General features: G+C 36.3%; 2 protein-coding genes across 2 annotated transcripts; both read right to left on the minus strand.

The window, feature by feature from the left end:
- Nucleotides 1–4,590: 4,590 nt before the first annotated feature.
- On the minus strand, nt 4,591–27,588 carry LOC149795936 (uncharacterized). Its single transcript, XM_089963893.1, has 5 exons — nt 27,543–27,588; nt 23,840–24,157; nt 21,386–21,517; nt 16,898–17,049; nt 4,591–7,695 (listed from the first exon to the last, which is right to left on the minus strand). The coding sequence occupies exons 1-5, from the start codon at nt 27,586–27,588 to the stop codon at nt 7,531–7,533; spliced, it is 813 nt and encodes a 270-aa protein (XP_089820019.1). The 3' UTR covers nt 4,591–7,530.
- Nucleotides 27,589–35,162: 7,574 nt separating this feature from the next.
- Nucleotides 35,163–79,036, minus strand: LOC149795937 (cell adhesion molecule CEACAM1-like). Its single transcript, XM_089963894.1, has 7 exons — nt 78,988–79,036; nt 77,787–77,870; nt 55,147–55,494; nt 53,924–54,298; nt 51,764–52,039; nt 44,069–44,338; nt 35,163–35,473 (listed from the first exon to the last, which is right to left on the minus strand). The coding sequence occupies exons 1-7, from the start codon at nt 78,992–78,994 to the stop codon at nt 35,163–35,165; spliced, it is 1,671 nt and encodes a 556-aa protein (XP_089820020.1). The 5' UTR covers nt 78,995–79,036.
- Between the last annotated feature and the right edge of the window lie 65,143 nt (nt 79,037–144,179).

The raw sequence follows: 144,179 nt of genomic DNA on the forward strand, positions 1-144,179 counted from the left end.
GATAAGTTTAATATGAGTTACCTTAGAAATAGAACGAAATAAACTTGGGCAGATTTTTAGGCCAATAAAACTAAAACATTCTGCCGAAGATCATGCTTGAAAGAGTACACGCACAAAATAAACAATTTACCCACTGTGTCTGAATCGAGTGAGGTTTGTTATGAATTCAGTGACTAGAATGTTCAAGAGCAGGCTAATGAAACAACTGTTTTTGTGCCATAGATACCCACTTTGCAATTCCCAAACTTCATCAATCCTCTGATTTTGTTTTACTTCCTCTTCTATCACGTCTTTGACCAGCTCCTCGGCTGTGTTTAGAGTTGTCAATGGACTTGTCACCAAGTTTAGGGTGACTGGATGCTACAAATGAACCGCAATTGTTTCTACCATATTCTCTGCATCCACTCTCCATTACCAAGCATCTTTTTTTTAAATTATCTACCAAAGTCATTTTTTTTTTCTTCAATGTATTGACGAGTTGACGAGGGTAGCCAGACTGTTACGTTACATTGAATGATTATGGTCGCTTGCACCTAGAGGGCATTTGCGACCAATTCATTCCCAATTGAACTTGATATTTAATTGTTCGCGGAAGACGAAAATGAGTCACATCTCCCACGCGTGCATGCATACATATGTATGCTCTTTGATAAGTTATTTTTTTTATTTGGACCATAGGCGCCCAGTAACTGTGGGAATAGAACAAACACTCACTCATTAAAAACTTAATTTATGCATTGTCAAACGTCAGGCCTGAAAACAGACCCATATGACACCATCCCGTTTCCGTAATAGGCGCACGTCAGGGCACCTGCTTTACAGACGAGTGTTAGCTGAACCATGCTATCGCCTATTTTGGGTCCGAGCTAACAAAGGGTAGAAATGGACTTGGTTGGAGCCTCCAAACACCAACGTTGGTTCTGAAACTGAAACGCCAGGATCAAATCATCTATCCCATTTATACTAATGGGCTATCCCTATTGCCAAATAATGTGCAATCCATCTGTGGAATTGGTCCATTATATTTTAATTAAAAAATTTCTATACCGATTAATTCAAGTTTGAATTTAGTCTACACAGTGTACTTCAGTTCCCCCACCCCAATAACCAACTCAGTTGAATCAATGTGACTCATTATTACTTTCGTATCACGCAACGCATATCCTTCAAGGCTTTAAATTTAGACTGCGGTAGCAAAAGATCAAATTAGCCTTCCTTTCAAGATTTATCAAGAGTGGTTGTCAATAGCCGAAATTAAAACCCCACATTCAGACAATCTTGGTCGTGATTCAGCTTCTTATTCAAGGCCACCTTCATTGAGGGCTGATCTTCTTCTTGAACGTCGTATCTTCCTGGTCGGCGTAGATTGCTTCTAGTAAGTAGCTGTTTTACATCAGTATCTGCAGTGGCTGCCTCGTCTACTAGCAATGGCGCCTCCCTTTCATCAACTTCAGAAAATCCTTGCAACATTTTCTTCAAAGCTTTTACATTGTAGTTGGTCTCTCTTCCAGAGTTCCGGCTGCCTCTCTTCCTCGTTCCGTTATAGCCAAGGTGACTTGTCTCCTTTTCTAGTCTGGTGCAATTGGTCGTTACATTAAGCTTGTGGCAACTCTTAAAGTGCATTATAGTTAGCAAGATGGATTGAGCCTCTCGTCTCTTACAGTGGACGAGTTGGTCAGCTATTTGGCATGCGGTTACACAATGTAGCGATGCCCCGTTCATATTCTTGGTCAGACATTGGCGACACGTGGCAGCATAGGAGGGAATTAGTGCCACACTATAATGCATGCACATTATCCTGATTAATTTTCTTCGAACAGTATCCTGATTAGTTTTGTCCGACTCTGGGGCTTGTAACGAAATCCACGGGACATTTTATGAGCTGGAATTGGAGTGCACATACACATCATAATATAGTCTGTGCTGTCTAATCAACCGCCATGTCCGGACTTGGAAGAGGAAGCCAGGGTTTGAGGGAGCCACATGGGCGTCACGCATATTTCTCGTATATGCATTGGAAATCAATTTTACATCACCTTGTTCAAAATATAATTTTTTTTGTCGTCCTGACTGAATTTTGAATATAGACTCTCTATGCCAATGCACAATATTATCGTGTGAATCAAATAGTCTGATGCGCCAGTTGGCTTTACTGGAACATAATTTTTTACATGGCTTATAACTTAGGTTTTGACTTGTTTCAATTGTTATTATAGGGCCTGTTTGTTTATGGGTTTTAAACCACCGTATATCTCTTAATTTATTGGACCAGGTTTCATAATATTCTACCAATCCTACCATGTTTAATTTATAATATCCTATCCAATTTAGTCCGAAGTGTACTGGGGGCCTGATGGTTTGGACTATTGACCACCTTGTAATTACTAATTTGGGGCCCTATGTACTCATTGTCACTATTTTAAGGCACCACATTGTGTATCTGGCCATATTAGCCTTAGACTTAGTATGATTTATAATATTTATTTGGGGGTTTGTTAATTTGTTGTAATTAGGATTAATCATGTTGTAGACAGTATACCAATTCCTCATTGTTGTCCTAAGACTGAATTGTTTATAATACCCACCAACGGTTCGTGATAATTTGATGTTTGATGTTCTATCCTAGTCTATTGTATTCTACCTTAATGTTTAATATTATTTATGTTATTGTTTATAGATATGTGTTATTTCCGAGTCTGTTACTATGTGCATTGCTTGGTTTGGTTGGTGTCTTCAGCATTGACAGTCGTACAGTAGGCAGTGAGATCTCCCACAAATGTTGTTAGGTCCGAGTCTGATTTCAGTTGTCCAGTCGTCGATCGACTCGTCATTGACGTTGCTCGACCCGACTTCTCTCTCCTTTCATCACTTGTTCCGCTACCCATGCCTCCTCCGCTATTGTCCCACTAATGGTCGAATTTATATAAAATTGTTAAGTGTGAGGTTCAAGTTAAAAAAACGTTATGATAAATAGTCTTTAACATTAATTATGTATATATTGAATATGTATATTTGTATATCCTATTTACGTCTTAATATGTGTATACATGTTACTAGAACGTAATTGTTGTTCTTGTCTAAATTTCATTAGTTAATATCTCGCAAGTTTATACAGTCATATCCCCCATTATCTGCGTTCGCTTTTTACCACAATATGTTATCACTGCAATAATATGGTTCCTGGAGCTTATGGTGAGGCCGTGCATTTGTTATTCATCTGTCATCATTGAAGCATCCAACACTGAACAAAATGGGACAAAATTTAATGCTCAATATCTTACTATCAATGTTCATGAAACACGTGTCAATTATATTTAACTGTAAAAAAACTAATCCGCTATTAGGAAAGAAAACCGATGAAGTGTTTCCTCCCCACATCATCAAATTAGTTGAAATTAATTTAACCAGATTTGACAAAGCGTATCTCGCAGTTGTATGTGACCATCCATGTATAGTCATTGTAGAATTATATTTTTGTTATTATAGATAAAAAAAAATTAATTGGCTTCATTTGCTAAAGTGCTAAATACAAATTAATAAATATGCATCATTCAAGGATTCTGATCTGTCATATTTATGTAGACTATTTCCACCCACCATCAGTTAGCTTTACAAATATAAATCCCTCATAACACTTTGCAATATTTAACAGTAATAACCACTGTACCATGATTTATCTATATTATATCAACTATGTTGATCCACCACCAAATATAACTGTTGCTATTAAATATAGAAAAACACCTATGTTCAGAACCGACCACATGTTATAAGCAGCATTCAAGAAACACAATCTACGTTTTGTGCATATAATGCCGAGCCACTGTCAAATCATTTGATACCTACTGTGAGGGCTAATGTAAGTATCTCGTGCCATACCTCCGCATTTCGCATTTTGTGGAATATTATGGCAAACCTATTTCAGTTCAACATTGTCAGGCAAAAGTTTGACTCTTTTCAAGGCATTTTTATGCTATACCATTTCTGATAGGTTCAAGCGCCTGATGTGCTGTAATAGGTTTCGTGTTGTCTATATACATGTACAAGTCTTCTCGTTGCCTCCGTGTTGTATCATACCTTTACCAGATGGTTCCAAATGTTTTGCTTCCTATATGAGTTAAAGCCCAGGTCTCATGTTCAGTTCGTACTTAACAAAGTTAATCGACTTCTATAAATGCTTATAATACAAATACTAGTTCTGAAAATTTTCCATGGAAACTTTACATTGTTTGTATGCTACCGTTTCGACGTACCTTATTGTGCTGATTCATACGGTTGTAAAATGTCTTTCTAATGTTACTGTATTCATGTTATGCTTTCTAAGTGATGCGCGAGTACGTGCTAGCATGACTTAGAGTGTGTTGAGAGAGAGAGAGAGAGAGAGAGAGAGAGAATATTGCTGATCAACAAACTGATGAAAATAAAAACAGACCCAACTTGCTGAAGAACAGACTAAGATATATACGGAAAAATATTTATGTAGCCACGATTAATGGCCTGCACGTAAGTAATAAGACAAGGCAAAGCCCTAAAGCATTCGATTTTCCAAAATATAAATTTATTTAGATTTAAAAAAAATACAAAGTGAAATATTAAAAATAACCTACAATGTATGAATTCCAAGAATATCCTAAATTGTAAAGTACATTTCAAACTAATCCGGAAATTGCACAAAGATATTTCGAATTAAGGGTCTAATGTGTTTATGTTATAACCAGCTAGCACCGCTGAAGAATCACAGTTCTAAATCCAAAAGTTTTCTGTTCAACATAATCCCATGAGAAAAGAATATCAGTGAAGACCTTGAAAGTTTCATATAATCAGATATAATTATTTAAATATTCAAGTCCTTCAATACATTCACATAATCTAATAGGTGGTGAGTGTTTAAATTACATGTTTTACATTCTTCTATTCCAACGAACAATTGTCGTAAATAAATCATAATTTCCTTTCTCTCTTGCAACGCTCGCAACTGAAGAATATAATAAGTTTTGCGTATACGAGTAACAAATCCACAAAGTCTGATTCATTCAAAGATTTTTCTAACAATTTAAATCAAGTTGTTTTGAAATAATTCAACATTTATTTTATGATCTTCTCATTGCATTGAACCAATCAACATTTACGGAATGCATGATAGCTCTATAGGACAAATTTACCCCGATTTTCACTGATGTTTTCATGAATTCCGTTCATTTTGATGCGTGGTGTACTCGACCGACGGAGATGTTGAGTTGACTTCTGTAATCGGCTTTGGTATGAATGAGAATTCTGCACTTAGTGTATATGCACGTTTACTATTATACAAGTCCACCATCATTGTATTAAAGAATTTAAAATATAACCGTATTAAACCCAAATGACTTTAGTAAAGATCTATATCATACATTCATTTCTGTGCCATTCTGCTCAAATGAAATGTTTCAAAACTTTACACCTTTCAAAAATGTTTCCTAAACAAATTGTTTGTAGTCATTATAACAAATCGGATTCCATGCATTGGTTAAGCATACATGTATATTCTCGACCGCAAAAATAATATCCTCTGGAATCTGTATAATACATTCAAATTGTAAAGGTTTTAAAGAGGCATGTAATTACACCGCTAACCAGATTTGACTCGTTATTTTATCCTTTACATTGCACTGAAGATTTTTCAAGATTTGCTAAAACTAATCTGTATTCTGTCACGTATAATACACTCAAATCGAGCAAAGAGCTCCTTTATGTAATTATCCTTCTGATCCTTAATTGATTTATCTGCTAAAGATAAAACGGAAATAAAAATTATAGAATATTTAGAACAAAATGAAATTACTAAATTATATTAATAATATATTTACATATTGAACGAGAAAATGCAAAGCAGCCACCATTTAACTTGTTAAAAAAATGAACTTAACAAACAGGCAAACATCAGACGCTGTAAGACATACAATAATGTATCAAGTTAGAAAAGATATATTATATATACGTGTTTAGGACAGGAATAAACGAAATTGGATCATATTTGGTCCAGTTGTAAACATATATTAATATGCCTTGGCTTTAACATCATAGACTAATGTTTTAATACATTTTGTTTCTATACCAAATTCAATGATTTATACTCTTCTTTCACAGAACATTTTAAAATCTTCTTTAACGTAGGGTAAATAAACTCTGTATTAGCAATATAAAATTGTTAAGGAATAATGAAATGTTTTTATTTTTTTATATGTAATCATTGATACAACACGATTGTCATCATCTCTATTTGATAGAATGCGTCATATTAATGTGTGCCTCATTTATAAAATTAATCTGGATACAGAAAGTATGAGCGTTATGTTTAAATTTGCTGATCTAACAATTATCAAGACAGTGAATACAGTTATCAAAATTTGTCTTTAGAATTGCACAATGCAATTAGCAACACAAAAACCTAGACGCAAAATGAGATTAAATTGTTTCAAAGAGTTGAAGTTAACGAAGATTGATTCATAAAGTATATAATTTTACAGGTGAAATATGCAATAAGCTGTTATATGTACACATTTTTTGACATTGAACAAAGCACATTACTAATTACAGATATTTTAAAAAAAAGAATTGATCATAGAACACCTATATTTAAGTAAAACTGGAATGCGTATATATATATATATATATATATATATATATATATATATATAGAGAGAGAGAGAGAGAGAGAGAGAGAAAGATAATGTATCGGCTTTGTTTTATTGAAGAGAGCACATTTCTTCCATGAAGTTAGCCTTGGGTGATATATTATATTTTTTTGATAGGTATAGCAATGAAAACATGATGTTTATATTTTGCAATCAACTACCATCATCCACCTAAGGGGCAAACAAATAGAGTAAGTTCAGATCGAAGTCATATATGTAGTAATACACCATTAATGCAGAAGTCGACTTTCCAAAATGGTACCATATATTCTCTCTGACGGCGTGATTACTGGACATTTTGCAAGTACACTCTCAGGAAAATAATGCAAACGACTAAAGACGAGGAACAAAACTTAAGATAACTTGTTATGAAACTAATCTATACAGCACATACTTTGTTTCAGGTACAATTGTATATTATAGTATGGATACATTTATATATTTATCAATATTGTAAATGTTTTATATAATCCACAAGAGAAAAAATATTGGTAAATGTTTTTTCACGATATGACCTAGACAAATTTGAAATAATGTATAAAATATCTTGCGTGAAAGGAGGAAATTATAATTTCATTGTCAAATATCAACATATATTCGTAGTTTAGAAAAAATAAAATGATTTGAAATATGAAGTTATAATATAGATGTCAATGAATTTGTGCAGCAGCGACATCCACATCTGGAAATGTCTGCTTTGAATTGATGCAGACGTGATAGCTCTATTCTAAACCAGATAAATGAACAAAATACACAATTCACTGTTCATCATTTCAGCTGTTTCAGCTGTCCCTTCTAGTGGAACCCTCGTCCGTGTGGCCATCACCATCGTTCAGTTCTTTATTCCATTACCCTCCTAATGCTTTTCGTCATCGCTATCTGTCAAAGGCTCCCCTTGCTTGCCAAACAATATATCTGCATATATAGTTCGGTTCTCAAGACCATGGATTATTGATTGCCCTCCTCTTGTCACCGCTGGTACCAATTCCAAGTCAGCGTAGATGAGCCCATCATTATTTATCTACAGGAAGATGATCTCCAGAGTTTATACTCACAGAAACAAACCGCAAAACAGCAAACTAACAAACAACTTTCATTTGCGTTGCGAAAAGTTACATTAAGTCCTATGGGCTTAAACTACATAACAAGGAAACAAAAATACAATAAGCATTCTATTTTCCAAAATATAAATTTATTTCCCAAAACTATAAAGTATACCATAGTTAAAGAATTAAAAATAGCTTGCAATATGGTATGAATTAACATAATTTACCAAGTATACTATACATTTCACAGTAATCCGGGAACGCTCCAAAAGTATTCCGAAGGAAAGTTCCAGTGTGCCTATGTGCTGCACCACAGAATAAACACGGTTCTAATATCCACAAGTATTTACTTGTTCAAGCTAATCCAATAAAATTTGAATATTCCAATAAAATTTGAATGTCAAAAATATTCCTGAATGTTTTAGCCAATCAGAAGAAGTGTTATATCTTCGCATTTTCTTGTTCAAGCTAATGCAATAAAATTAAAATATCACAAATATTCCTGAATGTTTCACGTAATTCATCGAAATTAATAAATATCTAAGTGACAATCTGATAGAAATGAGATATCCACTATCCTACATGAAGATTGGACAGCTACCGCTTAGTGGTCATGTTCTCTTGACCTATGGTTTTACTATAATCTCTATCTTTATTAGCCAGTCAGACGAAGTCTTATATTTTCGCATTTCGGAGACTGAGCAGTATTGCTAAAGAACATCAATGTGTTCTGAACGATTTGATTCACCTTCAGATTTCTGAAAGCTTCATTTATATTGGCTAATTCAAAGGTCGCCAGGACATGACACTTAAACGATCGCTGTGAGATCGTCGCGTAAGGCAGTGGATAACTGGTTTGAATCAGATTGATCTAAGTCTTTGAATATTTTCACATTAATCCAGTAAAGTACAGTCTGTTTAAAATAAATATTCTAGCTCTGCAATTTAAATGTTCAAAGCATAAATAAATCTATATACCCTCGTAATGTCACAAGCTTTAAATATAACTATTGAACGCCGTGCGCAGCAAAAAAAAAAAAAAACAAACAAACAAATAACAAATGTAAATAACTAGAAAAGATTCCAAAAAACAACTCAATTATGTTATGTTCTGAAATACTTTGGTTGTCAACACCTGAACTTTTCATAATTAGACCAATCACCAACTAGGAGAGTCTGACGTATCTACAGTATAAATGTACTCCCTAGATCATGTGATGTTATTCTGACTTGCATTCAACATTCAAAGACTATTTAGACCAAAATATAATGTTTACATGAGCTTGGTAATTCGGCTTTGATATATGAATGGAAATAGTACATAGATGCACATAGTAGTACTTGCCACTCAAAGAATTAAAGAATTAAAAAAGGCCATTAACCAATAACTCAGATAAAACTATACTACAGAAATACTATATGTGATATAAATATCAGTAACAACATTGTATCCAAGGTATGTTTCATTGGGAAAGGCCTCTGTCAAATGGTAGTGGGTGACTTTTAAAGTCTATGTTACTTCTGCTTGAGCACACACGTCCCTCAGTTGACTATATATTTGATTATTACCAGATGGGTGATGCCTCTTAGATCTCACGTCACCAATAAAATTTAAAAAAGCTCTGAAATTTTGAACGCCGAATGCACAAAATAATTGCTATCATTATACTAACAAAACAAAATGGATACAAACAATTTAATACAGATCGTTCCACATGGGAGCGACGACTCCGTCTGATGAAGAAATTGTCACCGCATATTGTTGGATACATGGCGATCGTGCATGTAAATGTGGTGATCGTGTTCCATGTAACGAATGCATGGTTGGTGTGCGTGGGAAAAAATATCCATTGTGCAAGCAACATGGTGACCACAATCTGCAATGGAAACTCTAGTAAGAATCCTCTAAAAGCTTTTTCGGGGGGGGGGAGTCATAGTAAACATATCAACTATATATATATATATATATATATATATATATATATATATATATATATATATATATATATATATATATATATATATATATATATATATATATATATATATATATATATATATATATATATATATATATATATATATATATATATATATATATATATATATATGCATGTGTGTGTGTGTGTGTGTGTACCAAATGACAATACTTAAGCGTCAAAATCTTGATCGTTGGGCACAAAATAAGTATCAAATTCACAACAACATGATCATCAGCGACTGGATGTTTGATGTAGTTCCTCATGGGGTAAAAATTCCTAAATAATTTTCAGAGCTGCCTAAATATGTTTATGATCCAAAATACAAGCTTAAAACTGATGAAACGTTTTATGCGTATTCAACATGCAAGACTAAGCAGGAGGAACCACATGTATAATTTATCCTGTATAGTGGAATCGTTGATTTGCTAACCCCTCCTACCAATAGATTATTTCTCAGAATTAAATTTATTAACTATGACAGTGTCAGAAATTATCGGGAAAACAAAGATAAAAATGATCCTAAAACGTGAACGCCATCGTAGTCAGTCGGTTATTATGGTAATGTCGCATTATTCGCCTGGCTTGCTGACGGGCATCCATGGTGTTTACTACAAGAATGTATATTCTGAATCCGCTGTTATATATGGAATTTACGTAATGACTGAACCCAATCGAGATGAATTGACACCAATGTTCGCTGCAATAAATGCAGCGCGTGTTACTGAGCATTCTGCTGGAGCGACACGCGGTTGTGGTATAACCGAGCATCGATGTGTAAAGATATCTCATCTCAAGATTTTGTGAGAGACATATACGCTAAAGTCAGAGACGTAACTTCTCAGGAGCTCGGGTTAAAATGTCAAATCATTTTAGCACGACAATACCCGGCGAAGTTCCCAATGATTAAATACCGACATGGTAGTGACATCACTCCTATCGAGCACAACGCCGCCACGTGGTCTCCTGCGCTTCAAGTTCCACTCGGTCGAACGATTCAAGTTTATTTCCACGACATTTGCTATGAAGTTGCGAGCATTCCTAAACACATCCCAGTATTGTCATGGTTCCATAGAAGCAACAGGTGAGATTTACATCAGTTTGTATTACCATCTTGGATATTTTTTATCGATTTTACGAATTTCACAGCAGCCTGGTAGCAATAGCGGAGAAATGCACTGATGCCGCCAACGATATGTAGGTTATTACGAGTAATTCTTTCATGAACGTGTATTTTAATTAGTATTTTGCACGAAAATAAAAACAACAAATTCAAGCCAACTCCGAAGTGGTTTTGCTTCGTTAATGGACCTCCCTGGGGTCGACCCAAGGGAATTTGTCGTGTTACAGAATCAACATGGCCAGTTAGAAACTAGCAAGTTCAAAATGACTGATACTGTCACTCGGGTGTTAGGAGCACCTGGTGGATACTTTCCGGAGATCGATTAAATTCATAAGATCTGAGATTATAGTGCATCTCGAGCGATCGTCAGCTGTAAAATATACAGCCAAGGTTCACTAGCTGGCTACATAATGATGGGATAGCTCAACATCAACAATAACATAATAGTTCATATGTGCATGACCCAGATTGCGACTAGGAAATGTGAGAACAGAGTATGTTGACAACGGCTAAAAAATAAATTAATGCGCTTAAAGTAGAATACGATGAACACGTAAAGTCTTTTAACCGGTTACATAAAACTTCAAGCGCGATTCTAAAACCGACCAGATGAAATTTGCTGCTACTGCCAAGCAATTAGCCGCGTTGGAAACACCAGAGGATATTATTAATCATTGCGGTCCAAATTTGATATCGAGAAGGTGCGTATCAGCACGAATTTAGATTTTAGAACGATATGGTCCAGTCTACGACAATACAAAATATAGGTTTTATTATAAACTTCATCGCTTTAGATATTTTACAAAAGGAGGTAGTCGAGCTCAGATTGCGTATCAGTGGTATTTTCCAGAGGCAGAAAGAGCGCAATCTTAAGCTGTTGCATATGAGTATTTTTATGGTCAACCGACGTGTCCTACGAATCTTAAGTATGTGGTGTGAACTACATGCAACGCCAAATAAGCCAAACAACATTCTACAAGTCCCAGAGGATGATTCAGATTTAAAAACAACCCCATAATGAAATATTTATGTCTGGTAGTGTAATTATCACCAATTAATAATCCCTAAAAGTTGACGTTCAATGTATATATCCAACTTATCGAGACTCCTCAGTCTCCCCAATAACAAACATATCATAATATAACAATTATTTTTCATCCAACGCGGTTTGAATATGCAATGAGTGCTATATCAGTGTATCCTGCATAACAGCAATCTAACTGTTAAACCACGGACGAATATTACACATAGATAAATTAAAACCATTATATAGAATTAACTGCAAATGGGAAAGGGTAAATTTTATGTTATTATGACAAAGTGTGCTTGCTGGCAAAGATCGTGTAGTCGACACTTCACTAGCTATACAGAAATAATGACTATTACTAAACCATTTGCTTTTTACTTTGCTTCTTTCTGTTATTTAGTGTAGGATACTATAATCCTAAGCTCTGTACGTATGTCACGGTATTGTATAAATACTTTTATTTATTAAATACCTCTACTCGGATTTCGTTTTTTGTGTACTACGATACCCGAGGGTGATTTATGTATATCGCACAATATTTCGAAACAGTGAGTTCCGTTCATCCTATGCCGCACATGCGAAGTGCTTTCGATGGGAAGAACCGAATACTTCCAGCGCACAGACTATGTAAGGCGGCATCCATCGTCTGTATATAAATGCATCACCGTAAGACTAAATCTAAATAACGCGCTTAAGACCTACAATGGCAACAACATCTCCCAAATTCTTTAATGGGTTGAAACTTCCTCAGGGAGAATTTCCTCACTGAAGAGGAGGAAATTGAAAAAGGCAGGCTCTTTAAAACCTTTAGAAATCTGTGGGCTCAAGCAATCGACTTATCGGACGTACAGGTGTCTGACTGGCCTAATAATTTCAGTATACTAGCCGCATTATCAGCAAGAGGAATAAATTCCTCTAACTCCGAAACCTTCTATAATATTGGGAAAATAATTATTCTTTATCACCCCTCCAAAAAAGAAAAAGAATTTTTGCTGCCAACATTAAATATCATGTTGGGGGATGTGGTGGTAAATATGACCCCCCCCCCAGGAGTTTCCAGGAGGGTTTTCAAACGAGAACTGGAGTCAAACCCTCAAGTGTCCGAAGGGACACTTTAAAAACCTTCCCTGGCTGACATAATGTAAATATTGTTGTATATAACAATGTATTTATAAGAAAAGAAATGACAGAATGCACGAGAACAGGTATAACTTTAATCTGCAAAGACAAAGAAGAGATAACTGACTTTAAAAAATTGGAGACCAATATCTTTACTAAATCTAGATTACAAAATATTAAGCGAAATAGTGGCAAATAGAATAAAATCAAATTTAGGAGAAATCTGAAATATAAAGCAAGCATGCGGAAAAGGAAGAAACATTGAAAATAATGAACTGTACATAAAAACAATACTAGATTATATGGAATCGAACAACGTACCAGGTGCACTAATTCTCTTTGATCAAGAGAAGGCGATAGAATAGATCGAGAGAATAGAAATAAACTTTGATGTGAATATTCTGCATAAATTCGGCTCTGGACCCAATAAACTCTATACAAAACGTTCCTATCAATGGCACAGGCAAATGGAGCCAAATCTGAACCCTTCCCAGACAAAAGATCTGTTAGGCAAGTATGCCCCTTGTCATTGCTTTAGTATGTACTGGGAATCGAAGCATTAAACACTGCAATTCAAAATGATAAAAAATATTCATGGAATAAAAGTAACAAACATCAAAAGAGGATATACAACTTTTAAACATACTGTCGACTGTTCCAACTTCATCACCACACATCATTCGTACCAACATTTAATCAAACAATACAACCTTTTCAGCCTTGCTTAAGGTTCACAAATAAATCATGAAAAAGTACAAGTTCTATTTATAGGCAACTGGAGAGGAAATCATCCATGACTCTATTCGGAAAAAATAGGAAAGAAGTCAAAGTCCTAGGTAAAAGGTAAATATCTAGGCGAAATATTACGCAAAATTAAAAATAAAATACAAAAACATATAACTAGGTGGAATATTAAACATTTAAAGTTACTAAGAAAATCCCAGATTGCAAAAACCTATCTTTACAATTCAATTTGGTATGAATTCAATGTAACTGATTTTGAACTTTATTACATTAAAAAAGTTGAATCCTTAATGCTCAGCTTCACATGGAATGGAAAAATCTGCAAACTATCCGAAATAAAATATATATAAAAAGAAGGAACGAGCATCCCAAATCTAACACGTAAACAAACAGCTAATTATATTGATAGATTCGAAAACATTACACGTGATCCAATAGAATATTGATACGGTATTTATTTATATTGGTTTGAGTTTCTGATGTCTAACAGACTGGAAATCCATAATATCAACAAACTCATTAAAGCTGTAAAAAAAAAAACCTATTGAAGTATACAGACAAACCAATGCACTAAAAGAATACATAAATGAGAAACAAATCTAGAGCACAAGAAGAAATATATGATTTACTAAGAAATCTTTCAACTACTCTCAAATATAATAGAAGTTCATGGGAAAAGCCACTAGGTCAGCTATCTTGAAAAGAACCCATGATTTGGAGAATCTTATTGATTACTATATAGTCATCTTTGCCACCTCTATCTCAACAAGATCTGTGAACTACCGCAGATGCCTTTCTCCCAATAATAACTGAAAACAGAAACATGGCTCTCTATATAACAAGGCCATCCATAAGAAGAACACTCGAAGGAGAGGTTACGCGAGAATGCTCCGTAAATGGCATTTAAATTTTACATCTTATAAAAGTTCTAATATCCAATTTAATTTCAAATTTTGCAATACTCCCATGTAAAAAACCCGCCAGAACTGCGAACTATTTGTAAGAGAACTAATGTTTCATTCACGTCCGTGGGTTTCATAATTTCAGTCCGTGTTTCGGCGCTAAGGTGCACATCACAAATAATACAATGCATACAATAAAACAATGTTATTGTACAACAGTATGCTAAAGCATATTTATCAACTCCATCCTAAAAACCAAACACAACACAAATCATTTAGACATATTATTTTAAACACAAAATATTTTTATTTGGCTTGAATATATTCATTCCAAATTTATTTTCTTAAGATAAGGAAAACAACTAGCACAGATGTGATCTAGATAGAGCTGTCCGAACAACAAAGGGTACACTACACAACAAAGCACTCACTAATTGTACAACACAAGGACAAAATGACTCTGGAAAAGTTACTCAGTTATTATCAACAGTGGGAATTAAAGGAGAGCCCCCACCACTCAATAGTTTTAAATGTGAATAGTACAATCCTAAGTTCTAAGCAAGGGAGGATATAAATCAGGCCAACTGCCAGCCCAGGCAAAGGGAAGAGAGTATAATCACCCAAGCTTTTAGTGGGATAACTAAAAGCTCTTTAATTTGGTGAACAAAGCAAAGAGTAACCCTGATGAAATTACATTTACATTACATTTTTGGAAAACCAGGGTTTCACTTCTAAATCCTAATCAGCTATATAGGCTGAGTTGGGGCTAAGAGGTGTCAACAAGTACTTTAAGGACTTGCACACCTTCACCTGTAGAGATATGTGAGTTATTTATTAATTTTTTGTGTATAAGTTATAACTATTGTACTTCCACGTTTAATTTTGTATATTTTCTGTGAAGCTTTGGCTTACGTAGTATGATGCAAATATTTTATATTCTTGATTGTGACTTAGCAAGAGATTTATATTAGCAATATAAAGTTGCATTCTGAAGCTGTATATTGTTTTGTAATTATTGTGCCGATAATGTAATATGTATAGCTTACCGTATATAACGTCATTACATTTTATCGTATATGCCCGCGTCTTGCATAGTACACGATGTTAGACGTATTTTCAGCTGATCGGAGTCGACGTGGTACCTGCTGTAGAGCTAACTATAAAAGTCGACCATAGTAGCTGTAAAGCTGAACCATACCAGCCATAGAGCTGAGTGAACAGTGTTGCTGTCAAGTAACAGGTGATCGGGCGTTGCTGAATGATTGGTGGGCACTGATTACCTGATTAACCACGGAACTGAATGGTGGTCGGTGACGACCTGAAATACTGACTGACTGATTGACCAATAAGACTGGTAGCCAAGTGTGCTGGTGACGGAGTGTGTAACTCTATACAAGTTATATTTTAGCCGTGGGCTAATTTTGGGGTTTGTAATAGCCAGTGTTTTGGGGATTGTAAAGATATTTTGTATATTGATCCATTTGTTACATCATTTTACTATTTGAGTAAAATACCTCATTCTTCACTATTTGAGTGAATACATTTTACTGTATGAGTAAATTACCACAGGTTTTAATATTTGAGTAAAATACACCATTCCTTTCGTCATGTGAAATTACCGTGAAACATCTACCTTTGTCCTTGTACTGTGTTAGGTCATTTATTTGTATTTGCGTTTGTGGCGTTATTAGGTTTTTGAGGATTATGTTAATAATTCCAAAATTTAGATCGTAAACCCTCACGTATTAATTATAATTATTTTCCCATTCAAGTCATTCATCAATAAACATTGTATTTGTATCACCACGAAAAGTGTTCTGTTGTAAATCTGAAATCCAACCAGGTTATCTTGTTACAAAGTAGTTAATTCTACTTACACGAAAATTATAGTGTTTTATAATTGAGCTAAAATCCCGATATATTTTTTGTGACATGTGCTTGCCATGATTTCATGTATATAATGTTGAAGTATCCTTACATGTTAAAAACGATGCAATTATGTTAAATATATTAGTCCGATTCATGAATCCTGATACCGGTGCATGTCCATCACGTCTAGTAATATGTCTTTAGATGTCCTAATATCAACTTTTTATTTGCATTATTGTTGACAGCAAATGTTTATTTGCCATTAAGAGCCATTAAAAGCCTTGGATTCTGAACTTTGCTTTCAACATTCGTATTGATTCAGAATTAATGTAGGCTTTAACCTTAAATCAAAGATCTTTACACTTTTTGGTCTATTCGCTATTAGTGCATACTGTTTTGTAAAGATCTACATACCAGTGGTTGCTGACTTCTTCCGATAGGTCGGTTTTCATAAACATTTTCATTAGGAAAGGCCTCTCCATTCATTCCAAACTGTAAAACATTTTCGTACGCATCGTCTGGGTTTTCAAAGTAGCTGCTCCTTGTTGTGTTAAAATGAATTGCGGCTGTAAATATACAATACAATTTATGCTCAGAAGAAGCTACGTATTTGTCACAACGTCGCTATAACGCCTGATTAGGTAAGGAGAATGTAACAAATAAACTAATATTACGCAACTACTTTAATAGTGTTTTCTAAAGTTTTCATAATATTCATGGTTCAAAGGAGATGTGTTTATTCACGGAATTACTGCACATAAAAACAACTTTATATATGCAGTAAGAGCGCAACTATATTTATTGTTAAAAACAGTTTATTTCTTATCTTTAGCAATTGTCATTTGCTGGTTATTTATCTGTTAAACTGCATGACGGACTTTGAATCGGTGTCCTTATTTTTATTATTACAATACAGATAGAAAATATTACCTTGTTGAGGATAGTTCATAGCATGCTGGTGTCACTAATGCTAATTTGTTATATTTGATCGCTTCACCGATTTCAATTATTGTCCCAGAGTAGCAGAATACAATAATGGTAAAGTCTTACACTTTAATAATAATAATAATAATAATAATAGTAATGAGGACTTTGTAGAGCGCCTAATCTCTAGAAGATTTGAGCGTTTTACAATATTAGACAACACCTATGACATAAAAAACATATATAATGGTATGATTACAAACACAAACACCATGAAATTAGAAAACTTAAAAAACATGCTGAGAATATTTAAGGCAGGAAACATTATTAGGTCTTTAAGTTTGTTCATGCAGTAGGAATAAGTGAGTTTTGAGAGCGCTCTTGGATGGGATCATTGTGTTTTTGTGTTTAAGTTCAGTGGGCAATTCATTCCATGTTGCTGGGCTCTGGTATGCAAAAGAACGCTGTCCATATGACGTTGTTTTTATAGTGGGAATAATGAGTATACGATTGTCGGAAGAGGAACGTAAGTATCTTGATGGTGTGTACACATGGGTGAGGTCGGATAGGTATGTTGGACTAGACTCCGTCAGTGAAACGTAGCACAGAGAATATATTTTTGTTTGATTCTGGATCGAATGGATAGCCAGTGTATGATACAGAGCAGCGAGGAGGTGTGCTCTGATCATGGTACTCTAAGTATGATCCTAGCAGCTGTGTTTTGAATATTTTGAAGTTTCTGGAGTAGATATTAAGATGAACCAGACAAGACTGAGTTACAATAGTGCACTCTTGAAAGTACTAATGAACACACAAGTGTTTTAGTGGTATCAGCTGAAAGATATTTGCGAATTGAGCTGATGCATCTCAGCTCAAGATATGTAGCCTTGCATATGTTCATGATATGTTGGTGCAATGTGAGAGTATTGTCCAGAGTAACACCTAAGTTTCGTACTGATTGTATGAATTTAATGTTGGTGTTGCTGATACTTGTTGTTTGAGGTAAAGGATGTGAATGAGAACGTCTTTGTGTTGTGTTCAGAATAGCCTCAGTTTTATCATCATCCATCTGCAGCTTGTTACACATCATTCATGATTTTACATCAGAAATGCACCTCTCTAAACCTGGGATGCTAGCATTAACTTCAGATGGATGGCTAGATATGTATATTTGGGTGTCATCAGCATACAACTGGTGAGACACTGGATGATGACCTATGGCACTTGAGAGCAGCTGAGTGTATACAATGAAGAGAACAGGTCCAAGAACAGACCCTTGTGGAACACCACAACATAGATCAACTGGACTGGGGTGTATTCCATTTGCAGACTCAATTTGTGTCCTGTTGACCAAATATAACTTGAACCACAGTATGGCTGTATCACGAATGCCAAATACATGCTGGAGAGGGTGAAGTAATATATCGTGATCTATTGTGTCAAATGCTGCAGACAAATCAAGAATGGTGAGGATTGTAATCGTTCCGCTATCCAAAGCAGAGAAAATGTCATTAACTACTTTTAGAAGAGTAGTGTCAGTACTGTGGCAAGAGCGATATGCAGATTGTACATTGCTAAAAAACTGTTTGAATTCAGATGAGATGCAAGTTATGATATAACAACCTTGTCGAAGATTTTTGATACGAATGGGAGATTATAAACTGGGCGGTACGTCTTTAAATCGATATGGTCTAGTGTTAGTTTCTTCAGCAGAAGCTTTACAGTGGCAGTTTTGAAAATAATGGGAATTCCCCTGATGAGAGAGAGGTATTAATAACATCAGTTAGTGAAGGCAAAACTGGATCTAAGCACTCAAGCAGCAGATATGTTGGAATTGGAACAAGTTCACATGACTGGGGTGGCCTCTCCATCAGGTTTGTACGTACAAAATGAATAGAGACAGGTTCAAATGCTGCTAATGGTTGCCGCTTAAACTCTATCCCAACTGTAAGATGACGACGAGTCAATTGAAATTGTGGTGTCAAGATTATCTCTGTTGTTTTGTACTTTGTCACGGACGAAATTTCCAAACATGTCCGGACGGTCGACTGAAGAGAAGGTAGTTGGAAGTGGTGTACATTTGTTCCGTGACATTAGCTTGTTAGTAATCTCGAAGAGTTCTTTGCAGCTGAAACTTTCTATCATCTTAGTAGAGTTGTGGGCTGATTTCGCTGCATGGACTATATTTGTGACAATCTTCTTAGCGACTTTATAAATTTGCTTATGAATAGTGAGTCTGGTGGAAAGCCATAGCCTCTCAGCTTTACGGCGGTCTCGTTTAGCAGTGCTAAGCTGGTCACTAACACTGCTACACCATGGAGAACACTTCTGAATTGATACTATGCACTTGGTAGCAGGGGCATGTTTGTCGAGCAATGAACGCAGGCAATTATCGAGTTTTTCTGCTGTAGGAGGTAAGCAAGTTGTTAGATTTGTTTGAATGTCATGCATTAGTTTGGTTCTATATATCATACGGAGGTTTCTCTTAGTAGCAGATACGGGTGGGGTTAGGGACTGATACGTAAAGATGGCATATAATGCGGAGGTGATCTTTTGCATGTTCACTGGATACCAGGGAGGACCGTAGAATGTTATCATCAGGTCTATGAAGAATCCAGTCTAAAATGTGACCATGTTTATGGGTGGGTTGGTTAACTGTCTGACTGACGTAGAAAACATTAATGGAATTATGAGGTTTGATGTGTCTGGGTTTCCGAGACAGTCAAAGTGAAAGTTGAAATCTCCAAGAATAATTAGGTTGCTACCTATCGAATTTCCATAGTCCAGGACATTCGGAAGCTGCTCCAAAAAGAGAGATTCAGTCAGCTTGTTTTATCTACTAGGAGGGGGCGGTATAGGCAGAAAGGATGGGCTGACATTTGCTCCATTGTGAGTGTGGTTTGGACTAGATCAAACGATGTGTGGTCGAAATTGAATGTCGTGGTGTGGTTCAGACGTTTGATCAGGGAGTTCTTTGTGATTTCAGCAATTCCTCCTCCGCGAGAATTACGGGTGAACGACTTGATGGAGTAACCAGTGGGTTTTAGATCCGCACACTTGGGATCGTCGCCTGATGTTTTTAGCCATGTGTCTGTCAGGGAAAAGAGTTCGTTGATAAAATTTACTATTTTTGTGCGCTTTTCCAGTGGTTCAACTGATTGGGCATTGAATAATAGCAATGCTAATAATAATGAGGACTTTGCATAGCGCCTAATCTTTAGAAGCTCTAAACGTTTTCAACATTAGACAACACCTATAAGATAAAAACATAATAACATTATTACTAAAACAAACAAAATGAAATTAGAAAAACATTAAAAAACAAAAAACATGCTGAGAATATTTCAGGTAGGAAACATTATTCTGTCTTTAAGTTTGTTCTTACAGTCGAAATAAGTGAGTTTGGAGAGCCCTCTTGAATGTGATCACTGTGTCTTTGTGTCTATATTCAGTGGGCAATTCGTTCCACGTTGCTGGGCCCTGATATGCAAAAGAACGCTATGCATATGACTTTGTTTTTATAGTGGGAATAATGAGTATACGATTGTCAGAAGAGGAGCGTAAGTATCTTGCTGGTGTGTACACATGGGTGAGGTCAGATAGGTATGTTGGACTAGAGGCCGACAGTGAAACGTAGCACAGAGAACAAAGTATCTCTTGTGTAGTTGACACAAAGGTTGACGAATTACTAGGGATTTGACTTAGGTTATCTAAATTAACGGTCGAAAGTTTAAATTGTTAATCTGGCTTATGCAATTAGTAAAGAATGCAAAGATAAAACAATAAAAAGCAGTCATGTAGGAATGGTGACTTAATCGTCATCACGACATTTCCATGAGTGATATTTGCATTTCAGTTAATTAGAACAAAGCTAATTCCTAATGTACTTCACATTTGTCTCTCTAAGGTTAGAAAGAACAACAGTGTTTCTTCTTCCATTCATTTTATTTATGTTAATATTCTTCTGTTGTTACTTACGTTCGGTTGTGTCCCTTCCTCTATGTTTAACAACGAAGACAACTACAGCAATTACTGCAAGAACGACCGCTACAAGACTTCCAATAATTGCGGGGACTACAACTCCATTTTTCTTACCATCAGCAGACCTCTCTGCAAGAAAAATACGAAAAGGAAAGTACGATCAATTAAAAGTTCCTTATAATGACGTTGCACATTTCTGCCCGGAAGAGTTGTAATTCCTGATATGGATCATTAAAAGTCAAAACGAGGCTATCACTACTGGGTGTGTATTGTTGACATTGACTTGGAAGTGGAAACCCGTTTAGGAAATAGTTGATAATGTTTGAAATAAATAGTTCATATTCAAATGAATTATTCCATCATTATTTTAACCAAACAAATGATTTTCTTTTTCTTTTGCCCTAGAGAGATAGGACAATTGACCTCAAAGCACCATTAATATCAAATAATTGGAAATCTACACCTTCTTCAAAGGTAAGCTTGACTTGGCAAATTAATATGCCGTAGATCTTATTTGTGCAACGGAATACGTTTTTATCAAATGGAACGTCATCACCATGCCAAAAACAGAATCATATAAATATTGTTTATATGTTATAGCTCATATATATATATATATATATATATATATATATATATATATATATATATATATATATATATATATATATATATAATCTAAATATTTTGATAATAACAAGTCAGATGGGAATGGGGTTACCTTTTACCTAACTGACATTAATTATACGAAAACCATTTATTACGTAAATGCAAATGCAGAACGGGATCGTTGTTTACTATCTGCTTTTTCTGGATTTTTCCAGCTATATAATGCTGTTTTGCTCGGAGTTTAATGCAAACATTGGTTTACTTGGCTATTCATTGTAAAAAGAAGGCATCACTTCCAATGTTGTTCGATATCTATATTGCGAACTGGAAAATTGGCATGCAAAATGAAGACTTCATAATTAATATTTGCTGATTCTCAAGTGATTATATCAGTAAAAGTATGAAATTTTAGCTAACATTTAAATATTTTATTTCATGTTTTCTTAATTGTTAAAATTGTAAATTCGTAATTCAAAATTGAAATCCAGCAACTTATATGGAATCATACCTATGAAAGTTTGATCGGTTTGGGAAATGAATTCATGCAGGTAAATAATGATTTGTTTACTTATATGAAACTCAGAGTATTATGTTGCTAGTTAATTTGTATACTGGAAGCAGAATAATGTATCAACCATAAGCAAAATAATAAAAAAAAGTTACTAAATCCATTTCGTATTTCGAAACTTAATATCTCATCAGCATGGCTTGCCTCATTACGTTAATACATACTATACAACGGTTATTAGTTTAGTTTGTAATGGAAGTAAATAATTTATTATCAATCAAGAACGTGATCAAAGGTAAAAAAAGAAAAACAATTTAATTGATTACATGTGAGTTTGTGTATGTGTGTATTCTTTATCCTACTTGTCGAACACCAAAAACTTACATGACTATGCCATTAAATAAAATGGTCATGCTGAAAATCTGTTATACATAAGAAATACTCTAAATTTATTTCAACACAAATTATTCCATTGCCTCTGCATTAACGGATAAATAGAAAATGACTTTCACAACACTCACTGGAAATATTGCATGTTAATGCATTCTAAAAGTTGTTTGCTGTTTAGTTTTGAGTTATTTAACTGGATATTTAAATAAACATCGACAGGCTTTATGCATACATACAGCGTATTGTTTTGTTTGTTTGTTTAGATGTACAAATAAGGTCAGAATATAATATTAATCTCCCATCAGTGACCGTCTCGTTTTGGAATTTCGGTATTTTTCTAGATAATGCGAGCTGCTTATTTTCAAACATTCTGAAACTGACCTACTCTATTACACTGTCACCACTACTACTTGAACGACTAATTTTAATAATGATTCTTGTGTCAATGATAATTATCATAGTAATTTTGCTATTGATAATGACGACACCGATGATAAGTTTGATAAACACAAAGTATAGATAAATATATTATGTTCTTAGCGGATACTTATCTTCGTTCGTTAGCATTATCAAGTAATAGCTGTATATTAGTGGGACTAACTTATTATAAACCAGAGATGTATTTCTTAAAATGAATGAACTTGTGATTTGGAATTGCATTCCCACTGAACGTTTATTAAACGTGTTGCTGTATACGTATGGTATTCTACTGATCTTATAATTCAAATTCTGTATTCTGTCTCCCAGCTATTTTTAATGTTAGTCTATTATGAGTGTTTACAAATATTTCAGGTCTCTTATAACAATGTGTACTTATTGGGTGGCGTAACTGTATGTTTACTGAGGTGATAATAAGTTTGCATTAAAAAGTAATAAAGAGATGTATTCCTTTGAACAACAAAGCTTAGAAAACACTGCAGAAAGTACTGGGAAAAATCGCACACCCTGCCTTATCTCCACTGTAACATTTTCTGTTGTACTACTATTTCCTTTCTTATTTTCAGCATAAACGCGAAATATATAGTGACCATCTGGAAGGTATCCGATATTGATCAAGTATGTTCCATTTTCGGAACGATCTTTAAGACTGGTTTCGTTGATCTTCAATAAAATGGTCCACTTTGATTCTGGTGTGCCGAGGCGTTGGTATTCAAAAATAAATGTCTGTTTGTGACCCCCATTAAATCCTTCTTTAAACTCTAATACTGGCAAGCCAACGTCCCAATGGCGCAGACCAAATACTTTTGGAGTCGAGGGTTCAGCTTAAACAAAAAAAAAAAGAAAAAAGGAAAAATATCGTGACACACACACACACACACACACACACACACACACACATATATATATATATATATATATATATATATATATATATATATATATATGTGTGTGTGTGTGTGTGTGTGTGTGTGTGTGTGTATGTGTGTGTGTCTTGTATATATATCAACAAGTCAGCCGTGCATGCATATATGCTTGCATACATACACATATACATGATGTATACATGATGCATACAAACATACATACATACATACATACATACATGCATGCATACATACATACATTCATACACACATACATATATACATTCATACACACACATACATACATACATACATACATACATACATACATACATACATACATACATACATACATACATACATATATGGATCGATTTTTACACAACATTTCAGATGTACAAAACGCCCTAGTTACTGTTGCGACTGTTTTACGCAATACAGCTGACAACATTCTTCCAAAGAAAACCTTTCTGCCACACTTAAAACCTTACTGGAAATTTATTAATGTGGCTAAACTACATAAAGAGACGAGAGGAAAACGAGCGTTATGGATAAAAGAAGAACGGCCACGTTGTACACTATTTGAAACTTATGCAGAATATAAAAATGCGAAAAGAAAATTAAGAAACCAATTAAACAAGGCAAAAGACCAATACGAACAGGAACAATTCAATGAGCTGGAAAAAGCTGCAGAACTGGATGTAGGGAAATTCTACAGAATAGTAAGACTTCATAAGAAGGGTCAGAGACAAGATATTTCTGAACTAAAAGTGGAAGGAGAAATAACACGGGACCCTGATTTGATTCGAGACGCGTGGCACCAGCATTTTAAAATTTTAGGTACTGAAACACCAGATATTCATTTTAACGAATCGTTTGCAACGAACATTAGAAACAAAATGAAGAATATTGTGGATTCAAATATTGATGACGGAGCAGATAAGCTTATGTGTGAAACCATATTACAGAAAAACATTGAAGAGGCTGTACGAGAGCTGAAGAAAAATAAATCATGTGGACATGATAAAATATATGCAGAGCATTTAATGTTTGCCTGTTAATCGATTACTTCTATTTTGTGAAAAGTGTATAATAGCATAATTTCCTTGGAAACCTACCCTGACTACTTCAAAACTGTAAATGTTATACCTGTCTTTAAAGGTGGGAAAAAGACAGACTAGATATGAATAACTGTAGAGATATCTCAAACGTTCCAGTTTTTCAAAAAGTATTTGAAAAAATACTGTTGAAAAGGCTAATTATTTTTAGTGAAAGGATCAATTTCCCTCATCCTTTACAACAGGGATTTCGAAGCGAATGCAGAGACATCACTGCAACCTTTATTTAAAAGAGGGAATAGTCCATTATTTAGAAGGTCAATCGAACGTTTATGCTGCATTCCTGGATAATGCTAAGGCCTTTAATACGGTATGGCATGATGGTCTCTTTTATAAGCTATTCTATCTCGGAGTTAAAGGAAAACTGTGGAAATTGATTAAAAATTCTTTTCGAGAAGTTAAGGCCCTTGTTCTGCTCAACGGGCATCATTCGAAACCATACTCAGTCAATCAAGGGGTAGGACAAGGAAGAACGCTATCAGCATGGCTATTCTTAGTCATGATAAATGACTTAATATCCTTGCTGGAGTCAACAAAATCTGGAATACAAGTTGGTACCTTAAGTATTCCCTGTGTTTTACTAGCGATGACACGTCCTTGATATCTTCGTCATTTAATGATATCTGTGTTTTACTTCGCAACCTACATGAAGTGGAGACTCCGGTTTAATGCTGATAAAAGCAATATTGTCATATTTTCGAAGAAATAAATCATGCAAGAATATAAGTTCATGCTCGGAGATAAAAGTATTCCAATAGTTTCTTCTAGAGCCTATGCTGGGGCTACTCTCTCCGCAGATCTTTCTAATACTGCTGCAGTGAAAAATTCTTGTGATAAAGGAAGATCAGTATTTTATTCCCTTGTTGGGACTGACATTGGAAAGGATGGAATGAATCCAATTAATAGTTCTAAAATATGGTCAAAAATATTACTACCTGCAATGACATATGGATGCTAATTATGGTCCAACTTGAACCAGTCACATGTATATGATCTAAAAGTATGTTAAAGAAAAGCTGCAAGAAGAATTATAGGGCTTGATCAGTGCTCTTCTACAGAAAGAACAATTAGCAGTCTTGGACTGTGGTCAGTAGAGGGATATGTAGATAAAATTAAATTAGGTTTCTTAATAAAATCTGCAGAGATAATGGTTCACTAGCATGGAAAATTATATTCAACAGAAGAATTCTTGACTTCCTGATGCACGAGAGCGAGAGTGTAGGCTTTGTTAATGATATATATCGTGTTCTTTTGAAATAAAAGCTTGGCGTTTTTTTTTCCACCTATACGTAAACACCCTATATTCTGTCCCGAAACCAGTCTGGAGGAGGAATATTGAAACGTCAGTTCACTGCTCCGAAGAATCATTGTGAAGATCTAAACTTGAAATGAGACCTAAACTTTTACATTATGCAAGTGTCCGTACTAGTCTTCAACCACTCGCTGTCTGGAAGCTTGGTAAATGTTTTCCTAATAAAACTTGGACTTTCGCTAACATTGCCTATTTAACTATGTTTTCAATTTCAACAGAAAATGAATATAAATGTAAACTCTGCAAAAGATTAACTACAGACAGAGCTAAGCATATGCTACTATACTGCCAAACCCTAAACGACGAACGTAATAATATGTTGGAAAAACTAATAGATGCAATGGACATTCTAGACTCGTACTGGATTTTTGGTCAGGACAATGACTCATTACTTCATATCCTTATGGGCAAGAGAGTGGGCATCTTTGATTATATGGATGATCAATCATGGTAGGCATTCATGTGTATCGTGGCTGATGGAATAGACACAATGTACAGAAGAACAAATGACCTTGAAAACGATATATGATACTATGCTTGTTCAGTAAATTAGGGAAATGGACCCATTTCATTTCGATCTTATAAATTATCTGCATGTGTTCAAAGTGAGAGAGAACATGATAATCCATTTTAATCGTTACTGTCGAATTTAAATAATTCCAAGTCCTTTATTTTCATCTCTTAATCTATGTTCCATATATATCTTGTTTGCAATGAGTTCTCTCACTCATGTGTTTAGATATTGCGTTTCTTTACGTTTCTTTCTATTTTTATATATACACACACATATACATACATACATACATACATACATACATACATACATACAAACATGCATACATACATACATAAATACATACATACATGCATACATACATACGTGTACAGGAGTAAGCAGTATAGAACGAATTACCTGAAGCAAACAAAGAGAACTCAAATGAGATAATGCCCTTTTGCATTTTTGTACGTGAAGGGTATAGTTGTCAAAGTCCGTATCCTTTAGGTTATAGAAAATCATACATACATACATACATACATACATACATACATGCATACATGGATACATACATGCGTACATACATACGTGTACAGGAGTAAGCAGCACGTAAACGAATTACCTGAAGCAAACAAAGCGAACTCAAATGAGTTATTGCCCACTGCATTTTGTACGTGAAGGGTATAGTTGTCAAAGTCCGTATCCTTTAGGTTATAGAAAATCAGCATGGCTGTATATCCAGATATCATCGCTTTCTTCCTATAAAACGTCACAGTAATATTCGCAAGCGAGATTTTACTGGAAGTTTCAGATGTATTGATGATGTCTGAAGAGTCCGAAAGTTTGATTAATTTTAGTATCTTTATGGAGGAGTTGCTATATATGGGGATTTCTATCCTTGTAGACCTGTTTGTCTCTCCCGTAAATATATATTGGGTTTCAGCAAACACGGGTGGTCCTGAAAATCAAATGAAATAATATGAATGTGGTGATGAAGATCTGTGTTCAATAAGTATTTGAAGGATATACATTGTAAAATATTCATTGAGTTCTTTTAATACAACGTTAGCCTTCAACAAATATTTGGCTGTATGTGTTCCACTATCAAGTAAGGTTAAACTTATAACTAATAAGTAACATAGTTCTACTCTAAATCGAATGTGTTAATTAGCTATTTGAGAAAAAAAAAAGTGGATCCCTATGCACTATTGTTCCCGTCTCCAATCATAGCGACTTACATTAATGTAAAAAAAAAACTGAAAGTAATCTATGCAAGATTAACACAATTATACAGGAAAGCAGTTTAGAATTTCAACGTTCTGGATGTCAGTGTCTTTAACCGGCCTCATTATCGCTGCAACAATTTGAATCAACATAACCAATAAAGATCTTGTAATGAGTCACATTTTATACTTTCCAAAAAATGTATATCTCCCTGAGTGTTTCAATGAACTAATGGACATAATGTGGACTTTGGTTTCAATAAGCAGATAGCTTTGGTCTGTGACATGCTTTAAGAGTGATATGCCACTGTTATTTATATTTGAGTTGTATTGCACAATAGACCGCTGTCCATTATTGATGGCAGGAGTTTAGACCTACCTGTCTAATGTATTTTGCATTCTCTCTCTCTCTAAACAACATAACGCAAAGCTAATTCTTGTCTATGATTTTAGATTATATTTTAAGGTGATTAGTACTAGGAAGTAAACATGATTACATGGATCTGAATTCAAGACAGTGGTATTCCCCATTGAGCAAAACCGGATCTACATGAAGGTGTATATGTTCTTTGCTAATTTGTAGTAAGAGAACTATCCAAAAGTGTTCTGGAAATCAATCTGATGGGAGAATGACTGTCAGCCTCATATGTGTTATTGAATGTTTATATAAAGTTAATGAAAACACAATGACTCAATCATATCTTAATATCAATCAAGTGGAATCGGTCTTTTTGTTATGTCCTGATATAATCTAAGAAGACATATTTATTTAAATTATTCATTGAAATTACAGTGTGATCATTAAATTAAGTCTAGCTCAGTATTTTGCAGTTTTTGTGAATTTTCTCTTTGTCTTGCAAGGAAAATTAATTATTTGTTGTCTTTGACAAAACGTGCCTTTCTTTCTTTTCCGATACATATTTAAAGACAGTAGAGTTGTAAGAGAACATAAGGGGCACTCAACTAGGGATAGGAAATTCTGAAAAAATATTTTACAGAAATAAAAAATGGATTTTGATATTTGAATTCACTTTCTTTCTGAGTTTTCTTAGTCCCTGTTATTTCGATTTCACATATCTGAGAAATCAATAGCGAAATAACAGGCTTTCACAGTGTCATCTCAAGTGGGGAACTTTGTATTTAATCCTAGTCAGGAAGGGTTAATGTCCTAGAAAACGGACGAGTTACCTGAGCAGGCCTAAGGTTATGATCTTTTTGAGGCAAGCGTTCTCTAACGGTCAAGAATTACAAATATTTTGATCCAAATATTTAATTTTGATCAAATAGCCTTGGGTTCGATTAACACTTTTTTATATCTGAGTCAGATAGGAAAGTAAACGAATTGCAGTTAACAAATCAAATAGAGTATAGAAAGCTTCGGCTTCAGAAAGTATGACGGACTACCTGAACCAGAGGGAGAGAGACAGAGAGAGACAGAGAAGAGTGAGACACCGAGAGAGATCCAAAGTCAGAGAAAGAGAGAGAGAGAGAGAGAGAGAGAGAGAGACAGAAGAGAGAGAGAGAGACTATATGACGGAAGAGTAGAGGATGCAAATAAAAAATTAAGGGAGTGAAATACAGTGTCCGAGCGTAAAAAGGGAGAAGCACAGGAACAAAGAAGAAACTGACGTGAAACGCATAGACGCATATATATATATATATATATATATATATATATATATATATATATATATATATAGATAGATAGATAGATAGATAGATAGATAGATACAGATAGATAGATATGTAGATAGATAGATAGATAGATAGATAGATAGATAGATAGATAGATAGATGCAAAGGCAAATGCAAAGAAAACAAGAAATGAAATGGATTTACAAAGCTAAAAATGGGTGATCCGAAAGCAAGTTTCTGTTACATATAAGCTCAAATTTTGCTGTCACCAGAAATCTTAGGTTATTCAGTTTAAAAAAAAATGAAATAGAGCTACTTTTTCTCCATTTCGAAAAACAAACGCTAAATAAGCAATCGCCATGAGAGCACATGACTTTTTTATTATAAAGTGTACTTGCTGGCAAAGCTAGCGAAATCTTCACTTTACCCTCGGTAGAACACGGTGCTGATTATGATGTGGTTAACGGATAGATCCTGAAGGACCATGAGTTGGTACCTGAGTCATGGCGACAAAATCTTTAAGAATTGTAGAAAAGCAACTGATAATACCATTGCCGAATTTACATGGGAAAAACGAATGTCTGTATGAAAGGTGCCGGTCAATTAAATGATTCATAAGGATTACGATAACCTTAGACAACTCACATTAGCTGGACAGCGCCCGAATTACGTCCATAGCAATATCTACACTTTCTGCCTGAACAAAAGGTGGACACTTTGGAAAACGCTGCTCGAATCGCTGATGACTGTTTATTAACTCAGAATGTTTTACTTGTCAATAGGTCTTCCTGTTATCAGTTTTATTAGAAAAAAATATCTCAGTCTCAAATTCCAAACCTCAATCGTGCGGAACTTTTTGGAATCAATCTATTCATAGATCCACTTATTGTGGGAAGAAAGAGGAGATATTGTATAGTGCTACACATTGAAAAACAAGAAATATAATAAAGGCAAAGCTATCACACATTCTCAAATTTCTAAGACGTCATGGTCACAGTCATGGATTGAAAGTAATTCGTTGGTTGTGTCATAAAAATGCAGTATGATTTATTATGGAGAATGATGAAAAATTTACATCAAACGGTTCTATATCACTTAAAGGTGATTATGTCAAGCCAATCCCTAATAAAATATTAATAGACCTTTGACTTATGTTAGTCTTTTATAATCAAGAGCATCTAATTTATCTTTATCCAAGAAATCGTCTTCTAGTGTGGGTGTTCTTATTTCAGGAAGTAGAATTTTGCTACATTAAGATTCCCCTCCAAGTTTGTCATCACACTTAGTCTCAGGACATGCACATTTGAAACAGTGAATTCGTTACGCAATGAAGATGTTTGATTTATAGCTAGGTATGGCTTAGCTGGCGATAAGGATGGGGTAATGCGCTTGTAACTGACAAGTCTCGTTAGTCCTATTGCAAAGGAAACCTTTGATTCATATCATGCTTACCCTGACTGTGGTGCGATCAAAACTATAGCAAAACCAGCTTTTGAGAATAATGTTATTCAGAAAAGTATTCCTAGAACTGGCACATTTATTGGTCAGTTTTTATCAGGTCACATTTGTTCCTGGTATTGATCAGTTTAGGGAATTGATTACACTGATCCCCTTTATCATACTCATGTTCTCAATTCTAGTCAAGGTGACATACGAAGATCACTGTTCATCAAACAGAAACAAGATCCTAAGATCTCCTGATTGTTTCAGGAGCTATTAGCAAAATTGAAGATACACAAGTTCCAGTTGGTTATTTTGTGTACATTGGAGGTCCATATGACAAAGTGGAGATTACCGGCGGTACGCGCCGCTGACACGTGGTCAGTGAGCTTTAAAATGTTTGTTTCAAAGTCATATCGGCAAGAAATGTTTAATCTATCCCATGAAACTTCCTAGGTTGGTTATTTAGGAGTTAACAAAACTTATCGCTAGATCTAGGATAAATTTTGTTGGCCAAAAAATAAAATTGATGTTTCTCAATACTGTAGATTTTGTCATATTTGTCAAATGATAGGAAACCCCAATGAGAACATATGTAAGGCTCGTTTGCAACCTGTTCCTGCATTTGACAAACCATTTAGGAAACTAATAACTGTTGACCATAATGTATCCTTCCATGAGAATTCCAGAGGCTATTCCTTTGAGGAAAAGTAAAATTAAAACCTTAGTAAAAGCCTGTATTACATTTTTGACACAGTTTGGCTTTCCGAAATCTACCCTATGTGATCAAAGGTCAAATTGTTTTGTCTAGAATACGTTTTTGTTCCAGACGTTGGTATTCCCCTTGAGACAAACCTTGATGCTAGCTTACCTTTTTTGACTACTTAATATGTTATGGAAAGGACTTTGATAGGTCAATTACCCTAGTTCTGCTATTCTTTCTTAGTTCTTATATATATATGATGTTAAACAGAGTTACTCAATCCGTATCTTAACAACAGTCTAGTGGAATGAATCATTTCTTAATTTTCAGTTATCATTTGAGACAATTTATGTATTTCATTGTTTTCATTTGAATTACACATTTTTCAATTTTTCATTGATTTCGGACTAAATCAATATTTTGGATTAATTGCGAATTCTTCAAGGACATTTTAAACTATATCATTGTGATGCACCGAGACCGTTAGCACATCAACATTATTCCAGGCTATTGGTACATCAGCAAATTGCAGATAAGAATTCATTTGGAACACCACTGTAATTGTATTCGAATACTATACCTCTGAAATTATGATACAACGTTACGATCATTTTGGAATTTAATTCCCAATGATGTAAGATCCTTTTTAAAATTGTAGCTTTTGTTTTCTAGGAAAACGTAATCTTTGTTGAATGTTTCAAAACTTGTTGTATTTGGCTTTTCTATGTGACTTAGTTCAATGAAATGTATTTGCCCATCATTGTCACAACATTCTTCAAGTTCGTTTTAAAGCCATATTAAACTTTATTTGTGAAACAATAAGACATAATACCGGTTTCCCTTCTTTGTACCAATGATAACACGATATTTCAGCAAGATAACCCTACAGTTCATACACTATTCCAAGCAATTTAATATATTCCTGCTAATGGAAAGTAAAATAATCTTTTTGCGTACAAATAAGCTACGATATCTTACGGAATTGGAATTGATCTCTTTTCTGAAACGAACAAAATGAAATTTGAAATTTGAATTATAGAAAATATTAGTCTTGAGGAGTCTGAGATGTTCTTTTCATCACGTGTCATTAAAGTGTACATGTTTTGTGTAAACAGATCAGTTTGTAGGCTTATAGTCAGACTTGTTGCTATACTGATAGCATCGTCTTAGCTATGATAAGCCAGACTAGCTGAATAAGAAACCTTCCGAAATATGTCTTCAGATGGTTTCATTCAAACTGAATAAGTGGATGAGGGGAGCAGCAAATAAAAATCCAATGAGACAGTTACCATTGTTATATTTGTTTGCTATAATAGCATTACTTGAGATAAAAAAACTAGATATAAACCTATTTATTAGCATCGCTTCATTATTCATCGAACAAATTTTTCTTATGAGAGGAATGTGAAAATAAAACTCAGCCCCTTACCTTGAATATATACATAAGTATAGGCTGTTTGGTTTAGCTGTCCATTGAGACCAGTGACAGAATTGTCTACAGTGCATGTATATAGTCCCAGATCTTGGATGCTGATGTCTGACAAGGTGATGGTGGAGGAATTTCCCATACGGGTTCCATTCAGTCTCCTAATCTCTGTCTCTCCTACCGTATGGATCCATTCGTGAAATGTGTACTGTGGTGGTTCTCCCTGTGGTGTACATTCCAACGTTGCAGATGTACTAAGTATGGCTGACCCATTTAATTTAATCATTACATTTGGGGCGTCTGCAAATTAAAACAATATTGCTTCACGTCATTGTTTTTCCAAAAGAATATTTAAAAATGCTTAATTTCAAATCGTGATTGAATCATATATTGAACAGTAGTAATACAAACTGTTTTTTATGTGCTCTTAGACGTGAAAGAGCAAGTTACTTCTGCAATGCTTTATCTCGTGTAGGCGTCTTCAGGATAAGTTAGTCTGCAGAGAAGTGGTGTTGTTGTACATGCTCAGGCACCCTGATATTGTCGCAAGCCTCGTGTCTATATTCCACTGAGACATGTCAGTGTCTATTGACATATTATAAACATAAATCAATAATGTGGTAAAGTAACACATTCATGACTAATAAAGTTCAAACAATGATATTGAACATAAATATACCTGATGCATATATGAACATCAAAGAGCTAGGAAATTGAAAGATATCACTGGGAATGCTGATAGTGTTTCTGATTTATCAGCATGAGTACATTAATGTAAATTTCGGCATTATTGGAAATGGTGCCCATCAAAAGCAGACTACTATTTCATTCTCAGTATCATTAAAGAATGTTAGTCACATATTGCAACATGCTTGGCGTTGTTGTTCATATCCAAAAACTCATCCTTGAAATATTACTTATAAATCGGCACATCATGAGATTACTTACAACATGATTTATAATGTTGATGTGAAGAAAAAATAATTTTGTACTAGCTAGAAGTTTCAAAATGCACTTTTCCAATATATTTCCCAATACCGAAAGGTGTTTTCTTTGATGAAACTTCATTTTCAAAAATTGATTGGAATTAACACTGAAATGTTTGTATCTTGCCTTATGTAGAATGTTCGTATTCTATTATTTGCAGTTTATGTGAATCAGCAATAACTCTTCGATCACATTCATTTGGCGAATTTTCAATCATGCATTTCTTTACTTGCTTAAGAAAATATTCAGTTAGGCAATGAGAAACTTTATAAAATAAACTTTATATTATAAACATACCTATTAAGGTAAAGAAAATGAGTCGCATATGTTAGTGTTTGTGCAATGAGGGTCTACACATTTGTGTCAATGTCCTGCTACAAAATAAGTTTGAAATGCAATCGCAGATGTTTCTTGTAAAATGGTATTGTACTGTAAAAGTGTACAAGTTAACTCTATCCATTTAATTTCGTTCACTGTTCGTCTTTCTAATACTTCACACAATATCAATTGTCAATAACATATTCTGATTTATTTTCAAATAATCATTCATCATTTATGGAACAACTTGTACTATTTCTTATACTATCATTAACGGTAAATTCATGGAGATTCACAACAACACATTATAATACGAGGATGTGAAGATTGTTTTGAAACGTACATTTTATAGTCACTTTCAATGATACAGTGGATTTCCTCGTCTCCCCTAGAAATGTGTTGTAAGCTGTACAAGTATATAGTCCAGTATTATTTCTCTTGACATCACCCATTATAAGAGTGCTTGTGTTCGTTATCGTCTTGTTGTTTCGTTGCCAATCATAGGAACAATTTGGATTACACGTGGCCTTGCAGACTATATCCACTGCGTTGGAGCCCTCTTCCACTTCATACAATGATGAATGAGTGCTAAGACTGGTGCTGTTACCTGGACCGTCTGTAAATATATAGAAAGTAATTCTCTTTAAAAAAACATGAAAAGACTATATTTACACCACGGGCTGTGAGGTATTATATAATAAATTATAGTCTGTATCCTAAAAATTAGAAGGTATATATTGCTACAATTTTGTAGTTAAAAGGGTAGACGTCGGAAAGGTTATGAGTATCAGGAACTATGAGGCGTACTCAGTCGGTAATACCTATTGGATTATTATATTGTCATTTTCTTGTTACTTTTCTATTACCGATGTCTGTTTTTGGATACTTTTATGATTTCCCAAAGGATTTGTGAAGCTCTGATGTTATTTGAAAATGTGAAAATATGAAACTTGTACATATCAATGGAAGTCATTGGATATAAGACATAGACGAAACACATATATAACAAGTCTTGATAGTAGAAATGAACATATGCATGAATCGACGGTTGTGTATTGTTTTTAAAGTACAGCATACATTTAATTACTTTGTTTCTTGTGGAGTATTCCTTTATAATTAAACCTTAGATAGGAAAACAAAATCAAAGTATTATAAAAAGTTACTGCATTTCTTTGAGAAAATATGAACTCGTTCTTTTTACTAATACTGCACTCCAAATGTCATGCAGTATTATTCAGTTAAAACACACTCGTCATATTTTCCCATACAAATGCGGTAACATGTACTTACTGGAGCAGCTCAAGGTGTTTACTGACAGTCATATTACACCATCTTACAATAGGGCGTCAACGTCAAAGTCCGATTTAATTTTCTGTCTAAGAATAAACGTCAGTTTAACGGAAAGGCTTGGGTTAGTGCATTTTCTGTCTTGGTTACATTTTGGTTGCATTTTCGTAACCTCCTTTATGCTGACAACTCATCTACCTCTGAACTTTAAACTAAAATGATGATATTGCCACATTCGAGTACGGCTCTGCAACTGGAATCCCGTGCTGGCCTTTATTTTATTTTGGCATATTATATACTTGTTGTCACCCACAGGGACCAGATTTGCCTGGGTGGTCTTGTCTTGTGGCTTGCGTTAACTTCTTTCTTACGACGATGTCTTTGAGGTTTTTGATCTGATATAGGCCATTACTGGTTTGTTCAGGAAGATTAACGTTAGTGTGTACAAGATTCCCCGATTGTCCAGTATTTCTGGGTGATTTTATCTACATTTTGTTTATCAGGGTGGTAGGTGAGGATAAATGTCAGATGTCCTAGAAAATGAAAAGCTATAAATCTTCACATATCTGATTGAATGATTAATCAGACGGAATGAAGTGCAGAATGAAGTGCAGAATAATTCTTCACATATCTGATTGAATGATAAATCAGAGAGAATGAAGTCCAGAAGAATTCTTCACATAAACCAGACGGAATGAAATCAAGAATATTTCTTTTCTTCTGACCATACTTTCAATAATGTAACGCTAATAGCAACTGGAGTTTGGAGTTTGGAAACCACGAATGAAAAGGAGTCTCGCTGAAACCAAGCTGTTTCAACCAAGAAGCCTATATAAAGGTAAATAAAATCATTATCTGTTGACAGGCAGCACATTTTTATTTAAATTATTATTTTGTTCGACTCTCTTGTCTTAAACAATGTTACAGAAAATACCAAAATCACGTTTTGTAAAATTCACAAAAAAGTTTGTTTTCTAGAGTAAAAATGTAAAATTTAAAAAGAGAATACATCATATTGAATTCAAACCCAAATAGTGAAACAAGTTCTATCACAAGTACAAATAAATAGAGTTCCAATTAAATTCCACAGGTATTCCAAATAAGTTCCAATACTGAACGCGTTTTTACAGTTTGTAACATGCTAACCTGCTAGTTGTGTGGTGATGTACCAACAGTATTTTGATTATCATAATATTCTAATCCAAGATGTATTTAACTGAATTCACTATATTTCCAAATGAATGTTCCAGTCCACGAAAATTATTGAGCACTTTGTAATTTAAGCGAATAGAATAGTGAATAAATAAGTCCACCTAAATTTAACACTGAATACAATAGGACCGATTCTGCTGAAGATGATAATGCAAGAATGGGTAATTCATTAAGTAAAAACATTATATCAAAACCTAAAACACAATAATATAACAAGGATGAGGGTCGTGAGTTAATTTTCAGAATATTAAAAATTGTCAACAAGATAAACTCAATGACTAATATTATAATGAAGCAGATGAAAAAACATCAGATAAACCAGTTTATTTTTCTCCAAATCCTACACTCCGATATAGATCAACATTGATATTTATCTCTATTGATACTGATCTTTATATTTAATCTATGTGCTAACAGAGAAATACTAGCTATGTATTAAGTTGTTTAGAAAAGCAATGTCCTAGTCAGGTAGACTGTGAAACTAAGTTTGGACAAGGCCAAATATACAATGCAAATATAAATATAACATATAATCATAGAGGATAAACTAGCAAGTAATACAAATTAGGTATGCACTACATTTTCATTTTGCTCAATAGTCAATCATAAACCTGTTGCTACTGATTAAAATATGAAATATCCAGGATCTAGTTTACGGTCACACGGATATACAATTGCAGTCAGATGGTAATATTGTTCATCATTTATAGGTCGATATAAACTAATATACATTATTATCAGCCAAGTTGAAGAAAACTAAAGAAATGTTTACGTAACCTTTTGTAATTAAAATACTTTTTGTGTTTATCACTGCGGACAAAAAAAATGTATCGGCCGCAAAAGATAATTTTATTTGTGCATGGTTGTCTTTGCAGCCGACACATTGTCTTTTAAATAATTCTCTAAATGTGCTTATTATATTATTACTCATATAAAAATGAAATATCCGGGATATAATCCGCGTGTACATAAATGTACATACAATAATAGGGATTATGGACGTTTCGCCCCATGGACGTTACGGCCCAGGACGTTTCGCCCCACTTCAATGGACATTTCGCCCCACATGGTACATGGACGTTTCGCCCCATGGACGTTTCGGCCCATGGACGTTTCGGCCCATGGACGTTTCGCCCCACATCATTGGAAATATCGGACATTTATAGAAATTCACAAGCATTACACCATTATCTTCATTTTACTTTAGGGGCCTGCCGTTATGATTTAATTTCATGCCCCATAATCCCATCACTCTCATCCATTTCAATTACATTCAGCGTGCCGTTATATCAGACAATATTTTCCTTTTTTTTTTCTTCATTTATGTAATAAGATCTGTCGTTAAACTTTTTTTAAATGTTGAACTTTACTCATTTTTTTTCAAGCTCGGGTTAATTAACTTTTTATCTCCTGCCATTTATTGGCATTGTTACTTTGAATTTTGTAAAACTAGCTATAAATCGGGTCCTAATTACTCGACTGAATTGCTGACAGAAACAGTCCAAATTAATGTATTTCATTTCTATAGCCCGATCGTTATACATTACATCTTTTCAAAGCTGTGCACAGAATAGCCCGACATATCGCGAGCAATGAAAAGACAGGAGGAGGGGCGAGGAATGTTAATTGTAATTAACAATAAAGAGATATAAAAATGGTTTCAGAGATTTATATTTTTGAAATATGAAGCATGTATTTGCATTTTTAAATAAAAACACATCACTAATCAAAATTACATCTCATGACAAGGTATAGGTGTCAAATTATGATGTGCAAAAGTATACTTCTAAACAGCAACTATCTATGATTTCTTTTTTAATGCATGAAGTTACCTGGATGTAATTAAGTCATATTAACACTTGCTGGGAGCAATAGTGAACGCCAGAACATTTGTTTTCTTTATGGCACCAGACAGATACACCCCTCCTTATAAAAAAAGAATAAAGTTGTTTTATATGTGTATGTTTTCCCCAAAGGTATGAGATTTGTTTGCTTTATAAAAGATTTCTGAACAAAAAAATTCAAAATTTTGTCGGGGTATTTATGTATTTCCCTAGTGTAATATATAGGGTTGTTAATCCTAGTCCGGTTTTTATTTTAAATTTAGTTTAGAATTTGGGTGAATAAATAGTGTATTATATTTAAACGACAAATAAACCATATTGCTTTGTATGATTGATGATGTGTGTCGTTTCTCGCATTACCATTATACTGAGACAAGCTGTACTCGAGTGAGGGTTCATACTTTATTTAATGTGGGGCGAAACGTCCATGGGCCGAAACGTCCATGGGGCGAAACGTCCATGTACCATGTGGGGCGAAATGTCCATTGAAGTGGGGCGAAATGTCCATTGAAGTGGGGCGAAATGTCTTGGGCCGAAACGTCCATGGGGCGAAACGTCCAGGTACCAATAATAGATGTCGTTATGGCTCATCAGTTTCTAGGTCAATACTGGTATGTTCTAGTGTCAGGAACAGGCTGAAGTAAACTAGTTCACACATAAAAGTTTCGTAAAGTTTCGCAAAGTTAACCTTTTTCAGTTTTTTTTTTTATTGTTTGTCTTGTTTATGTTTTGTATTTGTCTTTGTAAACGATTCTTTACAGGGTCAAAATGCTCGGGCTAGCTAGATACTAGTTTTGCACTGTGGGTTTTCAGTTTATTGCATTTATCTTAATCAATCCCTGACACACGTAATCCCTTGCTGGATCCAATGCACTTGAAAGGATTATAATTCACCATATGATTTGTATTTCTGTTTTATTTGTTCGTCTTCTCTATAGTTTGTATTTGCTTTGGAAAGACTCATTAAGAGTCGAAAGCGCCCAGGCTAGTTAGATACTAGTTTTGCACGTTCGCAGGCAGTATATTCAGTTATACACACAAATCGTAGTGTGGTATGATACATGTATGTGTGAAAACGTAACGCTGCGAGCAAAGCAGTATAAACAACACAGACAGAGCAAGCCATAGTTCACCGAACAATATAAAGAAAGACCAAAGAGTTTAAAAAAATATATGGATTGGATCTTTCGTTGATCATAATAGATACGCTATAAGGCTTTTTCAAGAAGAACGATAATAGTGTTAGTACGGTCAAGGAAGAATACAGATAGTAACTAAAATATATCTTCTTTTATTTTTTGGCTCCTATTTGTTTCTCTGTCGATCTTCAAGGAGTGTCAAACCGCAACTACTACTCTAACTACAATCTATCGGTGGTCCAGAAGACAACCCTCTCAAATTCACAGCTCATTAATGCCCTGCAATATTTATTACATGATATTAAAGATGCAAAAGGAGAGACCCTTAACGACGAGATATAGCTAGCTATCGAGATAGAGCCATTTGGTAGAGACGAGCTACAGCGACAAGGGGGTAAATGCCATGTCAGCGGGGTGTCCGTCCAGTCATAACATCATGATTAGAATAACGGCCGCAACAAATGTTGGAGCTGACTAAATAGGTCACCGGTGTACCTCAACGACATAATACTTTTTAAACGGACGTTCAAAGAAGAGGTGGGTGGTTTTCGGGTGGTCTTTGACAGGACATTGGAAGATGGTCTAAAGTTCAAGCCCAAGAAAAGTCGTTTGTTCGCAAAATACATCAAATACTTTGGGTATGCTGTGCGGAAGGAGTAGATACGTTCAGATGCAGACAAGGTGTCCGCCGTGGACGACTGGAAAATATCGACTTCGCAGACTTAACTTTGCGGCTTCATATGATTGCAATCACACTATTGCTTATTCATAAAGGGTTTTGCTGATAATACAGATAACTTACACTGACTGCATTAAAAATGTAGATCTTTGCCTGTACATAGACCGATAAGTCTTATATATACAAGTCGAAGAGATGATAGACGACCCGCCTTGTTTTAGCTTCCCAGACACTGCAAAACCCTTTCATTCTTGACAGTGGACTTGGGTCTGTCCTGTCGCAAGTACACAGTGGATAGGGATGCGAGACGATTGAAGACTATGCTGGCCGATCGCTAACGAAAACCACGAGAAAGGAGTTATTGACCGTGGTATTCTTTCGTCATTTAGCAATCATTACTTGTATGGAATGAGGTTTTTGATCGGGACATACCACATATCTTTCAAGTGGTTACATCATTCCAAGAACGCACAAACATCAACTTGAATAGCGGATTAAAACCCTGCCACAGTATCAGCTTCGAATTTAGCGTCCTCCCTGAAGATTACATCTTGACTCAGACAATTTTTCAGAACCCCATACAAACAGCAATTATCCGGCGACAGACATAGAACGGAGTGTTACGACTTATATGCCATGCGTCATGTGGTAACAAGGAGTTTGCTGAGACTAATATATCAGACCAGGATGTAGTAAGTGTTCTAAGCTGAGCTGAAAGCAATCAGCGACCACTGTGGAATGAAGTTGCAATATACGTATCTTTGGTTAAACGCATATAGAGGCAATGGGAGCAGCTAGAGATAAAGAATGATATACTCAGTCGAAGTGGGGAGTCGCACGAGGGTGTAGATATTAACAGTCAAGCCCTGGTCATTTTGAAAACTCATTACGAAAATTACAAAAGCTTATTTCTTAGTTGTACTTCAGTAAGCTTTTCGACTATGGTGACAAAGATGTGCAAAGCGAAAGTCTCGAGTACATGAAAGGCGTGCTCCATTTTTTCAGCGTGATACGACGGGGTTTCCGATGGAACTACATCCGCTAACGTCTTAATGCCACTTCTGGAGATCTCAAATGGTAACATTTACATTCTAGTTATCGCTACATACTTTATTAAATGAACTGAAGTATCACCAATGCCTTGGCAGAAAGATACAATGACAGTAAAGAAAGTCGTCACAGTTGTTTGGGTGTGCCAAGACAGATTCAAACGGATCAATGCCGTCAATTCGAGAGTCTTTCGTGACATGTGTCGTCTCCTTGGACTCGAGAAAAATAGAACCGGTCCGTACCATGTGTGGGGCAACGGTGTGATAGAAAGAATTAACAGAGTGCTAGACATCATGATAATTACGTTCGTCGAAGAGTGGCAAACTGATTGCGACCATCACCTCCCATACTTAGTTATGTCATGCCACTTAGCAGTGCGTGAAGCCAAAGGTTTTACTCCTAATTTCATGATACTGGGAAGTGAAACTAATTTGCCGTTAGACGATGTGTTGGGAAGACCACCAACTCAAATCTAATGCAGTTTGCAGGAACGGGATCGTGCATTACAAAGAAGTCGTTTTGCCAGAGAGAACTTGCAGTGCATCCTCCGCCGACATAAGTGCTATTGTGATATACTTGCCAGGTAGGTGCGCTGAGGAGATCTTATCTGGTTGTTTTCGCCAATGAGGAAAGTGGGAATTTCGCCAAATTTACCGACATGGTGTTATGGGCCCTAGGAAGTTCTTAACATGTTCAGTAACGTCATGTATAAGATTAAATACGGTAGACACGGAAAACCCCTCGTAACGCACTTGGGTCACCTGAAATGCTGTCAGGGACGTAATAAAGTCGCCAACGGAGAGATAGGATTGAATAATGAGAAATCGGAAAGAGTTGCATACATTCAGAGGGAAAACGACTTCGATGCTGGCAGCCTAGTTGCTTCTTACCCCACTGACACCGTGAAAGGAATTCTCGCAGCAGACAATAACAATGCGGAATCTAGAACAGCTAATGATGAACCACTCTGATTATTTAATATTGTGTTTTTCTGTACTTTAACCGTACTTCGGGTGACATTGTATGTATTGGTATGTGCTTTGAAGTACATAGTTGTTGAGGCTTGGGTTCTGCAACTAGAAAACACATGCACAATACTTTTCGTTTTGATTAATTTCAAGTTTCGATTTAAAGTCATAACTGACTTTATTTCGGCATCTAACGTCTTGTAGTTTGGCAACGTGATCCTGTTGTTGTTTATATATACCTATATTCACGCCAAATATGGATGCAGTGGTGTGGTATAACCCGATGTGGTTGCAATTGTGGTGTGGTATGATGCACAGTAGTGTGGCGACTGAGCAAGACATTTGTCCCGTAGTTCGACGAACGGAAACCGTCTAGAGCATAGAGTCTCAAAATGATATGGATTTAGTCTTTCGTCGACCAGAATAGAGGCATTGCAAGGTTCGTTCAAGTAACAATAATTCAGATAGTAACTGAAGATCTCTATTTTGTTTTTTCGATAATATTAATTTCTCCGTCGATCTTGAAGGAGTGATGACCCGTGACCAAGACTCCGTCGACGAAGCAGACTGCGACTTACCCGTGATCCAGATTACGATTCAGTCGACGATACAGAAGATGCTAGGGCAGAAATATGTCACATTCTGGAGGGCCAGTCCACAAACAGATACAACGGGGTACTACCCCTATTAAAGACCTTTCCTAAAGAAATCCCGAAAGCGAGACTCATGGTAGTTTTGTCGAGTGAGTTGCGCTACAGTAGTGTACATTAAGCAATATCCAAATGGGTAAAACAACTTCCACGTGTCTATATTTCTAAATATTTTTTCCATGATTGTTAAGCCTGGTATATCAATTAAACAAAATGACTGCTTAAACATAGAGCGTAAACACAACTGGCAGTTCAGACGAGGAAACTGCCATATTATAATGTTAATTAACACTTTCATTTTTTGCAAGAAAAAGAATTCAATTATTCAGCTAGTAATATCAATACGTTGTCATAAAGAGGAATTGAGTATATATTTACTTACATAAAACATCAACACGGAGAATATCCGACACATTACCGATGACAGGAGACAGATCTGTTGGATGAAGAACGTTTTGAGCCATACAGGTGTAGTTTCCGCTCTGGTTTCTTAATATAGAGGGAATTCGCAGGACAGCCGAGGCTGATATGTCTCCTCCTGAACTGGTCCAACGTACAGCAGGTAATGGGTATGCTGAAACGTTACATGTTGCCTCAAGAGTTTGACCCTCCTCTACGTTTATTTCTGCCAGAGGATACATTTCAGGTTTGTCTAGAAGAAAATACATTTTAATCAGTATCATGCAATAGCAAAGGATATATTCTTCTTATAGCAAATTTATAATATATTTACAGCGACTGTGTATTTTATGAGCACAAGAAATAATGACTTGAATTCAATATATTCAGTGAAAGTCTCCTAACCAAAGTTTATATTTTTATAATTCGTTCCCAGATACTCCTTTAAATGTAACATTGAGTATCTATGCATTGTATTACAAAAGGTATTTTAGTCTATCACAAACATATTTCTCAACAGAATACCTTTAATGCATAGTGTAATATATAATTGTGTTGTTGAACCTAATGCTTGATGCAGACACCTAAGGAAGTGAATTGTTACATGATTCCTTTTCAGGTCAGAAATTCATGAAGGGTGAATTTATTTATCAAGCGAGGGAACCTCTTGAACTTTCGATAAAACTATATTTCAAAATAGTACAAATGGGCTGTCGAGGATATGAATTATAATCGGCCCAGTTACACAAAAAACCCTAAAAACCTGTAATGGAATCACTCAAGATTCGTGCCTTTAAACACATGTTAAGTTCGTTTATTTTATTTTGTTGTGATCGGAAGAGGTTTCTCTTTTCGATGACTACCAGCATATCTAGAATATGGCACGAATATGACCGCATCCTATTTTAGTTAAAACCACACAATAAATCTGTTTTTAAAATCATAATTTCACTTTTAGAAATTTGCAAATTACCTGTGTATGGATACATTATGATAGATGTCTTGCTAAGATCTATTTCGTTATGACATTAATGTAACCCATTAGTGACATTTCATATTTATTTATTATCTTCAAGGAACAAAAGAAAATGACCGGTTGCAAATACTTTGTGACTTGTATGGTACATAGATTTTATCTATAAGCTGGCAATCTTTTTGTTTGAGGGGGATTTTGTCAAGTTTCCTCCAGATTTGAATTACAGGTTCTCACTGTAATGCGTTTTTTCCCCCTGCGGGTCCGGGGTTGTAGAATTGGCCCGACGTGCCTCGCTACGTGTCGTAAAAGGCGACTAAGTAGAGGCAACCTGTTTGCCGTGGGTTGCGTCTCGTGTCGGGGGAGGAAAGGATCCTGGTAGTTGAGCAGTGGCTTTCCCTGCAATACACTACTTTGGCCTCTACTTCTCTTAGACGGGTGGTCGGGATGGGCCCGGTTCCGACAAATCGGCTGGTCACGCCGAGCCCTAGGAGGTCTTTATTAACTTTCTCACCTTCTTTCTCTCTCTCCTTGTATCTCTCTTGATACCACCGTTGCCCCTATATTCTTTTCCTTTATATTTCCCTTTTCCAAGTCTTAGAAGGCTTCCTAGAAGGCGGTGGCTTAACGGGTCAATCGGGGGGTAATTTTACCGACCTTAGAAACTGGCGACTTCAGGGTCATTCAAAGGTAATTTTATCAACTGAGTATGGCATCTGTGTATCCCTGACACTTGAAAAGTGTCCCCTTGTTGGGCTCCTTGGTGGGTGGGGAGCACGGGTGCTGAATTTTTAATCTAGCCATCATGGATAATTCGAAAAAAAATCAAAATAAAAGATCGAAACCCTTATCAGAGTCTGACGATGAACCATTTAGTGTGGAGTCATTTCCACGCTTCATGGTCATACAGTCAAAAGATGCCACGAAACCGCTTGCCGCACTATCTCCATTTGTCATCGAAAAGACTATCACAGGATCGATTGGCACACCTAAAAGTGTTAAAAAGTTGAAATCGGGTTGTCTTCTTATTGAGTGTGAGCGACGAGGTCAATCAGACAATATCAGGAAAATGAAAACGTTCTTTGATATCCCAGTAACCTCATTCGCTCACACCACACTGAATACGTCCAAAGGCGTGATTCGCTGCCGTGACTTGGCTGGAGTCACCGACGCTGACATCATCGAAGGAATGAAAGATGAAGGTGTCACTGCAGTCCGACGAATACGTATTAAACGTAATAACAATCTGCAGGACACCAACACCATTGTACTCACCTTCAACAGGCCAACTGTACCCAAAGTGGTAAAAGTTGGCTTGTTGCAAGTAAAGGTAGAGATTTACATTCCCAACCCCCTTCGGTGTTATAAGTGTCAAAAATACGGCCATCACGAAGACCGCTGCTCCAAGAGCCAAATATGTGGCCGATGCGGGGACAATGCTCATCAGGAATCTGATTGTAGAGAAACTCCGCATTGTGTCAACTGCGGAAAAGAGCACCACGCAAATTCCAAGGATTGCGATACCTGGAAACAGGAGAAGGAAATTCAGAGAGTAAAATACACAAATACTATTCCCTATCCAGAAGCCAGAAAAATTGTACAGGCAAAAACAGCCCATCCTGGCCCATCCTTCTCCACTGTAGTGAAGAGCAATCCTGAAACAACGAAGGACGCTCAAACACAAACAGAAGCACCCGATTCAACACCAAATTCAAACACCCCCCATTACCAAGCACAGAAAAACACGACATCTACTCAGACTACATTTAATAATACCCAACAACCTAAATCACCAAAGAATAAAAAATCTCACGGAAACAGGCAACAAAAGGGGTCAGATCACCCCATCAAACTTTATAACAGGTTTGGAGACATCGAGAGCATGGATGCAGAAGAATCTGCTCCATGCGCACAAGGGAACTCCAGACCTACAAACAAAAAAATCACCCCCGTACTTCCTCCAGAGAAATAACAAAACAAATTCCGTCTGCGAAAGGTCTAACCTAGCTCCACAATCTTTAATTTAAATTTATAATCAAAAACACTATCATACAATGGAATTGTCGAGGACTTAAAGCAAATTACAATGATATTCTCCTGCTTTTAAACGAACATGATCCTGCGGTACTATGCCTTCAAGAAACCTTCTTGAAAGATACAGACAATATCACATTTAAAAACTACTCCCTGTTTAACACCTGCTCTCCAAATGTTGACAGGGCATCAGGAGGAGTTTCTGTTATTGTGAACAACAGAGCTCCTCATAGTTTCATTCCTTTAAACACCAATTTACAAGCCATTGCTGTAAGCGTCACTCTACATCGAGTGATTACATTTTGCTCTATTTATTTACCACCAAACACTAACGTAGTACCAAACGAACTCGATAATCTTGTTCAACAGCTTCCCGCACCCTTTGTTTTACTCGGGGATTTTAATGCCCATAACATTTTATGGGGATCGAATCATGTAAGTGACAGAGGTCACAAAGTTGAAGACTTTATTTCTAGACACGATCTGTGTCTATATAATACCAAAACACCTACATATTTACACCCAGGCACGGGTACATACACATGCATCGATTTGACAATTTGTTCTCCTTCGCTGCTTTTGGACTATGAATGGAAGGTCGCTGATGACCTTCACAGCAGCGATCACTTCCCAATATTTCTTGTAAATCATAACTCTACAATTGATGAAGCAATTCCACAATGGAATTTAAAGAAGGCCGACTGGGCCAAATTCGAAACACTCTGTAAAACCAGGCTGAAGGAGGATACAGTTTTCAATGTTAACGACCCCATTCAGCATTTTACATCTATTTTAACCGACATTGCAGAAGAATCTATCCCCAAGTCCTCAGCAAACTGTAAAAGAACCCGAAAACCTTGGCTCACTAAGGAATGTAAGGAAGCCATACGGCAACGCCGAGAAGCCTTGAAAAAATTTAACAATCATCCGACGCCCGAGAATTTAAGTAAATATCGTATTCTCCGGGCGAAAGCTCGCCGCACAATCAAAGAAAGTAAACGAGCATCATGGATGAAATATGTTTCCTCTTTAAACTCTCGTTCCTCAATTAAGAAAGTTTGGGACACGATCCGAAAAATAAACGGAAAGAGAAAACACAATTCTTTCCGACATCTAAAAGTGAACAATAACAATCTTAGCTCAAAACGTGACATAGCAAATGTTCTTGCTGATACATTCTCTAAAAATTCGTCATCATCTAATTATTCCGAAGCCTTCCAAAAATTGAAAACTCAAAAAGAAAAGTCACGTTTAAAATTCACATCCAACAACTCGGAAAGCTACAACCAGCTGTTTTCACTATCAGAACTTATGGAGGCTTTAGACAAGGCCCATGATACTTCCGCTGGGCCTGACAAAATACATTACCAGTTTTTAAAACATCTTCCAGAATCATCTTTAACATCTCTTTTAAAACTCTTCAATGATTTATGGATTACTGGTAACCTACCTAAAATATGGAAAGAAGCAACAGTAATACCAGTTCCCAAACCCGGTAAAGATAGTGAAGATCCTACCAACTATCGACCTATTGCACTCACAAGCTGCATGTGCAAAACAATGGAACGAATGATCAATTCTCGGCTTGTATGGTACCTGGAAACTAACAATTTAATATCTCCTTTCCAAAGTGGCTTTCGTTATGGACGGAGCACCAACGATCATCTGGTTAGACTAGAAACATTCATTCGCGATGCATTTATCAAGAAAGAACATTTAGTAGCGGTTTTCTTTGATTTAGAAAAGGCCTATGACACAACATGGAAGTACGGGATACTAAAAGACCTGCACGATCTAGGTCTTAAAGGCCGTCTGCCCTCTTTCATATCCAACTTCCTCTCCGACAGAGAATTCAAGGTACGAGTGGGCTGTACTCTCTCAGATTTGCACGAGCAAGAGATGGGTGTGCCCCAGGGCAGTATTTTATCTGTGACACTTTTCAATATCAAAATTAATAACATCACCAAGTGTTTGACTCCTGGTGTGGATTGCTCACTATATGTTGATGATTTTCTCATATGTTATCGGTCAAAGCACATGCATACAATTGAAAGACAACTACAGCAAAATATCAAGAAGATTCAAAATTGGGCTAGTACGAACGGTTTCAAATTCTCGAAATCAAAAACGGTATGTATGCATTTCTGTCAATTACGACGACACCACGATGAACCTAAACTCACGCTGGACGGAACACCTATTCCAGTTGTTGAGGAAACAAAATTTTTGGGTATTATCTTTGACAGAAAACTGACCTTTATTCCACACCTAAAAAACTTGAAAGCCAAATGCTTAAAAGCACTTGACCTACTTAAAGTAGTAGCACACACTGACTGGGGTGCTGATAGAAAAGTCATCCTGAATTTATATAGAACGTTTATTCGCTCCAAACTAGACTATGGTTGCGTTGTGTATGGTTCTGCCAGAAAATCGTATCTTAAAATGCTTGATCCAATTCATCATCAGGGAATAAGACTGGCTCTGGGAGCATTTAATACATCCCCGTGTGAAAGCCTTCTAGCTGAGGTGAATGAACCACCGTTATCGCATCGTAGAGAAATGCTTTCAGCACAGTATGCTCTCAAATTAAAATCAAACCCTCTGAATCCTGCTTTTTCGGCTGTTTTTCAACCCAAATACAAAACTTTATACGAAAATAAACCAAACGCCATACCTTCCTTTGGCATTAGAATATCATCCAGCCTTGACACTACAAATATAGATCTTTCAAAAATTCAGAAAACATCCATCTCCGAAACACCACCCTGGCTAATTAAACAACCAAAAGTACGTTTTACGCTACACGATGGAAAAAAATCCGAAACAAACCCTTCTATCTTCCACAACTCTTACCATGAACTCCTCACCGAATTTAAAAACTACACCAGAATTTACACTGATGGATCAAAGGATGAGGAAAAGGCTGCTGCAGCCTTTGTTTGTGGAAATCACACAACGCAAGTTCGCTTACCAAATGGAGCATCAATTTTTACAGCCGAAATCAGAGCAATAGACCTTGCTCTGCAACATATAGAAAAGAACCGTATTTCAAACTGTATCATCTTCTCCGACTCGCTCTCACTACTTCAGCCACTACACAATAGAAAACTGGAGAACCCATTATTGAAAAACATACTTGTAAAAAATACCGAGCTGAGTGTCTCCCACAATATAATATACTGTTGGTTACCTAGCCACATTGGTATTAAAGGTAACGAAAAAGCAGATCGCGCTGCTAAAATGGCCCTTTCTCAAGAACCATCTAATTTTAAAATACCATATACTGATTTTAAACCTTGTATCAGAAAGTTCTTACGTCAGAAGTGGCAGGCATCATGGAATGATGCTGTAAATAACAAACTTCACGCAATCAAACCAACTCTAGGAGAATGGACTCCTTCCTACAGAACCATTCGTAGGGAGGAGGTAGTCATTGCAAGAATCCGAATTGGTCATACTTATATCACCCACACCCACATACTAAAAGGTGAAGACCCACCAGAGTGCGTTTCTTGCAATGAACCATTCACTGTCAAGCACTTTATGATAGAGTGCTTTGACCTACAACCTACGCGCGATCGTTATTACGTTGTGCATGACATGAAAGAACTTTTTGATAATATAAACATCACTCGTATTATCGAGTTCTTGAAAGCCGTAAATATTTACTCTAAACTCTGACTTTTATGCTATCACCTTGTGCAGTTTTATGCAATATATATACCGTCCCATTTTAATACCTATTCATCTTTTTTACATCTCCCGTTGATCGGGAAGCTTTACTTTGCACCGTTACCATCTTACCGTTTTTAATTTCAACCATTTGTTCTTTTATATCGCTGGTCGATATAGAACCTTTTATAAGTTTTAAAAGATTATAAAAGTAACACTTTGTTTGGCGCTAAATAGCCTAAAAGCGCTGATGCGCCGTAGAAAAACAAACAATCAATCAATCATGTAATGCGTTTTTAGAGATTTTCATGAACACATACAGTGACCACAGCTGAACATCTACGTGTTCCTTTAGAGTTTCTGTAAGGCATACGGATGGAATCCCCTGGGAGGACAAAATTCGAAATCTTAGATTAAATTTAAAACATCAAACAGTGTTTACAATATCTTTTAATTCAAAGACGCTGCTTCTTATATTATTCACGTATCGTTTGAAAATAGTTCTGTATATAGTTTGGCGCACAGTTTACCAGGTAAACTATTTTCCCACTGTAAAAATGTCTTCTCAGCACAGATGTAAATTATACTGTCCATTATGTGCCTCTTATTCGCACCTTTAGCGGATCTATATTTCATACTTTATGATCCGTTAGTTATTATTTTGAGTGCAGTGTCATTTTTCAGCAAAATATAAGCTATACATGGTAGCCTGTATATTTATAAGAACCCGGGAAGAACCACCGACTGACAAGCGTATCCAAATAACTATTTTGGGCGAACTGAGATTCAAAGAAAATATATGAGAGAACAGAGCATATTTTACCGATGGTTCTGAACGACCTGGATATATGTGAAACTGCCTACTTCATACCACGTGGCCCTAGCCGGGTATGTAATATTATGTTCCTTTAAGTTTAGTTCTTCAAAGTAGTATTTATTTCTCTGTCATGAACAACTCAATGCATTTAAATATTCAAATGAAACTATCCAAATGCTCACATTGCACTTGAATGGTTAAGGGATTTGATATTCCATCTCCAATGGCATTCTTGGCCTTGCAGAGATACGTCCCATTATCTGACCTGTTTACTAAATGAATGGTATAGGATGATGAGGTCTGTCCTGATATATTAGTCCCATCCTTCAACCAAATAAAGCCGTTCAACTGTGGATTAGGATTGGCATCGATCACATCGCAGTTTAGCGTCAAATTAGCTGTGCCTTCCGCAACATTATATATGGTATTGTTGGGGTAAAGGTGAACAGTTGGGGGATCTGAAAATGAAAATAACTAATATTATTTATCTTTACAGCTAGCAATTATTTATTGGACGTAAAGTGTGGATTAGATCTGCACCAGTACAATACTTAAATATTGCAAGTTACAATGTATTAAATCAAAAGTGTTCAAAGATTGCTACTTTACTATCCATGCCTTCATGGTGAGAACGAAACATTGTCAATAACATACTGATTATAATAAATACTGTCGCGGTGTTTTAATACATATTTTGAACACCTTATATTCAGTTTGCTCCAATGTTTGATATGATTTTATCCATAACAATCCATACGAGATATGCCAAGTTATCGTCAGAAAATCCGTGATTAAATTATACCAAAAGAAAGATATGGCTACATCAATTGATATTGCTGTGTTTAGTTATTTATAATGGCTAGCATTTTCCACAAATTGTGGTACATCTAACACCACAATTTTTGACAAGTTTTGTACCTTTACTATCCACACAAAATTTGCAAATGTCATTTGCAATGGAAATCATAAAATATAAATTGTAGTTCATGGAGTCGCGTTAGCTCTGTTTGCAACTTCAGACTCGTAAAAGGAGCGTTGCTGGTTCAATTCCTGACCAGTCCGGGTCGACTGCCGGAGCATTATAAATGTGAAATAAATGTTGCACTCGCGTGATAAAAAATAACCGATAAATCAGTGACATTTAAAATGATTAAATGTTCTGATTGTGAACGTTGGTGTAACACACTTTAGGTACATAGTTGCTTAATGAGTGTAAGAAGTTTACTAGGTCCGAAAGTTCAGTAATAATTTGCCGATTATTGGACTTATACATAATGCAGTAAAGTGAGTTTTATCCAAGCGACCTGAAGCCTAATTTCGATAAAATATATAAAGGCAGTGGCTGCTAAGTAAAACTGCTTGAAGAGTGGTGAGTTGGAAAAATTGAAACGACGTTTCTTATTTTTATTTAGATAATTATATATCCGAAATTTAGTATCAGATCATTGATTTGCAGATATTATGTAGAGATGGATTATTACAATTTGGAATGCCATGACCTAAAAGCGAGACTTACATAATTGAAGAAAACAACGACAATAATGTAGAAAAAAGCATTTAAATTGATATAAAACGTAAATTTCAATATTTGTAATACAGCCCAATAAATTATAAAGCATCAAAATGAAACAAATCTTATTTTTGTCTCTAAATACAAGAGCATAGATACCAATCTTAAACATAAGTGCGAATTTCAAATTTGTCATTATGTCTACCTAACTGTTTATCACCTATCGGAATAGTTAGAGCCAAGCTCATCACTAATGTTTTTGTGTCTTGAAGTAAGTATGATGAATAAACTTATTTTACGTCGATATCAAACTTTAAAGGTTATAAGACTTGTGATGATTATAAACGTTGATTTACCAAAAAATATAAAAGTTTAGTGGCGGTCCCAGAAAGGTACATTTAGTATAGATTGTACATTCTTCTTATTCAACGTCTTTAAATTTTCAATTATCTAAGGTGTAACTGAAAGATGACATGCATGTTTTTATGTTAAATTGTAGACTTTGAAAAAGAAAGAGTTGATATAATGCAAAAGTTTTATTAAAACTAAAGTTGAACCTAACTTATCCCAATTAAATGAGAAAATTGACGTATTGGGAGAATTATGAGTTGAAATTTTCACACACTCAATTTTTCTGGAAGGAATAGTTTTTCTTTGATTGAGACTCTACCCTAGGTTTAATGAAGCATGTGCTGTGCTTACTACAAATATTGAAATAATATGGAATCTGCATTTCATATCCCATTTTAAATGAGCTATTTCTTCATACATAGCAGATTATTGATTAGCAAAACGACGTAAAAGGTGTAGTGTTATCTAGTAATATACATACACTGGACAAAAATCTGAACCTCTCGTGACCCAACAAGAGTTGCATTGTACGTGTTGTCCTTCGCAGCACACCGTAAGTACATATTATTGTGTGACCTCTGTGGCATGAACATCATCGTACTGTAGGATACAAGCAGGTCAGATTTTGGCTGTCCCGGTACCTGTGTTGTGTTTGGTTTGGGGATTATACTTGGACGGTCTATTAATTCAGATGACTGGTGTTCATGTCGCATGTACCATAGGAACAAGGCTGCTGGTCTACTTCCATTTGGAGACGTATTACATCTGATGATCTTTTCTAATCCGTCAATAACAGACACTGATTTAACTAAAGGCTGGTCAGCATCATCTGTAAGCTGAACTGTAGTCACTGGAACTGCATGAACAATAAAACATAACAGCGAAATCAAGTCCCCATTGATTGTAAGTTTCACTTAAGAGTCCAGAACAGTATGAACGAAAATGGCATAATAGCAATCGCCGGCCACTTCGCACATGTTAATACTAATATTGAAGCGTTTTCTTACGACATTTTGAAAACGTGTCAGTTTTAGAAAAATCTAAATTTAAAATGGTGTCAATTTCTAAAAACAATAATAAGACGTATTTACGTTGTATCGTTTTTGTGCTGCCAAATACCTACTTTATTCTATAAATCTTAAGCTACCGTGGTTAAAGGAAGCTGAGAAGCATATGGATGCATTTGAAATGAGGCTGTTGCTTTATATCATGCTATCTTGATACATCTTCAGAGTGTTTTACATAATTTTATATCGAAACATATTATATGGGTTTATAAACCTAATCAATATAGTAGTAATGTGATCAACCGCTGCATTAATCATTTTGATTTACAATAGACTACCGCGCTAACTACGAAACCAGTTTTGCAAATTTAGAACCTATCAAGTCACCTTTGTGAAATGCGTTGGGAGACATTAAGCATATTAACATCAACTAATTAGAGTTGTCTGTTTCTGGTCATATTTTGTAAGAAATGATAATTAATGTCAAAAACTACCGTCAGATCTAAATTGTTGACGAAGTTGTTTGATCTTAATTCACATGACACGTTTCGTTTTATTCAACGTTTCATTGAATAACGTAGCATCAAGACGCTTTCAGTTTTATTTTAGGAATAAACATACTACCCCATTCGCAAACCCTGTTTAATTTAAGACCACCGTTCAAAACAATATGGAATATTAAAGCGTCACTACATACCCCTTACATGTATAGTAACATTGTTGCTCACGCATGCTGTACGGCAATGTTCATCATTTGCGAGTATCTGACACGTCCAACTCTTCCCATGTTCACTGGTGTTGATATTATATTTTACCATTGTAAATGATCGATTATTAGAACACGTTATGTTGTATGCATCGTTCTTGTTATCGCTGGAATGCAAACTACAAGGTGGAAAGATATATACTTGTACATGTGAATCCCTCATGAAGTTTACACTTGCAATATTTACATCCGTTTCTAGTTCGCAGCAAATTGTCAGAGATCCTCCATCGGTAGCATTGCCAATAGTTCTTAGTTTTACAGAAACCACTGGTACAACAGCTGTAATTAAAAGCAAAATAACATGAGTATGAAAACCTAAGTTTCGGTTGTCCTTGATTAACAAGATGAACTAATGTCCCACTTTCCGGACGTAGTATCTAGCGAAGCCACATACAATATAACCGAAATGATACAATCTGTGTGCAAATGAAAAGTCTTGAACGTAAATTTATAATATCTGTTCATTATTACTTAATTAATTAACGGTTTTTGTTTCTTATTTATAATTTATTTCTAACATTGCTCTAGAGTTCCAATTGTAATTAAAGTGAAGATGAAAACAAATCCAAATTAAATGGATGGAATAATGAAGATTCAGTCAAAATGATGAACAATTAACATTACTTATAACGATGTATCATCTGTCCAGTTAACGACTTTAATGTACAAAATAAAGCATGTTACTGTTATTACTCATTTTGTTCCTTTTGCTTTACATTGTTTTAATGGTTCATTCATTTTCATACTACACTTTATTATACTGCACGTACGTGTGTCTAAAATATTATAAACAATGTACTTATGTAGCAGACACGGAGAATTTTAGTTTATTAGGTTTATCTATGGATGAGATCAGCAAGTTCTTTGAGGTCTTTGAAAGTAGAGATGATACAGTTGACGATGTTGGTGAGCTGAATCCCCCAAATGAATGGAGTGCAGATTCGCTCTTGCAACCTCACAGACCTTTGACAACTTATACTTAAATTTGGAAACATAATCGAGAAGATTAATTTCAGTATCTACATTAGAAAGAAGTTTATCTTTCAGCAACTTGAACGATTATACACAGTCTCTCCATACACCAGTTCAACGAGACTGAATCCTAAAGATTCTTGAACTGATTCCCTAACATCAAACAATAGTAAATAAATGTCTTCATCCCAATATTTATTCGTATCAAAAGAATATGATTGAATCATAATTTCCAAAGTCTGATAAGATCTTTCCAAAGCCCCTTGGCTATCAGGGTTATAGGCAGAAGATCTGAATTGTTTGATGCCAAATTTGTTGCTAACTTGCTGAAAAATTCCAGATATGAAATTTGACCCTTGATCAGATTGAACAGATTTGGGAAGGCCAAATTGAGTTAAACAAAACCTTTATTAAACCTTTTACTCTTGTTTTAGATTTAATATTCCTCAAAGGAATTACCTTTGGAAACCTTGTTGACGCACACTTTATGGTCAACATGTATTGGTAACCTGACTTGGTCTTAGGTAAGGGATCAACACTATTTACCATGATTCTACTAAATGGTTCGACAAATGCAGGAATAAGTTACCGTTGAACATTAGGTATCTTCTGCTTTTGTTTTCTTACTATTTCACAAACATGACAAAATCTACAATGTTTGCAAACATCAGTTTTGATTTTTGGCCAGTATAAGTGAGTCAAGATCTTGCAATAAGCCTGGGGGGCCCCGAGTGGACGAGTGGTCTAAAGCGCTCACCGTTCCGGATCACTGCCATCTCACCTCTGTCTGCGTGGGTTCGAGTCCAAAGCTCGGCTAGCGTGGGTACGTGGGAAAGCCTGCCAGTAGCTTCTCGTGGGTCGGTGGTTATTCCCTGGGTTTGCCAGGTTTCTTCCTTCACCAGTTATACTGGCCGCCATGTATAGCCTATCTTGTGCTGAAAAATTGCTTTAAATCCTAGAACAACAACAGCAATCAGTCTTATTAATTCCTAAATGACCAACCAAAGGAGTTTCATGGGTCAGACTAAGTATTTTCCGTCTGTAAGATTTTGGAACTACAACTTGATAGTTCACTGACCACCCGTCACCAGCAGGTACCTCGAGAGGTCTTCATTTTCTCCTAAGAATTCCATTTTTAATGAAATAACAGACATGAACTTCAATGGCTTCAGTTTTACTAATGTCCCTTTGAAACAATCAGGAGATCTCAGGATCTTGTTCTTGTTCGACGACAAGTGATCGCCGTTTATCACCCTGATTCGAATAAAGAGAATGGGTAGTTAAAAGGTGATCACTGTGATCAATACACTTCGATTGATCCAAACAAGGAATGAAAGTGACCTCATCAAAAGCCTGACCAAAACATGTGTCAGCTAAAGGAATATTATCCTGATCAACATCATTCCCAAGAGCATACTTTGCCATAGCTATAGTAACTGCACAAGCTGAGTATAAACCAGGGAATTCTTTTTAAATAGAATCAACTTTCTGATCCAAACAAAGCTTGTCAGGTATGAGTTGATTAACCAGAAGCTTACCTCAATCTAGGTCGTTGCCTAGTAATAAACGTATGCCCTCAACGGGTAAAAGAAAGACTGTTCCTACTGTCAAGGGTCCTGAGACTAAAACTGATTACAAATTTACACAGTGGAGAGGACATAACAAAGCCGCAATCTACTCCCTGAATAAGAACACTTTCATTGGAAGAAGACTTCTCAGAAAAAGGCAAAGTACCTGACAATAAAATACTCTGAAAAGTTCCTGTGTCTCTTAACATTTTAATAAGGATGGGATTGGCCGCTTTACCCACCTTCTACATTTTCCCGTTACATTATTTTTTGTCTGTTCAATCCACTCATTACCCTTTAAAATATTCTAGCTTTTCTAATTATATATGTATCATTCCCATCTTGATTTATCTACGTCAATCTCTTCTGAAATTTACACGTTTCCTATTCTTCGTTTATTTTGTCTATACCTTTCTTTCTATATATCTTGTTATTTCATTTTTCTCAACCTTTATTTGCGAACTTTCAACCGGCTTTCAACTCATATTCAGATTGTAGATAGTTAACAGTGGACCAGCCTTAAAACTACTGAAAATGAAACGATGTTACAAGTGTACTTTCTTCTTTTCTTTGCTATTATGCTCTAGACTACGATGAAGTTTTTGCAAACTATTTTGAGTTATCTATGTGTAGGTAGATTATATGTAATATCTAAAAAGGCAACAAAAGTTGAAGAATTGATTTTAAGTAAAGAATGCTACAGTTTGGATTAAAACGACATACAAATAGTTCAGACTATCGTTAGATCAATTACGAGGTTATTGTCAATACAATTGGTATCATATTAAGTTAAGATAACTATTTTAGAAACATCAGATTCACCTAAACTAGAAACAAATCTTAATATAAATAATGAAGTGGTAATGAAACTAATATTAGCAGCTGATGAACAGACTTCAACAATTCGTCAATATAATAGGCCAGTAATAGACTAAACTTAATAAGAAATATATACAACATTACAGTACCTACAACTAATATGCCGCATGAAATAAAGGATAGAGACGATGAAAGAAATACACAAGCGTTCGTATTTTGCGTATTCTTGCATAATCGGAGGCAATGCTTTTTTAAACAGGTTAACTTGTTACTTAATCTGTAATCTTTAACCTTTTCTGTTACTGCATGAGACAGTTTATTACATGTGTAGAGAATAAGTTAATGAGAATAAGTTAATTAATGCAAGCAAATAGCATAATGGGTTTATCTGCTATTAAACAAATGTTTGATTCCGGGAGTTATAAAAGAACAACATAATTACACTATCAAGTATTAGCGGCAGTGGTGCTACTTCATTGTCAGCTCATGTACACCAATACTCAACACTATTGCTCACACCTTGTTCCACTTTGTCAATGAAAGACTTGGCGTTCATTCTACCGCGACTACCAATCTGATTAAAATAAGAGACTAACTGCCTGGATTTAGCTGTGACAGCGACCGCTTAGGGGTCATGTTCTGGTGACATTTGTGTTAGCTAATAGAAATGCAACTTTCAGAAATTTGAATTTAATCGATAGACACACAATCATACTCTTCTGGTATTCTGTTCAGTTCCCCAAACGCGATGATACAAGTCTTTAGCTGATTGGCTTGTAATAAACTAGGTCACCAGAACACGATTCCTAAGCGGTCGCTGTCAAATCTTCACATAGGGATTCAGATCACAATTATTAGTTCCGGTTCAGTACCCACGCATGTAGTCACAGTCTATTGTTAGCCTACTATTACTGTCTCTATTTGGTGATTATAGATGATTTATTTTTTAGCATTCATGGTATGGATTTAAAGGTAATGGTTTAACCTTTAGAATATTAGCTAAGGGTGAGGTTGTATGCGTGAGTTTAGTCAAAAGTGCACAGTGAGTAATAAGGCCTTGGTGATGATCCGGATGTCTAGCCTCAACGAAATTCCGGTGAACCTATCAAAAGAACTTTACCGTGAAGTCTTCTTTGAAGGACTTTGAGATTAAGGTATGATTTGTTATGATTGTCACACAGTGAAAAGTTCAATACTGAGAAACAAATATAGAGAATATATAGTAAAATTAAATGTGTTCTGGGTCGTGTTCAGTGCAGTATTGATTAAAGTTTAAACTGGTATAAAATGTTTATTATTAAAGACAGACACGTGAAACTTTAGTGTGTTATGTATATTGACTTTATAAACAGAAAAATAAAATTAAAAATAAGAGAATTACATTTTGTTAAAACACTTAAATAACTTTATATATTGTTTTTAAATGTTTACCCCCAACATAAACTTATATCATATTTATTGGGAATTATATCAAATAATATCAGTATGTATATATTTCTACACCACATGCAAGCTGTAATGGTGGATATTAGTCAAACTGTGTCAGTGAAAATAAGTTTGAAAGTCAAAACGAGACATTCATTTCAATTAGATGAAGACAATATTCTATTTGGTGTTGAGCCTTTAGTTCATTCAAACCATTTATTAGGGGTCCAAGTAGTTAATGTGTGTGTTTATGATGGAGTGACATCATGAGTAATATATATGTGCTTTCATAGCTTTCAGTAATTGTTTACATAGTTATCTGGCATTTGATGAGATGACTTAGATAAAGGCTTTATAGTAGAACCTACTCCAGTTGTGTGCTAGATCATTTTGAAATGTGAGATAATAAAATACATTTCAAACTGATATAATATACTTTTACCCAGGTGTATGTCCCATTGTATATAAGAAAATTGGAATATAATGTAAGTTGACGCAAAATTCATTCTATTGTATTGTTCATTTTCGTTAAGATATTGATTGATGTAGTACGGCATTGTGACCTATATGATGTTATGGGAATTCTAATGATCCATTTTGCTTTATGCATTATGAGTTACTAAACATTGCTGTTAACTGACACTCTAAAGATTACACAAGAAATATTCAAACAGACTATTTGAATTGAATTTTGTACAACTGATCTTAACATGGTTACATATCCCACTTGAACAAATATCCATCCATTTTAGAATGTTTGGGATCAAAAGTTTACAGTCAGTACATCATATAGGCTGCCATTGTACCTAAAGTGAATCAGTAAGGCACATATCTGGCTGCGTGCCCTTAAGATACACCAAAATGTTATTTTCATCATGAATATGCATATGTATGATAAGATATTTCAATTTAGTACTTTGTCAGAGTGCGGTATTGTAGCATCGGCCTATATCATTTTCCAATGAATGATTCAACACAATAATTTGAAACCAACGCTCTTAAAAAATCCGCTAAAATGTTCAAACAGATCATTTGAATTATGTTTGCTCATTTAATTTTAACAAGTACAATGTATATGTTCCACATACGCAGATCTTCATCCTTGTTTACAAGTTTTGGGGATCAGAATTTCAGATTTAGTTGATGATATAGGATCTGTTGGTACCTATAGCTGATCTCTGTGGCCACATTTGGTTGTATTCACTTGCAATACGCACATCTGTTATTTCAATCATGTCCCCCTGCGGGTCCGGGGTTGTAGAATTGGCCCGACGTGCCTCGCTACGTGTCGTAAAAGGCGACTAAGTAGAGGCAACCTGTTTGCCGTGGGTTGCGTCCCGTGTCGGAGGAGGAAAGGATCCTGGTAGTTGAGCAGAGGCTTTCCCTGCAACACACTACTTTGGCCTCTACTTCTCTTAGACGGGTGGTCGGGATGGGCCTGGTTCCGACAAATCGGCTGGTCACGCCGAGCCCTAGGAGGTCTTTATTTACTCTCTCACCTTCTTTATCTGTCTCCTTGTATCTCTCTTGATACCACCGTTGCCCCTAAACTCTCTTACTTTATCTTTCCCTTTTCCAAGTCTTAGAAGACTTCCTAGAAGGCGGTGGCTTAACGGGTCAATCGGGGGGTAATTTTACCGACCTTAGAAACTGGCGACTTCAGGGTCAATCAAAGGTAATTTTATCAACTGAGTATGGCATCTGTGTATCCCTGACACTTGAAAAGTGTCCCCTTGTTGGGCTCCTTGGTGGGTGGGGAGCACGGGTGCTGAATTTTTATTCAAGCCAAAATGGAAAATCAAAAAAATCAAAATAAGCGTACCAAAACGGGAACTGACTCAGATGATGAACCATGTAGTGTGGAATCGTTTCCTCGCTTCATGGTCATCAAATCAAAAGATGAAACCAAACCCCTAGCCGCACTATCGCCATTTATAATCGAAAAGACTATACTTGGATTAGTCGGCAAACCAAAAAGCGTTAAAAAGATTAAATCAGGTGGTCTGCTTGTGGAGTGCGAACGTAAAGCACACACAGAGAACATTCAAAAAATTCAAGCATTTCATGACATCCCAGTGACTTGTTTCGCACACACATCTCTAAATACATCAAAAGGCGTCATTCGTTGCCGTGACTTGGCTGGAGTCGGCGACAAAGACATCGTAGAGGGGATGAAAAGTGAAGGTGTCACTGCAGTTCGTAGGATTCGTATCAAACGAAACAACGATCTGCAAGACACCAACACCATTATACTCACCTTCAACAGACCAACGGTACCTAAAGTTGTCAAAGTTGGGTTCTTACAAGTTAGGGTTGAGGTATACATACCAAATCCCCTCCGATGCTACAAATGTCAAAAATACGGTCATCATGAAGACCGCTGTTCCCGAAACCAAGTATGTGGACGATGTGGAGACCCTTCTCATCGGGAATCCGAGTGCAAAGCCACTCCGCATTGCGTCAACTGCGGCAAGGAACACCATGCAAATTCAAAAGATTGCGATATATGGAAACAGGAGAAGGAAATCCAAAGGATCAAATACACATCCAACATCCCGTATCCAGAGGCCAGGAAGCTTGTACAAAATAGAACATCACTCCCCGGCCCATCCTTCTCAACCATAGTAAAAAGCAATCAAAAAGCAACGAAAGACGCCCAAACCCAAACAGACCCACCTGAATCCCCTTCCGTCTCGAACATATCGCATTACAAACCCCCCAAAAACTCAACATCGACGCAAACAACGTTCAACAATCCTCCACCATCAAAATCACCAAAGAGTAAGAAAAAGTCGACAGGAAATAGGCAGCAAAAAGGGTCTGATGACCCAATAAAACTGCACAATAGGTTTGGAGACTTTGAGGATATGGATGCAGAAGAATCTGCTCCATGTCCTCAAGGTGGCTCCAGACCTAACAACAAAAAATTCACCCCCGTACTTCCTCCAGATAAATAACCAAAGACATTGCCTCCGCGAAAGGACTAATCTAGCTCCAGAATCTTCAATATTAACTTGTAATGAAGAACACCATCATACAATGGAACTGTAGAGGACTTAAAGCCAACTACAATGACATTCTTTTGCTCTTAAACGAACGTGATCCTGCAGTACTATGTCTTCAGGAAACATTTTTGAAAGATACAGAAAACATCACACTTAAAAACTACTCCCTGTTTAACAACTACTCTCATAATGTTGATAGGGCATCAGGAGGAGTTTCTGTTATTGTGAACAACAGAGCTCCTCATAGCTTCATTCATTTAAACACCAATTTACAAGCCATTGCTGTAAGCGTCACTCTACATAGAGTGATTACATTTTGCTCTATTTATTTACCACCAAACACTAACCTAGTACCAAACGAACTCGACAATCTTGTTCAACAGCTTCCCGCACCCTTTGTTTTACTCGGGGATTTTAATGCCCATAACATTTTATGGGGATCGAATCATATAAGTGACAGAGGTAGCAAAGTTGAAGACTTTATTTCTAGACACGATCTGTGTCTATATAATACCAAAACACCTACATATTTACACCCAGGCACGGGTACATACACAAGCATCGATTTGACAATTTGTTCTCCTTCTCTGCTTTTGGACTATGAATGGAAGGTCGCTGATGACCTTCATAGCAGCGATCACTTCCCAATCTTTCTTGTAAATCTTAACTCTACAGTCGATGAAGTAATTCCACAATGGAATTTAAAGAGGGCCGACTGGGCCAAGTTTGAAACACTCTGTAAAACTAGGCTGAATGAGGATACAGTTTTCAATGTTGACGACACCATTCAGCATTTTACATCTATTTTAATAGAGATTGCAGAAGAATCCATTCCCAAGTCCTCGCCATATTGTAAAAGAACCCAAAAACCTTGGGTCACTAAGGAATGTAAGGAAGCCATTAAACTACGCCGAGAAGCATTAAGGAAATTTAATAATCAACCGACGCCCGAAAACTTAAATATATATCGCATTGCCCGGGCCAAAGCTCGCCGCATAATCAAAGAAAGTAAAAGAGCATCATGGAAGAAGTATGTTTCTTCTTTAAACTCTCGTTCCTCTGTTAAAAAAGTTTGGGACACTATGCGCAAAATAAACGGAAAGAGAAAGCAAAACCCTCTCCGACATCTGACACTGAACAATAACAACTTTAGTTCAAAACGTGACATTGCAAATATTCTTGCTGACAGTTTCTCGAATAATTCCTCATCATCTAATTATTCAGAAGCCTTCCGAAAACTTAAAACTCAAAAAGAAAAGTCACGTTTAAAATTCACATCCAACAACTCGGAAAGTTATAATCAATTGTTCTCACTATCGGAGCTTAGGGAGGCTTTAGATAAGGCCCATGATACATCCGCTGGGCCTGACGAGATACATTACCAGTTTCTGAAACACCTTCCAGAATCATCACTAACATCTCTTTTGAAACTCTTCAATGATTTATGGATTACTGGTAATGTACCAAAAATCTGGAAAGAAGCAACTGTAATACCAGTCCCCAAACCCGGTAAAGATAGCGAAGACCCCAACAGCTATCGACCAATTGCACTCACAAGCTGTGTGTGCAAAACAATGGAACGAATGATCAATTCTCGGCTTGTCTGGTATTTGGAAACTAACAATTTAATATCTCCTTTCCAAAGTGGCTTTCGATATGGCCGGAGCACCAATGATCATCTGGTTAGACTAGAAACATTCATTCGCGATGCATCTATTAAGAAAGAACATTTAGTAGCGGTTTTCTTTGATTTAGAAAATGCCTATGACACGACATGGAAGTACGGGATACTAAATGACCTGAACGATCTAGGTCTAAAAGGCAGTCTGCCCTCTTTCATATCCAGCTTTCTCTCCGACAGAGAATTCAAAGTACGAGTGGGCTCTACCCTCTCAGATCTGCACGAACAAGAGATGGGTGTGCCCGAGGGAAGTATTTTATCTGTGACGCTCTTTAACATCAAAATTAATAGCATCACCAAGTGTTTGACTCCTGGTGTGGATTGCTCGTTATACGTTGATGATTTTCTAATATGTTATCGGTCAAAGCACATGCATACAATTGAAAGACAACTGCAGCAAAATATAAACAAAATTCAAAATTGGGCCAGTGGAAACGGTTTCAAATTCTCGAAATCAAAAACGGTATGCATGCATTTCTGTCAACTACGAAAACATCACGATGAACCGAACCTCACGCTGGATGGAACACCTATTCCAGTTGTTGAGGAAACCAAATTTTTAGGTATAATCTTTGACAGAAAACTGACCTTTATTCCACACCTAAAGAACTTAAAAGCTAAATGCTTAAAAGCACTTAACCTACTTAAAGTAGTAGCGCACACTGAATGGGGTGCTGATAGAAAAGTCATCCTAAATTTATACAGAACGTTTATTCGCTCCAAACTGGACTATGGTTGCGTTGTGTATGGTTCAGCCAGAAAATCGTATCTTAAAATGCTTGATCCAATTCATCATCAGGGAATAAGACTGGCTCTGGGAGCATTTAAAACATCCCCGTGTGAAAGCCTTCTAGCTGAGGCGAATGAACCACCGTTATCGCATCGTAGAGAAATGCTTTCAGCACAGTATGCTCTCAAATTAAAATCAAACCCTCTGAATCCTGCTTTTTCGGCTGTTTTTCAACCCAAATACAAAACTTTATACGAAAATAAACCAAACGCCATACCTTCCTTTGGCATTAGAATATCATCCAGCCTTGACACTACAAATATAGATCTTTCAAAAATTCAGAAAACATCCATCTCCGAAACACCACCCTGGCTAATTAAACAACCAAAAGTACGTTTTACGCTACACGATGGAAAAAAATCCGAAACAAACCCTTCTATCTTCCACAACTCCTACCATGAACTCCTCACCGAATTTAAAAACTACACCAGAATTTACACTGATGGATCAAAGGATGAGGAAAAGGCTGCTGCAGCCTTTGTTTGTGGAAATCACACAACGCAAGTTCGCTTACCAAATGGAGCATCAATTTTTACAGCCGAAATCAGAGCAATAGACCTTGCTCTGCAACATATAGAAAAGAATCGTATTTCAAACTGTATCATCTTCTCCGACTCGCTATCAGTACTTCAGTCACTACACAATAGAAAACTGGAGAACCCATTATTGAAAAACATACTCGTAAAAAATACCGAGCTGAGTGTCTCCCACAATATAATATACTGTTGGTTACCTAGCCACATTGGTATTAAAGGTAACGAAAAAGCAGATCGCGCTGCTAAAATGGCCCTTTCTCAAGAACCATCTGATTTTAAAATACCATATACAGATTTTAAACCTTGTATCAGAAAGTTCTTACGTCAGAAGTGGCAGGCATCATGGAATGATGCTGTAAATAACAAACTTCATGCAATCAAACCAACTCTAGTAGAATGGACTCCTTCCTACAGAACCATTCGTAGGGAGGAGGTAGTCATTGCAAGAATCCGAATTGGTCATACTTATATCACCCACACCCACATACTAAAAGGTGAAGACCCACCAGAGTGCGTTTCTTGCAATGAACCATTCACTGTCAAGCACTTTATGATAGAGTGCTTTGACCTACAACCTACGCGCGATCGTTATTACGTTGTGCATGATATGAAAGAACTTTTTGATAATATAAACATCACTCGTATTATCGAGTTCTTGAAAGCCGTAAATATTTACTCTAAACTCTGACTTTTATGCTATCACCTTGTGCAGTTTTATGCAATATACATTCCGTCCCATTTTAATACCTATTCATCTTTTTTACATCTGCCGTTGATCGGGAAGCTTTATTTTGCACCGTTACCATCTTACCGTTTTTAATTTCAACCATTTGTTCTTTTATATCGCTGGTCGATGTAGAACCTTTTATAAGTTTTAAAAGATTATACAAGTAACACTTTGTTTGGCGCTAAATAGCCTAAGAGTGCTGATGCGCCGTTAAAAAAAACAATCAATCAATCAATCAATCAATCAATCCGACAGTCACTATGTCAAGTATAATATTTTTTCCCGTGCTTGCACCCATAATGCCATTGCGAAGTCTCCATATATAACACATTTTAACTTCATTTGCCTACATCTTACTGTTTTCTAGAACTGAGTGAAACAGATTATCTCTTTCAGGTCTAGCCTGGTATCTGGAGCAAAGTGTTAGGGTTGGATTAGTTTGGAAGCTCCCCAGTAGAGATAGTGGCGATAGCAAGTTTTAATTAGGACATGTGCAATAGAAGCCATAAGTGACGTAGATTGGTTCATATCAACACAGATACATAACACCTGAAAGATATGGCATAGGTCTTCATGAGAGAGATCAACACCATTGTTCAGTAATGTATAGTCTCCCTGGAACTATATATTCCTATCACATTGTCGACATTTGTAATTATCGACATTTAAATGGAATGCAATTTTAAATGTGAGTGCTCTATTACTTATATAATCAATTGCCTGAGTACCTGACATAATAAATGTTGAACATAATAAATATCATTGTTTCTTTAGTGTCTACTTATATGCATTTTGATAGGCCTATTGCAATTTTCTGCAAAACATCACTGTGTGCAATCTTGCTTCACTACCCCTGAGAAAAATGTTATCAGTTTTACAAACCCGAACTACGAATCGTTTCAAATACTATTTATTACTCAAATTAACTCGCTAAAATGTGTCAGTTTGAATTTAAAACTTGTATGAAAATTGAATTTTCCATTAAAATTTAGTTTATGTTTAAATTGAAATGCTTATTTAAATTTCCATTAAAATGTAATTTATTAAGGTTTTATATCTCAAATAAATTTCAGACAAAACACATCTTGTATTACAATTAACGTTTTACTGCATTGAAAATTGCCTTTAATTAAGGAAGATATTGCAAATTTATTTTGGTTTCTCGAGGCACTTGGGTCAAAACTTGCACCCTGTGGAACATCTGCAATACACACTTTCTGATAGCTTTAACATATCTATTTTGCCATGAAATAAAAATAACTTCATGTATAAAGGTGAAATAGGTGTTGCATGCACATATAACAGTTTGACTAAAATGGGGCTTAAACACTTTGGCCTGTTAGGAATCAGATCACAATTATTAGTTCAGGTTCAGTACCCACGAATATAATCCCAGTCTATTTTAGACAATTGTTCCTGTCTCCTGTTGGTGCTGATACAAGAGCTATAATTAGGCATTCATGGCATGGATTTAAAGGTAACACTTATTCGTTAGAATATGCGCTAATGGTGTGATTGTATGTATTTGTTTTGGCAACAGTGCACAGTGAGTAATAAGGCCTTGGTGATGATCCGGAAGTGACAAATGTGTTAAATTGCACGTTGCTTTCTTTACAGTCCAGCCTCTCAAAGACATGCCGGTGGACCTATGAAAATAGCTTACCGTGAAGTCATCTTTGAATGTATTTTATTTTAACAAACGATTTATATTGATTGTCACACAGTGGAAAGTTCAGTTCTGATAAACAAATATATAGAATATATTGTAAATTTAATTGTGTTCTGGGTACATATGACAGTGGTGATCCGATGTTAGTTAGATGGTCGCACTACTTACCTCTGGCCGCAATTTTTTGGTCAAACTACATATAATGTTAGGATACTGGTTGAAGACTAATATCTGTCAAATTTACTTTTCATCAGTTAGACACATCTTCACAGTAATTTAATTGTATCAGATTAGAACAAGTTATTTCGTGTCAGGCATACAATTCCATGGTTCATTAACAAACGAAATAATACTATAGGGAAATCAGATTATACTCTCAGAACTCAAAGAAATTCTGTTGCACAATAATTTTATTATTTGCGCTAGTTACTTTGTCAATATTTAGGACCGCTGTACGAGATTCTAAACAACATAACTTATATAAATGCGCTCACTAGTTTAAACAACGGTTTGGTCATTGACGATTATCGTGCTGTATTTGAAGGCATATTTGTTCCTCGAATCAAGTATTGATCAAAATAAAGAAATATGGAAATACTTTACGCAAAGATAAGTTCCTATCGTGTGTATCACGGGCATAATACAACCATATTTTCAAGACAATAAATACCGAGGTTACCGATGGATATGTGTCTAAATCTGTATTAACCGTTTATACTAATGTATACGAATCAGAAATGGTAATAACATGGACTTACTATTTAATATATAATAGTTTTAAATACCAACATCTAGGGGCAGGCGCTACTGTTTACCTGCAATATATTTTGGGCCAACATTATTACGATGAAAGGTCGCAGGCATTGGCCAGATAGTTTCGAAAACCAAATGGTCTCACATGCCGATCATAAACTGGGTGGCCTCAGATTTAAAACAAAACTTCCCTGTTGTTTTTATAGCTAAATTTTGTACCAACGACATCGGCTTTTAGCAAACCAGCGGCCTGATTTTTGTGCTACAGCAAAAACGTGGGGCAAATAACATTCACAATATAGCAAGATAGTCGAGATTTATGCAGCAGTGACATTGTGTTTTATTCTTCAGGAAAATCTTGTCGATCAGTGGCAGTACAAGTCTGTTAACAAGTGGCCTTTGGGTTTTGTTATTATCTTTTATGAGAACTAGGTAAGGAAACTAAGATTTCGAATGTAGTAAAAGTTCATACTTAGGCAATGAGACCCAGATATTGTGTGAAAATAATACATTTCTGAACTAAGGCATTATGTGTGAATAACAAATTATTTACCGAGAAATTGATATTTTGATATAAAATATCTAGCAATCGCACATGGTTTATGGTGTCTTGATACTCGCGGTGGATTATATACTACGTCGTAATGAAAGGAGATCAAATATGTTATCAGCACTAATGGTTTGTACTAACACGCTCAGGTGTCTTGTTGAATATTAATCCCTACTTATTGACAGAAAAGAAGGTCCAATGATTATATCAATTTAGGAAGGCATATTGTCAGATAATGGATTTATTAACTACGTTGAATGCTTGGAAACTAGCATTGAAAATGTCGCATATAACATTTATTAACTACTTTGAATGCTTGCACACTACCATTGAAAAATAATGCATGTTATGGATAAATATGACACGGTATGATTTTGTTGAAAGTTGACTGCAAATGGATTGCTGATGAATCACGAGTGAATATTTCTGGATAATTTCGTTTTCTGACAAGTAATGACAGTTCATACTTCCGATGATTAAGTATGGACCACGCTGCGATGTAGTCCCGTTGTTCTTGCAACTGGTAATAATGAGCGATTGAGTTCCGACTGAGCCACGGTATGAACCTCTATAAGACTATGGTGTTTTGATTTCATCTGTACTGTATGCATTATTCCCTAGTGTAAATATGAAGGTAATTATTTCAATCTGAAAATTTGATAGACTTGATCCACTACATTTTGTGGATTTGAAAAGTACATTCAATATATCAACACATGATCGGGGATGGTATGCTTTCATGCTCTGTGTCAGTGAAAGACTTAGTATAGACTAAAGTAACGTTGCATGTATGGCTTGGTGATATGCATTTAATGACATGTAACACGGTTGCTCAGTCCATTGGGGGTGGGGTAGGGCTAGAACTAAATATATCTTATTGGCACTGTAATTGCTGGAACCCCAATTGTAGGCACTTTTTCTTCTGGTAGCACGTTTGTTAATGGAGAGTGAGACATGTTATATTCAGAGCTCTCGTTTCCCTCTTCGTGTTTTGCTTTGTTCGGACTTTTATTCGTTCTTGCGGTTTATGGGTGTTTAATGCTTGGAAAGTTTTGCGCTATATAGTCTTTGATTGAGAATATAGAGCTGAAATGCCCTTGAGAGCGGATAAACTAATGTATATTATCAAATTCGTAATTTTGGTGGCAATTCTGTTCCCTCTTCGTGTTTACACATGTTTTAGTAGGGTTTGTCGCTATAGAGTTTTTGTACAGTTATTGGTGCCCACATGAAGGACGTTTTCCTTTATTGGGCAACATAATACATACATGCATGAAAATATTTTAAGCACGCTAGTAGGACTGATGTTTGACGGACTATTGCGAAATGCCTCAGATCGGTGCACCAACGCTTTCACGAAGAAACGAGCTAGAATACGCAGTGCCCAAATAGCTGATTTACTACATTTGCGTCTGAATCTTGAAAAAACTATATATAGTCGTGCTTGTTAATGTTTGATAATATTCTCAAGAATACCCAATAATGCTTAAAGTGTCTACTGAATAATATATGCATTAATACCCAATAATATACCCAAATATACATGTCATTACTTAATAGGTTTTATGCAGTCATACTAGTTAATATCCAGTAATACACCTGATAATACTTAGTAACTTTTCTTAAGCATTCTTTCTCGTACCCACTCAAACCTATTCGTACATGCCCAAGCTGACATACTTTATATCTTTTTTACTTCATCGTACCCGCCAATGATTACAAAAATTAATACTTTTCATACGCCTTGTGGAATCGATATGACGGAAAACGATATCGCTGAAATTAGAGCGAGTGTTGGTTAAAGAAGATTTGACGGCGATCGCGCATCATTATAAAATAGGATAGAATCGGCTGTACAGGATACTCAATGACGTTCCGATGAAAAACAATGTTAGGTATCTCCCAAAAAGTCAAAGCATAAGTTGGTGCAAGATCCGTGAATCCCTGACGTTGAAACGTTGACGTCCATCGATTTTGCTGATTTTGAGCAAACGCTTAATCCGTACTATAACCAGGAACCCAGCGAATGTATGAAATATCTCAGTAATGTCATACGAATTCTAAAAATGCAACTGGATGAGAAAAATAAAGAATTACAAAGTTATCACGAGTATCAGTCACATGTTAATGGCATATATAAGGGCATCAGGGAGCGATAGGAAGAAATATAAATGTTAAAAGTTAACTTTTTAAAAAATCACTAATAAGTATAATGGTTTAGAACGGCATTATAATATTTCGGCTACTCTATATTAAACTTATAGCCCACGTATAAGAAAGGATAATTGCAGCATTGCAAATAAACATCTTACGCACATTCTACTTTAAATTCTTGGTCAACCATGACTCACCACAAATCTTGCACAAAAATACCGATCAGCAATGGTATCAATGATCAGCAAACTAACGATTTAAAGGTTTCGAATTGCAATAGTAAATTATCATGAACCAAGAAAACATTAATTAAATCGTTTCTGCAATACAACAGTTACAGCCTCACGTTAAACTTCATCCTGCCTTTGATATGCCAGTGGTCAGGCAGATATATTTTGGCGGCCGAATATAAATTAGTTAAGCAACTTCATTCCGCAATGACAGTGTCTTTGGCTAACATTGATGACATCGACGAATATCTATCGATGTTTATTTAACTTGCACATGCACCCGAACGAGTTAGATCGTCCATGTCACTCAAATATGAGTAAAAATGAAATTTGCAAATTCAAGAGTTTGACATCTACGAAAGCTTGTTGAAACTGTTCAATCAAATTAGTCTGTGTTTCTATTTCTCAAAATTGACGTTCAGGAACACAGCAAAATCGATAGTTGTCTTTGTTACAGTAAAGATCTATCGTTAACTCAGGTCACTCCCTTATATACAAGGTAACCGTTAGTTTTTCGTCGCGCAGACCTAACAAACGCCGTAGATAAACGGATTTATTGGTTGGATCATTGTTGTGTCACAAAACTTAATAATCTGGTATGCCATTCCATTTCATGGTTAAATCGGTATGGTATTTGTTTACCTTCAACGTCAAAATGAGGAAACTTAAAATTAATGGGATGTTATTCGGTAACTTTAAAATATTCATACATATGAAGTAAGGATTAATTCAAATATCCAGAAGTAACACCAAGTTGGTCGAACACCACTGGGTTCGTTTCCAGGTTGTGTAACTGCTCTTATCTTGAAAGCAGCAACTATGTGTCTAGGTGCTAAAAATCCTGTCTGACTTGTGGTCTGCCAGGTAAAGTGTATTGTCCTGATGTTGACCGTCGCCGTTGTCGTTGGCGACAACTTTGATTTTCCACCCAGGTATATGAAGGAGAGTAACCGCTGTTCCTCAACGGTAGTCGGTGTCATCTTTGACATCCAAAGTCCAAGTTTTGTCAGCCTTACGTTCCGCGGTGGCCATGTCGCAAGATCGTCGTTCATTCATCGTACCAGATCGACGGTGTGCTTGGCAACCTATCAATACCCAAATATAGATGATAGTGGAATCGCGCAAGAAAATATATCGTCATTGTTGAGCAGGTTTCATTGTGATGCAAATCTCAGATTAAATTCAGGATTAGGTGCAAGTACAACTGACTGAAGGTAAGCTGCAATACAACGGTTACAGCCTCACGTTAAACTTCATTTTGCCTTTGACATGCAGGTGTTCATACAGATATATTTTGCCGGCTGAATATACATTTGTTAAGCAACTGTAATCTGCTAATCATGATGACATCGACAAAGACATATCGATGTTTATTCAACGTAGATAAAATGGATTTGTTGGTTTGGTCATTGTTGTGTCACACAACTTAATAATATGGTATGCCATTCCATTTCATGGTTAAATCGGTGTGGCATTTTTTTAGTAAATCATTGATAGATTATCGTTTGCCCTCAGCATCAAAATGAGGAATCTTAAAATTAATTTGATGTTCTTCGGTAACTTTAAAATATTCATACATATGTAGTAAGGATTATTTCAAATATCCAGAAGTAACATTAAGTTTGTCGAACACCACTGGGTTTGTGCACTGGTTGTTTAACTGCTCTTATCTTGAAATGCTACAAATATGTCTAGGTGCTGAAAATTCTGTCTGACTTGTGATCTGCCAGGCAAAGTTTATTGTCCTACTTTTGACCGTCGCCGTTGTCGTTGTTAGAGGCGACAACTTTGATTTTCCACCCAGGTACATAAAGTTTGCAAGGGTAATGGATAGTCTAGATGGTGTGATCGATAGTATTTGTATGGGGTTTGGGATGCTAGATGGTATACTGGTATAATGGATGGTATTTTTGTCGGTTTAAGGGATTCTATATTTTGTGAGATTGTAGATTCTTCGTTTAGATTGCACGCTAGCACATGACGTTTGGAGTGTATGTGTTTGTGTAGGTCTTTGTTACTTCTACAAAACTCCATATATCCCTATCAAGACCATTTGGTTCTATGAAATTCGTTTCACGTATGTACCTACAGCATCGCGTATTGAGGTCAGCCACTTGTAACACCGGTTTTTTTAGGGTATAATTATATATTTGGGTTTTTCCAAAGGAATTTCAACAAGTTGTAGCTATAAATAGATACTAGGTTTTTCATTTTGATTTTACCACAAATTAGAACTTAAAATAAATACTAGGTTTTCCAAAAAGGACTTTCCTACTAGTTGTGACTATGAATTGATACTAGTTTTTTTGTAATGGAATTTCCTACAAGTTGTGACTAGAACTAGATACTAGCGGTTTTCCATATAGTATTTAGAAGGGTGTAAAGAGTAGCATTTTATGGTTGTTGGATAGTAGAATTTTCATGTGAGATATCATCTCCTCTTACACTCTTACTTAAGCTCTCAGATAACAAAGGACATTTTGGGCAATTTCCACTAACGTCGGTATGAGCTTAGTAATTACAGTACTACTTTAGGTCTTGGTATTTTTGCTTTCTTTTTTAAAGTTTTCTTCAGTACCCGCTAAAGTCCGGTGCAATTTCAGAATTGAGTGCTACGCTTTGTCTTTGCCATTTCTGATACCTTCGTCTATACACATCTTTGTTAATGGTATTTGCAACGATAAAATATAGTTCGGTTGGGTCAGTGATGAGTCTGTGACATTGACTTTGATGATCCACAGACGCACAGATCGTAAACTTACCAACGATTTTGGTCCCAGATCTTTTAAAAGCGATGTTACAATGGTATTTGCCAAATCAGTGACATGTGTCTACACAGCGTTTTGAGGTCTATAATAGACAGTGATAGATATCTTCACTAAAATATGTTTGTCAAGCAGAAATCAACAACACACATGGAGCACATCCACCCTGATGCTTAGCTACTTCGTTGTCTGGCGGATTAAAGTGTGTAACAAACCACGCAGGAATAATTGGATGGACGTTGCTGTTAAACTCGAGGCTGCTGATGCACGCACACCTTGTTGCGTCAAAATCAGGCATCGATCCGTTTACATACACTCGGACCAGTTAATGTGTAGGAGACCAAGCCTTGTAAAATAGGAAAGCATTCACCCTGTCAGAAAACTTTCTGGGTAACACGTGACCATGGTGATATTATATTGTGTGTTTCAGACACCCCCATGTCCATATTCGGTGAATGACCGTGCAGTATCTTCGTGAAAGCATTTTGGAGTTGGACGCATTGATTAGTTTTTGGTGGAAAATGATATACCACTTCCACCGTTACAAAAGAATGACTTGCTCATCGATAGGAGTTTTATGGTTCATGTATTTCATTATTGTTAATTGTGTTGGATTGTGTAGTGGTTTTGTTTAGTAGCAAGTCGCACATGATGACACTATTTGATCGAAATACCAGACTGAAAATGGCCTTTATGTTTGGAAATATCACAGCGAGCCTGATAAATATGGCCGTGATAAAATTTGACTTGAGTTTGACTTTGAAACGCTAACGTAGACGTCCACACATGTGCGTTATTTTCGATTAGTTCAAAGGCAGCTTCTTTATTTTTCTATTTAACACAATTCTTTATGATCTCACCACTGATCGTGCTAATAATGACAGGAATTCTAATTTTACGCTCAAGCACAGCAACGTCGCAGAGTGTTGCTCCTCGTCCAAGCACAACGCTATTCCATTCATCAATAGCAACAAAAAGTTTTGGAGTTAGCGGAGATCAAGGAGCTGATTTTGCAGAATGTTCGGTAACATCAAGTTCAATATTCTAACCTATGCTGGTGAGATCTTGCTTTCGTTCGGTGGCTGCATTTGATAAATTCCATGCTCTTCGGTTGTGTACGGAAACGCGATTTCGTAAAATGCTTGTCGATCCCAGTTAGCAGCCCCGGTGATGTTGAACTTGTTAGCATGTTGACGCGTACCTTCAATCGTGATTCGCGTTTAGGTTCATGTTAACCTTGGATTATTCAACCACAATCACATTGCTCGGTGATACATTTAATTCTAATATGGTATCGCGCCCTTGACGGTAACACGCTGATGATTTTAGCTGCAAGCGAACTTGTCATCGTCAGGGAACTGTTTTGACGTTGTTCAAAGAACCACGTCAGCCACACATGAATGGCACCATCATTAGAAACTTAAATTTTGCATCAATGATAAAATCATAAAGATTTAATCAATAAAGTAGAGGTACTGGAGGTGCAGCTATTTGATCGAAGTCAAACTTGATGGGATTGGTTACGATGTTGATTAAATTTATAAATTCGTACTCAATATTAAAATAAATGTGTATTATTCAACTAAAAATAAAACAAGAACAATAGCAAAAAGAAACAAATGAACCAACAGCTGATAATGTCTGAGCGTCTCCTAGTCGGATATGATTCCATGTATTCCACCACGGTTAAACAACCCTATAATCTCGACACAACTTAGATGTTGACTTAGTTTCTACACAACAACCGGTGCATGAAAGGTCTCAACCACGGTGATTTCCAGAGACATGATCTCCGCAATACTCTTTTAAACAACACCGTTCACATGGACCTGTTTTTTTAATGAGGTATCCGCAAAAATATTTTTTCTATCATTATAATAAACGCTTATTATTTAATTGATTTAAATTTAAATGCAAGAAAATCGATTATACTAAAGATGAGTTCAATAATTTGAGGGTTGATGGATGAAATTTCACGAGTTAAACATAAGATATTGGAACATATTGTACAACTGCATCAGCTGGTTGATGTTGAACCGCAGCGCAGAATCGACGAGTACTTTAGGATTTTCACGAATCAGACTCACGCGCATCAAGTCAACAATTTCCGCACAGTGTATTGTGAAGCGTTTTTTTTTTCTTTCATGAAAACGTCGACGCGCCAATCTGCAATGGTCATCTGAACACAGAGCTGCTATGCTGGAAACGCACTATTCTCTTCACATTTATCTTGGGTTGGAAGGGATCACCTTACTATGATTTTCTGTCCAATTCTTGCTTTCTCCACCTAAAATTTGCTTTTTATGACGCCGTATGGTCGTTTTTGTCATATGGTAACGCTGATATATACAAGTATATCATTCGAAACTTTGGAGTTCCATTAGAGGCCAGGTTTTTCCAACATATTTGCATTAGTTTAGAAGCGTTTACCTTGCTAAGATTATGTCCAATTCTTGGCCCCTATGGCAAAATGTATAAAAAGTTCCGGTACGATGAACATTGAAAATGAACAGTTTTAGTTTAGGTGGTTATCAGTGGAATTGGCCGGGCAATATTAACTAGCAAACGAAAGAATAAATTTAGGTACAAGGCATATATTGAGAAAAGGAAGGTAATGTTGCTAAGAAATATGTCATCAAATATACTTATATTACCTCACCAAACCTGAAGACACGTAAAACAAACAGTTCTCAATTACCCTATCCGGCGTAATGTTTTGTTTAACACGTGTCGCTTCTCAGAATTCAATTCGATGTGAGACGACAGCGGTTAAATCTAAAGCTCACCAAGAGCTATACCATTGTTGTAAAGGCAATTTTAAGACACTTCTGAATGCTTCAGAACAATGTTCATTTTAACCAAGTCTGGAAACCTCTACCAATGATAAAAACATTTACTATCTTATTATGAAGGTGTTGTTTACCTACCGAATACTTCTTTTCCATAAAAAATCCAGATTGAAAATACAAGCAGACACGCTACACCTCGAAACTTCATCTCCATCTCAGTCTCTGGAAAGAAATTAATATATTATAATATCAAGGTATATCAATAAATGCAATTAGAATATGACTTGTAAAAATTATCTATAAAGTAAATCCATTGCGCTTTTTGAATTCATTTGCTTCGGTGGGCCTATGTTACATAAGAGAGCTGGTTTTTACAATATGTTTGCTAATTTAGAGAAAATATATAGGAACAATTGTGACTTTTGGGGTTTACTTAAAATTGTAATAATACGTGTAAAATAAAGGCAATCATAAATAAATATTTGGAAAAGCATTATGAAACACACAAAGTTTAATGGATGCTCTTTTAAAAGCTACTAACTTTGATTTCATACTTAGAAAACCGGAAACACTAATAATAATAAAAAGAATCATTTTAGAAACGTTCAATATATTTCAATTATACAAATAACAATACAAATAAAATAATAAAGCCTATTAATCCCGATATTTCGTCAGCCTTGATAATCGTTTTACATTCAAGTATCGTATGACTCGTTCTAGCTTATGATCGATATCTATGCAAGTTTTGCATTGTCTGATCAGTATAATAACATAGGCGATTGAAGCAACTGTGCGAAGAGCGAGATTAGAAGTACATTTTGGTCAGTCAATTGCTTCATTTGCTTTTGAGCTATGTAAGAACACCAATTGTATAATGGAATAGGATATTTTTTCTCTAATATTTTATCTTAATGTAATCGTTTAGGTCTGGTTTAATTCTTTTTAATGCATATTTACGAAAGTCTAAACTGACGTAGAATTTATCCATAAACAAACTGAATAAAATGAGGTTTAAACTTTGCTTTTGAAGCACTTGTTTTTTCGTTATCTTTTGAAACTTGTTCAGTAATGACAGTAAATGACGTTAAGTGTGGTGATTTTCTGGTGCTAAATTCAACGACTGAAACGATTTCATGCGAAATAATCATGCTATTCAGTATATCTGTCCCGAAATGAATTAGTATTATCCAAGAAGGAAAATATATGTATTATTTAAGGGAATGGTAATGTGGTCATATGTGAAGTATCATGTAATATAATGTGTTGCAAATTATTGTCTTAATCGTAAAACTACATATTTTTTCTAAAAATACGTTCAAGATCCTACAGTTCTTACCTTCCATTCATTTTCTTGAGGGCGAACACGTCCAGTCTCAATATACAGCTCCTATTCATATAAATATATATCACAATAAAACCACTCCAATATACTTCATGTAACTTCCGCATTGAAACCAACACATAATCGCCTACTGATGCTGTAAATACTCGAAATCAATTTAGCTGTATATACCTCAAAATATACGTCTGAAAATCCTATTTCACTGAGGCCTTTGCTAGAACAGTCACATTTACAGTATGTGCTACATAACTATCAGTGATCCTTCCTCCTTTGCACAAATCAGAAATTGGTACACTTTTAATAATTTATCAGGAACATATTTTTATAACTATTGAACAATTAGTTCCCCCTCCCCTTTTGCATTGGTTTCGTATTTACTGCTATATTATTATCTAAATTTTACTAACATCAATACAATATTGATCAATTATTCTACCCATTTAGATAAAGTCGTTACGGACGGAGTGGATGGGATCAAAAGAAAGAAAGAGTAGTACAAAAGGTTGAGGCTATTATCTTAAGTAATACATATAAAATTGGCTATCATGCGAAATTGTTGTTGCTTATATTCATGCAAAATGGTAATAGTGATTACAGAGCAGAGCCTCAGAAGAAGCAGCTTTAAACATGCCCGATCATATAGCAAAGAATAAGACACTGCAAAAATAAAATCTGATTAATATTACAGCATTTAAAAAATGTCCATCCTAAAAGCTCGAATAATCTTTCCATAGTGATTTGGTTTCCATATTTAAGTTCATGTATAGTTCAGAAACAAATAATGTAATTAATTGATTAATATGTGCAATTTATAATACGCCTTTTGAAAATTGCCGGAATCGCTTGAGGTTGAGGGGTGGCGGTGATAGGGTGAACATCTAAAGCGTTGGATTCTTAATTGTAATCCAGGGGTCTTGAGTTAATTTCCCTCCCATCCTAGAACATTGTGTCCTTGGACGAAACATTTCGCTCTCATATTCTGCATGATGTATAATATAAACTGTTAAAAGCGTCTTTCTAAGTACCCCAAACCCCACACCATGTAATGTGTACATTGTGAGCTAAACGTATCTTGGATGTATGTGTTATGAACGTTGATCAGCCCATATATAAAATGCTTGAATACGATCGAGATGGAGATTGCAGACCCAGCTATAATTATTATTATTTTTCTCATTTCCTTATGAGAAGGAAAGTTTTTTTATAGGCAAGGTTAGGGTGTATAGTAAATTAGTTAAACAAAGACATTATTGATGACATATGACACTGAACTGCGACCCCAGATACGATCTCGCCAATATACAGTTGCATAATGACTTTGCTTTAAAAAAGACATGACCTAAAATATTATTAAGCTGAAAATAAACATTCTAGTATCATCAGTCATCCACCATAACTCGAATGAATAATGCTGTAGAAAGTTAACCATATTATTTAGTTACATTCTCATAGTAGTAAAGTGTCTCTTGTATAGAAAACGAAAAGCTTGCAGTCTAATTTTGCCGTGGTCTGTACTGCTACTACCGACTACCCACAACACTCTTTGGGTATTTTCTCTACATATGCACAACTGTTTTCTTATATCATTCAACGACAATGACTAACTACTGAACAGAACCGTGAACCTTACGTCCTTATATATATATATATATATATATATATATATATATATATATATATATAGTCCTCTTTATCCTACACATTCATCCCATTGAAATTGGTTTTCTGCACAGGCAATAGTGTTTATTGCAGACACAATTCCCATATGGATATGCTATTCGTGGGGAATTGAACATAGTTGAGTGCAAAACACCGACACATACCTATCAACGCACTTATTAACCATCGAGTACGCCTACTGACCAAGACATAGTCTTACTAACCATCACTCCCCCTGCGGGTCTGGGGTTGAAGAATTGGCCCGACGTGCCTCGCTACGTGTCGTAAAAGGCGACTAAGCAGAGGCAACCTGTTTGCCGTGGGTTGCGTCCCGTGTCGGAGGAGGAAAGGATCCTGGTAGTTGAGCAGAGGCTTTCCCTGCAACACACTACTTTGGCCTCTACTTCTCTTAGACGGGTGGTCGGGATGGGCCCAGTTCCGACAAATCGGCTGGTCACGCCGAGCCCTAGGAGGTCTTTATTTACTCTCTCACCTTCTTTATCTGTCTCCTTGTATCTCTCTTGATACCACCGTTGCCCCTAAACTCTCTTACTTTATCTTTCCCTTTTCCAAGTCTTAGAAGACTTCCTAGAAGGCGGTGGCTTAACGGGTCAATCGGGGGGTAATTTTACCGACCTTAGAAACTGGCGACTTCAGGGTCAATCAAAGGTAATTTTATCAACTGAGTATGGCATCTGTGTATCCCTGACACTTGAAAAGTGTCCCCTTGTTGGGCTCCTTGGTGGGTGGGGAGCACGGGTGCTGAATTTTTATTCAAGCCAAAATGGAAAATCAAAAAAATCAAAATAAGCGTACCAAAACGGGAACTGACTCAGATGATGAACCATGTAGTGTGGAATCGTTTCCTCGCGTCATGGTCATCAAATCAAAAGATGAAACCAAACCCCTGGCCGCACTATCGCCATTTATAATCGAAAAGACTATACTTGGTTTAGTCGGCAAACCAAAAAGCGTTAAAAAGATTAAATCAGGTGGTCTGCTTGTGGAGTGCGAACCTAAAGCACACACTGAGAACATTCAAAAAATTAAGGTATTTCATGACATCCCAGTGACTTGTTTCGCACACACATCTCTAAATACATCAAAAGGCGTCATTCGTTGCCGTGACTTGGCTGGAGTCAGCGACAAAGACATCGTAGAGGGGATGAAAAGTGAAGGTGTCACTGCAGTTCGTAGGATTCGTATCAAACGAAACAGCGATCTGCAAGACACCAACACCATTATACTCACCTTCAACAGACCAACGGTACCTAAAGTTGTCAAAGTTGGGTTCTTACAAGTTAGGTTTGAGGTATACATACCAAATCCCCTCCGATGCTACAAATGTCAAAAATACGGTCATCATGAAGACCGCTGTTCCCGAAACCAAGTATGTGGACGATGTGGAGACCCTTCTCATCGGGAATCCGAGTGCAAAGCCACTCCGCATTGCGTCAACTGCGGCAAGGAACACCATGCAAATTCAAAAGATTGCGATATATGGAAACAGGAGAAGGAAATCCAAAGGATCAAATACACATCCAACATCCGTATCCAGAGGCCAGGAAGCTTGTACAAACTAGAACATCACTCCCCGGCCCATCCTTCTCAACCATAGTAAAGAGCAATCAAAAAGCAACGAAAGACGCCCAAACCCAAACAGACCCACCTGAATCCCCTTCTGTCTCAAACATATCGCATTACAAACCACCCAAAAACTCAACATCGACGCAAACAACGTTCAACAATCCTCCACCATCAAAATCACCAAAGAGTAAGAAAAAGTCGACAGGAAATAGGCAGCAAAAAGGGTCTGATGACCCAATAAAACTGCACAATAGGTTTGGAGACTTTGAGGATATGGATGCAGAAGAATCTGCTCCATGTCCTCAAGGTGGCTCCAGACCTAACAACAAAAAATTCACCCCCGTACTTCCTCCAGATAAATAACCAAAGACATTGCCTCCGCGAAAGGACTAATCTAGCTCCAGAATCTTCAATATTAACTTGTAATGAAGAACACCATCATACAATGGAACTGTAGAGGACTTAAAGCCAACTACAATGATATTCTTTTGCTCTTAAACGAACGTGATCCTGCAGTACTATGTCTTCAGGAAACATTTTTGAAAGATACAGATAACATCACACTTAAAAACTACTCCCTGTTTAACAACTACTCTCATAATGTTGATAGGGCATCAGGAGGAGTTTCTGTTATTGTGAACAACAGAGCTCCTCATAGCTTCATTCATTTAAACACCAATTTACAAGCCATTGCTGTAAGCGTCACTCTACATAGAGTGATTACATTTTGCTCTATTTATTTACCACCAAACACTAACCTAGTACCAAACGAACTCGACAATCTTGTTCAACAGCTTCCCGCACCATTTGTTTTACTCGGGGATTTTAATGCCCATAACATTTTATGGGGATCAAATCATATAAGTGACAGAGGTCACAAAGTTGAAGACTTTATTTCTAGACACGATCTGTGTCTATATAATACCAAAACACCTACATATTTACACCCAGGCACGGGTACATACACAAGCATCGATTTGACAATTTGTTCTCCTCCTCTGCTTTTGGACTATGAATGGAAGGTCGCTGATGACCTTCATAGCAGCGATCACTTCCCAATCTTTCTTGTAAATCTTAACTCTACAGTCGATGAAGTAATTCCACAATGGAATTTAAAGAAGGCCGACTGGGACAAGTTTGAAACACTCTGTAAAACTAGGCTGAATGAGGATACAGTTTTCAATGTTGACGACACCATTCAGCATTTTACATCTATTTTAATAGAGATTGCAGAAGAATCCATTCCCAAGTCCTCGCCATATTGTAAAAGAACCCAAAAACCTTGGGTCACTAAGGAATGTAAGGAAGCCATTAAACTACGCCGAGAAGCATTAAGGAAATTTAATAATCAACCGACGCCCGAAAACTTAAATATATATCGCATTGCCCGGGCCAAAGCTCGCCGCATAATCAAAGAAAGTAAAAGAGCATCATGGAAGAAGTATGTTTCTTCTTTAAACTCTCGTTCCTCTGTTAAAAAAGTTTGGGACACTATGCGCAAAATAAACGGAAAGAGAAAGCAAAACCCTCTCCGACATCTGACACTGAACAATAACAACTTTAGTTCAAAACGTGACATTGCAAATATTCTTGCTGACAGTTTCTCGAAAAATTCCTCATCATCTAATTATTCAGAAGCCTTCCGAAAACTTAAAACTCAAAAAGAAAAGTCACGTTTAAAATTCACATCCAACAACTCGGAAAGTTATAATCAATTGTTCTCACTATCGGAGCTTAGGGAGGCTTTAGATAAGGCCCATGATACATCCGCTGGGCCTGACGAGATACATTACCAGTTTCTGAAACACCTTCCAGAATCATCATTAACATCTCTTTTGAAACTCTTCAATGATTTATGGATTACTGGTAATGTACCAAAAATCTGGAAAGAAGCAACTGTAATACCAGTCCCCAAACCCGGTAAAGATAACGAAGACCCCAACAGCTATCGACCAATTGCACTCACAAGCTGTGTGTGCAAAACAATGGAACGAATGATCAATTCTCGGCTTGTCTGGTATTTGGAAACTAACAATTTAATATCTCCTTTCCAAAGTGGCTTTCGATATGGCCGGAGCACCAATGATCATCTGGTTAGACTAGAAACATTCATTCGCGATGCATTTATTAAGAAAGAACATTTAGTAGCGGTTTTCTTTGATTTAGAAAAGGCCTATGACACGACATGGAAGTACGGGATACTAAATGACCTGAACGATCTAGGTCTAAAAGGCCGTCTGCCCTCTTTCATATCCAGCTTTCTCTCCGACAGAGAATTCAAAGTACGAGTGGGCTCTATCCTCTCAGATCTGCACGAACACGAGATGGGTGTGCCCCAGGGCAGTATTTTATCTGTGACGCTCTTTAACATCAAAATTAATAGCATCACCAAGTGTTTGACTCCTGGTGTGGATTGCTCGTTATACGTTGATGATTTTCTAATATGTTATCGGTCAAAGCACATGCATACAATTGAAAGACAACTGCAGCAAAATATAAACAAAATTCAAAATTGGGTCAGTGCAAACGGTTTCAAATTCTCGAAATCAAAATAGGTATGCATGCATTTCTGTCAACTACGAAAACATCACGATGAACCGAACCTCACGCTGGATGGAACACCTATTCCAGTTGTTGAGGAAACCAAATTTTTAGGTATAATCTTTGACAGAAAACTGACCTTTATTCCACACCTAAAGAACTTAAAAGCTAAATGCTTAAAAGCACTTAACCTACTTAAAGTAGTAGCGCACACTGACTGGGGTGCTGATAGAAAAGTCATCCTAAATTTATACAGAACGTTTATTCGCTCCAAACTGGACTATGGTTGCGTTGTGTATGGTTCAGCCAGAAAATCGTATCTTAAAATGCTTGATCCAATTCATCATCAGGGAATAAGACTGGCTCTGGCAGCATTTAAAACATCCCCGTGTGAAAGCCTTCTAGCTGAGGCGAATGAACCACCGTTATAGCATCGTAGAGAAATGCTTTCAGCACAGTATGCTCTGAAATTAAAATCAAACCCTCTGAATCCTGCTTTTTCGGCTGTTTTTCAACCCAAATACAAAACTTTATACGAAAATAAACCAAACGCCATACCTTCCTTTGGCATTAGAATATCATCCAGCCTTGACACTACAAATATAGATCTTTCTAAAATTCAGAAAACATCGATCTCTGAAACACCACCCTGGCTAATTAAACAACCAAAAGTACGTTTTACGCTACACGATGGAAAAAAATCCGAAACAAACCCTTCTATCTTCCACAACTCTTACCATGAACTCCTCACCGAATTTAAAAACTACACCAGAATTTACACTGATGGATCAAAGGATGAGGAAAAGGCTGCTGCAGCCTTTGTTTGTGGAAATCACACAACGCAAGTTCGCTTACCAAATGGAGCATCAATTTTTACAGCCGAAATCAGAGCAATAGACCTTGCTCTGCAACATATAGAAAAGAACCGTATTTTAAACTGTATCATCTTCTCCGACTCGCTATCAGTACTCCAGTCACTACACAATAGAAAACTGGGGAACCCATTATTGAAAAACATACTTGTAAAAAATACCGAGCTGAGTGTCTCCCACAATATAATATACTGTTGGTTACCTAGCCACATTGGTATTAAAGGTAACGAAAAAGCAGATCGCTCTGCTAAAATGGCCCTTTCTCAAGAGCCAACTGATTTTAAAATACCATATACTGATTTGAAAACTTGTATCAGAAAGTTCTTACGTCAGAAGTGGCAGGCATCATGGAATGATGCTGTAAATAACAAACTTCACGCAATCAAACCAACTCTAGGAGAATGGACTCCTTCCTACAGAACCATTCGTAGGGAGGAGGTAGTCATTGCAAGAATCCGAATTGGTCATACTTATATCACCCACACCCACATACTAAAAGGTGAAGACCCACCAGAGTGCGTTTCTTGCAATGAACCATTCACTGTCAAGCACTTTATGATAGAGTGCTTTGACCTACAACCTACACGCGATCGTTATTACATTGTGCATGACATGAAAGAACTTTTTGATAATATAAACATCACTCGTATTATAGAGTTCCTGAAAGCTGTAAATATTTACTCTAGACTCTGACTTTTATGCTATCACCTTGTGCAGTTTTATACAATATATATACCGTCCCATTTTAATAACTATTCATCTTTTTTACATCTCCCGTTGATCGGGAAGCTTTATTTTGCACCGTTACCATCTTACCGTTTTTAATTTCAACCATTTCATCTTTTATATCGCTGGTCGATATAGGACCTTTTATAAGTTTTTAAAGATTATACAAATAACACTTTGTTTGGCGCTAAATAGCCTAAAAGTGCTGATGCGCCGTTAAAAACAAACAATCAATCAATCAAACTAACCATCACCCTCACCTATTGACCCACATATTTAAATTAACTAAACTTAATAACGCCCATCCACACCTACTGACCCATCAACAACGTTGTCGACAGTCTCCCATACCTACTGAAAAGACCAGCACACAGACTACTTGATACTCATTCACACTTGATGACTCATGCATCATTCTGATCATCAAGCACATATAGTAGACAATTCACTGTCTTACTTACCATCACCCACACATATTGATCAAACCAGCAGTCTTATGGACCATTACCTTCATCTACTGACACATAGCCTGACTGACCATCACCGACGCCAACCGCCCAGAACAATACAGTTGTATTGAACATCATCCGTATACATACTGACCCATTCACAGACTTACTCACAATCACCCACCCCTAGCAAGCGGCATCCATACCTACTGAGAGATGTTAACATCTACTTTGCAACACCCACACTATGTGACCATCTCTCATATTGACTGATCCACGTAAACATATATGCATATGTGTAAGGATTGGACATAAAGGCAGGGAATACAATAACCAAGAATAATTATTAATGTCAGACAAATCACAACCTTATACAAATCAATAAAGCAATATCTTTACCTCAGCTTTTATAGGCAAGACAGCACATATTCAAATATTGTACAGCTGGCATAAATGCCTTTAATCAAAACTCCCCCTGCGGGTCCGGGGTTGTAGAATTGGCCCGACGTGCCTCGCTACGTGTCGTAAAAGGCGACTAAGTAGAGGCAACCTGTTTGCCGTGGGTTGCGTCCCGTGTCGGGGGAGGAAAGGATCCTGGTAGTTGAGTAGAGGCTTTCCCTGCAATACACTACTTTGGCCTCTACTTCTCTTAGACGGGTGGTCGGGATGGGCCCGGTTCCGACAAATCGGCTGGTCACGCCGAGCCCTAGAAGGTCTTTATTAACTTTCTCACCTTCTTTCTCTTTCTGCTTGTATCTCTCTTGATACCACCGTTGCCCCTGTATTCCATTCCTTTATATTTCCCTTTTCCAAGTCTTAGAAGGCTTCCTAGAAGGCGGTGGCTTAACGAGTCAATCGAGGAGTAATTTTACCGACCTTAGAAATTGGCGACTTCAAGGTCAATCAAAGGTAATTTTATCAACTGAGTATGGCATTTGTGTATCCCTGGCACTTGAAAAGTGTCCCCTTGTTGGGCTCCTTTGTGGGTGGGGAGCACGGGTGCTGAATTTTTAATCTAGCCATCATGGATAATTCCAAAAAAAATCAAAATAAAAGATCGAAACCCTTATCAGAGTCTGACGATGAACCATGTAGTGTGGAGTCATTTCCACGCTTCATGGTCATACAGTCAAAAGATGCCACGAAACCGCTTGCCGCACTATCTCCATTTGTCATCGAAAAGACTATCACAGGATCGATTGGCACACCGAAACGTGTTAAAAAGTTGAAATCGGGTTGTCTTCTTATTGAGTGTGAGCGACGAGGTCAATCAGACAATATCAGGAAAATGAAAACGTTCTTTGATATCCCAGTAACCTCATTCGCTCACACCACACTGAATACGTCCAAAGGCGTGATTCGCTGCCGTGACTTGGCTGGAGTCACCGACGCTGACATCATCGAAGGAATGAAAGGTGAAGGTGTCACTGCAGTCCGACGAATACGTATTAAACGTAATAACAATCTGCAGGACACCAACACCATTGTACTCACCTTCAACAGGCCAACTGTACCCAAAGTGGTAAAAGTTGGCTTTTTGCAAGTAAAGGTAGAGATTTACATTCCCAACCCCCTTCGGTGTTATAAGTGTCAAAAATACGGCCATCACGAAGACCGCTGCTCCAAGAGCCAAATATGTGGCCGATGCGGAGACAATGCTCATCAGGAATCTGATTGTAGAGCAACTCCGCATTGTGTCAACTGCGGAAAAGAGCACCACGCAAATTCCAAGGATTGCGATACCTGGAAACAGGAGAAGGAAATTCAGAGGGTAAAATACACAAATAATATTCCCTATCCAGAAGCCAGAAAAATTGTACAGGCAAAAACAGCCCATCCTGGCCCATCCTTCTCCACTGTAGTGAAGAGCAATCCTAAAACAACGAAGGACGCTCAAACACAAACAGAAGCACCCGATTCAACACCAAATTCAAACACCCCCCATTACCAAGCACAGAAAAACACGGCATCTACTCAGACTACATTTAATAATACCCAACAACCTAAATCACCAAAGAGTAAAAAATCTCACGGAAACAGGCAACAAAAGGGGTCAGATGACCCCATCAAACTTTATAACAGGTTTGGAGACATCGAGAGCATGGATGCAGAAGAATCTGCTCCATGCGCCCAAGGGAACTCCAGACCTACAAACAAAAAATTCACCCCCGTACTTCCTCCAGAGAAATAACAAAACAAATTCCCTCTGCGAAAGGTCTAACCTAGCTCCACAATCTTTAATTTAAATTTATAATGAAAAACGCTATCATACAATGGAATTGTCGAGGACTTAAAGCAAATTACAATGATATTCTCCTGCTTTTAAACGAACATGATCCTACGGTACTATGCCTTCAAGAAACATTCTTGAAAGATACAGACAATATCACATTTAAAAACTACTCCCTGTTTAACACCTGCTCTCCAAATGTTGATAGGGCATCAGGAGGAGTTTCTGTTATTGTAAACAACAGAGCTCCTCATAGCTTCATTCATTTAAACACCAATTTACAAGCCATTGCTGTAAGCGTCACTCTACATCGAGTGATTACATTTTGCTCTATTTATTTACCACCAAACACTAACCTAGTACCAAACGAACTCGACAATCTTGTTCAACAGCTTCCCGCACCCTTTGTTTTACTCGGGGATTTTAATGCCCATAACATTTTATGGGGATCAAATCATATAAGTGACAGAGGTCACAAAGTTGAAGACTTTATTTCTAGACACGATCTGTGTCTATATAATACCAAAACACCTACATATTTACACCCAGGCACGGGTACATACACAAGCATCGATTTGACAATTTGTTCTCCTTCTCTGCTTTTGGACTATGAATGGAAGGTCGCTGATGACCTTCACAGCAGCGATCACTTCCCAATCTTTCTTGTAAATCTTAACACTACAGGCGATGAAGTAATTCCACAATGGAATTTAAAGAAGGCCGACTGGGCCAAATTTGAAACACTCTGTAAAACTAGGCTGAATGAGGATACAGTTTTCAATGTTGACGACACCATTCAGCATTTTACATCTATTTTAATATAGATTGCAGAAGAATCCGTTCCCAAGTCCTCGCCATATTAAAAAAGAACCCAAAAACCTTGGGTCACTAAGGAATGTAAGGAAGCCATTAAACTACGCCGAGAAGCATTAAGGAAATTTAATAATCAACCGACGCCCGAAAACTTAAATATATATCGCATTGCCCGGGCCAAAGCTCGCCGCATAATCAAAGAAAGTAAAAGAGCATCATGGAAGAAGTATGTTTCTTCTTTAAACTCTCGTTCCTCTGTTAAAACAGTTTGGGACACTATACGCAAAATAAACGGAAAGAGAAAGCAAAACCCTCTCCGACATCTGACACTGAACAATAACAACTTTTGTTCAAAACGTGACATTGCAAATATTCTTGCTGACAGTTTCTCGAAAAATTCCTCATCATCTAATTGTTCAGAAGCCTTCCAGAAACTTAAAACTCAAAAAGAAAAATCACGTTTAAAATTCACATCCAACAACTCGGAAAGTTATAATCAATTCTTCTCACTATCGGGGCTTAGGGAGGCTTTAGATAAGTCCCATGATACATCCGCTGGGCCTGACGAGATACATTACCAGTTTCTGAAACACCTTCCAGAATCATCATTAACATCTCTTTTGAAACTCTTCAATGATTTATGGATTACTGGTAATGTGCCAAAAATCTGGAAAGAAGCAACTGTAATACCAGTCCCCAAACCCGGTAAAGATAGCGAAGACCCCAACAACTATCGACCAATTGCACTCACAAGCTGTGTGTGCAAAACAATGGAACGAATGATCAATTCTCGGCTTGTTTGGTATTTGGAAACTAATAATTTAATATCTCCTTTCCAAAGTGGCTTTCGATATGGCCGGAGCACCAACGATCAACTGGTTAGACTAGAAACATTTATTCGAGATGCATTTATCAAGAAAGAACACTTAGTAGCGGTTTTCTTTGATTTAGAAAAGGCCTATGACACGACATGGAAGTACGGGATACTAAATGACCTGAACGATCTAGGACTAAAAGGCCGTCTGCCCTCTTTCATATCCAACTTTCTCTCCGACAGAGAATTCAAAGTACGAGTGGGCTCTACCCTCTCCGATCTGCACGAGCAAGAGATGGGTGTGCCCCAGGGCAGTATTTTATCTGTGACGCTCTTTAACATCAAAATTAATAGCATCACCAAGTGTTTGACTCCTGGTGTGGATTGCTCGTTATACGTTGATGATTTTCTAATATGTTATCGGTCAAAGCACATGCATACAATTGAAGGACAACTGCAGCAAAATATAAACAAAATTCAAAATTGGGCCAATGCAAACGGTTTCAAATTCTCGAAATCAAAAACGGTATGCATGCATTTCTGTCAGTTACGAAAACATCATGATGAACCGAACCTCACGCTGGATGGAACACCTATTCCAGTTGTTGAGGAAATCAAATTTTTAGGTATAATTTTTGACAGAAAACTGACCTTTATTCCACACCTAAAGAACTTAAAAGCTAAATGCTTAAAAGCACTTAACCTACTTAAAGTAGTAGCGCACACTGACTGGGGTGCTGATAGAAAAGTCTTCCTAAATTTATACAGAACGTTTATTCGCTCCAAACTAGACTATGGTTGCGTTGTGTATGGTTCAGCCAGAAAATCGTATCTTAAAAATGCTTGATCCAATTCATCATCAGGGAATAAGACTGGCTCTGGGAGCATTTAAAACATCCCCGTGTGAAAGCCTTCTAGCTGAGGCGAATGAACCACCGTTATCGCACCGTAGAGAAATGCTTTCCGCACAGTATGCTCTCAAATTAAAAGCAAACCCTCTGAATCCTGCTTTTTCGGCTGTTTTTCAACCCAAATACAAAACTTTATACGAAAATAACCAAACGCCATACCTTCCTTTGGCATTAGAATATCATCCAGCCTTGACACTACAAATATAGATCTTTCAAAAATTCAGAAAACATCCATCTCCGAAACACCACCTTGGCTAATTAAACAACCAAAAGTACGTTTTACGCTACACGATGGGAAAAAGTCCGAAACAAACCCTTCTATCTTCCACAACTCTTACCATGAACTCCTCACCGAATTTAAAAACTACACCAGAATTTACACTGATGGATCAAAGGATGAGGAAAAGGCTGCTGCAGCCTTTGTTTGTGGAAATCACACAACGCAAGTTCGCTTACCAAATGGAGCATCAATTTTTACAGCCGAAATCAGAGCAATAGACCTTGCTCTGCAACATATAGAAAAGAACCGTATTTCAAACTGTATCATCTTCTCCGACTCGCTATCACTACTCCAGTCACTACACAATAGAAAACTGGAGAAGCCATTATTGAAAAACATACTTGTAAAAAATACCGAGCTGAGTGTCTCCCACAATATAATGTACTGTTGGTTACCTAGCCACATTGGTATTAAAGGTAACGAAAAAGCAGATCGCGCTGCTAAAATGGCCCTTTCTCAAGAACCATCTAATTTTAAAATACCATATACTGATTTTAAACCTTGTATCAGAAAGTTCTTACGTCAGAAGTGGCAGGCATCATGGAATGATGCTGTAAATAACAAACTTCACGCAATCAAACCGACGCTAGGAGAATGGACTCCTTCCTACAGAACCATTCGTAGGGAGGAGGTAGTCATTGCAAGAATCCGAATTGGTCATACTTATATCACCCACACCCACATACTAAAAGGTGAAGACCCACCAGAGTGCGTTTCTTGTAATGAACCATTCACTGTCAAGCACTTTATGATAGAGTGCTTTGACCTACAACCTACACGCGATCGTTATTACATTGTGCATGACATGAAAGAACTTTTTGATAATATAAACATCACTCGTATTATAGAGTTCCTGAAAGCCGTAAATATTTACTCTAAACTCTGACTTTTATGCTATCACCTTGTGCAGTTTTATGCAATATATATACCGTCCCATTTTAATACCTATTCATCTTTTTTACATCTCCCGTTGATCGGGAAGCTTTATTTTGCACCGTTACCATCTTACCGTTTTTAATTTCAACCATTTGTTCTTTTATATCGCTGGTCGATATCGGACCTTTTATAAGTTTTAAAAGAATTTAGAAATAACACTTTGTTTGGCGCTAAATAGCCTAAAAGTGCTGATGCGCCGTTAAAAAACAATCAATCAATCAATCAATCATGTTCAACAACTCCCCTCACCCTTTATTCTACTCGGTGATTTTAATGCCCATAACATTTTATGGTGTACAAATCACATAAGTGACAGAGGTCACAAAATAAAAGACTTCATTTCCAGACACGATTTGTGTCTATATAATACCAAATCATCGACATATTTACACCCAGGAACTGGTACATACACGTGTATTGATTTGACAATTTGTATCCCATCGCTGCTTTTGGACTATGAATGGAAGGTCGCTGATGACCTTCACAGCAGTGATCACTTTCCAATCTCTCTTAACAATACCAACGATACAATTGACGAAGCAGTTCCACATTTTAATTTAAAGAAGGCCGACTGGGCCAAATTTGAAACACTTTGTACAACTAGACTTAATAGGGATACTGTCTTAAACGACAATAACCCTTTTCAATATTTTACTTCTGTTTTAATCGACAATGCAGAAGAATCCATTCCCAAGTCCTCACCAAACGGTAAAAATCTCTCAAAACCATGGTTCACAAAAGAATGTAAAGAGGCCATTAGACAACGCCGAGAAGCACTGAAAAATTATAATAATCATCCAACACCCGAAAATTTAACTAAGTACCGTATTGTTCGAGCCAATGCTCGCCGCACGATTAAACAAAGTAAAAGAACATCATGGAAAAAATATGTTTCAACTCTAAACTCTCGTTCCTCTATAGAGAAAGTTTGGGACACGATCCGCAAAATCAATGGAAATAGGAAATACAATTCCTTTCGACATATCAAAGTAAACAAAAAGAATATCAATTCCAAACATGACATTGTTAACATACTTGCTGATAGCTTCTCAAAAAATTCCTCATCCTCTAATTACTCAGAAGCATTCAGAAGATTAAAAACTCACAAAGAAAAGACACGGTTGAAATTCACATCGAATAACTCAGAAAGTTATAATCAACCGTTTACAATGTATGAGCTGAAGGAATCTCTGAATAAGGCCCACGATACATCCACTGGGCCTGACGAAATACACTACCAGTTTTTGAAACACCTCCCAGAACCTTCATTAACAGCCCTTCTAGAAATTTTCAACAATTTATGGATTACTGGTAATGTACCTAAAATCTGGAAAGAGGCAACAGTAATACCAGTTCCCAAACCCGGTAAAGATAGCGCAGACCCTAACAGCTATCGACCAATTGCACTCACAAGCTGTGTGTGCAAAACAATGGAACGAATGATCAATACTCGGCTTGTCTGGTACTTGGAAACTAATAATTTAATATCTCCTTTCCAAAGTGGCTTTCGATATGGCCGGAGCACCAACGATCATCTGGTTAGACTAGAAACATTTATTCGAGATGCATTTATTAAGAAAGAACACTTAGTAGCGGTTTTCTTTGATTTAGAAAAGGCCTCTGACACGACATGGAAGTACGGGATACTAAATGACCTGCACAATCTGGGTCTAAAAGACCGTCTGTCCTCTTTCATATCCAACTTTCTCTCAGACAGAGAATTCAAGGTACGAGTGGGCTCTACTCTCTCAGATCTGCACGAGCAAGAGATGGGTGTGCCCCAGGGCAGTATTTTATCTGTAACACTTTTCAATATCAAAATTATTAACATCACCAAGTGCTTGACTCCTGGTGTGGATTACTCGCTATATGTTGATGATTTTCTCACATGTTATCGATCGAAGCACATGCATACAATTGAAAGACAACTTCAGCAAAATATCAACAAGATTCAAAATTGGGCCAGTGCAAACGGTTTCAAATTCTCGAAGTCCAAAACAGTATGCATGCATTTCTGTCAGTTACGAAAACGTCACGATGGACCTCACCTCACGCTGGACGGAACACCTATTCCAGTTGTTGTGGAAGCAAAATTTGTAGGTATTATCTTTGACAGAAGACTGACTTTTATTCCACACCTAAAGAACTTAAAAGCTAAATGCTCAGAAGCACTTGACCTACTTAAAGTAGTAGCGCACACTGACTGGGGTGCTGATAGAAAAGTCATACTCAATTTATATAGAACGTTTATTCGCTCCAAACTGGACTATGGTTTCGTTGTGTATGGTTCAGCCAGAAAGTCATATTTGAACATGCTTGATCCAATTCATCATCAGGGAATAAGACTGGCTCTGGCAGCATTTAAAACATCCCCTTGTGAAAGCCTACTAGCTGAAGCGAACGAACCACCATTATCGCACCGTAGACAAATGCTTTCCGCACAGTATGCTCTGAAATTAAAATCAAACCCTCTGAATCCTGCTTTTTCGGCTGTTTTTCAACCCAAATATAAAACTTTATACGAAAATAAACCAAACGTCATACCTTCCTTTGGCATTAGAATGTCATCCAGCCTTGACACTACAAATATAGATCTTTCTAAAATGCAGAAAACGTCCACCTCCGAAACACCACCCTGGCTAATTAAACAAACAAAAGTTCTTTTCACGCTACACGATGGCAAAAAATCCGAAACAAACCCTTCTGTCTTCCACAACCCTTACCATGAACTCCTCACCGAATTTAAAAACTACACCAGATTTTATACGGATGGATCAAAGGATGAGGAAAAGGCTGCTGCAGCCTTTGTTTGTGGAAATCACACAACGCAAGTTCGCTTACCAAATGGAGCATCAATTTTTACAGCCGAAATCAGAGCAATAGACCTTGCTCTGCAACATATAGAAAAGAAACACATTTTAAACAGTATCATCTTCTCCGACTCGCTATCAGTACTCCAGTCACTACACAATAGAAAACTGGAGAACCCATTATTAAAAAACATACTCTTCATTAAAGGTAACGAAAAAGCAGATCGCGCTGCTAAAATGGCCTTTACTCAAGAACCATCTGATTTTAAAATACCATATACTGATTTTAAACCTTGTATCAGAAAGTTCTTTCGTGAGAAGTGGCAGGCATCATGGAATGATGCCGTGAATAACAAATTTCATGGCATCAAGCCAACTCTAGGAGAATGGACTCCTTCCTACAGAACCATTCGTAGGACCTTTTATAAGTTTTAAAAGATTATACAAATAACACTTTGTTTTTGGCGCTAAGTAGCCTAACAGTGCTGATGCGCCGTTAAAAAACAAACAATCAATCAATCAAGAACCTAGGAAAACCCCGAAAAGAACCACCGACCCACGAGACAATGCAGTGACACGAAAAAGAAAGACAAATTCAAATGCATTTGTAGAAAGAGTAAAGAGAAAAACAAATCAAAATTCAGACAGAGAGAAACAAAGAAGAAAGGGAATTTCAATTCAGATTAAAATAAATAAAGTTAGCCAAGTAAACTGTAAGAACCCACATTACAAATAAATTCAAGATTGTTATGTTACTAAGAATATTACGTTAATATCAACCTTTAGAGAAAGGAGGTATAAAAGTTGTTTCCTCATTAAAAAATGCTGAACTTTTGAAATGGCCAAGAGAGGATTGTATTCTAATTTTACAAAGGGAACATTTTGGCAAAGTTCGTGAGATCTACGCTTCTGTGCTGATTATGGTCTGGTTAAGATGAATGGTTATGAGCTGATACGTGTGGCTTATCTACAAACGTTCAGGATAAAGAAACTTGATAAACACATGTCGAATCTGCAAGAGAAATAGAGCCCTCGTTTGGTAGGTGGTGTTTAGCCACGAAAAGTGGTCAATATTGCAAAATTCTCAGACGACTCATACTAGTTGAAAAGTTCAAGGATTGCGTCCATAGTGGCGTTAAGACATAACTTGATGAGCATAATGTCGAAATGTTAGAAATGCTGCTCGTACAGCTGACAAGGATTATGTAACTAATAAAGTTTCCTTTGTTGGCAAGTCTACCATTCAGCAGTGTTCTAGTACAAATAAATATTCCAATTCAATACGAACATTTCCAATTGTCTGATAAGATTGATCAAAGGTTCAATTTCTCTTCCTACGTGTAACTATTGCAAGAAGAAAGGGTACGTTATTTCTGATTGCAACAAATTGAAAAATAAGCAAGACCATTAAGTCAGACCTGTTCCAGATGCTTTCATTTCTAGGAGGTGACAGTTACAGTCACGTATTGAAGCAACAAATTTGTTGGGTCAAGCAAACCCGTCTGATTTTATTATGGATAACAATGAATCAATCATGTCAAAGAGTTCTATATCACTCATTGGAGTCTCGGCCAAACATATCCCTATTGGACTTTTATGGGAAGGTGGCTTCGTAAAGTCTTTTATTATCAGGAACTTTGCCTTTTCTGAGAAATTTTTGTTTAATGAAAGTGGTTTTTTTTCAGGGAGTACTGTGCGGTTCTGTTAATGTCCCTCTCCATTGTGTAAATTTTGTCATCAGATTTAATCTCATGACCCATGGCGATCGGTAGTGTCGCCTTTTTCCCATCGAGGTATATATGTATTACTAGCCATTGACCTAGCTGGAGATAAGTTTGTGGGGATTCCACCTGTAACTGACAAGCCTTGGTTGGATTAGAAAGTCGATCCTATTGAGAAAAAAAAATCAATGATATATTTTCAGCATGTGCAGTTACTAGAACTATGGTAAATAAAGCTCTTGAGCATGGCATTGATCTGGAAAGTATTCCTTCACCTGACACAGGTTGTTGGTCAAGCTTTAGATGCGGTCAATTTTACTCATCGTTTGGATGAATCAAAGGGTAACGATCACATTGATCCTCTTTTAACTACTCATTCTCTTTATTCGAATCAGGACGGCAAACGACAATCACTTTTCGTCGGACAGAAAAATGATAATGAGGTCTCCTGTTTGTTTCAGAGGGCCCGTAATGTAACTGAAACCAGGTAAGTACCTATTTGTTTGTTGTGTAAACAATGCATCCATATGAGAAAATGGTGATCACCTGAGGTACCTGCTGGTAACAAGTGGTCGGTGAAATATAAAATAGTAGTTCCAAATGCATAGAGAAGGGATGGAATGTTCTTAGTTTGACCAATGAAATTCCTTTGGCTGGTCATTTAGGGATCCATAAGATGTATCACAAAATCTTGAATTGCTTTTATTGGCCACACATTAAAAGTGGTTTGTTTCTTCAAATTATTTAATTCACTGGTCATGTTTTTCCAGAAACACAGACTGCTCATAAAATTAGTAGCGGTTATATATTATTGATATTGCTATTTTGTATATGACTCTTTTGCAATTTGAGTCCTGGATCTTGATTTATTCTAATTTATATAGTTTGAGAACTGGCTTATCAAAGAGTACATTCGATAAACAACAAGATACAATAGTCTGGTTAGGTTAAAAAGAACGACTTATTGTATTCACCCTACCTAGGATTATTAGGTTTGACTTTTGACCTAAAGAAAGAAATAACTCAGGAGAACAAAAACTAATGGAAACAATAGAAGATACGAAGGGAACATCAGTGTTACTAATCGTAACACGGAAGATGCACACAAAGTCACTAGACTAAATTTCAGAAAAATGAAAATATAAGGATATATGCAGCACGAATGACATCAACATAGTCTCTTGAATATTTGAAGACCTTACAGGAACAGCAAAAGGAGAAAAACAGGAAACATAACACGATTCAAATGAAATACCCAACTAACAACCCCAATCACCCGATCGAGCTAACAATGTTCATAAATAGCAACATTGCACAATTGAATACAATAAGTAACAGAAGCATATTGTAAATTGTGACAAAGAAACACGGAGGAGAATCGAGTATTATTAGGCCAAACTATTATTAGGCGAACTATCTAATATTCTGGTACAGTACCGCACAACAATTATCTAAATTCATGGAAATATATATTATCGAGGAAAACATGTAAACATTTTCAAACGTCGAAAATAGAAAGAACGGAACCAAGCAAAAGCTAAGGCCAAGAGATAGGTTAAGAATCCAGGAAGAAAATATGATACAAGAAAATACTGAAACTTACGGTATACAACAAGAACAAATGAAACTGGGATTTCATCTACTACGACGTCAACATCAAGAAAGCAATCAAACTCAAGAACGGAACGAGAGTTCAAGACATCCACAATTCTGACTGAATTTAATGAAACGTTATCTCAATTGCAACGAAGCAAGATCATGATTTAATTGTAAAGACCATTACATCTCAAAATGTACGACAAAGACGAGATTCAACAAATCCGAAGGCCAATACAGCGGTAAGTTTAAAACGCAAGGTCAGATATGCGCCCATTGAAAAGATGAACATCACCCCAAATCCTAGACGCAACCAGAGAGAACGAGAACATTATGTTAATGGATCAGATGAAAATAACATATAACAAGGCAAAGAAAACCATTAACAAAAAGCAGCAAGAAGAACCAGCACAAACAAAAAAAGCCATCCGAAACGAAGGAAGAACCAAAGGAACATAGAACACCATAAGTTACACAAGACAAAGACGGCAAACAGGACCATACCAACCATAATCAAACCGAGAAGTAAATAATCGTCCAATAAGCAGCACGACAGAAAAAACAAAGCAATAAAGGAAAGAACCAAAATAGAAAGCTCCAAATGGAATCCGGACATAGCAATAGTTAATGCCAGAACAAAAAGAGTGAAACAATTGAATTTGTAAACATAAACTGCAATATTAATTTATGGACAATATTGACCTATTAGTCATCCTACAATACATTAATGAATTAATATCGGTAATATTGAAAATAACAGATAGCAATCAGGTCCCGATACATCCATTTTTCATACTACTAACAAACCTGCTCTAAACCTTCTGTAGAATCAATCAACCTAATGAAAGTCAACCACCATAAATATACAACGTATGCAAAAGGCGACACCAAATACAAGCAATCGATTGTAATTTGACAATGGAACTGTCGATGTTTAATTAGGAACCAACCTGAACCAATTATAGCACTACACCGTGCAACAAAGAAGGCCAACATTATTTGCCTCCAAGAAACCCATCTGATCAAAAGCTCTATATTTACCCCCAAAACTGCTGGATATAATATAGTTTGCTTCCAGCACAGATGCAATGGAAACAAAGGGGAGAACTTGCCACCTTTGTCAATGACTCAGTCTACATTACCATCCTTGAAAAGAACGTAGAACATAACAATATAACTGACTTAGAATAAGAACTTATACACATCAAATCTACACAAACCTCACTGAAATTATATAACGTATACGAACCAGGAGTACATGATAAGACCGCCTTAAAAACCTACACAAGCAATATTAATAACTTAAAAGAAAATATACTAATATGTGGCGACTTCAACACATTATAGTGAACAATAGTGAGGCAAATACCTAGATAAAGGAGGAAGATTCATAGAACTACGGATCTAATAATCCTGGATGACGGATCCCCCACAAGACTTGATCCGGAAAGTGGAAAATTATCAGCTATTGATCTATCAATCTGCACACCAAAATTAGCCTAAATATCAAACTGGGAAGTTATATAAGACAACACACAAGGTAGCCACCACTTTCCAAATGTCATTGTAATTCATATTAAAACACCAAAGATACTGCAAATCAATACACCAGGAGAAGGAAACTGAAGACAAGATTATTAGGTACTTTCCGAACATCTCTCAAAAACACCACCTAAAAAGACTTAAGAAACACCAATACCAGCAATGTTGTCCAAGTGCGCGTCTAACATCATGATGTACAAAAAAAGAACAAATTGCCAAAAAAGTAAAAAGGCCAGCCAAAGAAACCTCTTGGCAAAACTGTTGCTCATCACTGAACTTCAAAAGCAATGCAAAACAGGTCTAGGAAAAAGAAAATGTAAGAAAGTAAAAAAAATCGTCCATGTGTCACCAAAATTTCAGGATCGGTCGCCAATAAGGAAAAAGCTGTACTACTCACTAAACATTTCTTTGGGATTAACATCATTCGGAACCACACAGCTCAGTTTCACAGGTGTCTGGCTTCCAATGAGATCACGTACCCCAACGTTTTCACAGACCAAGCAATCGATAGTAACAGCTCGTAACTAAACGACATTTTTTAATATACGAATGGAGGAAAGCAATTACCAGCAAGGAAACCACCTACTCCCGGAGTAGATCAAATGAAATATGAAATATACAAAAACGTGCCAGGGAATATGGAGGCTATAGTGATAGACGTAATTAATCTCTTTTAGAACAGTGGAATTGGACCATGATAATGTTTATTTCATGCTTGTTAAAGAAACCTTTACCGCAGAAAGATCATATTATCATGTTTTTGTCAAGGAGTCTAGCTGCTGCTGCGTACTATTTAATATGGAAGGAGGTAATAGTGATTCCCGTCCGAAAACCCATCTCTCTAACAAACAACATCTGTAAGAGAATAGAAATTATGATCGATAATACATTCAAGTACCAACTCGAACGAAACAATGCAATCTCACAAAATCAAAGCTGTTTTAGAAACAAGAGATCAACAACGGATCAATTAATGCGACTGGAATCCAAAGTTAAACTAGATTTCAACTTCAGATGCGAGCATTTATCGACATTAGATTGTAATTTTCCTGGACTTATAAAAAGCATTTGACCTTAACGGGACCAATGGCTTCATCGTAAAACTGGATCAATATGGAATTGAAAGCCGGATGCACGACTGGATTTACATTTTCCTAACAAGGATACAAATTTAGACTAGAAAAGGGGACCTATATTCAGTTATTTACGGCCCAGACTATGGCACCCCCAGAAATATCGAAACCACTATAAATATTTATGCAGAACAAGACAATGCTAGAAAACAAATAGCTAACAATATCATAATTACACGGAGTGGTGCGCGTATTGATGTCAACTCCAACAGTTGCTATTTCACTATTTCATCGAGGTCAGCCACTTGTAATAGTGTTGCCATTTTCCCCCATTGTCCAGTGCCGTGACTTCACCCATGTTAAATTCCCGTTGGACCCCGTAGTGCCCCGTAGTGCCATTCCCATGTTAATTTCTCGTTTGGTCGCCAAGTGCAATTCCCATTTATATTTTTCGTTTGACCCCCATGTGCCATTTTGACCCTATTGTGGCACCTACCACTGCGCAAGGTTGCATATAAGCGCAGATGAAGAACAATTCAAGAAAGCAGGTTGGATAAGTACTGTGTGTCTGAAGTAGGATCTAAATACAATGCAAACTACTATAAAAAGTATAACACCACGAGGTTATTTAAAAAATGAAACAAAGGATAAAATGGGGGAACGGGTATTGTACAATGAACAACTCTGTACTGGAAAAGGAAGATTATACAATGAGAGTAAGTGAAATGCTAAATGGCCTTAATAAGAAGAGATGCAAAAACGTAGATAATTGGAACAACTTGAAGAAAAAATAAACAGATTAGAAAACCAATCACATAATACGAAAAGATCTAAGAACTACAGAGAAAGGGAAAAGAAAAATGTAAAGAAATACTCAGTAATTATAAATCATGCAATAAAGTAAAACGAAAATGCAAGGGAACAGTTAACGAATATGATATGATATCAATCCTAAGGGACAATGGTAAGAGCATCAACAGAAGATGAAAAGTTTGAAAGAAAAACTGGCGTTCAGTTGCATTCTTACAAACAGACTATAATATATTAAGTAAGATACTAACAAATAATATTAAAATATGCATGAATAAACTAATTAATATCAATCAAAGCTGTGCTGACGGAGGAAGTAATACACTAAATAGGATACTTACGCTAGAGATGAAATTATACAGTACCTGCGTGCCACACAATAACGCTATAACTAATTTGGTTTCGCCTTAGAACATTTTGATCATTTTCGTCGTACATGCGTACAACATTACCTAGGGTGGATAATTGTTTTTCTGGGTAAGCAACTGAACTAGCATGTATCACGTTGTAGATCGCTTGCGGCGAGAGACACTAAAGGCACGATATGCACGGGTATTTTACCCTTATTAACACTCACTCTCCTGTAGATTTAAGAAAAGTTTCTTTCCTTCTAACTGTCAGACTGGTCTTTTGGATCTAGTCAAGGAGTGAACGTTCTCCATTTTTGTTCTACAACCATAGGGATCAGTGTTACATTTATATTTAATTTGATATGTGAATCATATTCAGTTTTTGAAGTCGTATCGTGAAATGATGACTTTACTACTATGCGGATTTGAAACGTTGTGAACTTTTGAACTGTTACAAGTCGTTATTAGGTGTTTAATTTAGTAGCATGTATATATAATTTTTAATTCTGTACTTGTCATTATGACCAGTTTGGTTTTATTGTAGCTGTCTGTACGTATGTATATACGTATGTCTGTGCGCATGATGGATCCATCAAAGGTGGGTGTAGCCAATACAAGTGGACCAACCCAATTTAGGAGAACTGTGTGATGTCTGTATATGTCTGTACGTATGTCTATACGAATGTCTGTGCGCATGGTGGATCCGTGAATGGCGGGTGTGGCCAATACAAGTAGACCAACCCAATTCAGGAGAACTGTGTGATGTTTGTACGTAAGTGTATGCGAGTAAATCAGGCTGTCTGTCTGGCCGTCTGTGTCTCTGTATGTATTTGGAAGATGATGTAATCAACAATGCCATAGAAACACTAAACCGCTAATTTGTAAGCTTTTGCGCATGGTGGATCCATGAAGGGTGTGTGAGGCCAATACAAGTGTGGGCCAACTCAAGAATTCGGGAGAACCGTGTGGCTTTATCAGTGGACACATTTGAAAGATTTTACAAATATTTATGAATCATACGGCTGTACAAATGACCTAGTCATATTTTGTTTCAATTGATTGTTGTTTCGATTAAATACAATTGAGTCATTTTGATTACATAAGATTATTTGAATCTTACTTTCATCACGTGCGATTATGTGAATCACACTTTCATTTCAAGAGATTATTTGAATCTTAATTTAATTCCATAATATTATTTGAATCCTATTTTCATTTCATGAGATTATTTGAATCTAACTTTTATTACGTGAGATTGTATGAATCTTACCGTCATACATATGAATATATGAATCATTTTTTCATTTGAATGGGACGTATGTTCAGAGTATGAAAGAATCGCTGTATTTGTAGCATATATATATATATATATATATATATATATATATATATATATATATATATATATATATATATATATATAGATAGATAGATAGATAGATAGATAGATAGCCCCACCATATGGATAGAAGATGAAAAAAATATTTATAATATGACAAATAAAGGGGAAAAACAGACTGATACAACACGAGGTAGAAGCAAAAATGTTTTACTACATTGCAAGATGTTAGAAAAGGAAACGAAAGAAAATATGAATATGATAAAGAACACATATGTAACGAATGTTGATAAAGAACACATATGTAACGAATGTTGTACACAAAGACTATCACTGATAAGGAAACATACACAGAACTAGTAAAATAAACAAGCAACTCAAGGAAAGTATGAAGAAAATAAGTCATACAGAAAACATACTAGAACGGTGTGGGAAGTGGTTGAACAGAATATAATGACTCATTCTGTCAGCAGTGGTAGGGACCCGATTGGGGTTGATCAAGAGCGGAAGGTTCTCCCGCTAGGAAGGAGGAGCCGCACAACAGCCTACCGTACCCACCCCCACAGAACAATGAGTGACAGGATCACTACAGACAAATAACAACTACCATACAAGGTGTACTGACTGAATCTAATATAACTTAATAATGTTTTAGGGATAAAGCACACAAAAAAACATGGATACAGGGGTTGTGTCCCGCAATAAAAGGAGAGAGGAGACAGAGAGACAGTCAGAGAAAGTTATAAATATACACCAGACATAACGGAAAGTGCTATCTCTGGATTCTATAGAAGAATGCTTGATTATACTAGGCAGACATATTATTTAATACAAATAATAGTATCATTATTTAGCCTGCATGATAGTATTATTTGGATTATATATATATATATATATATATATATATATATATATATATATATATATATATATATATATATATATATATATATATATATATATATATATATATTGTATTTGTGCTATCTGATCTGCGTAAGCACTATGTGATTCTGACTCATAAGTTTCGGTTTCATTTCCAGTTACTCATATCATTCATCCTAACCTTACTATTTGCATTGTTCGCAACACAATTAAATCAAAATTCTTTCTGCTTCCTTATTATTCAATGAAGATTTTTAATACACTGCATAGTAAGGACTCGTCTCTATACACTAATGTAACAGACAAACACTGTTTGTAATAATTGGTGAAAAATGATCAATAATACAGAACTGTGTGGTAAGACAAGAAAGAAAAATAACATCTTACTATTAGGCTTGAATCCACGATCATCAAATTTGTGGTGAAGCTAAAGAAACGAAATCACCGTTACAATAAATATGGTGGTGCTGGCATGAAAAGTGTTGATAATTGTTGTGTGTGTGGTGTATGATACAGTAATGATGAAAATGAATTTGTAAACATTATATCTACTTGAAACAGATAGGCCGGCACACTATAACCTGGGCGACTGAGTTGCTGATGAAATGCACTAGTCCTTAATTTAAATATTTTTTCGAGACGTCTTCCTGGATAACAAATGTAATTGACAAAAAGACCCCATAAACAGTAGCCTGACTTTGGAAAACAGCATCATGGGCCGTGGCTGATATTTACTATAAAATTGAACATAGAATAGTGTTATAATGTCAACAAAACCCACAAGGACGTATAGGAGAAACATTATAGCAGAAACATCTAACATTATTCTTAAAAGACAAATTTTAAGAAAAATGTTACTATGATTGCGTTTTAGAAGAAGGGAGAGGAACATAAGGCACTTAACACTTCAGCTCCGGTGTTGTAAATGCTGTAACCAAAATACGTACCAGAGATATAACATCTAACTGTGATGACATATATAGAAAATAACCAAATCTTACAATTGCAAATATATACATATAGATAATAACAAACATCATCGTTGATCTCAAATGATTATAATGGTTTCCCATTAATATAGAGATGGTATATATTATTTGGGAATCATTCATATCTTTACCTTTGTGAAAGTATAATGTTTTGAACAATTTAAGTGAAATGGCCTTGCAGTGTCTTGTTTACCTTCCTAACACCCACTGCTAAATAACTATTTGGTGTTTTTTGTCTTCCGTTTATGTTTTGATAAAAAAGAAAGATAGATCGTCGTTTTGATAAAACTATAGCATAGGCGAAGTCTAGCGTTAATTATATGTGTACAATCTTTCACCTATATAATAATAGATTACGAACTGTTTTTGAATGATAATTAAGTATGGCTTAAACGAGTATAACGACGTTCCAAATTTCCCAACAAAAAAACTCCCTTTCAGCAATAGACTCTGATAACAATAAGTATTGACCTAGAACTATCCTGGCGAAAATCCTTTTTAGGCTTGTTATTTCACGTGCTTTACCCACACGCGTACCTTTCCAAAATGGACCGCTGGTGTGTTTTGTTTCACATCAATTGAAATGTAAATGTAAGAAATGATATAAGTTGTAGTAGTAGTAGTTGTTGTTGTAGTGTTTGGTGCTGGCAGTGATAATGTAGTTACAACAACAACAGCAGTAATAGCAGTAGAAAGCTTACTAGTATCAACATAAGTCAAATGATAAAGTAACGAGGAAAAACAAACGGTTAGATTACTCGAAGTCACTGTCATTTCAAGCCAGACAATATTGCTCATAACAAGTGTTTCACAAGTCACAACATTGTAGAGAAGGGTGAAATAAAAGCACAACATAAAAAATTTGGAAGGAAACTGCACTCTTTTTGTTTTAAAAAGCAGGTTCAGAAACTGTTACGGACAACAAGCTTCGATGCAATACATGTGTCTATGACTGATCAAAACCTAATAGTTACAAGTGATTTGCATGCTGAGGACTCGAAACAAAAGAAGGTAAATACAATTTCTTCAACTCTAGGAGAATGGACTCCTTCCTACAGAACCATGCGTAGGGAGGAGGTAGTCATTGCGAGAATCCGAATTGGTCATACTTACATCACCCACTCACACATACTAAAAGGTGAAGACCCACCAGAGTGCGTTTCTTGCAATTAACCATTCACTGTCAACCACTTTTATGATGGAGTGTTTTGACCTGCAACCTACGCGCAATCAGTATTACAATGTGCATGACATGAAGGAACATTTTGATACAATAAACATCACTCGTATTATAGAGTTCCTGAAAGCAGTAAACATTTACTCTAAACTCTAACTTTTATGCTATCATGTTGTGCAGTTTTATATAATATATATACCGTCCTATTTTAATACCTTTTCATCATTTTTCATTAACATAGAACATTTACATCCCCCGTTGATCGGGAAGTTACCATCTTACCGTTTTAATTTCAACCATTTGTTCTTTTATATCGCTGGTCGGTATAGGACCTTTTATAATTTTTAAAAGATTATACAAATAACATTTTGTTTGGCGCTAAATAGCCTAACAGTGCTGATGCGCCGTTAAAAATAAAAACAATCAATCAATCAATCAATTTCTACATTATTCAATCATAATAATGCATTATCATTCAATTTGATGATTCATAAATCAGAGTAATGACAGCCAAAATAAAAGAATAAAATCATTTATCATCCATCATACAGCCCACAAGATATCACACTAAATGTCATGTGTCTGAGAGACATGGCCTTTTCCTCAGTTCCTAATTGCAATCTAAAAATTGCAAAAGGTCTATAACATTTTAAAGTTGAGACATGGTTTAGAAGAGGTAACCGATCAGCTCCATTTAATATCGTGGCAGAGAGAGAGAGAGAGTGAGAGAGAGAGAAATGAAATTAGAAATTAAGCAGTCTAGATATTCCAGTGCAACATCACATAATATGTGACAAGAGAGGTAATACATTCATGTCAGGCAGAGTAATAAGATCACATAAAAAGAAAAACGTAGCATAGATCTGAGATTAATGAAGGAATGTGAATTTCGTTGCGTTGTAATACAGACAATATTGACATTGAATGTGATATATACAATAGGGCCGTTCATGTAGAGGTGGTAAAACAGCATACAACCATACAACTCAGTATTGTTACACTCAGGTACACAATGTAGCTCACAATAACACCGCGATTTAACATTGTGTCCAAAACTAAATTTGATCCTAGAGTCGATTATAATTTGCATTGTTTGTTAGTTAGTTTTTTTAATTTCTTTATTTCATTATATGCTATTGTAATGTAACATTTTATATTGCACTAAACCTTGTCCAAATTAAATTTGTTTTCTACTTGACTTGAATTAATTTTTAAAATTATGTAAACAACTGATACACAGCTAAAATATACTCAATGTTTATGGGTTAAAACCAAAAGGTTGTGCAAATCGAAGCCACGATCTTTTCAAGATCTTCATACAGTTCATAATTGCAATTTAAGGATTGCAAAATGCATGTAACATTTTCAAGATCGGACACATGGTTACGGGGAGGTAACCGATCCACTCCAATTAATATCACGGCAGAGTGAGTTATTAAATAATTTAGAAATTAATCTATTTAGAAGTTGCCGTACAACATCACACAATATGCATGTTAGATTCTATGTGACAATAATGGTAATACATTTATGTTAGGTCGAGTAAGTAGGAAACATACCAGAAATACGTTGTACAGATCTGATATGAATTGGTACGAGCTGATACTGATCATATTGGCATTCAATGTGACATGCACAATAAGGAAGTACATATAGGGCTGGTAAAACAGCATTGAAACATCACTCATGGCTGTTTATACGTTAGGTACAAAGTGCATCTCAACACGGAGATTATAATGGTGACCAAAACCACACTTTGCCGCTATGGTCAATTTCATGCATATAGTGGAAGATGGCAACTTTAAAAATCGTGCAAATATAACCGTTCAATGGATATTGGTAATAAAATGTAGTGGTCCATAAAGGATAAATTAGAAGATGGGTGTAAAAGCAACGTGACAATTGCCCCAGATAGTAGTAGCCAATCACAGCTATAAAACTTCATGCGGCTATTTTTCCACATTAATCTGCACATATACTTGTGTCTGCACTAAAGTACTCTACCCATGATGTTTGGTATTGTAATTTCTGTTTTCGTAAGTCGCATAATTCAAATGTTACTACCACACAACCTCCCACCCGAAAAGGGATCTAACCACATCATTTTCCATATAATATAATCTCAATGCATTGATAACAAACTACTTTCATGCTTCCATTCACTTTAGTTAGTCCATTGTTTTGGCCTTGATATGCAGGTTTCGTCAATCTATTGTTTTCAGGTACTCCTGTAAATAATGACACCACTACGAGTCCATGCGTTATGTTGTCAGTAGGAAATTAAACGCAGGATATTTCAAATGAAAGTAAATAGTCTATTGTCATCTAAAGGACATATAATGAAGTTCACGAAATGTATAACATAACAAATTAAATATATTTATTAGTTACCAGATGCATCTCAGACTACTCAGTACTCTATTTGTCATGCAATACACGAATTAGCGGACCTATACCGTGGCTTGGAAGATAGAATTATAACCTTCTTAAGCAAATATAGAGTTGTTTGTTTTTTCAATTAGCTAATGCCATATCTTTATTATTCTTCCTCAAACAACCGAAGTAATATGTCGTAATTGAAAAGCTTTCTATTTATCATAATATATTTTTGCGTTCTTTATCGTTTTTAAAGTTTTCATTTGTTTTCCAAAGCGAAGTTTACAGAAACGAGTAATTGAGAAGGATGACATTTTGGCTCTGTACCGCGATACTCCTCCTTTGAGTACTTAACCACAAATGTCAAACTCGTTTCTGGCTGTTGTTTAGGATGAATTTTAATCTTTGTACTCTGGAACTTTAAGGTCGAAATCAATGCAAACCCAAATAAGCTTTCAAGAACGTGTATTTGAAACTTAGGATAAGCAAGATTTTAGGCCGAGTAGGGTTTCCAGAGGGATAGATCCGTTATACAAATCATTTTAAACTGGTATTAATGTCATGCTCGGGGAGCCCTTGTCTATGACCATCAGCCGCGTAGAGCTCACGGAGATTAATGTTGCTAGTGGATTGCCACAAACTTAGAACATGCTGTAGATGGATGTATTCCCAAGCCAAATTGCTTTCATGTGTCAGAGTCAATACTGGACTGGACAATCAAATTTTGTTGAACTCGGTATCCGTTTGGGGTTGGCGCGTTTGTTTCTTTTAAATTTATTTTTGTGGTTTTTTTATATCTGACGAATATTGTTCCATCTTTCTACCTTAGTCCATGACCAAGCTCTAAATTAGCCTCTACAAAATGCGTGTATTGGATTGCAGTTTTAATGCTGAAAGTTAGTCTTGGTGGTGCGTATGGTAAGATCTACCTTTTCTTTTATTTATTTTGATATGGTCCTAACTCTTTTGGGCGTTAGTCGGTGAGGTTTACATTGATAGATAAAAACCCCGAGGTGGAACTAAAACCGAAGGTGGACTCTATGGAGCCGCGCTGGGGAATCCTCCCGGTTAGATCTAGTTTCCAGCAGAAACTCAACCGAATGTGCACACTTACAGACGAGAACAAACGTTCGCTCATAGACGGCTAGAGCCTGTGGGAAACTATCGCTTCGAGCGAACACATCCTTGATAAAGGGGAATGTCCTTCTCCTCCTGATGCAAACCAGAAGGCAGAGTTACCCTTGGCACGTTGGAGCTCGTCAACCTTTCATCCTGATACCATATTGGGTTGGCAGCATTCGGAAAGTGGTGGCCATAACTAGGAACACGTGGCCCAGCACGTACGATCGAATGTCAGAGTGCCATATAGCAAGGCCGAACTTAAGTATTTCACCCACCTTCGTCTCCCCCTGCGGGTCCGGGGTTGTAGAATTGGCCCGACGTGCCTCGCTGCGTGTCGTAAAAGGCGACTAAGTAGAGGCAACCTGTTTGCCGTGGGTTGCGTCCCGTGTCGGAGGAGGAAAGGATCCTGGTAGTTGAGCAGAGGCTTTCCCTGCAACACACTACTTTGGCCTCTACTTCTCTTAGACGGGTGGTCGGGATGGGCCCGGTTCCGACAAATCGGCTGGTCACGCCGAGCCCTAGGAGGTCTTTATTTACTCTCTCACCTTCTTCATCTGTCTTCTTGTATCCAACTTTCTCTCCGACAGAGAATTCAAAGTACGAGTGGGCTCTACCCTCTCAGATCTGCACGAGCAAGAGATGGGTGTGCCCCAGGGCAGTATTTTATCTGTGACGCTCTTTAACATCAAAATTAATAACATCACCAAGTGTTTGACTCCTGGTGTGGATTGTTCGTTATACGTTGATGATTTTCTAATATGTTATCGGTCAAAGCACATGCATACAATTGAAAGACAACTGCAGCAAAATATAAACAAAATTCAAAATTGGGCCAATGCAAACGGTTTCAAATTCTCGAAATCAAAAACGGTATGCATGCATTTCTGTCAGTTAAGAAAACATCACGATGAACCGAACCTCACACTGGATGGAACACATATTCCAGTTGTTGAGGAAACACAATTTTTGGGTATTATCTTTGACAGAAGACTGACTTTTATTCCACACCTAAAACACTTGAAAGCCAAATGCTTAAAAGCACTTGACCTACTTAAAGTAGTAGCGCACACTGACTGGGGTGCTGATAGAAAAGTCATCCTGAATTTATATAGAACGTTTATTCGCTCCAAACTAGACTATGGTTGCGTTGTGTATGGTTCAGCCCGAAAGTCATATCTTAAAATGCTTGATCCAATTCATCATCAGGGAATAAGACTGGCTCTGGGAGCATTTAAAACATCCCCGTGTGAAAGCCTTCTAGCTGAGGCGAATGAACCACCGTTATCGCATCGCAGACAAATGCTTTCCGCACAGTATGCTCTGAAATTAAAATCAAACCCTCTGAATCCTGCTTTTTCGGCTGTTTTTCAACCCAAATACAAAACTTTATACGGAAATAAACCAAACGTCATACCTTCCTTTGGCATTAGAATATCATCCAGCCTTGACACTACAAATATAGATCTTTCTAAAATTCAGAAAACGTCCATCTCCGAAATACCACCCTGGCTAATTAAACAAACAAAAGTTCTTTACACGCTACACGATGGCAACAAATCCGAAACAAACCTTTCTGTCTTCCACAACTCTTACCATGAACTCCTCACCGAATTTAAAAACTACACCAGAATTTATACGGATGGATCAAAGGATGAGGAAAAGGCTGCTGCAGCCTTTGTTTGTGGAAATCACACAACGCAAGTTCGTTTACCAAACGGAGCATCAATTTTTACAGCCGAAATCAGAGCAATAGACCTTGCTCTGTAACATATAGAAAAGAAACACATTTTAAACAGTATCATCTTCTCCGACTCGCTATCAGTACTCCAGTCACTACACAATAGAAAACTGGAGAACCCATTATTAAAAAACATACTCGTAAAAAATACCGAGCTGAGTATCTCCCACAATATAATATACTGTTGGTTACCTAGCCACATTGGCATTAAAGGTAACAAAAATGCAGATCGCGCTGCTAAAATGGCCCTTACTCAAGAACCATCTGATTTTAAAATACCATATACTGATTTTAAACCTTGTATCAGAAAGTTCTTTCGTCAGAAGTGGCAGGCATCATGGAATGATGCTGTAAATAACAAACTTCATGCCATCAAGCCAACTCTAGGAGAATGGACTCCTTCCTACAGATCCATTCGTAGGGAGGAGATAGTCATTGCAAGAATCCGAATTGGTCATACTTATATCACCCACACCCACATACTAAAAGGTGAAGACCCTCCAGAGTGCGTTTCTTGCAATGAACCATTCACTGTCAAGCACTTTATGATAGAGTGCTTTGACCTACAACCTACGCGCGATCGTTATTACATTGTGCATGACATGAAAGAACTTTTTGATACTATAAACATCACTCGTATTATAGAGTTCCTGAAAGCCGTAAATATTTACCCTAAACTCTGACTTTTATGCTATCAGCTTGTGCAGTTTTATGCAATATACATATACCGTCCCATTTTAATAACTATTCATCATTTTTACATCTCCCGTTGATCGGGAAGTTTTATTTTGCACCGTTATCATCTTACCGTTTTTTAATTTCTACCATTTGTTCTTTTATATCGCTGGTCGATATAGGACCTTTTATACGTTTTAAAAGATTATAGAAATAACACTTTGTTTGGCGCTAAATAGCCTAACAGTGCCGATGCGCCGTTAAAAATAAATCAATCAATCAATCAAAAACCCACCTTCGTCATTGTGACAAACCTGCATAGAGCTACTCATGGTACAAAAGCGTCTCAATTCTAGTGCATCTGGCACAGCTATTTGCAATTGAGGTTCCGATCAAGCTATGATGATTTAATGAACATCTAGCCGTTTAGGCGTCAGATTAAGCTGCTACCTATCTACGCCAAGGCAAGTCCAGAAGGAATACATCCCTCATTAGAATGTTCATTGTAAATGGGAACAAGGGCTCAATAATTTTCAACAGATCGAACACATTCTGCGCGCGGAGCCAGCAGCCACCCATCCTCCTGCACTTAAACGCGTTAGGAATTCCCATATAAAGATAAACTGCAATAAGGCGCGCCGCGGTCAACGATAGTTCCTGCGCCGTGGCGGTCCTCTACGATCTTGCGGTCTCTGTTCCAAAAGGTCAGGAGCTCAACTCGTTCCGCAAAATCGGCCAGTTGCCTCAGATACGTATGCGTCATATCAGCTCTCACGAATGACATTGCTCTGGGAAGGAACGTTCGCTATGCTGAGTTTGTTGCCTTAGTTGTCTTTTAACAAGATATTAGGAATGAGATATGTGCTAGTGGTCACTGCCGTTTAATTTGTTTGTGGTGTGTATGCTACGACGCTGCAGTCTTTGTTCCATCTCATAAAGATTGCGTTCATAAGTTGTTCCTGGCATGACTTTTAAGCATGAACATGTCAACATTTCTTCTTTCCAACTCGACACGTCACAGCCATGGAGTGGCGTATGGGGCTTGCTGTCCCGTGGTAGGATGGTCAAGAACGGGACTCAGCATATCATAATTGACAGAAACGCGTTGGATTAAGGAAATAGTGACTCCCTACACTGGAACTGTTCACCAAGACAGCGTCATAAAATTATTATGTTTCTGCATGATATTATATGCACGGCTAACCCGCATAATCCAGGTCGAGTTATGTGTTTGGTCGATGAGTCAACCAGATCATATTAATAGACACCCCATCCACCATCATTTTTTTTTTAAGTGCAGTGCAATAGACGATCAAACGCCACTAAGACCTATTCAGTTTAAAATCGGTGCTGCAAAATCTCATCGATAATTAAAAACGATCTCGCCAAGTCGATCAAATAGTTCTTCTTAGCATGTTAGTCGGGCGTCAGGGCAGCGAAGGGTGTTATATATTGAGTGTTTATGTCCATGATTAAGGATTGTGTGTGGAATTTTTCTATACCTTACTTTCGCATTATTCTAAGCAGTAAACAAGATGCTTGCATAACAAGTGAGGTCATAGCTAAACTTGTTTATAAATTGGTGGAATTTTCCTTCAGAAATTACTCTCATTCACTTCCAGTCACACACACACACACACACACAGACAGACAGACAGACATACATATATATATATATATATATATATATATATATATATATATATATATATATATATATATATATATATATATATATATGGGGACTTCGGCATACAACACAACCATTTCATTTCTATTTCAGGACCAGTGTACGGAATGAAATTATCGGAATTTATAGTTATGTTCAGATATAAATCTAGAAGAATTATTTATCTAAATCGGTCATAGGAATTTATATGTACTAATTTACATAATTAGTGTAGTATTTTGGATTGCACTACACCTTTATCAGCATAATCAAGACTATTGGTGCATCAGAACGTTCAAGACTATTGGAAGTCATTTTAAACAATCCATGCTTTGGAATTCTGATAAGACATTTAGGATTATTTCAGAGTTAATTCACAATATTGTAAGTGTCACATCATGTTTCACGTTTGAACGTGGAGAATCGACTTGTTTGTTGTTTTTACAAAATATGTTGGTTGCGCTCCTTTCTATTACAAAGTTGAAGACCTAGGTTCATAACAGTGGATTATTACATGCTGCTATAGATTCGACGCGTCGATGACTTCTTTCTATTTATTCACTCTTCTGTGACTACTTTTGGAAGCGCATCTTTAGTCTTAAGTATATAAAGGTGCGTGTTATCATACATTTTTGTAGTTATATAGCACGGTCTTATGTTACGTGTTTAGGCTCGAATAAACTGTAACAAAAGAAAGCGTGAAAACAACAACCTTTGAAAAATTTAGCAAAGTGTTAATTTCCCTGGAAAAACACTGCAAACATGAAAAAATAAGAACTTACGGTTTAAGAAGCAAATCCAAAAATAATCCAAGAATAATCAAGGAATTAAATTTTAGAAGTCCTAGTAATGAAATGTTCTGATGAATTCAAGTTCGAGTCCCGACAAAAGAATCCAATAATGGAAGGCGATGACGTATACTCCAGTCAGTATGGTGTTGTATTGTCTACAGTTCTGTTTTATTCCAAAGTCAACAATATTCCTGTCATTGAATTTCAGAATAAAATTTCAATAATAATTTTGTCCAAGAATTCTGTATGAGCACCAAATATTTCCAGGAAAAAGAATTCATCTTTCAGGATCCAAATAATTCGAATTGACATTAAAATGTTATTCCCAAAATGGTCACAAACACATACTTTCCCGTGTAAAGAAAAAGCCCCATCTCAGAGATCTCTCTCCAAACATCACTATTAAATCTAACTAACGCGCAATTTCGGAAGTCCAGAATTGTGAAATGGGGGCTGTTTACATATTAAAAAAAGTCACGTAGCCTCAGTATGACCTTGATAAAATCCAATAATTTTACTCCAGAATAAAAAAATTAAAAGTTGTTTACTTCTCTCACTGATTTCTAAATCAAGGTCGGGAACTAGGTCAGCTTTACCTGTTTACAACTGAAGAGTCAAGGTCAAAGTATTCTCTGAAATAGTATCGAGCTCCTAGTAAACAAAACTACACTATTTTGACAAGTAATAAAACTAAAAATAAAAAGATTTTAAAACTTAAAAACAATTAATTTAAACCAAATATAAATAAATCAAATTTTTATATCACTGCCCCATAAAGCAAAAGAAAGATTTTTATGATAAAGCTTTCTTTTTACCATATATTAATAATACATGAGGTTAAAAAGAGCTCTTAGAAATTATATAAAGTGTACATGAAATAATATATTGTCATGCACGGTAAAGTGCAGCTGCTATTAAATTATATTTCCTGTTGATATACGTAATGTCAACTTCATATTTCTGTAACAACAAACTCGACCTTAGTAGTTTTGGATTTTAATTTTTCATCTTGCCTATGAAAGTAAGGGGGTTGTGGTCACTAAACACCATAATGGAAGAAGGAGCTGAACTAATGTAATCTTCAAAATGTTGAAATAAGAATATCAAAGCCAAATATTCCTTCTCGAATGTTGAATGATTTCGTTTGTCCTTGTTTAATCTCTTAGAAAAATAATACACTGGATGGTCAATACCAATTTCATCTTCTTGAATTAAAACTGCTTCAACATCAACATCATTTGCATCAACATACAATTTAAATGATTGGCTAAAATTTGGAGCTGTAAGAACTGACGCGCGTTTAGGTATGGCTTTTAACGATTTAAAAGCCTCCTGTCATTTTTCAGTCCAAAGTAACTTGTTTTTTTTACCCAACAAATTTGTCAGGGGTTCAGCAATTACAGAACAATTGGAACAAAATTTCCGATAGTATCCAGCCATACCTAAACATCGCATCAGTTGCTTTTTATTTACTTTAACGTGGAATTCAGAGATGTCCTTGACCTTATCATATATAGGTTTAACTGGTCCATGTCCCTCGATATGTCCTAAAATATTACACTAGCGAGACAGAACTCATTTTTGGATAAATTAATTGTCAAACTTGCATCTGTGAGTCTATCAAAGAATTTCCGAATTGTTGTTAAATATTTTTTCCAGGTGTCGTTGTAGATGATGACATAATCGATGTAAGAATCACAATTGTCGAGACCAGAGGTAATCATATTCATAAGGGGTTGAGAAGTACTTGGCGACCCTTTCATCCCAAAAAGGCATTACTTAATATTGATAAAGTCCATCTGGAGTCACGAATAACGAAATTTCCGTTTTCTTTTTCTTTCCGTTAGTGGAATTTGCCAAAATCTCTGCAGAAGATCTTTGCATTGCCAATTTTATCAATGCAGTCTTCTATTCTTGGTAATGGAGATGAATCTGTTTTGATACACTATTCATCTTCCTATAATCAATGCACATACGAAAAGTTGTATCTGGTTTTTGAGCAATAATGCAAGGTGAACTCCTGTCTATTTTACTAGGCTCTATAACATCATTGTCCAGCAAATACTGAATTTCTTTTCTCAAGTATTCCTCTTTGAGAGGGTTGATCATGTACGGGTTTTGTTTCACAGGAATTTACAATTTCAGCGTCATGGAAAATTGTGTCTGTTCTTGTAAGAACATCTGGAAGTAAGAGCTTATATTCAAATAATAACTGTTTAAGTTTATTTCTTTCTTGCTCTTGCAAATGTGAAAGTTGCTGGTCCAGATCTTTCATTATTTCTGAATTCCGAATATTTGTCACTCCAATATCAGAAGATTTCGATGACATTCCTTCACTTAAATCTTCACTGAGTGGGACAGGTACAACTAAATCAATTGCACGTTTAACCTGGCTATCTCTTTCAATATATTGGAACTCCTATAATTTTGTTAGATCCTAGGAGCACTAATATTATAATTTAACTCATTCATTTTCTTTTTAACTTGGTAAGCGATGCAATATCTAATCTGAAGACAATTTTGAAGAATGAGCAAAAGAGAGAGAACGCTATTACCAGACTCAAAATTTCACTACATTGTAGTTCAGTCGAAGCATAGTTTCATTTTTGACTTGAACTGCTGAATGCCATCTTCAAGCGTATACGCTGAAAAGTTCCTGACCTAAAATTTGACCCTTGGCCCAACTGGACAGATTTGGAAAGGTCAAATGGAGTAAAAAAAAATTATCAAAGCTTTTACAACTGTTTTAGATTTAATATTCCTCAAATGAATTGCCTTTGGAAACCTCGTTGTTGCAAACATAATGGTCAACATGCATTAATTACCTGAATTGGTCTTAGGTACGGACAAAAACAATCTACCATAATTCTACTAGACGGTTCGTCTAAGGCATGAATAGACTGCAGATGAGCCTTAGGTATCTTCTGATTGAGCTTTCCTACTATTTGACAAGTATGACAAGACCTACAGTGTTTACCAACATCACTTTTGATTTTTGGCCAATAGACGCGGGTCAAGGTGTTATAATAAGTTGTATTAATCCCTAAATGACCAGCCAAAAGAGTTTCATGGGCCAGACTAAGTATTTCCTGTCTGTAAGTTTTTGGAACTACAATTTGATATATCTCTGACCACTCATCACCAGCACGTACCTCCGGAGGTCTCCATTTTCGCATAAGAATTCCATTTTTAATGAAATATCAGACAAGGACTTCAGCAGCTTCAGTTTTACTAATGGCCTTTTGAAACAAAGATATCTCAGGATCTTTATCCTGTTTCACGACAAATGATTGTAGTTTGTCACCCTGATTACTGTAAAAATAAAGAGGATCACTGTGATCAATACGTTCTGATTCATCCAGACAAGGAGTGAAAGTTTCCTGGTCAAACGCCTGACCAATACATGTGTCAGCTAAAGGAATACTTTCCTTATCAACATCATTCTCCAGAGCTTTCTTTGCCATAACTCTGGTAACTGCACAAGCTGGGAATAATTCAGGGAATTCATTTAAATTAGATGACTTCCTGATCCGAGCAAGGCTTGTCAGTTACAAGTGGATTAACCACAACCTTGTCTCCAGCTATATCGTTGCCGAGTAATAAATGAATGCCCTCAACGGGTAAAACAGATACTGTGCTGACAGTTACGGGTCTAGAGACTATGCCCGATGACAAATTTACACAGTGGAGAGGAACATAAACAATGCTACACTCTTCTCCCTGAGTAAAAACGCTCTCACTAGTAGAAGACTTCACAGAAAAAGGCAAAGTGCCTAACAATAGAAAAACTGCGAAACTCCTGTGTCGTTCACATTTCAACAAGATAGGATTGGCCGAATCACCCACGGGTGATATAGAACCCTTCGATATGAATGGTTCATACTTTTCCATAAAAAGATTAGTCTGGGGTTTATTAGACTCAAGAAATGTATTGCTTTCAATATATGACCGTGACCTTGACCTCTTAGAAATAAGAGCATTTGGAATAGGTCTGTCTTAATTATGATATATATTGTTCAATGTGTAGCAATCATATATACCGTGTCCTTTCTTCTTGCAATAGGTACACGTAGGAAGAGACAAGGATCTTGAGTCTATGGGAATAATGGCAACAGTGTTGCAAGTGGATGACCTGAATACGCGCTAGTGTTGGTAGGTATATAGGTGAAATGAATATGATAGGGACAAAGGGAGTTTTATAGGGACAAACAAAGACACTCACACTCTAAACGTTATGTATTAGATAAGAATGTAAACGAAGATGAAATTTCACGGAATAGAGTATCCCTTACACCACAATAAATACTATCCATCATCTTAACTATACCATTTAACACCTCTTAAACATATTATATCAAAACTATTATGCTTTAGATCATAATGTATACGAAGAAAGTGAATTGTCACAAAAATATATCATTTATGCTACAAAAATATTATCCATCACATCAATATGCTATCCAACACATACTCACTACCGAAAATGACATTTGCTCGCGTAGAATGTAAACAAAGATTAATTCTCACAAAACAGAATTTCCCTTATATCACAACAATGCTATCCATCACATTAACTATACCATAACAGCCCTAAACACACTATCCCAAAAGTCTTGTGTTTTAACTCAGCATGTAAGTGAAAAGATGATTATATTTATAGATGATTCAGTAAAAGTATATGCACGTTAATTGCTACTCTTTTAGTGACTTTAGAGACGTTATAGCAATGCGGATTATAGTTTTGTGTAGCATTAATGTTCCTAATTAGTGTCACTAAATAAGGTAATATTGTATAAATGTAGTGTATGTTATCCTTTTTTATTGCAAGTCAGTTTTTATTTACATCCGGTCCGGTCCGCCAGTTATATATGTTTTCTGTAGGTTTATTTAATCCACTCCGATAGTTAGATATTTTGTTTTGACTTTGTGGATATTTCATGATTGTGCTTGATATTATACAGTTCACATCAAATCTGTATAACATGGGGTTGGCAGAGAGTATGGATGCTACCAGAAAGAGGATTAGATCTTATGCTTTCACCATTACAGAAAGTGTTGTAAACTCTGATAATTTTGAAGAAATTTATTTAAGGATGATTTTGGAAATCGAAAAAATCCAATGAAGATTTCATTTGATGGTAATGGCCGTAATTTTCACATTTGTATTGGTCCAATGGAGATTGAAGATAGTTAAGCTGTATGGAAGCATGATCATGGAATGTTAGTATGTGCTTTAAAGGATGGAAAACAAGTGAACGAGTTTAGAAAAATCCAACTTTTCCGATTCTCATGCAAGGATTATCACTGAGTAGATAAGAAGCTGATAATATATTGTTTTAAAACCTAGAACCTCATCTAGAGAACATAATTTAAATATTTGTTACAAAGGAAATATTGGAAGAGATGATCATGTTGCGGTTAAACAGATTGGATGGATTTGATCGAGCACTGGATATATAGAAGAAAGACAACAAGAAGTTTACAGAGGTTAACATTAGGCAGTGTTATTACGTTTTTGGAATTTTGTGAAGACTATCCATACGGCTATACCTATCATCAAGGATATATTCAAGGCTAAGTTTGGCAGAGAGAGTACTCAAGAAGAGTTGGACGATTACGAAAATATCAAGATTATATTCAGAAAAGAAGATTTAAAGTTGTTTCATGTTTGTCAAAAGCAAGAGAACATATTTTCGATTTATCCAATGAAAACAAAAACAACTAAAAGGTAATGTTGGCTATGTTTGGCAGAGTTTTACATAATTTGCCATTTATTGGAGAGGAACAAACAAGCTGGTTTACCAGAATTAGTTTTTTACGGGACCATTCAAGCCGTAAAGACATTAGTTGCTAGTCTTAATCAAAACAGTAATACAGTGGTTAACGATGCCATGCGGGTAATAAAGTTTGCGCATGTTTTATGTCCCTAAATAGTGTCAGCATAATATTTATACATTATATATTTAGTTCTCCTTATTCCTTCTTATTCCAAGTTATTTAATGACTGTGTTCCGCTCATTAAGGGAGATAATTAGTAAGTGGACTCGAACAGGAAGTCAAACCAAAAGGAAATTGGCAATATACACTGCAAGGCTTATAGACAATAATGACAGTAGAGGAGCATACTGGAAGAATTTGATTATAAGACGTGGAAGGTCAGGATGTCTTTGATGATGCTGTTTGTACAGTAAGAGCTATATTGCATACTTGGATGGTGTGGAGGTTTTCTTATATAAGGTTGATCTTTTTCTTCATAGTGCTAAAAATGATTGTACGTGTAACGTTAACATTGCTACTTAACTTATCTTAAGTAAAAGACTGAAATTGTAAATATGTATATTTATTAACGATATATACAAAAGCCTTAGCTAGCGCATGTATTCGCTCGATTCAGTTAAAGCTCGGAGTCTCTCATTTGATTTATTCTGGCTGATGGCTATGATTAGTCATGGTAATGAAAAGGGTTAAAACAAGCAAAAGTCTGTTTAGACTGAAATGAACCTGCTTAAACTATTCATGTGACTAAGTGATATTGAACCGAGCACATGGAGAGGTTCCGAATATGTATTATTATTATTATTATTATCATTATTATTATTATTATTATTATTATTATTATTATTAAAAGTAAATTAGAGCATTATTGTTAGACTATTTGATGTGTCGACCATTCCCTGACCAGCTAAACAGTGATGACTACATGACAGCAGCTAGTCCAACAATGATGTTTATTAAGGAGTCATCCAATTATTCAGTTAATAACCATACACATTTCACAACTTGTATGGGATTCTTTAGCTGACCCACAACCTGCTGGTATGGATCCTAGACCTGCTGCCGCTGCCTAATGCCAACATCAATTTTAAATTTGATTTGTGCAGCATCGAAAGCAACTGATCGGTGATATTAAACATGTGTTCATGGCGTTTGTAACTTCAAAGCAAGACAATAAGCAAACTCTTGTTATGATGATAGTTGACAACTTATGAGTGACTTTGTGGTGATACTCAAACCACTTATATACAAGCATGGAAGACGAAAATGCATTTTACTCCTGCTAGCTAAGTGTCTTTTCACAAAAATCATACATCGTAAAAGAACTTACCTGACCTAGCCTGTCTAATGGGTAATAATTTAATCATTCTAAGAACAGACCTGCAAGCGAAATCAGTAGCTGTCGACCACAAAAAACCAGTCGGTACTATTAATAATGCAGGTTATCTAAGATTCCGTGCTGGATGGAAGACAAATTATTACTGTCACAGATTTATATTCGAATGTTATTACGGAGTAATTGAATACGTCTTGTCATCGATGACTTCTGCGGCCTAAATTTTCATAATTCTTTGCGTAATTTGCGAGTTATCATGTAATGGTACTGTTAAATATAAAACAATTGCAAAGAGGGTAATTAAGGCTGTACATACAGAGACTATCGAAGAAATAATATTCCTGTCGATGCATGCAGCTGCCAGATATTTCGATATTCATTCAAATTCAGTACAATGTGTCGCAGATAATATCACCAAATCAGCGTTTTCATCACAAACAAAAAACATCTTCCTTTATTGTTAACAGAGATAACTTTCAAGCTATCTTAGGTAGAGTAATTGAGAAGTTATCTCGATTATATTTCAAACATTTTATTTAATTTATATACTTTGTCATCATTCAGTAGTTAATTAGTTATAATACAACTGTCAAGTTATCATTTCAAACTGATTTATGTCAATGGGACACTAAAATGTCATCGTGAGGGTATGTACATGGAAAGGTTTGAAACAAAACTATTTTCTACTACTCCAAGAGAGGTAATTCTACACCAAGAGAGATAATTCTATACTATATTTTCTTCATAAATCACTATTTTCTACTACTCCAAGAGAGATAAATCTGTACCAAGAGAGACAACTATATAGTGTATATTTCTGCGTAGGTCGTAATATATTTTGTCATGGTAATTAATTAATTAACCATATAAGTAATAATTGATATCAGTGAAGTAACATAAATGTATAATAGTTCAAATTAGTAGAAGCATACTGTTTGGTTTCTAACTTACAAACAAAATCAAGGTAGAAGAAAACGCTGTACATGTGCAATATAATCGGTCTGTTACGTGAAAATAAATATGACTTTGTCAAGGCAGAAATATATATATATATATATATATATATATATATATATATATATATATATATATATATATATATATATATATATATATATACAGAATTAGGATTTTATGTGTATATGTACCTTACTAGACTGTCATATGGCAATCTAGGTTTTTATATAAGGTTGTGTTGTGTAATTTCGTGCCTTCTGAACCTGCTAGAATACCGTTTGGTAATGTAGGGTTCATATGGTGGTTGTGTTGTGTAATTTCGAGCCCTATGTATCTGCTAGAATGTCGTTTCACAATCTAGGCATTCAATGGGATTCGGTTGTGTAATTTCGTGCCTTCTGCGTCTGTTACAATATCGTTTGAAAATCTAGGAGTTCAAATGGGAGTTGTGCAGTCTATATATATATACTCTCTGTGCCGACTAGAATATCGTTTGGTAATCAAGGGTTTCACATGGTGGTAGTGCTGTCTACTTATGTACTCTCTGAACCTGCTAAAATGTCGTTGGCAATTTATGGGTTCACATGGGGAATGTACTGTCAATAGAACTAAACTATTGTATCTATTTTTTGTCAAAAATTTAATTTAAATAAATGGTAGTAAATAAAATAAAATGAACTTTGAAAATATTAACAATATTATTTATGTACTCTCTGAGCCTGTTAAAATGTCGTTGGCAATTTATGGGTTCACATGGGGAATGTACTGTCAATAGAACTAAAAAATTGTATCTTTTTTTTTGTCAAAAATTTAATTGAAATAAATGGTAGTAAATAAAATAAAATGAACTTTAAAAATATTAACAATATTATTTCTGCAATTAAAAATTAAAACATAATGGCATAAAAATTCAACTCGATCTAGAAAAAATAATTTGTGATTTTGAGTCAATTCAACAACAATATGAGGGAGGTTACACATTACCAGCAGAATATCGATTAAATAAAATCATCCACCAAGTAATGATACAATCTTTATCAACAGTTAAAGATACAAAGTGGATAAATTCGTCTCACTTTTAATCGCGATCGAATATATTAGGTCAAATTTATATCAAGAATACGAAACAAAAAATATTATCAGCATACGCGTGAGGCAACTTAAAAAGATTATATCAGATCGAGAAAACGAAAACGCTGTTACTTGTGATAATAGTAGTGATGACAATGAAAGTTATAGCAACTGGGGTCCATGTCTTGACTAGTGATTATGAAAGTAAAAGTTATTTTTATTCTGATTATATTATACTTTTTATTATGGTGAAGTTCAGTCAAAATCCATCGTTTTTTACCTAATTGAGTCGATTGTATCATAGAAAATAATCATAATTGTAAAATTCGATGGGTAAAACCCCCAGCAATTTTCTAAATGATTTGTCGATAAATCGCTAAATTTTCATAAAATGCAGTCAAAAGTAATGTTTGTCCTTTTTTGTTGTTGCTGCAATACATCTCATTTTAGTCGATTTATGAGCAGGAAAAGGAAAATGTATCAATGTATCGATTTATCATTTAGAGAATCGCTGGGGCTTTCACCTTCGAAAATGAGACATTCCACGAATTTTCCATGATATATTTAGCTAAAATGGGCTAAAAAGCAATGAATTTCAACAAATTTCATCAAAATCACAGAATTTTCTGAAATCTGAGAAAAAAATATTGTTATAATATATCTATCTGATGAAACATTTTCAGATTATAATATTTATTCAGAATTAGGTAATATATTTTTTCTGATCAAATTTAGTGCAGGAATGTGCATAATTCAGATTCTGATCTCTATCACAAGTGATCATAACAGTTTGTTCTCTCCGCAGTTCATCGAACTGTTCCTGCGTCAATAAAAATTCATCAGTAACTATAGCAATATTAAATTATTCTACACCGACTGGGGGTAGTGTAAATATTTTTCTGATGGCTTTTTCAAGTACCTCTTTGTCATGTATAAAAACCCTCACTTGCTGGTACATTTATATAATATATCTCTTTGATTAATGTGCAAATCACTCTAGAAAAATATGGCTTTAAGATTTTACAAATAAATTTATGCATACAAATTCTCCACGCAGGTCAGTTAATTGTCCGCTCTGGTTAGCAAGTTTGACATGTATTCTTGATAATACATTATTATGATATCGTAGATAAACAGGATTAATAGGTTCTTGTACAATCAAATATCCAGGAGGTTCTTGCTGACTAAATGTATATCCAGTATACCCTTGCTGAACCTGATTTGATCTATTTGAAAACCGCCATCATTTACGTCACATACAAGATTGACTTCAAACGTTTAGGTCATATTTTCAATTTCAGGTGAAATATGACGCCCGCCACCGTATTGATCATTGTTCTGTTTTTAAAGAGATGCTGGCGGGGCTACCTTTTTCCATGACTCGAGTATTTTGGGAACGTTTTCATTAATAATTTTTTTAAAATTCCTCTTTATTAAGGTTTGGCACTACAAAAGTAAATCCACCTGGTCCCTCATATTCGTTTCTGTTATTTTATAATGATTGATAAATGGTTTTCTACGGCGGGTGGAATAAGTAATTTGGCTAAATACTTCCTTAATGAAAGTGTCATAAACCTGATTATAATTTGATTCTAATTGATTTAGATGTTGTATTGTTTCAATGATCTGTTGTTTTATGATATCATTATAATGTTGTGATAACGACAAAAACAGATTTTGAATTTTTTGGATTGATTGTTTGACCTCAGAATTAATGGGTTCAAAATTCATTTTATAAAGTCCAAATATCTTATTTTGCCACTAAAAGCTTAAATATTATACAGTCGACTCCACTTAACTGCACATCGGTTAACTGCACACTCCGGATAACTGCACGTAGTCACGCCGGTCCCGTTTTTTTCCAATGCTTTTCAATGGGAACAAACTTCAGATAACTGCACTTCGTTTAAATGCACACTCCGGATAATAGCACGATAAATGTTCTGCCCGTGGCACATTATTCATTACAATTTTACTCCGGTTAACTGCACAATGTATAGTCAGGATCAGTTATTGCCAGTCCACTGCTGTAGCGCTTCAAATAAGCCGACAATTAGGCCGGTAAATGCGACTTTGTAAATGATTGACATGTAAAGGACGCCATAGGTGGTTGATACATGTATATTCCCGCCCACCAGGGAGCAAAAGCATGGGAACAATCATATTACACCATGGGAACCCTTACTCTAAACCGTGATTTGAACCAGGGGGTAATCATCGGAAGTTCAACCTTGAATTTATGAGCGTTTATTTTACAGTCTAAAATGACTAGTCACAAGTGTAAATCCCTGACGTTAGCTCAGAGGTCTTAGGTCATAAAATGCGTTGAGAACAACAGAAGTCATGCCTCTTTTGCACTTGAGTTCGGTGTTAGTCACATTGTGATTTCGCGAATCCTCAAGAACAAGGAGAAGATCATTGAAGACTGGCAAAATAACAGCAATCCTTCTCAGAAGCGCAAACGAGATGGCAAGTCCGAAGAAGTTGAAGAAGCGCTGTTATAATGGTTCGCTCAAGCTTGCAGTCGACAGATTCCAATAAGTGGAGCACTGTTGCTTGAAAAAGCTAATCAATTGGCAAATGACTCGGGTTTGCATAATTTCAAAACCAACAAATGGATGGCTGGAAAGATGGAAAATGTGCAACGGAATTCAATTTAAACGACAACACGGCGAGAAACAGGATGCAGACGACTTTGGAGCTGAAAGATGGGTAATTTATGTTCTACCCGAAATCCTTAAAGACTACCAACCAAAAGACACCTTCAATGCCGATGAAATTGGGTTGTACTGGCGGGCGTTACCTGATGAGACTTTGTTTTTCAAAGGAGCAGAGGCACCGGGATGTAAGATTGCCAAAGATCGTTTGACAATTTTGCTTGCATGCAATATGGATGGTAGCGAAAAATTGGATGCCTTGGTGATTGGCAAAAGCAAATCCCCTCTATGTTTTAAGAATTTGAAAAAGCTGCCAGTACAGTACGAGGCAAACAAAAACGTCTGGATGACGACAGAAATTTGGAAGAGATGGTTGAAGCGCGTTAGCAATCAAATGCGTTTGCAAAAGAGAAGCATCATTATGCTGTGCGACAATTGTGCAGCTCACGGCGACGGCATCAAACTGTCAAATGTTCAGATTGTTTTCCTTCCTCCGAACACAACTTGTCTGATTCAACCAATGGATCAAGGAATTATAGCGAATTTCAAGAAGTTCTATAGATCGCTTGTTGTTCGAAAACTGCTTTCAGACATTGATGGATCATCTTCCGAAGAAAAAGCATCCAACCAGACAAGGAAGCTGACTGTTTCAGATGCACTTCATATGATTAGAAATGCCTGGAGCAATGTAACACAGTCAACCGTAGCAAACTGCTATAGGCGGACCAGTTTTTCGGTGCCTTATGACGAATCACTTGATGACCCCACCTATATTGGCGAAACCACATTCGAAACGCCACACGACATGAATATAGAAAAATTCGAACAATATGTTGCAATAGATGACGGTCTTCAGACAGAAGGTGAAATCGACAACTCGACAAAATAAGAAGAAAATGACGAAAGAAGTGATGACGACGACGCAGTAGATGACCAGGTTTCATCTAAAGTCGCTATTCAGTCACTCCATAATTTACGCAGATTCATGGAACAGAGAGAGTGTGAGCTGCTTGAACCGTTTTACAAAATAGAGTCGGCAATTCACCAACTTATTAGTAAAACTCGTGTGTAAACATCAATTGCCGATTTCTTTCGGAAATCGTAAATTTCGCTGTGTTTGATTTAACAATATGACGTTAGTGCTGTTCATTGTAGACTCTTGTTTCATTTAAGTAAACGTTGAAAGAGTGGATTCTAATCATCTTTATACGTTATCCTTCACCTATATTCGTGCCGTGCTGATTTAAAGCTGTACTGTACCGTACTTCGGTTAACTGCACACTCCGTTTAACTGCACAGTCTCGTGACGGGACCGAGGCTGTGCAGTTGACCGGAGTCGACTGTATACGCCATACATTCCATTCCACGGAAAAATATTTTGATATTTTGGACTTGTTATAAAGTTTTTATCATCTTTTATAAGCGAGTTTTGGTTGTGGTTGTCCATATATTTTGGCCAACATAAAACATATCTGATTGGTTATTGATAAATATCAACAACGTAATCTGTCAAATATATTTCAAGTGCAACTCATAACATTGGTTCGTGAACTGAAATACCTATTTGTGCTTCTTTTCCGGTTATAGCTTTTATTTTGTGCTGAAATTCATCATCGATTTGTTCGACTTGATAACTTCCTGTAGGAATAGGAACAAAATTCCAAACATGTGCCCCATCATCTTTATTTTTATTTGCAAATACATGCGAATTATTCGCCTATAATCCACCAAATGACGTGATATTTGGCCAGCTGTTGTCTGTTCGTAATTGTGCTAATGCGATTTATTTCACGGGAATTGCAGTTGGAATGTTAACACCAAATTGGACTAATTGAGCTTACCTGTATCAGTGTTGTTTTTGACATGGTTGTGTTCGTTTAGATTTGTTGAAGTGGCTCGCCTGACGACGTCAGTGGAGTTGACATTGTTATTTAAATCTTGATTTTCTTGATCAATCACAGTCATTACTTCTTTTAGATTTTGATCATCTCCGTGAACTCAAGAAAATCTGATATTTTTCTATCACTAAGGCTCATTGATAATAACAAGGATAATTTGGCGTATGCTAGCGTTGCTGTGTGTAATTTTATTATATAATTAAGTAATTTTGCATTTGTGCACGTGCATATTTATTTTGTTGCAATGATATTAAGAATACCGGCAATCGTTGTCGCAGCTGAAACACAGATTGTTACAGATATTGGTGCCATCGTTGTTATTATTGATAATAATATCCCGGTTCCAGCAATAACAGTAGACGCTGAATAAACAATTATATCAACAATAACTACACGTCAACAATATTGTTTTTATTTTTACTACATTCTGGACAACGATATTTTCTAATTTTATTTGCCATTCACGTGCTTGATTATATATATATATATAATGTTGCACTGAATATCACGTTGAACGTTGATCGGAAGGCTCTTATATTTTAATTAGGAGGGAATTTAGTTACTAATTCAAGACACCAATAATAAATAAGGCCGATTTTTTTTTCTTCAGGTTCCACTGTAAATATGACCTCATCGTTTTGATCTAACATCAATAACATGGATCCACCTGACGGAGCCAGTGAATACTGCCGTAAAATCGTGGTAGATATTACAAATGATGCAACACCGAGTGCTGAGAGCCCGTATATACCGGTAACCTCAGCGCGATGTTAAATGGTTTTATTGAGTGGTGATGATAATGCTTGGTCAGACGCTACTGTATATACCATGGTGTTAATCTGCTTGTGTGGAATTTTAATTAGATTAATTTTGTTAACGATATACTAAAGCCCACATCTTCTAGTTTTTTATTTCTAATCGTTTTAATATATGTTGTAGCTTTATTAATAGTATCAAGTTTTGGGTTAACATCAACGAATTTTAAGTTAGCAGTCAACGGGGAGCTACATAAATCATCGGCGATTTTATTAAGTTTCTGAAACTTTCTACGAGTATTTAAAAACATATTTACGTGAACGTCATACTCAGCTCCTAGCCTGGATAATTTAGTATCTACTGTGCCTACATATTTGTTTTTGTTTCAGCTTCCTCATCATATGTTGGAACTCTTAAAACAATTATCTTATTGCCATTCAGGCTGTGTTCACCTGTCATTGTATCACCAGTGTTCTGCAAATGATCAGCAACACTTTTTGTAATTTCATTTCTAATAGTTGCGATTGATATACTCGAGGCTCTGATTTTACCGTCATTGGTAAATACTGGAATATTATCCGTAGTAGCACCGATAAATCTACCAACTATGTCATTCCATTTGATATTACTCGTCTTTAAAACACCGTGTATATCCTGAAAAATAACAACTTCATCTTGGTCAACTCCAGAGAGGTTCATAATATCAGAGAATTCATCTTTAGTCGCGTAATTTGACAGATCAATATCATCTTTTTTCTTCTTGCCCTTAGTGGTACTACCAAAAGACGATCTTCCGCAAATATCAACCATTATACTTTAAAATCTGTTTAAAACGACGCGATGTCTTGTATAATCATGCACGACCTTATGAGGTGGTAATGCTGTTTTTGATATAGCACTGAGCACATTAATTACTTCACGACCACATTTTGGTGGATCAGTAAGTGTTTTTGTTGGCAATGATGAATACCAAAGTGGAATGTTTCTGGCGTATTTTAAAAATTATATTGGCAGTGAAGAACGCAATTATTTCAACGTCTAGTTCCCTTACTTTGTAAAGAATGCACTTTCTCCCGTTGTTTAGCTTCGATAAGTTTCTTTTCTACTTCTGTTCATTTCATTTCTTTTTCTCTGTTTCCTTTCTTCTCTAGACTTTTCAAGTTCCAGCATCATCTCTTGATGCAGTGAAGAAGATTGTTGTTGTTCTATTTGTTGCTGCGGTGTAGGAAGTTGGTATGCATGCTCTTGCTGGAAGGATTGCGGCGGAAGAGGACTTTGTTTCAGTACCTCTTTATGAAGTCTTTGTACTTCTTTAACAAGAGTTTTAAATCTTAAATCATCATATCTGGCTTGTTTTTGTTGCTAAATATGCGATATATCCATTGAGTAAGATTAACATCATTTACATTTTCATAACCGGGTTTTAAAATATGAAATTTGTTAAACATACTAATTAATATATTTTCAGGTAAGTTTTCATCTTTAATATTTTTATTTCTTTGACAACACCTTCTTTAAATTTTTCAATCAATTCAATATTTTTTTCTGCTTTAGTTTTAGGTGCAAGAATTTTTTTCTTCATATCGGCTATTTCAGCACGAACTTTGCCAATAGCCTCAAGTATTTCATCATCTACAGGGGGTGGTTGTGCGGCACTATCTCAGTTGGAAGATCTTGTACAATCGTTTTTGTTTTTATAGTTATTTCTGCTATTTTTCTGGTGTCCACAGCGGTTTGCTATAATGTTGGACGAAGACCTTCAGTAGCTTCTGCAACTCTTTCATTAACTGTTGTAATAAGTTTAAACAGTTGTTCTGTACCTTCAGTAAATTCAACTTGAGATTTTTCACGTGCTTGTAATTTGTGTCTGAGAGAATCACGAACAGGAAGCAATGTCTCTGTTGCTTCTAATAACTTTCTTGAGCTAATTTAGCCGTATGAGACTCCATAGCGGGCGCAATTATTGATATAACCATGATCTAATTATATTAGCAGAGCAGACACGACATCAATAAGACGTCCGGTGGGTAAACAAAAACACATACAAATTTCGACAAAAATAAAGTAACCTAATTAGAGAAACTCTCGGTAAAGTTAGAGGCTTTCGTTTAGCGTCAGTGACCTTCTTTTTTATTTCGTAGGAAGCTTTTGTGTTAAGCAAATGACGTTTCAGCAAAAGGTATGTTCGCCCACTCTGCGGCTTCCTGAGACAATGGCACCACCCATGATATTAACTTGTCTGACTAGTTTCTGCTTGTCTTTTATATCTATTTTATTGAGCTCCACAGTTGCTTTGCATACAATGTTGGAGACCCTTAGCATGTATGTTCGGCTAGGTGGCGGAATGCTCCAAGCAAGTATCTAGCCCTGGTGTTGCCCATTTGTGTATATTGTAGTCCGTCTGGAAACATCATATTTAAAGCAGTATGATTTGGCCCAAGTCTATTTGGTTTTAACTCCTCATACACCTTATAATCTGGTGACTTAAAGCTTCAGGTTTTACACATCATAGTATGCTTCCAAGCAAGTCCGCATTTCTTTAATTAGCAATTCGGAACTCTAGTATCTCACATATGTTGACTTGATTACAATACCGTTGAATGATATCATTAGATATTTCAACATTTATTTTCATACAGATAATACGTGTCCCTTCATGCGCATTCAATTCTGTATCTTTCAGGTCCAGTTTTGCTCTGAATGTTAGTCGTATAGTTTTTGCAGACCCAGGTGTGCCATTGCGGTATGCTATGAGAGAGAATTTGTCTGCATCCACTGGAACAGATTCAGTATTTGAATTAAGTATCGTATCCTAAGTCAGATATCTGATTCCTTTGCTATGTGGAATATTTCCAGGTTTACAAAATGTTGACTTCCTTTTATGTTACTCTTTCATGGTTTCAGTTGCAATAACTGCATGTAAAATACAAGAAGTATCCTCTGTCTGTCTGTCTGTCTGTCTGTCTCTCTCTCTCTCTCTCTCTATCTTATATAAATGGGAAAAGGCATGCTAACTGTGCTAACTTTTCAATACTATTGGAAGCCTAACAATTGAGGGCTCACATCATTGAATGATGGAAAGGAAGAAACATCTTTAGGTCACCAGGCTTAACGCAACACTGAATTTTTTTCTCAATACATCACCGATAAATCTGACTTCTGCACAAACCAGACGCACGGATGAGGTTAAACGTTCCGGAGCAACAAAAGTTTCTTAATGAGCAGCAGAGAGGGTGAACAGACCATAGAATTCCGACAAACAAATAAAACAAACAAATAAATCATCTCGTAGAAAGGTCCAGATTTTACAAATGAACTTTCCTTGAGATGTTTATTTTTGCAATGACCGATTGTGCTAATAAAACCTCAGTTCGAAATAGTAGCTGAAAAAATAAAGTACTCTACGTGTTTATTTATTTCTTGTTTATTTTTTTGACGACCAACGTTGGTAGGTACCCTCTCTGCTGCTCCTCTTCTGCTGATATTAATTAAATTATTATGTTATAATAAAAATGGTACATCCAGAATCTCATATTGCAAGAACAGCACGAGAACGATTAGAAACAATTAAAAAATTTCTTCCTGTCAGAGACTCATTTAGAAAAAATCTACAAGCGCAGCAAGAATCAAAAGTTGAGTACGAAGAAGACACTAAAAAACTATTTAAACCCGTCACTGCAGCTACTGAGAAAGCTGCATCGGCTGTTGAAAAAACTATATGGGGAGATATTGCGGAGAAAGATGAGAAGAGGAAAAAGGGTATTTTTCCGGTATTAGAACAAACTGCAGTGCAGGCTGAAAAAACAGCAAGAAGAACCAAACAAACAAAAAAGATTTTACGAGACCTTCCACCTGGTATAGCCAGGGAAATAGCTGCAGCTCAGCCTCCACCTGTTGATGAGGAAATACTTGAAGGCATTGAAGAACTTCGTACTGAAGTCGCCGATGTGAGAAAAAAACTTGCATCTAAATCCAAACCAGCAGGAGAAAACGTAGAATTAATTGCAAAATTTAACGAAGGAGTTGTTGAGAAAATTAGAAAAACTGAAAGAGAGAGATTACCTGAAGCAATATTAAATAGTTTATCTAATAAATCTAGTATTTTAAAACCCCGTTATGAAAAAACAAATGATGATAATTTCATTAAATGGATATATCGCGTATATTACAACAAAAAACAAGCTAGAGGTTCAGAATTTGAAGGACTTAAAGAAGAAGTAAAAAGACTTAGAGGGAGACGGGAACAACCAAAACAAGGAGAGTCTTCCCAGTATCAGCTTCCTCCACCTCTGCAACAAATAGAACAACAACAATCTTCTTCGCCACAGCAAAGGTTGAAGTCGGAAATTAAAAAGACTAAAGAGCTAATTAAATTACTACCCTCGAAGAAAATTTCTGCACCGAAAATGACATTTACACCGACAGGTTCACCACATGGATTTCGAGAAGGTTCACCCCCGGCCACCGCTGAAGTACTTACTCCGGTAATGCAACCACCAGTATTTAAACACCTCAAGATGAACCTAAAACAGGATCTGGTTTATGTCCTGATAATATCATTAATGACGTGTCACGGTTAGAAGTTCTCATAGGAGGAAAACGTGCCGGAAATAATTCACCAGAAATAACCAATGAAGCAGCTGATATTTGTCGGCGACTATTTCAAGGTGGTATCATGGATATTGGCGTTTACCGAGAACTTACTGATGAACTCGTTGATGACTAGTTGTTAGATAAATGGTAAATAAAATAAGATGATTGTGCATGATAATCATCGTAAACCCACACAGGTTAGAGCGGTAAACTCACGATTACCAATCTATGAAGCAATTTATGGAAATGGACTTGGTGATGTCATTCGAGGATTATTCACGAGGATAGCTCCAAAAGTAGCACCTGTTGCAAAACAATTATCGATGAAGGCTATTGATATTGTTCGTGATAAAGCTCCTGGTGCAATTGTCAATGTTGCTGGTAAGGCGTTCTCGGCGATCAAAGAAAGATTATCACGATTATTGCGACGAAAACAACAACCACCGGTGAAACTGGCAAGTACTGAGGTGATGCCCGCAGATGTTAGTAAAATAATAAATCAGGCTGTAAATCAAAAACTAGCGGCGTTAGCAGATCAAGCACTCGGTGAATCTGGAAATAATATCTCAAGTTTGATATCAGGAAGTGGAACTTCCCGAGGTGGAACTTTCCGAAGGCGGTGATCAACGTGTTAGACGAAAAATAATTATAATAAAATGTTCAAGCGCGTGTCCGACACAGCATTTGATATGGAAGCACCCGTCCTTAAGGATGAATCTGTACGTGATTATCAATTTTATTCCTATGACGCAAAACAACCAAATCAGCCCGGGAGAATTGAACTACAAGTTCATGACACAAGTAGATACTTTTTACCCGCTGATGCCTTTCTTGAGGTAGAAGGTACAATTATAAAAACGGATGATACTAATTACTTAGATCCAGTAAAAATTGGTATTGTCAACAACGTTATCATAGCATTATTTAGTGGCGCCACATACATGATTGATGGAAAAAATATTGAATCAATTCAGAATGATGTCGACGTTGCTACAACAATAATTGGTCTGGCGAGATATTCTGATGATTATACAAGATCAGCAGGTCCCACAATGATGTTTGTGAAAGATAACTCCGATAACCCTGAAAGTGATCCGTACAATATAAGACAACCAAGAAACCTCGCCAATACCGCTGATGCTGACATATGGCCAGTGGTTCATGGTTCTAATGACAATTTCAACTTGGGATTTGCAGCACGTAGAAATATGTTGCTAGGAGGCAATAGAGGTTTTTCATGTACAATTCCACTATCGCATATTTTTGGATTTTGCAGGAATGTTAAAAAGGTTATTTTTGGAGCTAGACACACGGTTGTTCTTGTAAGAAAGAACGATGATAATGATGCTCTGTGGAGACCCGTTGGTGATGCTGGTAAAGTAATATTATCAAAACTTTCATTGTGGATGCCGGTAATGACTCCAACGATCGCAGAAGAACAAAAATTGATTTCTTTCATGGATGCAGGTGGTAAATCCTTGTTGTCATGGTTAACAACAAGCACAGACAGTATGCAAACTAACGTTAACGGTCAGTTTACATGGCATATAGCATCACAACAGGGTGTTTCTGCACCACGACATATTTTTATTGCGTTTCAGAGAACTAATCGTTTAAACTCACAAACTCACTCTCATATGATATTTGACCAACTAGGTCTCACAGATATTTCTTTACGGATAAACGGACAACAGGAACCAACAGAGAATATACAACTAAATTATGCACGAAATCATATAGGACGTGCATATCATCGTTTGATGTCATTTATGGGACGTGATCAAAATGTTGATACCGGGTTGCAAATATCACAACTAGATTTTAAAAAATTGTACCCGATTTATTATTTTTCATTAGAACATCTTGATCTATCAAAACAATCTGTCGTTGATATACATCTCAAAGCAACATTAAATACTGCTGGTGTTGATTACAGAGCGATCGCGGTCATACTTAGCGACAAGGCCATGTTACTTGAAGGTGGCAGTGGTCGAATGAGGGTCGTTGATGCACCGGTGGAACATCTTTAATCGTGCTATTTAGAAAAATATATTTTATATAAAAATGTCGTATGGTCATGTTAATGTTACTCTGACCCCGGGTCAGGTAAAAAAGCTTCAATCAAAAACCGCCAACAAATGCGGAACTAAAATATCACTAAAACGAGATCAGATTAGTGGTGGTCCAAACAAATTATCGTTGACAAATAATCAGATTAAACATTTCAATAAAGCCCTAGAATCAAAAACTGGAGTTCAATTCCATCTCTCCCCGAGCGCCATCAAAGACATGGTTAAAACGGGTGGTATATTCCCACTATTTGCGGCCATTCCGGCATTACTAGCTGCGGCTGCTCCGGCCTTAGTAAAAGCGGCCGCGTTAGGTGTTGCTGGAGGTGTTGCTGGAGCGGCGGGTAAAAAAATTTTCGAAAAAGCTACTGGTGGACGATATAACAAAAAAAAGGGACGCGGTCTAAGATTACCGGGATCTCGTTGGGGGAGAGGCCTAAGGCTTCCAGGGTCATTTCGTTAAACGTTCCATCATCAAATTTTGATTTACTTGATGCTGCTAAAAAATTAAAAATATCCGCCTTTAGAGGTGTTTTTATGCGAGATCAATTACCGAAACAAACCAAACAAACTAGAAACAGGTATTATTAATCTTGACAAACGTTCCGGACCTGGTACTCATTGGGTATCATACGCGGTTGATCCGCGTGGAATTGTTTATTTTGACTGGTACGGGTTAGCTCCACCTGTTGAATTTATCAAGTATGTCGCACCACTCCACGCAACAACTAGCGGTTATAAAGTTTGGTATTCAACGCTACCCACACAAACAATGACAGACCCGCCAATATGCGGCCGTGAAGTAATTAATGTACTTGACGCTATATCAAAATCATCCAAGCCGCCACATAAAGTCGTGCACGATTATACAAGCAACCGATATGTTGCGCGTAAAGCATTTTAAACAACGGATCTTATTATAATGGTTGACATTTACGGAAGATCTTCTACTGGTAAGAAAATAAAATCCGACGTTGATCTGTCAAAGTATGCGACTAAAGATGACCTCGCTGATATTATGAACCTTGCTGGAGTTGACCCAGATGAAGTTGTTATTTTTCAAGATCGATATGGTAAACTAAAAACCAGCAATATCAAATGGAATGATATAGTCCGGCGAGTACTCGGTGCAGTTACGGATAATATTCCCGTGTTTACTGATAGCGGCAAAATCAGAGATTCAAGTATATCGTTTGCAACAATTAGAAATGAAATTACAAAAAGCGTTGCTAATTGTGTGAAAAGCACCGGTGACACAATGACGGGTGAACTTAACATGAACGGAAATAAAATAGTAGTTTTAAGAGATCCAACATCTGACGAAGACGCAGCAACAAAAAAATACGTTGACAACGTGGATGGTAAATTATCCACGTTACGGGCTGAGTATGACGTTCACGCGGGCGCTTTTGCAAGATTTCGCAGAAACCATCAAAAAACCACAGAAGAATTCTTCGGCGCTCCGCCTGTCGTCAACATAAAACTCGTTGATATCAAAAGTAACCTAGACACGATCAAACGAACACAACTAGACATCGTAGCGGGAATTCCTGAGATTATCAATAAAACCAATCTGATTAAAATTTCAGCTGAAATAACTCCCGGGCATATCACAAACATCGTATGCACGGTATCATCGGGATTTGCAACATGGTCAACGCAGAATAAAAATATCAAATATACCGCAACAGTCACTGGCGTGTACAGGCTATCTGTGTTTAGTGCTGCAAAATTTGAAATATTTACAACGTTTCCATGGCGTTATTCCACCGACAGGTTTTCCGGGGTTGTATCTGTTGTATTAAATGTCGGAACCGAAGAAATATTTATTCTGGAAGCAGATGATAAGAAATTAACCGCAACATCTTACTGGTGGTGTTTGGAATTTGTAGCTGAAACACCTCAATTGTTTGTATAAAAATATATATGGACGGTGCGCAATACAGATACAATCAAGCGCGTGAATGGCAGGCGACGCTAAAAGATCAAGTCGATCAATATACAGTAAAAGTAAAAAAATATCGACGACGATTGGTTATTGTTGATGTGATTGTTTATTCAGTATCCGCTGTTGTTGCTGGAACCGGTGTAATATTATCAGCGTTGACAACGATGGCACCAGTAGCTGTAACTGTTTGTATTTCAGCAGCAACAACTATTGCAGGTGTGCTTGGTATCATCACAAAAAAAATATGTACTTGTACGAACGAAAAGTTATCCGATTACAAAATAAAATTACATACAGCGACGGTAGCATACTCGAAATTATCCTCGTTGTTATCAGCGAGTCTCAGTGATGGAATTATATCTGATTTCGAATTTTCAATGATGACCAAAATATACGACGAAGGTATTAAAGATACAAGTATCAATAATGACAGAATTACTCCAGCAGATCGTGACCAACACAACTCTGCCAAAGATAACGAGGATCTCGGTAAGTTCAACTAATCCTGAATTTAGTGTTAATTTTCCTACTGCAATTCCAGTAAAAGAAATAGCACTAGCTCAATTACGGGTATATTACAGCTGGCCAAATATCAGATCAAAATCATTTAATGGTACACCAGCAAATAATTCGCTTGTATTTGCTAACAACAACAAACCCGATGGAACACCTGACTGGGTTGTTGTTGGAATACCAACTGGCAGTTACCAGATTGAAGAGATCAGTGAGGAATTTGCGCGTAGAATAAAATCAATAACGGGAAAGGAATCAAAAATATCAATAAACGTTCATGAGCCGACGTTGTCCTCGACGGTTGAAATAAACTCGCCTGATTATGCCGTTGATATTTATCAATCTTCAATCAGATCAGTGCTAGGATGGCCTGAAATTCCCCCGGTGCATAAAGGACCACCAGAACCAACTCGGGATGATTTTACGTCAAAGACCAGTCTTCGTCATGATATTAAAATGAATTCAGAATGGCTAGATTACATAGAAGTAAAACCAGGATGGAGGGGGGGAATACCTGTATATGATCCTAGAGCTCTTTTGTATAATCTTAATGAACGTGTTATTGCTTTGAATATTGATTCTATATTTGCTTCAATAAACTTAGACCATGAAATACAAGTAAATCATTTACGTGATAGTTTTCAAGAGTATTTATTTGATTCAACATCTGCGCGCGATACTATTATTAGGTACATAGAAGTTTTAAATTATATAGTTAATTCTTCTGAAGTTATCTATAACAGAATTAGAGATATGGTTCTTAAGTCATCAAGCGATTATAAAAAATCCTTCGCAGCCAAGTACAAAATACCCGAAGCTGACATTGTAACGCTTAAGTTTCCTGATTATAATCCGGATAAATTAAGAAAATCTGTCAATGATGTCATTGATGAGTTTTTTCCTAAAATACTCGATGCATGGAAAAAACTAGCACCATTAGCAGTTGTTCTCAGACATGATAATGATCCACATGGCGGCGGAAGACACGTATCCCCGCGGATCGTTAATATAACACCGACGGTCGCGGTCAATCTGGTTTGTGACGTAATCGATGGCAGCTATCAAATAGATCTTGGAAGATCAAATCAGGCTCAACAAGGATACATCCTGTACACGTTCACACCACAAGTTCCCCCTGGAAATTTAATCGTGCAAGAACCAACTAATCCCGTGTATTTGCGGTGTCACAATAATATGTTAACACGAATCAATTTTAAACTCACAGACCACCTTAATCGCTTGATTGACATACGTGAAGAAGAGCTTGTAATAAATCTGTATGTAAAGTCCTAGGACTTTTGTCGTAAAGACTTCCGTCGTAAGACTTTATCGTAGATCTTCATGTGGAGGAAGGTTTTTACACACGAGGATTTCTTAACAGTTAGAAGAACATTTGTAACAGAGATCAGACTCAAATTCGATCAACTTAAAAAAATATTTTATTATTACTGGCACAAATTTGTGTTTGGTACAAATTAATCGGCCTAGGCAACTAAAAAAGCTAGTCGATGAAAGTAAAATTAAAATTTCTATCACAAAAAAAATAATATTTATTAATTTTCCTGATTTTTACTGAAATTGTACAAATTACTTGATTTTGACTACCAACTACCCCCTCAGAAACATAAAAATGCACGAACTACTTGATTTTGACTACCAACCACCCCGTCAGAAACATAAAAATGCACGAACTACTTGATTTTGACTACCAACTACCCCGTCAAAATCAAGAAAGTTCTAACCTTGTCAAATTGTTCCTAACAAATTTTATTTATTATAAATTAATTTTATTTATTTATTTACTGAGATTTTTATTTTTTTTTTACTAAAATACAACGAAATTGCTCAATTTTCCTGATTTTGACTACCAACTACCCCGTCAGAAATCAAGTAGTTCGTGCATTTTTCTTTGATTTTGACTACCAACTACCCCGTCAGAATCAAGTAATTTGTGCATTTTTCTTGATTTTAGTAAAAAAAAATAAATCCTCAGTAAAAATAAAATTTATAATAAATAAAATTTATAATAAATAAAATTTATTAGGAACAAATTTGACAAGGTTAGAACTTTCTTGATTTTGACTACCAATACACGTGGTCAGCGTTGACTTGGACCCCAGTTACCAAAACTTTCATTTTCATTATCATCAGTAACGAGGTTACTCTGGATCGTTTCATCAGTAACGAAGTTACTCTGGATCGTTTCACGATCTGACATTATTTTTCTTAATTGTCTTATGCGGGTACTAATCGTTTTCTTTGCCTCATACTCGTGGGATAATAACGACTTAATTCTTTCTACGGCGGTAGAAAGAGGAACGAACTCCTTCACATGATCATCTTCTACGGTAGCTAGCGACTGAAACATTGCCGATTGAATCCGTTTCATGAGACTGTATTCAGATGATAGTGTGTGTGTCCCCATGGTTTTACGTTCTTGTAAAATCTCAAAATCAGAAACTATTTTTTCAGGATTAAGTTCATCAGATATATTAATTCCATCTTTTTTTAATTTTTTAATAGCGACAATTACATCATTGATATTTTCATGGTTCATTATATAATATATAAATCTTTAAAATAAAAAAAATATCCCTAGAACACCTATCGAGTGTTTAGCGAGTTCGTCGGGATGTTTCAGGGACAGCACAGCCAAGAACTCGTAGCTTGCCACCGCAATCTACCAAGTTCATTAGGCAAATATTCCCTCTACGAGAGCCCCTAATCCGCCAAACAACGGTCTAGAGGCCCAAGAGGGAGGACGGCACAACCCTCATAAACTCGTAGCTTGCCACCGCAATCTACCAAGTTTAGAGGTATACACATAACATATAACTAACTAAGGACAGCACAGTCCTCATTAAACTCGTAGCTTGCCACCGCAATCTACCAAGTTTAGAGGTATACATATAACATATATACAATGAATGAAGAGCCCCTATCGAGTGTATTAGCGAGCTCAGATTATGAATGAAACGGCACTAACTAAGGACAGCACAGTCCTCATTAAACTCGTAGCTTGCCACCGCAATCTACCAAGTTTAGAGGTATACATATATACAATGAAATGGTTATATACAATGAATGAAGAGCCCCTATCGAGTGTATTAGCGAGCTCAGATTATGAATGAAACGGTACTAACTAAGGACAGTACAAACATATACGCTCAGCAAAATCACACCCACAATAATTAATCCAGTGGGTGATACGAAAATATGTATCAACCACAAGTCAATATTGTGGTTTGTGAATTTGCTGAGCGGAGGGGTTCTTGCGGTTCCCCCCACTATTATAAAAATCGCAATTATGCGCACCACCGACAAATTGTCAGCCATGGGGATTCGATCCTGGACCGCGAGCGCCACAGTCCAATACCATACTGATCGAGCTATCAAACATTGTTACGAACATATGTTTCGGAAGTTAATATATAGCTAGCTATATAGCTAAGGAACCAATATTTACAGTAAACAGCGGTTTCTGAATAATAACGGTTTCTGTATTTAACAGTTTCTGTATTTATAACAGTTTCTGTATTTATAACAGTTTCTGAATAATAACAGTTTCTGAATAATAGTTTCTGTATTTGTAGCAGACCGAAAATCAATAATAACAGTAGCATTAATGCACCAGTCAAAGAACTTTCCAGAATTGTAAGTTCAGTGAACACACAACTGCAGGTCAATTACAATGAGTAACGGTTTCTGTTTCACACACAACTTCCTACGGATCAATAATATTATCTTTTGTATGATGGGAAAATATTTAAAAACCATAAATAATACTTATGAGTCTAATGAGTTAGGTTCGTCGGTACTATACGATGTAATTAGTTAAACTGACTAATTACGATCATAAAAAACCAACCATCTACGAAGAAAACTATATATTACAAAGTAATCTCCCCTTAAATCAAAAATTCAGTAGTGTATGGAGGACCTACTGTGACATAAATTAAAAAAATTAATTCAATGTGGTGATGATAGTTATTGATACTGAAAGATGATTTTCTGCTTATATTTTTTCGAGAGAGCAGATCTGGTTATATTATCTGCTACATTTTGTACTGAACGCGAGTTAATATCAAAATATGTCGCAGCCGCGTTCATAGACTGAAACATAATTACTTTACCGGTTTCTATGTTTGTAGAAATTACCCCCCTCTTTCCGATTGTCTTATATCTTCCTGTATTACCACATGCAGAGTTCACGCTTCGAGTGACAACACGAAGGTTGGATAAATTATTGTTTTGAGGATTTCCATCAATATGATCAATAACAAGACCGTCATTGATCAAACCCTTGTGACACTCGTATGTAAATCTATGACATAGATATCTTCTCTTTCCAACTGTAAATCTAAGATAGCCAGTATTAGAAACATTACCAACTTGTCTCTTCAACTTGCGGTGTCTGATGATACCATTAATATTTGATTCATAGTTTGTTATGACAGGATGTGGGACAAATATATTTTGCTCCATTATAATAATATTATATGTTTAAATCATTGTTTGTCTGAAATCTTGATATATAATCCTCCACGGATTTTATAGCGTTTTCACCGCTATTATTTTTTTTGTCATAATATCTTTTGAGCTCTCTGAACCGTTTCCCGCCGCACTTCCCACATAATTCTGTCTTTCCTCGCACTCCAATACCACACCGTAGACATGGTATTGGTCCTAGACTTCCTCGTCGTATGTTTTGTGAGTGCATCCAACAAAATTCCTTTCTACAGGATTTGTTGCATCGATTTACTGAGCCGATCATCAACCATCTACATTGGGACATTGTATATATATATATAATTTTCTTTATTTAAATATTTGTTTTAATTATATGAACGAGTTTGAGAGATTATCCCAAACTAGGCCTGTTAAGTATAAATTCAACCTTGACAGATTATCTTCTGACTTGCCAGTACGAGATCTGGTTGATCCGAAAAATAAAAGTTTGATCTCGAAAATTCATGACGCTAAGAAAGAATTTTACACGGATGGTGCATCTCATACATGGTCAACGTTCAAGATTATACGAAACACTGACTTTGTCACGGACGCTACAATGAATGACAAGCGAGCGGCAACTATCATTAACTACATCGCTGAATACGAGGGCAATCAAAAAT

Source organism: Sinohyriopsis cumingii, chromosome 7 (assembly GCF_028554795.1).
Source record: "Sinohyriopsis cumingii isolate HCF-2022 chromosome 7, ASM2855479v2, whole genome shotgun sequence".
Taxonomy (NCBI): Eukaryota; Metazoa; Mollusca; class Bivalvia; order Unionida; family Unionidae; genus Sinohyriopsis; species Sinohyriopsis cumingii.

Bases quoted from the DNA above. Each gene is read 5' to 3' on its own strand.
- LOC149795937 (XM_089963894.1), bottom strand. The intron at 54,299-55,146 runs GTATGTAGTGAC...TTGTTCATGCAG, and splicing joins TGTTACTATACATGTAAGGG to TTCCAGTGACTACAGTTCAG. The intron at 44,339-51,763 runs GTGAGCATTTGG...ATTTTCTTCTAG, and splicing joins CTTAACCATTCAAGTGCAAT to ACAAACCTGAAATGTATCCT.
- LOC149795936 (XM_089963893.1), bottom strand. From the start codon at position 27,588: ATGCAAAAGGGCATTATCTCATTTGAGTTCTCTTTGTTTGCTTCAG. The intron at 24,158-27,542 runs GTAATTCGTTCT...TTTTTGTTTAAG, and splicing joins GTTCTCTTTGTTTGCTTCAG to CTGAACCCTCGACTCCAAAA. The intron at 17,050-21,385 runs GTAAGTAACAAC...GTATATTTACAG, and splicing joins AGGAAGGGACACAACCGAAC to CCGCAATTCATTTTAACACA.